The sequence below is a fragment of the Magnolia sinica genome, chromosome 7 (genome assembly GCF_029962835.1).
Source record: "Magnolia sinica isolate HGM2019 chromosome 7, MsV1, whole genome shotgun sequence".
Taxonomy (NCBI): domain Eukaryota; kingdom Viridiplantae; phylum Streptophyta; class Magnoliopsida; order Magnoliales; family Magnoliaceae; genus Magnolia; species Magnolia sinica.
Genome location: NC_080579.1, coordinates 45,308,088 through 45,452,266, shown reverse-complemented (window position 1 = coordinate 45,452,266; position 144,179 = coordinate 45,308,088).

Here is a 144,179-nt window from a genome sequence, read left to right as displayed (position 1 = left end):
GCCTCCAACAAGGAGGGATGTCAGTAGTCGAATTTGAGAACCGTTTCACTGAATTGTCACATTTCGCACCCTGAATTATTACAGATGAGGAGATTTGGATGCAGCATTTCACCAAGGCCTAAGGGCTGGCATTCGCACGAAGATGTATTGTGCGAGCATACGCTCATATGCCGATCTAGTGGAGATGTCCCTATGATCTGAGCAGGATGGAGAGCGGGTCTCTCAAGCCCGCCTACAGCTGGGCCTGTGAGGCAGGACAAAGGGACAGTCCTCATTGTTCACAGTGAAGAGGCCATGCCCAAACTCACCTCCCAGACTCACGGCTCCACCATTCACTTATGCGTGACCTGATCGCATTTGCTAATATTCCAGGAAGGTGGGCTATTCAGAGGTCTTCTGTTTCTCTAGGAAATGGATCACGGCTACACACTCCCTCAGCGCATCAACCGACCACCTCAACAAGCCATACAGGCTCCCCCTCAGTGAGCCCTGGGTCCTGCCCAATAGTTCTGTCGCCCACCTATGCCTCAGAATAGGCCACCAAAACATCCTATGCATCAGCCCAACCTACCACAACAAGCCCAGGTCCATGCAATGGCGACAGAGGGCTTAAATGTGGCCACGCCCACGCCCATGGCATTCAAAGTGATGGCTCATATCCGAGGTACCCCCATATTCCTTTTGATGGACACTGGGTCCACTACGTCACTGATATCATGCACAACTATCAAGCATCTAGAACTACCCACCACCCCAATGTCGAGAGTGAGAATCATTGCGGCGGCCGAGACTTTCTCAGAATCTACAAGAATGTGTTGAGGATGCCCCCATCGACTTGGGGGTAAGAGAACACACGTGGACCTAATCGTCACAAAGGTCTTCCATTACAACGTCATCTTAGGAATGAATTGGCTCATCGCAATGAGAGCCGAGATAGATTGCGAAACTCAGACAGTGATAATCCACGAAGACAATGGTGCATCCTTTACGTTTCAAGTCTAAGTCAGCTACCCCCATCGAATTCTATGTTATGCTTCCTTAGAGGAAGGCTACGACAAATCTTCACTAATGCCCACACCTGTTGTCTGGGACTATATTGACGTATTCAAACACATACCGAGACTCCCTCCCCAAAGGGAGATTGATTTCACCATCGATTTGCAATCTGAGTATCACCAAGTACAAGTCAGGAAAGAGGATGTACAAAACACAGCCTTCAGGACCAATTTCAGACATTATGAGTTCTTAGTCATGCCTTTCAGACTCACGAATACACCGGCTATGTTCATGGATCTTATGAATAGAGTCTTCAGACCCTTCTTGTATAGGTTCGTTATCGTGTTCATTGACGACATATTGGTGTACTCGCAGAGTTGAAGGGACCATGAAGAACCCCTACAAGTAGTCCTCTAGGTGCTTAATTAGAACTAATTGTTTGCCCAATTCTGAAAAATGCAACTTTTAGAAAGAAGAAATTAAATTCCTAGGACATGTGGTGTTTAAGGAGGGCATTTCTGTGGATCTAGCCAAGGTGGCGGCTGTCCAAGATTGGAAGTAACCGAGCTCAGTTACTGAAGTGAGGAGCTTTCTTGGGCTGGCAGGATACTACCGTTGATTCATTAAAGATTTCTCAAAAATAGCTCGACCATTGTCCCAACTCACCCGGAAGGACATTAAGTTCTCCTGGAACGAAAGGGCGGAGGCGAGCTTCTAAGAATTGAAGGATAAGTTGATGTAGGCACCAGTACTTGTTTTACCTGAGCAAGGAGTCAAATATACCATTTACACAGATGCCTCTCGAGTAATCTTGGGCTACGTACTATGTAAAAGGACAGAGCCATCACCTACACCTCCCAACAACTAAGAAAACATGAGGAGAATTATCCCACTCACAACCTCAAGTTAGCGGCAGTCATTTTCGCTCCGAAGCTATGGAGACACTATCTCTATGGGGAAGAATTTGAACTCTTTTACAATCATAAAAGCCTCAAATATATGTTCATCCAAAGAGATTTGAACATGGAACAACGTCGTTGGATGTAGACGTTGAAGGATTTCAAGTTTGAAGTTTCCTACCACCCATGCAAGCCAACTTGATGGCGGATGCCTTGAGTCGTATAAGGGCGCTGGAATTTGTGGCCCATTAGTGGTGGAAGAATGGAGCATGGTGGAGTTCGCATGAGACTTCAACATGAAGTTAACAATGGAAGAACCATACAAGGTCATCACCCATGTCCACATTCAATTGTTCATTGATGGTCAGATCGTCGAGGCCTAAGGGAGTGACGAATTGCTAAAAAGAATAATGGGAATAGCAGGAGCTAGTGATGATTCACTAATTTTATCCATGTATTTGATAAAATGCATAACTTATTGTTAATGGTATCCAATGAGTTGATTAATCAGTCCCACTCTGGGATAGTGTTTTAAAACACCAACTAGAACTTGTCTTAGATGTAGGATCACAGAGATCGACGCGCTTAATAGAGCGAGCATGGATGATGAGGAGGATCTATCATATTTCCAGATCTTCAACGGACCCTTGTAGTTCGCTATAGGATTGGCCGCGGGGCTCAGGGCAGGGGTCCATCTATTTTGGGATGATACATTTACGGGGCATAGCCCCTCATGCTTATTTACATTATCTTTATGTTTGAATATGGTCTGTTAGTTGCACATGAGTTCATCATATTGGTCTTAATTTATGTTGCAGGGCCTACTATACTCCCCCATTGCTTATGAAATGAACAAATTATACCAATTCTGAAACTCAGTAGGGCATAAGTGGCACCCGGGAATTCGGGAGCCGAGTACCTACTCAGCCTCCGAAATTCAAGGCATTACACCTACTAAATTAGGTCTTCATATTTCACACTTGACCCATATGATGGCCAATCCAAGTCATTCATATGAAGGAAAATATCCTACTACGACTACCCACGAGGTTTTTCCACTTGATAGACACTAAAATCAACGGTTACAGACTGATTTGCAATCGGGCCACTTTTACAATGATTGAAGAGTTGAAATTTGACATGTATAGTTAATTTATGATAAATAGGCATGATGTAAAATTTCACATGAAACGGATCATGGGAACTATGTGTTCTGGAATTCAAGGTCCTAGGTTAATTACATTTTCGTAACTTTTGATAATATAAGAGTTTTGGGAAATATAATGGTTCTATATAGTTATAGGCATGTTTCTAAGAAATTCTTATAAAATAATGTATATCTAAATCATTATGAATAAGGAGTTATTCACCAAATTAATCAAGGGAATGTACATGTATCAAACCGCATGATGGATGGTTAAATGACATGTTCAAAATAGGAAAGCTTGATGGTTAGTAATCTAATCATTTATATAGGTAGGTGTAAGGTCAATTTTGTAAGCAGATGATCATAAGTGAGTTTATTTGGACATATGATTATCTTTTCCTAAAACCAACGGTCATATGGCTTGATTTATAGATGAAGATTATTATCAATAGTAAGATTCATATTGAAGAATATATGTAAGGTCAAGATAGATAGATTGGTATTGTACACATCTACATATTAATTGAAACTTCATGGTAACACTTGAGAACTTTCAATACTCTGGTATTGAAAAGTTCAGGGTGTTATAGCCCATTTGGGTCCTAACTTGCCCACTTCTCTAATCTCAGTTCGCGGTTGTAGGAGGTTGAGTGCATGCTCCTACAAGTTCTTTCCATTTAGGTTCCCTGGTATGAACCCGCAGCGGTGACCCTGGTGGTAGGATAGGTCAGTGTGTCGGGATGCTCAAGTTGCGCTTCCGCTTAGGTAGCCAAATTGATTATATCATTCATCGTCCACATAGGTTACATCTGGACTTGATCCTGAATCACCACACACAATCCACCATTAAATTGGATGACTTTTTGCGATTTAGTTTTGACCAAATCATTACACGCTGCCAAGTGGTAGAATTCTTCTGTGTAATCTCTTACCGACCGACTACCTTACTGACAATTTTGATATTGTTACAATAATATCTGATCATAGTCGCTAAGGAGGAATCATGCGCATAATAGCTACTTCATTTGTCACCATGTGCAGATAAGTGTTTTCATCTACCTCGTACATGCAAGTTTCAGTTGCTCCCACCAAGCAGAAGCTTCGCCCTTCAACATGTGGGCCACAATCTTAACTTTCTTCATTTTAGGGATTTTCATATAGTCGAAGAATTGCTCAACTTCAGAAAGGCAGTCGAAGATATCCTCAATGTGAAGTTAGCCATTGAAGCTAGGGAGATCGATCCTCATCCTCTATTCTCGATCTGTATGATCTGCTCGATTGCCACTTTGTTCAAAATATTGGAGGATCATGTCATCGACCTCCTCATCACCGGATCCCACCTCCTCAGGGATGATCTTATGGCTCATTGTCGGCACCGTCCTACAATCAATGTGATTACTAGTTCTAGCACCTACTAGGGGCGCCTCACCGCCATGAACATGGAGTTGCCCTAGGGCCTCCGTCATGTGATCAATGAAAGCCTGTAGCCCCTGCACGACTCGTCGATTCTCTCGCTGTGCTACTTCAAAAGTTGTTGTGATTAAAGAAGGAGCACCATCCATGGGATTATTACCCAACCTGTCATTAGAAGCCATAGATCCGAGGAGAAAGCCTCACTCTAATACCAAACTGACGCAGGGAAGGACATGATGAGCTTGAGCATATCTTCCTCAGGGAGATAATTACTCTGAATCCATGGAGCTTCTCTGGACTCCTCGTAGAGATTCCTTGAATCCACAAGGATAGATAGCAAATAGAAATAAATTCTAATAAAAGTTGAAATTAATTTGATTGATGATAAAAATAAATTTACGATCCTTTAAATAATGATACCAAACCTAGGAAGAAGTTTCATAATCGAACTCCAACTCAAACTCCCTAAAATCATGACTTACTATAAATAGTAATCTTACTATTTATAGATAATCATGATTTCCACTAGACTTCATGATTTTATTTTATTTTTAAAAAAAATAAATAGTAAGTGTCCAATTTGGCTTAAACATGTTATTCCTCTAAATTTTCTCAGCCCTTTTCATGTTGGGCACGACTCTTAAAATCTCAATGGATCAAAAGTTATGATCGAATTGAAACTTACTATAAATAGTAAAAATGGAAATAAAATGTATTTCATTTCATCAATCTCATCAAATCTCACAAGTTCGGCTTGGGTAACCCAACGTAGCAAGGTTGGTTGGCTAAAGTAACTTCTCCTACCCAAAATCATGTAGGGTACGTCGAATAACTCATTTCGGTTTGCGAGATATGATCTTTTTAATGTTTTAACAGTCCAAATCACTTCCGCGTCTGATCAAGCCTCCTTTAGTCCATCTTGGCCATAAAATTGTTTGCGATCCGCTCTACATCGATACATTTGAAAGAGGGAAGTACCTTTTGGGAATGTAACCACGGGTGGTACATAGCTATCATCAGCTCACGTCGTAAGGTATTGAGTTAAGTCCCATAAGGAGCACAATGCTCATGTTTAGTTGCCACCATTGAGTTTGGAACCATGAATAGATTGCCAATGATAAGCCAAAAGAAGGTGGCCAACTTAATCCTCTTTCCTAAGGATCCCAGATGAGGAAACCCTAAGAAAGCCACAATTGATGTATGGCCCATACTAGATCTGATCAACTTTCCATCCAATCTACAAAAACTTTAACGGTGAATTCTTTGATTGTCTTTCTCTTAAAAGGAAGTAAAACATAATCAACTTGAATTCCAAACAACAAATCAAAATCTTAATGAAACACATCTTTCTCCCAAAAGGATGCAAAACATATAGTTGCGCGGTCTAGCACAATAGATAAAAATCTACTTCTTCTTCTTCTTCTTCTCTGAGTACCTTCAGAGTCTTCACCTTCTTCTTCTTCTTTGGAGCACTGATCTTCTTCGTCGTCGCTATTGGTGTGTGCAAATGAGAGAGGGAGTAAGGTATTTATAGGTCTTCACATGTGCAAATCCTCGATCTTCATGCCATGGGACCCACTTTGCACAGCATCTTAGCCATCTAGACGTTTATAATCTAGCTGGTGTTGCGCGGGTGTGCCCAACCAACATCCTTTGCGCGGTTCTGCGCAACACAACTGTTATAACATTTTTCTTTCAACTTGCTTTTCTTCATAGTATCTTGATCATCATCACCTTTATTGTTATTTTTATATCTCAACAAATGCCCCCTTGATCCTTTTGTTTGTTCTTCTCTTTTAGAATAAAGAAATATGATCAACTTACTATTTTTCTGTGCTCATATGTTATTACGCAGACCCGCGCAACACTCAATCGGGTCTCGCTCAATCACTGTCGGGTCCATTCTCTTTATAAATACTGGACTTAACCCATTCTTTTCCATTCTCACTCTCCTGTCCAAATTCTTGCAAAATAGACTTTCTCCGTGCAACGATTGTCTTTGGGTGCATACTTCGTACAACGAATATCCTCCATTCAACAAAATTCCTTCTGCGTGCCTCTGTGCAACATCATTTGTTGTGCCCTCCCACGCAATCATTTTTCCTTCTACGCAAAGAACTTTAGAAGTTTCAAAATCTTATAAGTCTTGAATTCTTCCTTTACCTTTCAAGACTTTATATTTGGCTTGATAACTCTCGATCTATAAATATGCAGCACTCAAAAGACTTCGTCTTCAAGAAGAAAGAATCATCCATCTTCTTAAGGATTTAAACAAACTTTCTAGAACACTTGGGACTATATAGAGATTAATGAAGAAATCTTGGAGTTTCATAACCCTTCAGAGAATGAAACAACTATCATCCTTATCAATTTTCGACGTCATTGGTCGATTTTGTGTAGCGAACCATTTAATCAAATGACTCGAAATAGTTTAGTTTCTATGGATAACTGGATCATGACAGAATCAAGGATTTTAGAAGGACATCTGAAAGAGAATGGATCCCATCAAAGAGTCGGTATAATTCATAAAATGTAATTCTTACACCCATGTTATGACCCTCACCAATCCTTTGTTACTCATTACTTTGAAACTGCTCAACAATACTTTTTCAATAAAAGATCATCTTGGAATACAGAAAGATTCTTGGCAATGGGTCTCTTGTCTCCTCGCGATTTCTATAATGCTTGGAAACATACTATCGATCTAGAGCAGATTGGCCTTTTTGACGCGATTATAACTATGTTAGAACATTTTTACGGAGATGCAACTATCTTTAGTGGCTTTCTCAACCATTGGTCCCAGATTACCAATTCATTTCACCTTCATTTAGGTGAAATCAGTATCACTTTATTGGATCTTCTTTGCATAGCAGGTCTACCCATCATGGGTAATATCTTTGATGCATATGTTCCTTCAAACAAAGAGTTTTCTCTCACTCCTGCCGGAGATAATAAATCTGAGATTTCAAAGACTGCTCTCGAACTCTTCAGAGAAATGGCTAATTTCTCACAACCCAACAAAATTAATTCCCTTGAATGGATAGTTCATTTCTCCTGAAAACTAAGGTAATTTCTTTCTTTCTTCTTTCTTTTTTAGAGTCTTTATCTTTATTTTAATAATTATAGTTTTATCTTGGTAGCTTTGCAGACCATAATCATCAAGACCTCAAGATTATTCACGAGAATATTAAGAACACCATTGAATATAGTTCTTCTTGCGAATTAGCTGCTTTTCTAGCTTATTAGCTAAGCTTGGTGATATTTCCCGACTCAAAACAAATAAACATCATTAGAACATCCCTCTTCGTAGTCGTGGGTGCAATGGCGGAGGGTCAAAAGTACTCGTTAGCTCCTCCAGTTCTTTGCTCATTATATCATGCTTTTAGAGGTGTCATTTCTGGCCTTAAAGACTCAACTGTTGAATCTTTTCCAGTTTGTACTCCTTGGCATTTCTTCATAGATTGGCTAGGAGTGTATTTCTCTTGGACCCTTACTAAGTCTTAAAAAGCCTATTTAAATCCTCATCGGCTTCCACTTCAGCATTATCAGCTGAGAAAGATGATCGAAAAATAGAATGGTTGGGTCACTAAAGAAATAGAGAACATTGACTGTATTGATTTCATTCAATTTCCATTCACTAGCCGTCTAGAACATATAAAAGTTATTGACGATGATTATATCTCTTTTGGTGAATATTTATTCCTTGTTTCTATAAGATCCAGTACTCTTTCATTGAGGGAAGGTAGCACATTTTGGCGTGAACTATATTATCTAAACAGATTTGCTCATCAATTTGGATTAGATCAGATTGTGCCGAAGACTTATGATATCATTACGAGATCAATGAGAAGTTATGGCATTGGGCCATATAACTGGGCCTTGATATGAAGGCAGCTTTTGAATGTTCATACTGGGTCATGCTTCATAATTCCTGGCTATAATTTCTAGTTCATACTTTTTATTGTTTGGATGCGTTGGTGGGCTTATCAATATTATTTAGTGTACAACTATTATCTAGTAGATCATGCCGTATGGATTCCTCCACCACATGAAGAGATTACTAGAAAGACCAAGGCATAGGTTACTTTGAAGAAATAGATCATGCCCCCTTTCCTGGTCAACTTTGTATAAGAATTTCTTCAGAAGATAATATTTGTGAAGCAAAACCTGCCGATACTCTTGAAGGATGAATAACCTTTGGTGCACCTTTAAAGAATCTAGAGAGCACACCCGAATCTTCAGATCGTCCATAAGAGAATGATAATTCTTTGCAATTCCATCATCATCCACCTTTACGAATTTTATGAGATAACCTTCCTTCATCATTGGAAAAGCAAAATCCAGGAAGACATCGTCGTTCTCTTCAGAAGGATAGGCATATTATAATTGAAGACTCGTAATCGATCTTAAAGAATTTTGACTTTAGAATAGAAAGTAACAAGTATTTTGAACAAACTTGTTATTGTTGTAATTTGGATTTGATTCAAAAGAAATGCATTTTTGTATGTCTGTTTAAGCAGTATTCGAGATTTTCATGGTTTATTTTATCATATCAGGCAATTACATATTTGAGCATTTAAATAAAATAGTCGAACATATGCATTTGCAGTGTTTTGATACTGCACATAGTTTAAGCTCTTGAGTATTAGAGCTAGTATACTTTTAACTTAACACAGTTTGACTAGACATGACTTGACTTGACTGGACAGGACTTAACTTGACTGGACTGTACTCGATTTGACTTGACTTGACTGGACTTAACTTGACTGGACTTTACTCAACTTGACTGGAAATTTTTACACACAGTTTAAGCTCTTAAATAGTGGAGCTGGCACAGTTTTTTAGACTCTTAAGTTGTAATGACCCGGAAAATTTTGTGCTTATCTTTCCTTAGTAGTTGCTTTTGGGGTAATTAGCGCTATACTCGATTGCTTGTGAAATCTACATCAATCACTTTAAATTGTATCTGCATGACTTAAAACTTGTAGATTAGTTAGCGCTATGTTACTTTGAAATTTGGGATCCATTGCTAAATCCAGTTGTTCTTGAGAATTTTTGAAAGTTCTGGATCGGACCTAGACCACGCGTCGAAAGTCCGATAGCGATGATCTTAGGCTGTTGCGGTCACCATGTTGGGCTTGACCATCACCTCAAAAATCAAGTCCATGTGATGTTCTGGGTCGATTTGTTTGAGTCTAGAGTGAAGAGTGTGTGAACGGTTAGAAATTTATTAAGCCTTTATGAAATCTGAGTCGTGTTGCTTACGCGACGATTTTAAGCAATCTGACCGTTGGATTCTGACACAATTTCACCCTCTGATCAGGGAATGTGGCCTATGCATATCCTTGTGCTTGTGGACCTGATCGAGATTCAGTGACCGTTGAATTGAGTGTGGTCCGCCACGGCTGATCTAAAGATCTGGTGGGTAGGAAAACTCAGCTTGACCTAGATCCATGGTTAGTGAGCTTAAGTCCGACCTTTCGTGGTAATAAGCCCACCGGAAGTGCTTCGTTGGATCGTGAGAGGCTGGTTTTGGTTATACCCTCAGTATACCTTGGCCCTGGGGTTATTTTCATCAATATTAGGCCTATTTATAGTCCTTAAACCCTAGCTCTCTTTTCCATACGAATTTCCTAACCCTAGCTTGGAAAGAGAAAGGAAAAGAGAGAAAAAGTGAGAGAGAAGTTGGTGAATCATCTTAGATTCTTTCGTGTTCTTCTTCATCCTTGAACCTTCACTTTGAATCGTTATTCTGACAATTCTGAGTTCATCTTTGGGTAAGTTAACCTAACCCTAATCTATGTTAGAGCTTAGAATAGTCTTGGTGTTGTTGTATCTCATTTCTATTCTTGCTTTAGGGTATTCTCTCGCCGTTGACGAAGACAACTCGTCTGAAATCAGTTCGGTGTTCTTTTCTAGATTAAGGTGTGGACTTTAAGTGTATAGGTTATGGTTTTCAAGGCTTTCAATGCCAGCGAATGGTTTATTCTTGCTATGGATGAGATTTCACATGCCAAATGTTATGTTTGCTTTGCGTTCCTGATATGCATGTGTTATATTGAGATTTGTGTATTCTGTGTATGTATAAAGTACCGTATACGTATAAAATATGCACTTATGTTTGCCATGATTATTTATCATGTATGTATGGTAGATGCATGTGCGACAACTCCTTGGTAAAAGGAATTGTCTAAATGCGTGTATTTCAACATACGTCATGTATGTTGTACTATGTATTCTAAGTGTTTGTAGGAATGCCTGAATGATCTAAAGTGTGATATTTCAACCTAGTATGGGCGTTGAGAAGCGATTCTCAACTCTCCCACTAGTGTGTATGATTTCCTTCATGTAAGTTACATTCCTTGTTGTTTAATTTCAAGTATTACTTATGCTTTCATTCATGTTAAGTTGATATTCTTCAAATGCTTAAGTACTACATGATTTGAGTTATTGTTCCTTTACTGTTCTACATTCAATACGAATATCTGTGGTAGTGTAATATGTGTGCGACTATACATTAGTCCAGGAAATCGGTAATCGGCCTTAAGATCGTGGCTGAAGTTGCTTTCGCCACGTAGGACGCATTAGACGAACCCGAGTCGTATTAGAGTTGTCAGTAGTGGTTTGGCCACGCGGAGTGTTTGCGCACTCTATGTCGTTCAACCCAACGTGCGCTCGTGCTAGTCAAGTTCGTCAAGTAACCCGATTGTCCGATGTATGTTCACCATGTATGGACGCTACTGCTTGAATCTAGGGTACCGAACTTACCAATGAAATCCTATTAACCATGGTACCTTGATCCGCTAAGACTCATGAGCCGGACATGGTGGTATGGGACACCGTGGTCGAGCTGTCGGCCTACGCTGGGGTGACGAGCCTCCCCGTAATGACCAGTGAGCAACTAAACTCGTGAGCCATTTTTGGTAGTATGGGACACTATATTCGTGCTATCGGCCTACATTGATTGGTGACGAGCCCTTTGTAGTGACCTCAAGCATACCCGGATACTGCATTGAGGTGACGAGCCTCAGTGTAGTAACAATGGTATGATAGGCGTGCATTGATTGGTGACGAGCCTTTTGCAACGACCTCAAACCATATGATCGTATGAGATGTCTAGGACTGACGACCCTAGAATGGATCACTGTTTGGATGGTGATATGAGGAAGGTATCTTAGCTTCCCAATCCTGCTGTATGAAAAGGACTAATAACAACTTGATAATCATATTCATGCACCGCATTTGCATGTGCTTTGTAGACGTGGCACACTTTGAGGTGGTGTCATGCGTAACATAAGATGAAGACGCTGAGGGTGTACGCATGAGGGCACGCATCATTCTGCATGCATACTTGCATTAACAAGAGTACTTAGGACTTGTTTAATTGTTCTGCTTTATCATTACTGCTTGATTGAACTGATAACATGTTAACCTGTGCTTTATTGTTCCACTGAGTTGATCACTCACTCCCACATTCTGGTGCGGTGTTAAACACCCACCAGACTCTGTCTTAGGTTCTGATGTTGCAGATGTGGATGCGACTTCTGAGGCAGAGCGGGAGATGGATGATGATGAGGCTGCTTTCTCTTTTATGCAGTTTTCAGACGGGTTCTAGTGAGCCTTGTTCTGATGCGTGGGATGCTGGGATTTCTTTTGGGAAATTAAATGATGAAACCTAATACTTGTAATTTTGATAGCAACACTTACATTACGACCTGGTATGTATATGTACTTCAGGGATTTGCACTTGTACACATATATTTCTATAAGTCTTCCGCTTTCTTTCTTCACTTATCCCTGAATTATATTTGTTATTTGGCTTAATCTATTCCATGTTTTATGCACTAATACAGACAATATACATCTATCATCAAATATGTTGCATAAGTGATGTTTTGGAACTCGGGAGCTGAGTTATGCTCGACTTCCGAATTTCAGGGCGTTACAAGTTGGTATCAGAGCATGATCTGGATTAAACCGGACCTGGGTTATGGTCACACACCGCACGCTGTCGCCACTTTAGTGTATTTGGGTGCGGGTCTATTGTAGATTGTGTGTTTGTTTTTCGTAGCTTCTATTAGCGAAAGTTTCTTGAAAATGTTCGTCGAGATCGAGTCTGTGCTCTCTCCTGATCACACACAGCGACCCGAAACCTTTCCTACACCATCTATTAATGAGTTTAGATGGTTTATCATCCTGTTTCAACCCTTAAATTTTTAAGAAATCTTTATTTGAATCAGATTTTTGCCCGAATGGCCTGATAGGTGTCGAACTAAGCAAAGGGGCAGATCGGGGCATTTCCAGTGGGACCCAAGGGGGGACCCGCATCATTTGGGAGCTAAGGGACCAGGAGGACCTCACCCAAATGGCGAGGCATTGCCGGACAGTCAAGAGACCAGTGATGTCATCGCCGGCTCGGCGAGGCCTCGCCGATCAGCGGGCCAGGCCAGGCGGGCCGGAGCAGGCCAACGCCTATTTGGCCTTGTGTGGCCCACCCCTCCATGGTTCAGTGGTTTAAATTCCTCCTAAGACCTACTTCCTTCATAACTCTCCCTCCCAAGCTCTCTTTTCTTTGAAGTTTCTCTCTAAACTTCTCCAAATCCCTTCCAAATCTTCTTCTTCCTCCATTTTCGTGCAAACCCCATCACCCCATCTCAAAACCCTCACCCTCATTGCTGTTTATCCTTCTTTTCTTTCTCATTTAAGCTCTTACATTCTCTTTTGGGATCTCTAGAGTGTGGAAGCTTCACCATCTTCTTATTTCTCTCTTTCTCTCATCTCTCATGGCCCTCTTTGAGTTTATCACGGCCATCTTTTTTATTTCTTCCCTTCTTTCCTTGATGGGGAAGAAGAGAGTGCCCGTGGATGAAGCCGGGCCTAGCCGCCCAACCTGTGCACGGAGGCCGAGAGGTGCCGCCGCGAGCACGTCCTCTACTCGTGAATTCCAGACCAAGCGGGACCTCGATCCTTGAGCTCCCATTTGTAGAACCCTATTGGCGGAGCTATCACATGGAGTCTATGAAGGCCGTAGAGTCCTTTTTGAGGCTCATGTTGATCTGTGGCTGTATGGTGAGTTTCTGTTGTTGGAGCACCTGGAAGGGGCTGGTCGGTGTCCCTTGTTTGAGGGCGAGTATCGCGCGAATGCAAGTACTGTTCAAGCTTTTTATGCCAATATTCGTGATCCTTCGCTGGAGCCTCTGCAGTTCAAGATTCCTTGTGGTAGTGGTCAGAAAGCTATTGTCAACGTCGCTTTCATATCCCGACTCCTGATTGTGCCACTTGGTAAGGTGCATGCCAGCGAGAAGAATTTAAATAGTATGCGCGAGAGGGATCGTCGCGCCCGATCCTTGTGTGATCGTCTGGTCGAATGGTAGCCTAATAGGAGTCTTTTGGCTATCAACATGACGGACGACTTTCATTTGCTTCACCACATGTGTATGTTCAATGTATACCCAAGGTGGAGCAACCACAGCAAGTGTACGCGCCTGATGGTAGATTTTCTGTATCAGGTGGGGCAAGAAGCGAAGTTATGTGTGCCGATGGACATCCTGCGCCAAATTATTCTCATCGTTCGTTCGACTAGGAGGACCGAATCACTTCTTTTTAGCCGCCTCATTTGTAAGCTTGCACATGAGTTTGGCTATAGGCTTGGGGCAGAGAAGTCGGTTCCTATTTGTCATATTGGCTTGACGACCCTCAAGCTGATGGAGATTGGTTCTGGTCGACATGCCTCAGAGAGTGAGGATGAGTCAGAGAGCGATGATGAAGAGAGTTATGCTGAAGGTGGTGCTGAGATTAAAGAAGAAACAGAGCAGGATGAGGAAGAGGATGAGGCACAGGATACGAACGAGAGCTCTCCTCCTGTGGCACCAGAGCAGAGCGCAGATCAGACTGCCAGAGATACCCATATTGCTCGGCTTGAAGAAGGGCAGGTTGTTCTATGCCAGGATATTATGGATCTTCGAGGCCTTGTGAAGCATAAGTTTAAGAAGGTGACTCGAACTCTGAAGTCTATCCTGTGTTGCTTGCAGGATATGGGTGCCCCGCCTCCATCTCCTGATTTCGACAAGTAGCTGTCGTTGTGGCCGCCCTTTGCTTTGTTTGTTGTTTCTTTTTGTGTGTAGCCATTTTTGGCTTGTGGTTGGAGTTGTTTGTGGTTGTTTGTTGTTGCTTAAAGTGTTACATGTTGTAGTTCACATGCTTTCCTAGTCGTGATTCATGTAATGCTGCACTACTTGTATTGCGACAATTTTGTTTAATGGAATGCATGTTGTTTATCTTTGGAGTTATGCTATGAATGCTGTGTGGATGGATTATGTGGACGTAGAATCTGACAGGTTGCATCCTCTGTTGAATGTAGGGATGCCTCCTAAGGGTTCGAAGACTTTGGCCCGTCTCTCCTTGGTTGAGTCGCTTACTGGGGTTCCTCCCTTGAGCGATAGCCAGACGGATCCACAGGCAGGCCCGTCTCGTGCCGGTGTTGGGCCGACACCTATGGCTCCTCCAGTCACGCCCTCGGTTCCTGAGCCGAGCCGTGCACCTTCGTCTGCTTCGCCTACTGATATGTTTGAGCAGATGATGCTGTTGATGCAGCAGCAGCAGATTCAGCAGCACCAGCAGCAGCAGCAGCAGCAATAGGAGTTCCTCTCTTCCATGGCTGGCATCTTTGCTCAGTCAGTGGGGGTGACTCCACCTGCTTCACCTATGCCTCCATCTGGGAGCGCCAGTGCGAGCGGCACTTTTGAGCGATTTCAGCACTTACGACTTCCTACATTTATGGGTTCTCATAGACCCGAGGAGGCCGAATATTGGATCGACCGCATCTCTAAGATGATGAGACCACTGCATTATTCAGAGGTTGAGCAGGTTAAGCTTGCCTCCTTCATGTTTGAGAAGGAGGCCAGTTTGTGGTGGGACAGTGTTCTTTGCACTGTCGAGGAAGGTTTTATGTGGTCGTGGCAGGCATTTGAGGCATGCTTCCACAAGAAGTATTTCCCAGTTACATACCGACATGAGAAGGAGAGTGAGTTCCTTCGCCTCTGCCAGGGAGGGCTGTCGATGACGGAGTATGAGAACCGGTTAACTGAGCTAGGTCGATATGTGCCTTTGATTCTGGGCGATCAGCCGATGAGGATGCGGTGTTTCTCTGAGGGATTAAGACCTGAGATCCGATCGAAGATTTGTTGTGCCAGCATTTCTTCTTATGCGGAGCTGGTGAGCATGTCCTTGTGAGCAGAGCAGGACGGGGATAGGTCATCCCGCATGCGAGCACCGATGGTTCCTAGGCCGCGACCGGACTTTCAGGGTGCCCCTTTTCTCAGCAAGAGGCCACGAGCAGATTCTCCTCCTAGGCGTTCAGCGCCACCCGCTCAGCAATTGAGAGCTGATCTTCGTTGTTCGTATTGTGGGAAGACGGGACATTTGGACCATTTTTGCTTCTCTCGTATGTGGGCTAGTGGTTTTACTCCACCGCAGAGGATTAGCCGTCCGATGCCTCAGGTGATTTCTCCTCCACCTCTTCATTAAGCGCCAGCTCATCCATCCTTCAGACCTGCAGTTCCTAGCTTCAGGCCACCTCAGTGGCCCATGGTTCCTCCGCCGAATCGTCAGCAGCAGGCTCGAGTTCATGCACTTTCAGCTGAAGTGCCTATGTCTGACTTGGTGCCAAGATCCTTCGAGGTGACAGCACACATTGAAGGTATTCCCGTTTCTATGTTAGTGGATACAGGGTCCACTACTTCTCTTATATCTTATGCGGCAGTTAGGCGTTTGGGTTTGAGATCTGTTCCTATGCAAGGAGTGACGCTTACTACCGCTACGGGGATTTCCTCTACTTTGGGCAAGCGTTGTATGGATTGTTTGGTCGATCTTGGAAGTGGATCGATCCGTGTTGATTTCTTTGTCGCACCCCTTTATCATTACGATGTTATTATGGGTATGGATTGCCTCACGAGGATTCGAGCTGAGATTGATTGTGAAGCGAGATTGGTGACCATCCATGGACCTGAGGGCGAGATAGTTACTTTCCCAGTTCAGGTCAGTTACCCTCTTCGTATTGATTTTTATTCTTCTCTGTTGGAGAGTATGGCTGAATCGCCGTTGGTTAGCACGCCGGTAGTTCGGGAGTTTGAAGATGTGTTTGAGTCGATTCCTGGATTACCTCCTCAGCCTGAGATTGATTTTGCTATCAACCTCATGCCTGGTGCAGCGCCTATTTCATTACCCACCTATCGTATGCCTCCGAGTGAAATGGAGGAGTTGAGGAAGCAGATAGATGGTTTGCTGAATTTGGGTTTTTTTCGGCCTTGTGTGTCTCCTTGGGGAGCACCTGTTTTGTATGTGAAGAAGAAGGATGGTTCCTTGCGATTGTGTATTGATTATCACAGGTTGAATTTGATAACTGTGAATAATAAGTACCCTTTGCCCAGGATTGATGATCTGTTTAATCAATTGAAGGGGGCACGGTACTTTTCGAAGGTTGATCTGCAGTCAGGGTATCATCAGTTGTGCGTCAAGGATGGGGACGTGCAGAAGACCGCTTTCAGGACTAGCTTCGGTCATTATGAGTTCCTTGTGATGTCGTTCGGTCTTACGAACGCACCGGCCGTGTTCATGGATCTGATGAACAGGGTGTTTCGGTCATTCTTGTTCCGATTCGTCATTGTCTTTATCGATGACATCTTGATTTATTCGGTGAGCCGGGAAGAGCACAAGGAGCACTTAAGAGCGGTTTTGGATACTCTCAGGAAGAATCAGCTTTTTGCGCAGTTCAAGAAGTGTGATTTCTGGAAAGAGGAAGTCAAGTTCCTGGGACGTGGTGTCTAAGGGATAGCTATCGATCTTGCCAAGGTAGCTGCAGTGCTAGACTGGAAGCAGCCTGGTTCAATTACTGAGGTAAGGAGTTTTCTAGGTCTTGCAGGCTATTATCGACGCTTCATTCAAGACTTCTCGAAGATTGCCAGACCGTTGTCGCAGTTGATGCGGAAGGATTTGAAGTTTGCTTGGAATGAGAAGGCGGAGTTAGCTTTTCAAGAGCTGAAGGACAAGTTGACGTCCGCCCCTGTGCTAGTATTGCCAGAGCAAGGGGTTAAGTATATTATATATACTGACGCCTCTCGCGTTGGCCTGGGTTGTGTCCTTATGCAGAAGGACAGGGTGATTACTTATGCTTTGCGTCAGTTGAGGAAACACGAAGAGAATTACCCTACGCACGACCTGGAGTTAGCAGCTGTCATTTTCGCATTAAAGCTTTGGAGACATTACCTCTATGGCGAGGAGTTCGAACTCTTTTGCGACCATAAGAGCCTTAAGTATATTTTCACGCAGCGTGATTTGAATATAAGGCAGCGCCGATGGATGGAAACATTGAAGGACTTTAAGTTCGATGTTTCTTACCATCCGGGCAAGGCAAACCTTGTGGCAGATGCGTTGAGTCGCAAGAAGGCTATTGAGTTTGCGGCTCTGCTGATGATAGCAGAGTGGGATATGTTGGAGTTCATCCGAGATTTTGAGCAGAAGCTTACGGTGGTTGAGCCGTATGAGGTTATCGCACACATTCGTGTACAGCTCCTTATCGACGAGAAGATCGTTGCAGCTCAGGTAGATGATGAGCTTTTGGTAAAGATGAGGAAGCGGGTTGGTACAGATGAGAACTCCGACTGGAGTGTTAGTTCTGATGGGGGCCTACGATTCCGTGGCCGGTTATGTGTTCCTGACATCTCAGACTTGAGACGGGAGGTTCTCAAGTTAGCTCATAGTTTTAAACTTGCGATGCATCCAGGTAGCATGAAGATGTATCAGGATATGAGGAGATCTTATTGGTGGGACAATATGAAGGTCCAGATTACTGAGTTTGTTTCTCGTTGTCTCACGTACCAGCAGGTCAAGGCAGAGCATCGCCGACCTCCTGGGTTGCTGCAGCCCATGCCCATAGCTGAATCGAAGTGGGACTTCATCTCTATGGATTTTATTTCTGGGTTGTCGAGAACAAGGAAGGGATATGATTCTATTTGGGTGATCGTCGACCGATTGACGAAGTCGACGCATTTCTTACCGATCAGAGTCACAAACTCTGCAGACGAGTTGGCTAGGTTATATATCAAGGAGATAGTACGTCTGCATGGAGTTCCCCTGGAGATTGTGTCTGATAGAGACACGCATTTCACATCTATCTTCTGGACTCGTATTCAGGAAGCGATGGGTGTGAAACTGAAGTTCAGCACCGCATTTCATCCGCAAACAGATGGGCAGACGGAGCGCGTGAATCAGGTCCTGGAAGATATGTTGCGAGCTTGTGTTTTGGATTTCAAGGACAGTTGGGATGATTGTCTTCAGTATGCAGAGTTCGCGTATAATAACAGTTTCCAGGCGAGTATCGGCATGGCTCCCTATGAGGCGTTGTATGGCCGCCCGTGCAGAGCACCACATTGCTGGGCAGAAGTTGGCGAGCGTAGTTTGCTTGGCCCGGAGTTGGTGCAAGTTACTTCAGAGAAAGTTGACATCATTCGACATCGACTTCTGACAGCCCAGAATAGGCAGAAGAGTTATGCTGATATGAGGCGTCGACCGCTTGAGTTTGAGGTTGGAGACCATGTATTTCTGAAGGTCTCTCCTATAAAGGGAGTTCTGTGGTTCGATAAGAAGGGGAAGCTGACGCCGAGATTTATTGGTCCATTTCAAGTTCTGGATCGAGTGGGAGCGGTAGCATACCGCCTTGCTTTGCCCACACCTCTTGCGGGCGTGCATAACGTATTTCATGTTTCTATGCTGAAGAAATACGTTCCTGATCCTTCACATATTATCAGTTGGGAGCAAGTGCAGTTGAGTGAGGATGCCACTTATGTACTGCGACTGACGCGCATTCTTGACAGAAAGGAGCAGGTATTGCGTAGCAAGGTTATCCCTCTTGTGATGGTGCTATGGACGCATCATAGTGAGGAAGAGGCTACTTGGGAATCTGAAACTGAGGTCAGGAAGAGCTACCCTCAGATCCTTGAGGAATATGAGAAGGTATGAATTTCGAGGACGAAATTTTCTTTAAGGGGGGTAGATTGTAATGACCCGAAAAATTTTGTGCTTATCTTTCCTTAGTAGTTGCATTTAAGGTAATTAGCGCTATACTCGATTGCTTGTGAAATCTGCATCAATCACTTTAAATTGTATCTGCATGACTCAAAACTTGTAGATTAGTTAGCGTTATGTTACTCTGAAATCTGAGATCCATCGCGAAATCTAGTTGTTCTTGAGAATTTTTAGAAGTTCTGGATCGGACCTAGACCGCGCGTCGAAAGTCCGATAGCGATGATCTTAGGCTGTTGTAGTCACCATGTTGGGCTTGACCATCACCTCAAAAATCAAGTCCATGTGATGTTCTGGGTCGATTTGTTTGAGTCTGGAGTGAAGAGTGTGTGAATGGTTGGAAATTTATTAAGCCTTTAAGAAATCTGAGTCGTGTTGCTTACGCGACGATTTTAAGCAATCTGACCGTTGGATTCTGACACAATTTCACCCTCTGGTCAGGGAAGGTGGCCCATGCTATCCTTGTGCTTGTGGACCTGATCGAGATTCAGTGACCATTGAATTGAGTGTGGTCCGCCACTGCTGATCTGAAGATCTTGTTGGTACGAAAATTCAGCTTGACCTAGATCCATGGTCAGTGAGCTTAAGTCCAACCTTTCGTGGTAATAGGCCCACCGGAAGTGCTTCGTTGGATCGTGAGAGGCTGGTTTTGGTTATACCCTAAGTATACCTTGGCCCTGGGGTTATTTTTATCAAAATTAGGCCTATTTATAGTCCTTAAACCCTAGCTCTCGTTTCCATATGAATTTCCTAACCCTAGCTTGGAAAGAGAAAGGAAAAGAGAGAGAAAGTGAGAGAGAAGTTGGTGAATCATCTTAGATTCTTTCCTGTTCTTCTTCATCCTTGAACCTTCACTTTGAATCATTATTCTGACGATTCTGAGTTCATCTTTGGGTAAGTTGACCTAACCCTAATCTGTGTTAGAGCTTAGAGTAGTCTTAGTGTTGTTGTATCTCATTTCTATTCTTACTTTAGGGTATTCTATCGCCGTTGACGAAGACAACTCGTCTGAAATCAGTTCGGTGTTCTTTTCTGGCTTAAGGTGCGGACTTTAAGTGTATAGGTTATGGTTTTCAAGGCTTTCAATGCCAGCGAATGGTTTATTCTTGCTATGGATGAGATTTCACATGCCAAATGTTATGTTTGCTTTGCGTTCCTGATATGCATGTGTTATATTGAGATTTGTGTATTCTATGTGTATGTATAAAGTACCGTATACGTATAAAATATGCACTTATGTTTGCCATGATTATTTGTCATGTATGTATGCTAGATGTATGTGCAACAACTCCTTGGTAAAAGGAATTGTCCAAATGCATGTATTTCAACATACGTCATGTATGTTGTACTATGTATTCTAAGTGTTTGTAGGAATGCCTGAATGATCTAAAGTGTGATATTTCAACCTAGTATGGGCGTTGAGAAGCGATTCTCAACTCTCCCACTAGTGTGTATGATTTCCTTCATGTAAGTTACATTCCTTGTTGTTTAATTTCAAGTATTACTTATGCTTTCATTCATGTTAAGTTGATATTCTTCAAATGCCTGAGTACTACATGATTTGAGTTGTTGTTCCTTTACTGTTCTACATTCAATACGAATATCTGTGGTAGTGTAATGTGTGTGGGACTATGCATTAGTCCAGGAAATCGGTAATCGGCCTTAAGATCGTGGCTGAGGTTGCTTTCGCCACGTAGGACGCATTAGATGAACCCGAGTCGTATTAGAGTTGTCAGTAGTGGTTTGGCCACGCGGAGTGTTTGCGCACTCTATGTCGTTCAACCCAACGTGCGCTCGTGCTAGTCAAGTTCGTCAAGTAACCCAATTGTCCGATGTATGTTCACCATGTATGGACGCTACTGCCTGAATCTAGGATACCGAACTTGCTAATGAAATCCTATTAACCATGGTACCTTGATCCGCTAAGACTCATGAGCCGGACATGATGGTATGGGAAACCGTGGTCGAACTGTCAGCCTACGCTGGGGTGACGAGCCTCCCCGTAGTGACCAATAAGCAACTAAACTCGTGAGCCGATTATGGTGGTTTGGGACACTATATTCGTGCTGTCGGCCTACATTGATTGGTGACGAGCCCTTTGTAGTGACCTCGAGCATACTCGGATACTGCATTGAGGTGACGAGCCTTAGTGTAGTAACAATGGTATGATAGGCGTGCATTGATTGGTGACGAGCCCTTTGCAACGACCTCAAACCATATGATCGTATGAGATGTCTAGGACTGACGACCCTAGAATGGATCACTGTTTGGATGGTGATATGAGGAAGGTATCTTAGCTTCCCAATCCTGCTGTATGAAAAGGACTAATAACAACTTGGTAATCATATTCATGCACCGCATTTGCATGTGCTTTGTAGACGTGACGCACTTTGAGGTGGTGTCATGCGTAACGTAAGATGAAGACGCTGAGGGTGTACGCGTGAGGGCACGCATCATTCTGCATGCATCCTTGCGTTAACAAGAGTACTTAGGACTTGTTTAATTGTTCTGCTTTATCATTATTGCTTGATTGAATTGATAACATATTAACCTGTGCTTTATTGTTCCACTGAGTTGATCACTAACTCCCACGTTCTGGGGTGGTGTTAAACACCCACCAGACTCTGTCTTAGGTTCTGATGTTGCAGATGTGGATGCGACTTCTGAGGCAGAGCGGGAGATGGATGATGATGAGGCTGCTTTCTCTTTTATGTAGTTTTCAGACGGGTTCTAGTGAGCCTTGTTCTGATGCGTGGGATGCCGGGATTTCTTTTGGGAAATTAAACGATGTAACTAATACTTGTAATTTTGATAGCAACACTTACATTACGACCTGGTATGTATATGTACTTCAGGGATTTGCACTTGTACACATATATTTCTATAAGTCTTCCGCTTGCTTTCTTCACTTATCCCTGAATTATATTTGCTATTTGGCTTAATCTATTCCATATTTTATGCACTAATACAGACAACATACATCCATCATCAAATATGTTGCATAAGTGATGTTTTGGAACTCGGGAGCTGAGTTATGCTCGACTCCCGAATTTCAGGGCGTTATATAAGTACTTAGAGTCGGGTCTTACGCGAATGGTCTCTGTAACTCTTATGAGTTCGTTGGACTTATTGTGGCCGAGGAGTTACAAACCGCAATCCATCAGAGGGGGCTAGTGAAGCTACTAGGGCAGTGAACTTTATAGGTTTTATACACAGGGTTAGCCACGGTAACTCTCTAGAGTTCATGACGCTCGCAAGACTACCTTAAGAGTACCAAATCCAAGGTTTCCAGTCCATCGATGAGAGGGTAATTTATTTTTAAAGACCCGTCCTCATGAGTTTCTACTGGAATCAAACCAGGAATATGGGGGGTCTTATGCATGGTTAACCTATCTATGAATGAGCCAAAGAGAGCACACTGCAGCCCACTTTTTTTTTCATCTACCAGGTCGGTCTCATTCATGGGAGGGCATTTTCTCTCACCTTCCTCTATGACACTGTCGGAAGCTATACAGACGGCATTGGTCCCATGCATGATTGGTCGTTATGGACTTTTGGCAACTTGGGGATTTTAGTCGTTGGCTCTCTCCACTGCCCGCATGGGTTTAAGCATGTGATGCCTTTCACGGGCTTTTTAGGGCCACTGGCTTCTCACTGCTGCCCGCATGATATTTGATATATTGCCAATTATGGTAGGTCTTATGTGTAGCATTTCACTGTCGTGGATGATAAATCGATAAATGATATATTGTCATTGTTGATAATAGTATTATTGATAATATTTATGTTTAAAATAGTCCATTAGCTTGGCAATAATATCAATTTGACGATAATGGTTTTTATAATAGTGGTCAATAGCGATTAGTGATGGCAATAATATCAATTTGACGATAATCATTGACGCTTGATGATAATCGGCGATGATATTAATTTTGGCGATAATCATTGGTGCTTGGCAATAATTGGCGACAGATTTGATATGCTTGAGCTTGATATGTTTGAGAATTTTCTTTTTATTTGTTCATATATTTTTGAAGATTACATGGCATTGCCTTTTGAGGCTTTTTCATCATTTTGCTTGTCTTGTCCCCTTTTGATCGGAAAGTATTACTTTGATAATCTTCATAATCAAAATTACAGTGATCTTCATTGATGATATATCTTGACAAAGCAAGCATTGACATGCATACCCGAAACCCCATATTCTAATCACAAAGATATGAAGAGTCGCGTCCATATTAGAATATGGCTTTTCTTTAAAATAATCATGACTGGCTTCAAGCGGGGTTGCGGGCCATTACTTTTTCTCTTACATCATACATTTTTTTTATGACAATTTCACCGTTGTCCATCATTTCTTGTAAAATTTTCTTCAAGACGAAGCAATTCTCAGTTCGATGTTCAAGAAAAAGATGATAATAGCAATAATATTTTTCTCTTATTTTCTTCATTTCCTTTGGATGCTTTGGCCATGGCAATTTGATCCTTTTTGCGGCCATCAATTGGTTCATCATAAGAAGTATATCGTCTTCTTCAAATGTATACTCTTTTAAGACTGAAACATCCGGCTCATAAGAAAATTGGGTATCTTTGTATTGTTCTTTTCTACATTGCAAGCTTTCTCAATCAAATCTTGAAAAGTTCATATATTCGAACCAATAAGACTCAATGTAATAGCTGGTCTTATACATTCTATACATAGCTTGATTGTTTCTTCTTCTTTTGCAAGTTGTAGACATGATGCCCCCAGTATTCTCCATCGATTAATAAATTCTTTGACCGCTTCGTCTTCTCACTGTCAAATGGAAACTAGGTCATTTAAATTAATTTCTTCAGAGGATGACCTAAGAAGTTGTGAATTGTGACGAAACTTTTTGATGAAATTTGCTATAGGAGGTATCGCAAATGGAAATTCTCTGGTTATAACAAATTTCCCTTTATCTTTCCAGCTCTTTGACGGATCTTTTGGAGACATTGCATTTACAGTCACTTTCTTGTCTCGTTTCTCATCCTTTTTCATTACTATCTCGCCTTGTTTTATCATTCTTTATAACATATCCTTTAGTGTAAAGAAATTTTCTATGGGATGTCCCAAATAATGATGATAATGACAATATTTCATTTCTTTTGTCATCTCAACTTCTTCTGGGTGTCAGGGCTGAGGTAGTTGGATAGTTTCGGCAGCTAATAATTGTTCCATCATTGGCAAAAACATCTTCTTTTTCGAAATTATATTCTTTGTGATAGTCATATGATCGAGGTTGTTTATCATTGACACGGGCTTTGTAACAGTCTGAATCTTCACTTTTCTTATTGTAAAAGGTACCTCTTTTCTTTTCGCAATCAACAACGTTTACCATTAATCTATTTGATCCTCTTCTTTCTGTTCTATTTTGAAATGTTGGCATTTTCTTAGCCATAAACTCTTTTGCATGTGCCTTTGTTGCAAGATCTCGGAAGGTTCTTATATTAGCACTTGTGAGACCAAAATCAATTCTTGGTTCCATGGAGTTTAAGCACATATTTACTTGTTCCTTTTCTTCAGGTAATTGTCTGCACGAAGCCCCCAAAGTTTTCCATCTATCAATAAAATTTTCTGCAGGTTCATTTTCTCTATATCTCACAGAAGCCAATTCCGCAATACTGGCATATTAGTCTGAAAAAAAAAGATATTGGATATAAACATGTCTTGCATTTTCTCCTAAGTTCGTATCAATCCTGGAGCCAGATTATAGTACCGCTGAAATGCTTTACCTGTCAAGGAAGAGCCGAACATTCACAAACAGTATTGTGAAATAGTGGAGAAGTTACCTATTGTCATGATGAAGTGCACAAGATGTTCTTCTGGAGATCCATCTCTATTAAACTTTTAGAAATCTAGATATTTGAAGTTGGTTGGGAATGGCACATCCTCCACTTCCTTTGGATACAACATTCTGTAATGGAATCTTCTAGTATGTTCACGTTCTCCGACGACTTCTGCGACCATTTGTCGCATTTCTTCTTGTGTCATTATTCTGGTAGCCGGAGCAAACCCATGTTATCTTGATCTAGGCAGCTGCAAGCTTTCAGGTCGCTGTTCATGTTCATTCATAGTGGTCATCTGTAATGCCCCGAACTTTTCAATACTCGAGCATCGAAAGTTCTTGAGCGTTACCATAAGATTCAACATAACACATACATGTGTACGATATTAATCCATCTATTCTAACATTACATCCTTACCCTGACACTAACCTAACCATTGGGAATGATCTCCATTCATAGATCAAGCCATCTGACCATTGAATTTCAAGAAAAGGCCATCCATCATGTGATTTGACGTAAGTACCTTCCCTTGAATGAATTGACAAATAACTCCCTATCCATAATGATCTAGATGAAAGTCCATTTCTAAGAATCATTTAGAAAGGTGCATACAATCACGTAGAACCATTAGATTTTTCGTAACTCGTAGATCAACAATAATTACGAAAATGCCATTCACGTAAAACCTTGAATTCTAGATCATGTAGTTCCCACTATCCGTTTAACGTGAAATTTTATACCATGCCTAGGGATCCTAAATTAACCATATATGTCAAATTTTAGCCCTTGGATCATCATAATAGTGACCCATTGGACAGATCAACCATTAATAGTTAACTTTGGGGCCACCTGATCTTTGGATATGCTTCAATTTTGGACTTAACCCCTTAAATTAGATGGAGAAATGAATGAAAGGTTTGGATTTGATCACACACCACTATGGACCCCACATACAAGGCATGTGTGCATAGAACATACGCACCAGCAGTACACTGCATCCGTAAACAAGGTCAAACTAGGTTTAACACGTGTTTTCCATTAAAAGAGAATCCTCTCTCTAATAAGCATTCGCACCACAGTGAGAATTCAAATGGATACTGCTAGCATTGTTCATGGGCCACCAAAATCGACTCTTATAATAGATCTGAACCATCCATCAGACTCAGATCACCATCCGATCAAGTTTTAGAAGGAAACATACCAGAAGGGGAGTAGAAACAGACCTCCATCCATTCAGACGTTAAGGAGATCACATCAGGGTTAAATCAATAGGCCACCAAGAACCAATCCAAACCTTACCCTCCTAGATCGAAATCTCCAGATAAAGCTAATGGACGGATGGGATTTCCCAGATGCCCGAGTTCGTGGGCCCCACCAAACAGTTTGGACATGTCTAATCTGCGACAGATGCATGCGCAGAGGAATTTCAATAGAGCAATAGCAGGGAGAAAAGAACCTATTTTTCCAGGCCTACAGACATCTAGCCAGGAGAGAAGAGGAAGAAAAGAAAAGGGAAGAAAAGAAGGAAAGAAAGAGGAATCGGGTGTTGTGCATGAGACGGTGACTCACCGAGTCATTAACTCGAGTCCAGGATTAAGTCCAAATTCAAGACATGGAAGCAACAGAAGGGTAAGTTTGCTCACAAAGGACTATGCAAGCGTTAATCTTAACCTATAATTGTAAGATAATAAACTGAGTCAAAATGAGTTGACTAAGCAAGATGACTCACTTAGACCAAAGCTTTATTAAACTAAGGGTAATTATGGACCAAAAGGTATCTACACCTAATTTGATTAAATTAGGAAGATCAATTCATTACTAGTCCTAAAATCTTAGCCAAGATTGATCCTAATCATTTAACTCGTTAGCCTAACTTAAAGAGTCATGTTAATAATGCTAGGATTGGAGCACGACAACATAGATTTGGCAACATTAAGAAGAAATCGAGTTTCAAAGGTGAGGGTTTTATCCGTTAAGCTTACTTTGATTTAATTGATGATTATTATCCTGCCTTTTCATGTTCACATATTACTGAGAGTTATCCTTTTAATTGATTTATTATCATCATTATTTACCCTCTTGAGAATCACGATTCAGTTTACATTCCCTATCACTGCAAGTGATGTGTTAAAGGTATCACAACTAGTGAATCAATTATTTATCATGGACGTAATGCGTTACGAGTTGCGACTCTCTTGTTTGACACATAAATCCATGGGTTGGTTGGTGTGGTACACAATCGATGTATGCAAATCGCAAATGTAGTGTTATATCACTTTTCGGGATTGGATGTCGCAAATAGTCACTCCATGAACACATCATGTTATATAAATCCCCCAATCATGTTGTTGTGTCGCCTTGACATGTTCGCATAAAGCCACGTTAACGTGGGACACGCCGTTGAATATCCATATAGTGAGAGTACGGGTTGAGCCGGATATTATAAACTATTTCCCACATTGTGACCATGATCACTACGTATGATGAGCTGCACACACGTTGCTAGGCATGAATTCATGTAAATTGTTTGCGCATACTGATATCTCTCGTAGTGGTGGAGTACGTGACATATCAGAACCCTTACATTTGCTTTTATGAATCTCTTGAATAATTGTTAATCTTAAAGGGTGACCATCAATATGAGTAGGGCATTGACCCTCTCCTAATCGTGCAGATTATGTAGGTGACGTATAGATTAAAGACTTAGAGAACAATCTCCTTATAGAAGATTATACTGAAAGAATAAGAAGATAACTTTATGGATTAGTTTTTTGTTTTGCCGCGAACTCTGATATAATTAAGCTCCCAGTGAGAGGGCATTTGATTATTCTTTTTTACTCTGATGAAATATAATTAATATAGTTAATTTTATTCTTGTGAATGTTACCTTCATGAATGTATTTGGATGTGATGCAAATGGAAAAAAATAAGGTGTGATTTTCAAAAGCATCTGGTTTATATAGTATAAACTCTGGCTGTGAAATTTTGGGATGTTACACCATCACAGGAAGAGCCGCCACTTGGGCTATGTTGTGAGCAAGAGTAGCCAAAGCTTCTCTGAGACTTCGACACTCTTCCATTAAAGTTCTTTGAGCTTGTGCCATCTCGGCCATACGCTTATCAACACTTGGCGGTGGACCCTAACTGGCTCCTGCCATGTGCACAGTGGCTTCTCTACTCCTTGACGAAGTTGTTGTCTAGGTGAAGTATAAATGTATTGGAGTGGTAGGGCTCAATAAGAGAGAAGTTTTGTCAAATTCTACTGTGTTTCCTTAGGATTTGACTAATTGCGATGTAACTTATAGAGGCGTTGCTTGCAAAGATACAGAGGATGGTAACTCTTTCACAAGCGATTTTCCCTTTTCGTTCCTTGTCCATCGGACATTTGTGATGACAATGTTGGAAAATCATACGACGTTAGGGAGTAGGCAGATTTCCCTGGGTAAAGTGTTGGAGGTGCAAGTGCATGATTCTTCCTGGCTACATTTCTTGTTACCGAACCTCTAATCCTTTGTGCAGGAGTTACTTTGATGGCTGCATGAGATTGAGCCTTTGACTTCCTTCTGGAAACGATGATCCATTCGTCTTTTCTATTTTGTGTAAGTGGTGATGCAAATATCACTCCAGCGACAGCTCGTGGAGCATCGTTCTTAACGAGAATCATCTCCTTTTTTATCAGTTGGTTCTTCAGGTTCTAGGATTGATCACAGGCATATTCTACTACAAATCCATTTAGAGTGAAATAGAAAATCGTTCTACTTTTAATGGTCGTCATTGATTGTAGTTGTAGTACGTGTGTTGTATTGTAGTTCTTCGGAGGTCACAAAATGATATCGATTAGTATTTAATAAAAATGTACTTTATCTTGGAGATGAAAGGGAGGATGTTCTCGTTGAGAGTCGCCATTTTGGCGTCAGATATGACGCCAAACAAGGATTAAGTTCTCTAAATAGTTTCTAAGTTAATATTAAGATAAAGAAATCCCTAATAGAGTCGCCATTTTGTTTCGACAAGAAATGAAAGGTATTTCATGTGGGGAATTATCTTACTGAATAATAACAAAGAAAGAATGAAAAGAACAATCATCATATTTTATTCATTTTAAATTCATTTACATCCTTTTATCCTTTGATTCCAAGATAAAATACTTATGACAAAAGAATACAAGCATTGAATGAGTTTAATAATGATTTCAACTACATTTTGAGTTGTGATTTGATCATCTCAGTAAGAGGAATATTGCACAGATATAAACATCTTTCATCTTCTTCTTCAATTTATCTAGAATATGATCCAGAATCATAGAAAATGCTTGTATGCTTGAAGAAAAACTTGTATATTTGAAGGAATTTAAGGATTTCGACAGCATTTATGCTCCTTTGTATCAATCCCCATGATTGTTGCGCATGTTGTTGTGCAACAACATATTGTTGCACAGTCTGGAGCAATAGATAAAAATCCACTTCCTCTTCTTCTTCTTCTTCTTCTTCTCTGTAGTACCTTTAGAGTCTTCACCTTCTTCTTCTTCTCTGGAGCTCTGATCTTCTTCATCGTCGTTGTTGTTGTGTGCAAATGAAAGAGGGAGTAGGGTATTTATAGGCCTCCACACATGTGAATCCTCAATCTCTGTGCCAAGGGACCCACTTCTCACAACATCTTAGTCATCTAGACTTTTATAGTCTAACTGGTGTCGCGTGGGTGAGCGCAACCAACATCCTTTGCGCGGTTCCGCGAAGCACAACTATTTTAACATTTTTCTTTTAACTTACTTTTCTTTATAGTATCTTGATCATCATCACATTTATTGTTATTTTTATGTCTCAACACTCACCTTACTTAGTTAAGGAACTGATCATCTTGATCTTCCATAACTCAAAGTTATTTTTCCCTGAGTACTTCTCAATATCATACCTAGTGCTTCCCATTGATACCAATCCTGCAGATTCAAATCTATGTCCCAACAATTACTTTAATACCACTTGTTGGGGATTTGACAACGGAATCACACAGAGATGAATCTAGGATTGCAATCCAAGAGCACTAAGAAAACACAAGAGAACACAAAGATTTAACGTGGAAAACTCTTTCGGAAAAAAATCATGGCACAAAGCAACAGATCTTCACTATGAAAGCAAAAATTACAAAGAGAAGGGACTTACTAGCCTTGAGGAATCTTCAAATCTCACCTTGGTCCACCCTTTTGAAACCTGTAGAACCCTTTTAGAAACCCTAAGAATAGTTTCTAAAGCCTTAGAATCCCTTAAAATACTTCCTAGTCATGTATACATCCCTTTATATAGGTTTAGATAGAAACCTAATCAAAATCGGAAGGAAAAATAGCAGAATCCGCGTTTCCGCTAAAAAATCTACTTAAACCTTCAATGACATCGAGCAACCTTCGATGTCATCAAAGAATGACAAAAACTGTCTAGCAACCAGAGCAAAAAATCTTGAAAATACTTAATGGCATCGAGTGGCTTTGATTTCATCGAACTAGCTTCGATGACATCAAAGCCTGCTCGATGTCATCGAGCCTAGTCTGTTAAATTAAAGACATCTGTCAGCAACAAAGGAACGAATTCAAAACAACAAAACTATAAGATATTTTCATTTTTCCCATTTTCCTTGCGTCATATGCAGCAACGAAGGAAACTTCTCCTCTTACGAATCCCATTGGAAAAAGAGATCCAGACCTTCTATTTTGGGCCCATAAGCTCCTTGGTATTGATCAGAGCCATCCACAAAATTTAGTTGAAGAATTATGTAGCAGGTCAAGATTTGCCATTGAAGCTCAATCTATCTTCTCGGTTTAAGCGATTGTCATATGATCTTGTTATGGGTAGGTCTAACGCCCTAAAAGCTAGTTCCCAATTACGAAGGCTCAGTTGCATAATTCTAGGGTGTAACATTAAAACAATCGAGTGCATTGACACTGACATTGAAAATTCCCCGGTTTCATCGCTCGAGAACGGTGTTTTAGTTGTGTAAACCCGAGAGTTGTCTAGGAATGCCGCACATGGGTAAACTACTAACATATGTACTTGGTCAAATTAACATTCATTACATATACAAAATAAATTAGAGCAACATGTAGTTTTTAGCAAAATCAAAGATGAGCAAAGATAATTGAAACCAAAACAATTAAGCCATATCCAAGGAAATACAAAATATATCATCCAAAATGGCTCCAACAACTTAAGGACCAAAACATCCACAATAACCAATTATACAAATGCATAAACCACAAAAGGATAAGAAAAATAAGATAAATCTACTGGCAGGCATGAAGCTCAGATTCTATAGCGAAGCTCTAAGATAACAAACTCCCTAAAACTCCTATCAGGACATCCTTGGCTAAACCTTTCCATGATCACCCTCTGATACTTTTACGCTAGGGAGCAAACACACATAAACGATGATGAGTGGCCAACACAATGAAAAGTCCCATTAAGATTATACAGTTAACATATTAGTCAAGTATAGTTTGGAAGAAGACATACAAAATGGTCATAATTTACAATGCATCTTATTTAATTGCATGGATGCATGCACATGTTCTTCACTTTAGGGGATGCACATCTAGTCAGATCAATGAATGGACATTTCAAATAGTCATTCCATTCAAATGCAAGAGAATGGGTCCTTCAAATAGTCGACTCATTCTCTAAATGTAAGAGACTAGACCTTTCAAACAGTTGACCCATCTCACAAAGGGTTGTTCGAATACTACATTGGTGCTTCAAATGTTAACTAGACACCTAATAACAGTCGCGTGCCATGAATGCATGATTAATCCAACCTTTATTAGTTTGATTCATAAACAACCATTTAAACACCTTGAGAACTGGTGGCCAACCTGGATTCAACACGTAGACCTTAATCCAATCTTTATTTATTTGATTCATACACACACACACACACACACACATAAGAAAAATTGTTTTTCCCAACAAAGAAAGCAAGGCAAAATAATGCATAACGATGGTAAGTATACAACTAATTACATTTAATCCAACATAAGGCAATCAATAGCTCAAGGTGCAATGTCATATATGTGTTCAGATATATGAATCACAAAGGGGGCAGTCTAGGACATGAGGGTTAATCCACAATCGCCCAAAATCCCTATGGACTTCACTAGTGAATTTTGGTTGCTAGCTTCATAAATCCAAACATTTTAAAATACAACCTATATAAATGACCGAACATGGTATGTGTCTATATGCATATTTCTAAATTTAAGGATTCTACTAATTAAGGCTAAAATTAACTCATGTAACCTAGGTTATATAAACTATCATATGATTTATACCCAACAATCCTAAGTTTAACACATGTAGCATAAATGACAATGGTTATCACATGATTCATGGGTTAATAAACATGATTATATGAATATTGAGACTATCGCAAGATTAAAAAATATCGAAGGAAAGCTTGAAAGATGCTTCATCACCTTGGAGTCAGGATTCCTTGCCTTGAGTGCGGCCCTAGCATAAAAAATTTGGAAAAAATGGTTCAAAGCTAAATTAAAGTACAAGTCTATGGTTAATGACTTGAACCTGACCCTAACTAAGCATAAATCAATGTATTAGGGCTTACCTACCTTGATTTGGATAATGCCTAACTTGATTCCATGAGTCAAGGCTCGAAGTCAACACACAACTAACACCCAAACGAAGTTGTGCACAAATATAACTCCCTCAAGATAAGGGACAACCTAATTGACTAGAGAAAGTGAAAGCCTTAAGATGCACAAACCCTAATGTTAGGGTTTTGAGAAACATAGGAATACAAAGGGTTTTCTAACGTTATTAGCTACAAAAGGGTAGGAATTAGTGAAAGGACACATACGAATAGTTAGAAAGCCACTTACCTATCAAATGGAGGTGAATCCGTCCTAGGGATGACGGGTTTCAGTCGGAGAAGACACCGAGAAGCTCGCACGATCCTAATCATTGTGAGGAATGGCCTGAACCAACGAATCTTCTTCCCCCGCACTCATTGTAACGCCCTGAAATTTGGGGGTCGAGCATAACTCAGCTCCCGAGTTCCAAAACATCACTTATGCAACATATTTAATGATGGATGTATGTTGACTGTATTAGCCCATAAAACATGGAATAGATTAAGCCAAAACACAGATATAATTCAGGGATAAGTGAAGAAAGCAAGCGGAAGACTTATAGAAATATATGTGTACAAGTGTAAGTCCCTGAAGTACATATACAAACCAGGTCATATTGAAAGTGTTACTTAACAAAATTATAAGTATCAAGTTACATCATTTAAATCCCAAAATAATCCCAGCATCCCGCGCATCAGAACAAGGCTCGATAGAACCCGTCTGAAAACTGGATATAAGAGAAAGCAACCTCATCATCATCCATCTCCCGCTCTGCCTCAGAAGTCGCATCCACATCTGCAACATCAGAACCTAAGATAGAGTCTGGTGGGTGTTTAACACCGCCCCAGAACGTGGGAGTGAGTGATCAACTCAGTGGAATAATAAGGCACTGGTTAACATGTTATCAGTTCAATCAAGCAGTAATGATAAAGCAGAATAAGTAAACAAGTCCTAATACTCTTGTTAATGCAAGGATGTATGCGAAATGATGTGTGCCCTCACGCGTACACCCTCAGCGTCTTCATCTTATGTTACGCATGACATCGCCTCAAAGTGCGCCACATCTACAAAGCACATGCAAATGTGGTGCATGAATATGATTACCAAGTTGTTATTAGTCCTTTTCATACAGCAGGATTGGGAAGCTAAGATACCTTCCTCATATCACCATCCAAACAGTGATCCATTCTAGGGTCGTCAGTCCTAGACATCTCATACGATCATATGGTTTTAGGTCGTAGCAAAAGGCTCGTCACCAATCAATGCACGCCTTTCATACCTTTATTACCGCAGTTCAGCTCGTCACCTCATTGCGGTATCCAAGTATGCTCGAGGTCACTATAAAGGGCTCGTCACCAATCAATGTAGGCCGACAGCACGAATATAGTGTCCCATACCACCATAATCGGCTCACGAGTTTGCTTGCTCACTGGTCACTACGGGGAGGCTCATCACCCCAGCGTAGGCCAACAGCTTGACTACGGTGTCCCATACCACCATGTCCGGCTCATGAGTCTTAGCAGATCAAGGTACCATGGTTAATAGGATTTTACTGGTAAGCTCGGTACCCTAGATTCAAGCAGTAGCGTCCATACATGGTGAACATACATCAGACAATCGGGTTACTTGACAAACTTGACTAGCACGAGCGCACATTGGGTTGAACGATATAGAGTGCGCAAACACTCCGCGTGGCCAAACCACTGCCGCCAACTCTAATACGGTTCGGGTTTGTCTAATTACATCCGTTGTGGCGAAAGCAATCTCAGCCACAACCTTAAGGTAGATTACCGATTTCCTGGACTATTCATAGTCCCAAACACAGTACATTACAACAGATAATCATATTAAATGTAGAACAGTAATGGAGCAACAACTCAAATCATGTGGTACTCAAGCATTTGAAGAATATCAACTTAACATAAATGTAAGCATAAGTAATGCTTGAAATTAAATAACAAGGAATGTAACTAGCAAGAAGGAAATCAGACACACTAGTGGGAGAGTTGGGAATCGCTTCTCAATGCCCATACTAGGTTGAAACATCACACTTTAGATCATTCAGACATTTCTACAAACACTTAGAATACACAATACAACATATATGACATATGTTGAAAAACACACATTTGGACAATTCCTTTTACCAAGGAGTTGTCATACACACATCTAGCATACATACATGACAAATAATCATGGCAAATACAAGTGCATATTTTATACGTATACAGTACTTTATACATACACATAGAATACATAAATCTTAATATAATACATGCATATCAGGAACGCAACATAAACACAACATTTGGCATGTGAAATCTCATCTATAACAAGAATAAATCATTAACTGGCATTGAAAGCCTTGAAAACCATAACCTATACACTTAAAGTCCGCACCTTAAGCCAGAAAAGAAACACCGAACTGATTTAGACGAGTTGTCTTCGTCAACGGCGATAGATTACCCTAAAACAAGGATAGAAATGAGATACAACAACACCAAGACTAATCTAAGCTCTAACACAGATTAGGGTTAGGTTAACTTACCCCAAGATGAACTCAGAATCGTCAGAATAACGATTCAAAGTGAAGGTTCAAAGATGAAGAAGAACAGGAAAGAATCCAAGATGATTCACTAACTTCTCTCTCACTTTCTCTCTCTTTTCCACTCTCTTTCTAAGCTAGGGTTAGAGAAAATTCGTATGGAAAAGAGAGCTAGGGTTTAAGGACTATAAATAGGCCTCACTTTGATAAAAATAACCCCAGGGCCAAGGTATACTTAGGGTATAACCAAAACCAGCCTCTCACGATCCAACGAAGCACTTCTGGTGGGCCAAATACCACGAAAGGTCGGACTTAAGCTCACTGACCATGGATCTAGGTCAGGCTGAGTTTTCGTACCGACCAGCTCTTCAGATCAGCCGTGGCGGACCACACACACTTCAACGGTCACGAAATCTCGATCAGGTCCACAAGCACAAGGATATGCCTGGGCCACCTTCCCTAATCAAAGGGTGAAATTGGGTCAGAATCCAATGGTCAGATTGCTTAAAATCGTCGCGCAAGCGACACGACTCAGATTTCATAAAAGCTTAATAATTTTCCAACCGTTCTCACACTCTTCACTCCAGACTCATTCAAATCGACCCAGAACATCACATGGACTTGATTTTCGAGGTGATGGTCAAGTCCAACATGGTAACCGCAACAGCCTAAGATCATCGCTATCGGACTTCCGACGCGCGGTCCAGGTCCGATCCAGAACTTTCAAAAATTCCTCAGAACAACTGGATTTAGCGATGGATCCTAGATTTTAGAGTAACATAGCGATAACTAATCTATAGGTTTTGAGTCATGCAGATCAAATTTAAAGTGATTGATGCGAATTTCACAAGCAATCAAGTATAGCGTTAATTACCCCAAAAACAACTACTTAAGGAAAGATAAGCACAAAATTTCCAAGGTCGTTACACTCATTCTCTCTTGATTTTCTGCTCTTTCTCTCCTTTCCTGATTCCTCAAACCCTAAAATTTTGGTGGGTTGCTCAAATGAGAGAAATGGGGAAAAGAATGAGCATTTATAGCCTCAGAAATTTTCTCCTAAATTGGTCACTTATGTGGCCTATCTGTCGGACCAACAATCAACTGTCGGTCGAATCAAAAGCAATTGATAAGAAAATGAAGTGTTGGTCAGACCAATAGTGTGGATGCTTATTTTTCTTGTTTCCTGAGCTCCTCCCGTCAGTCGAATCGAAAGGGACCGACGGGGCATTGGTTTCTACCTATTTTATGGTTACTCAAAGTGTAAACCATAAATCGGCTATAGCTTTTGATCTGTGATGAGTTACGGGACATTGGTTTCTTCACCTTCAGAACTACAGTTTTATGACAAAGTTACTATTTTTAGTAAGTTTCGGGTTGGACATATCTCTTTCATCTTAGAGTTTTATTACATGATGTCTTTTTAGGATTTATTTATCATCATGTCAGGAATCATCGGACAAAGTTAGAATAAGACCTACTATTTTTAGTAATTTTACTATTTTGGGTGTGTTTTGGTTTATTCGAGCTACAACTCTTAATTAAGGTTTCACTTATAGTCTCTAGGCTCCTTGAGCTTAAATGTGTGTGTGCACATGTAGTTTCAGGATCATTCGAGATAATTTTCTAGGTAACACTTGAGGACATCTAATACCTAAGTATTAAAGGGTAGGGGTGTTATAGTACAATTCCAAGATCCAAAGCAATCATAAGATGGGCCATCTGATTTACCTTAACCCCAAATTCTTTCACCAATATCAAATAACACATGTTAAGATGCTTTTCACCAAGGGATCCTTATCTTAATATGTATTGTTGATACAGAAATTTGGTTAGCCATCCCTGGATTGGCGAACCTGCACAAAGAACAAACAAGGAAGAACCTGGCTCGTGCCACGGACCCTCCAATGCCTAAGTCAGGAATATGGGTTTGGTAATATTGAGGGACTCTGGGTGAGATTCTGCGTACCTTTCATAATTAAAAGTACCTCTATTTATGGTTTAGGAGAAGCGATCTATCTATTTAGTAGGTGCGTATTGTAAAGAGATTCAGACCCTGAATTAGTAGGAGGATGTTCCGAGATCCTAGGTGAGGATCTCGTGATTCGAGCATGTCGCAAATATCCCCCAAGATCTTTGGGGAAGACCTCAGGTGGATCTCTCTTAGATGAGGCTTGACTCCCCGGAACCATTGAACCATCAGAGACATGCAGTGGGAGGCTGAGGTGGTCTTAGCCGACCTGGGCATGCCGACTTGGGCATGTCAACCTAGATAATGCCCACCTAGGTCGTGCTAACCTGGATCATACCGACCCGCCTTCCTAGTTAAGTAGGAAGACAAGGGGCCCTGACAAACTCTAAAGATCATGGAGTCGACGAAGATGGTGCTCTTGTGGGCATGTCGCTTTGTCATGGTCTAGGAATAGAGAGTGGGTCCTCGTAGGAACTAAGCTTCATATTGGTCTTTTGCGAGGCCGAGCTCACAAGGTTTTGACCTGACCTTTCATTATAGGTTGGTCCATTTTTCCCCATAACAGTAAGCCCCCTACTTCCAAGTCTGTAGAATAGGATTGAGAAGTAGGACGGATCCAGTCAGGTTGGATTGTTTTTGCTCAGGATGTCAGGTCGTCCCATCATTAATGCTGAATAAGGTGGCAAGTGCGAGTATCAAGGCATTTCAGTAATCATAATACGGCTCGTTCAAGGTAGCATGCCACGGCTCGAGGTCACGTGGGCTGTCAGGGCATCTTTTCAGTGCCAAGCGAATGAGGTAGTGACACGTGGCCTAACCTCGGTCATGGAGTCATGTAGCGAGTGGGAGCGCGCCATGTGTCAAAACGGGAGAGCCGAGGAGCCGCTTTTTGGTTATGCATTGATTAGGAGCAATAAATGCTCGTACACATGGCTCCCCTATAAAAGGGGAGACCCTAATCGTCAGGTGAGGTCATTTGCCTTTCCCTACTATCAGGCTCTTCCTTCTTCCTTAATGTGAGACGATTTCCGACAACTCCATTTTTTACAGCTGTCTCAGGTAGTGCTGCCCTTCGGTGAGCACCATACCTCCCTTCCCCTCCCTTCGTCTTTATTTTCTTTTTTCTTTCTCCCTATTTTCGGCATTCTTGAACCCACGACCATGCTAAAAACCTCGGGCTGATGGGAGGGGACCCAGGTAGTGATGGTGGTGTAGAGAATCTACCCCTCATCTCAAACTTACCACACCCTTGATGATGATGAGCGATGTCAATTTTCAGAAATCGCAGGCTTCACGGTGCTCGAATGGTCCTCAGCAGAGCTGCCTGCTGAGGCGGAAGAGGACTTCCCAGCGGCGGAGGAGGATTCGGAATCCCCATCGGAGTTTGAGAAGAAGCAGCTTATAGAGTCTATCCTGAGGGAAGCCGACCTGGTGAGGATCGGGTCAGGGTTGTTAGTGCACTCATTTTTATACCCTGGTTTGTTAATCACGTGAGTCGTGTCATAAAGTCAGTTGAGCCCTTGGAATATGAAGACCGAAGACACAGCGAAGCAAAAGCATCAAGGCAGCAAGAATAGGTAAACAGGTGGCCTTGGTGATCCTAACCCTTGTCCCAAAACAACTTCTTAACCTCTAGATGATTTGGACCCAAATAGGAAAACCTACTTAGATCATCTATTCAAGCCATTCTAAGTTCATATTTTGCATCATTCTAGAGTTGGCTTAAGGAAGAATGAAGTGCAGAAGATTTAAAGGACAAAGAACTTAAACAGGAAAATTTGTCCAATTTAGGTAGCAAAAGGTGCCACCAAAGTTGCCACTGAAGCTATTTAGGTAGCAGAAGGTGCCACCGAAAGTGACTGTTTTTGTCCAGCAACTTTAGGATATAATTCGGTACCATCGAAGGAAGTTCAGTGATACCAAAGGTACTTAGTACTGTAAACTAGTCATTTTCTATCCATTAAACTTTTTCTTTATAAAAGCGCCTTGTAGAAACTTACAGAATGGATGGATTAAGGCATTTTAGAGACTTTAGTGCATCCCAAGCCTAATCTATAGCCTAGAACTCTTTTCCATTGAGATTCATGTCCTCTTCCTTGTGATTCATCACTCAACAAGCATTTCATGCTTTTATTAAGGAAGAACATGATCTCATGCCTTCTCTAGAATATTGAGACCAACCTTTTAGGTATATCTATAGTCTCTATGATACTCTAGAGTGTTTATCGGTTAAATTTCCTAAGATAAATAACTTCCCATTAGTTGTAGGAGATTCAACCCACTCCCATCACCTTGGTCATCTTGAAGAAGAATCAAATGAAAGGAGATTGATCGTGGAGCTGAAGCCTTGGTAAAGTAGCGGCAATATGATCGGGGGAGCACTGGGGAGCTGATTAAAGCACAAGAGAGCAAAGATCAAGCAACCTAGGAGGAGCTATAAAAAGGGACTCAATCCGACAAGTAAATGTCATTTTTAAGAGTCCAAAGGTTAGCATCCTTCCTTGTGAAGGATTGAGGCTAGGAGTTTGCTATCCATGAATTCGATTAGGTACCTTGTGTGGGACCTTGGCTAGTGGGTCTAAATGTAGGTGCCTTGGCCAGTGGGACTAAACGAAGGTTCGGGATTAGGACCTTGGCCGGTGGGCCTAAACGAAGGTTCGGGATTCGGACCTTGGCCAGTGGGCCTAAACGAAGTTTGGGATTAGGACCTTGGCCTATGTGTCCTAAATTGTCGAGTTCGAGAGTAGGACCTTTGCTCTTATGTAGGGCATAAATTGTAGAGTCCTTGTGTAGGGCTGTAAAGGTTTGAGGTGAACCTGATTTAAAACCTTAGATAGTAAAATCTGGGGCACTCTGGGATTGAGTGTGGATGCCGGGAGTGGAGTAGGCACATAGCCGAACCACTACATATGATTGTGTTTAAGATTGTTTTTTACACATTTATTTAATTATGCGTATATGTCTTGAATATTTAATTGTGATGCATGATTAGATAAATGTTTAGGATTAATAGGAATCACATCCCACACACTCATATACACTATCTTATATAGGCTAGTTTCTTATCTTGCATATCTAGTATAGCCTATGTGATTGGACGTTCTATTGGTTTGAAAGCTTTTAGAGTTACATTGCCTTGCTTAGTTTTATTGCAAATCATTTAAAGTTAGGCAATTGGGATTTTAAATTGGCATAATTTTAAATTGGTCCTAATCACCACCCCACCCAATTCCAGACACTATAGCTTTACCATATTCCGCACTTAGATGCATTGCGGCTCATAACTGCAATTTCAATTGGCATCAAAGAGGGTTCCTCTTGAAAGGCTTAACTGCCTGAAGTTGATCCTTGGAGCTTAAGAATGATGACTAGTCAAGAGGGTAATGCCGTCTCACGACCATCGTACTTTGACGAGTCTAACTACGCTTATTGGAAGGCTAGGATGAGGATATTTCTAATGTCCTTAGACTGTTCAATTTGGGATATTGTGGAAGAATGATGGATAATTCACATGAAACAAGTCGTGGTTGATGATAGCACCGTGAGCGCTCCCAAAGCAAAATCCAAAGGGAGTGCCTTTGAAAGAGCTGGGTATACCTATAATGTCAAAGCTCTTAATGTTATTTACTACGCGGTTTCCCCAAATGAATTTAAACACATATGTACTTGTACAAATGGGAAGGATGAGTGGGATATCTTGGAAATCACCCACGAAGGAACTAGCACAGTTTAAAGATCGAAGCTTCAGTTCTTATCCACCCAAATTGAAAACATTAAGATGGAAGAATCTGAAACTTTCATGGAAGTCTATTCTAAACTAAATGATACTTGCAATTTCATGTGAGGTTTAGGAGAGAGAATTCCAGAAGATCGTATTTGTAGAAAAATTCTTAGATCCTTACCAAATAGGTTCACTCCCATGATAACCTCAATAGAAGAGTGTAGGAACATAGATGAGATGAAAGTAGAAGAACTTATAGTTTTCCTGCAAACATTTGAACTACACCTTAAGACCCCCTCTAAAGGTAAAAAATTGGCCATCCTCAAATTATCATATAAGCATTTGCATAAGCATAAAGAAATCAAATCAGAAAGTGATAGTGATTATGTGGACGAAGAGGAATTAGCTCACTTAAGAAATTCCTTAAATTTACGAGAGGGAATAGTTGTGACAAGAAGAATAAGAAGGTGGATAAGCATAAAGGAAAACCCACTAACCCACCTAAAAATGTTCAATGCTACAACTGTGGAGAGTTAGGATAAAGGAAAACCCACTAACAAGAAGGTGGACATTTTGCTCCTAATTGCCCTTGCAAAACAAAATCCAAAGGCAAGTCAATGGTGGTAACATGGGATGATACAGAGGAGTCCAAATCGACTTCAGATGACTCCTCTAGTGTAAAAGATATGAGCCAAATGTGCATCCTATCGGCTCACGTCACACCATCCCTCCCAAGGAATTTGGGAGACCATAACTCCACAAGGAGGTGACCTTAGAGGTCCATTTGAGCTAAATTGGTAAATTAAAGGACCATGCCTTCTATATGAACTTTATTATTGAATTTGAGGATTTCAGCCTCAAACTTGAAAATATATGTATATCCAAGTACTTTAGCTTTATTTTGTGCTTTTATTGTAAATCTGAGGATTAAGCCTCATTTAAACTTAGGGTTATCTAAGTTTTAAAATTTACTAAACATTACATCACATCTTTTTAGCTTAGATTGTCCTTGGTCATTTCTATTTTCATTAATATATCCCTTTGAATGACCTAAATTTACATGCTCCTTATTTTTAGTGTTTATATGCACCCGAACCCTTGTAAGTATAAGCCTTATTTAATACATTCTTGACTTATAGAGTTGGTTCACATGTAATTTTTCTTGATATATCTTGTTTGGACTAACCCTTTGCCAACTACTGACAAAAAGGGAGAGAAAGATCAATCCCACCAAAACATCCATTTTCTTGTTGGGTTTGTTTGTTGTGTTATAGGTTGATCGGGGAAGCAATTATGGGGGATCATTGCTACATTACATGTCTTAATGTATCGAGTTATAAATCATTTATATTTGACATATAATTTTGTTTAATTGTTTAGGTATGTCATTGGTATGGACCATGTGTAAGTGTTGTGTTGTATAAAGCACCCTTATTTGTCAAATTTTGATGGGACAAAATAGCTTATAGTGTGACTCATTCATATGATGAAATGTTCACCTTCAAGTGAATCGAGATGGAAAGTTCACCTTCAAGATGAACACATGAAGTTGGAAAATGTAAGACATGAAGATGGTTACTTTACGTTTGAGTTCTACATCAAGTTCAAGATCAAGCTACAACTTCGAGTTTACTTCAAGTAGAAGATCCACTGAACGCTACTAAAGATTTAAGTAGAAACTTCAAGGTATATACTTCTAAGGTATAATCGACCTTAGAAAGACACTTGATTTAGGTCCTTTCATATGCCAAACATACATGGGTTTTTATACTTTGGATAGGCTTTGGTTCGACTAGTCCAAGCCTAAGTTTGACTAGTCCAAGCTCTGATTCGACCAATCTAAGAATTACTTTGACCAGTCCAAGATTCAAACTTATATAACGGACTTTTCTGGTAGTTCTTTGACCAGTCGAGCAGGGTGCTCGCCAGTCGTGAGCACACCCTCGACCAGTCGAAGGGAGCTCAACTCGAACTCCAGCAACTAATTTTGGACTCCCCCGACCAGTTGAAGGAAACGCTCGACCAGTCGAGCAGGCCCTTCAACCAATAGAAGAACGGTTCTATCCGACCGTGCCGAAAAATTAAAATTTTGTTGGGTCGTAGACGAGTTGAAGGAGACCTTAGACCAGTCAAAGCAATCGATTTTCAGCTTATAAATAGAGGTATTTTCTCACTCCGAATTCATTCAGAAAAGCCACAAAAAACCTTCACTTTGAGAGAGAAAAGTCTCCACCATCTTCAAGATATAGCATGGTAATTTTAAATCCTTTAATAGCTTTTTGTTTATGTAATTCCTTGATCTCTTTTATAAATTTTATGTTCCTCCTTGTTAGATCTAAGGAATTGAAACAAGTAGCCCGAGGTTTGAATTAATTTAAAATTAATTTAAAACCTAGAACCCTTAATTGTGTTGTTGGACATTAAACATATCTACGTTAAGCAAAGTGGTTCTAAGGGCTACATCAAAAAGCATCTTCAGAAGAAGATAAGTATTCTTTATTCATTTTTTGTTTCTTGAGATATCCAGAAAATCTCTATATTGGTTTTAATTGAGATAGCTAGAAAATCTCAGCATGGGGTTTTGATTATGATAGCCCATTTGAAAGCACAACTGTATAGGTTTTAAGGTGAACCTAAGAACACCTTGATTATTAGTGAACGCAATATCACGAGTGTTGTGATTATTAGAAGTGGAGTAGGTGTGACTGTTTGAGAACAGTTGGTGTACACACCGAACCACTATAACTCCTAGTATTTTTTGGTGAATAATGTATGTGATGTATATGTGTTAAATGGTTGTAATCTTTTCATGTACATGTGGTGAATTCTTGTAATAGATAGCTTTCTTTCCTTTTTCTTCTTATTTTAGTTTGTGTTCTTGATCCTTACTACGTTCAAGAAATCAAGTTGTCCTACCTAAAACACCTGTTTTTGGTGTAAGGTTGTCCTTTAACCAAGGTTTGAATCAATTTCTCAATACTATTACAGTTGAGATCTCTGATTAGTTTTTATTTATTTAATCTTCCATTTCTTTAATTTTTAAATTGGCATAGTCCTATTCACCCCCCCCCCCCCCCCCCCTCTCTAGGATTGAGAGCTCAACCTTTTTAAGTGGTATCAGAGCTATGTCGCTCATTTACTTAGATTAAGTTCCTTGAATTAAAAGATCTAGAGCTTTCATTATGTCAAATTTTGATAGCTTGTCTATTACTAGGCCATCACCTTTTGATGAGTTAAATTATGATTATTGGAAAGCCAGAATGAGGATTTTCTTAATATCCATAGATGAAAGCATGTGGCAAACCACGGTAACCAAATGGAAACCACCTGTGTTTGAGGTTCTAGGCAGTGATGGAACCAAATCCATTAAAGAAACTCCTTTTTAGTTATGGACTACACCTTAGAAAAATGAAAGCAGTGCAAATGCTAAGGCTTTAAATGCAATTACATGTGATCTATCACCTGATGAATTCAAAAGAATTATTGCATGTGATACAACTAAACAAGCCTGGGATATTCTTGAAATGACACATGAAGGAACTACTATTGTCGAGAAATCTAAAGTTCAAATCCTCATTACAGTGTTTGAGGAAATTTATTTGGAAGAAAATGAAACTTTCATGGACTTCTATATGAAATTAAATTACATAGTTAATTCTATGTGGGGTTTAGGAGATGGAATCCCAGAAAGCAGAGTCTGTGTTAAAATACTGCTATCTCTTCCTAAGGGGTTTAATTCCAAAGTAACTGTCATTCAGGAACTAAGAGACACTGATCAAATGAAGGTTAAGGAGTTAGTTAGTTCTCTTCAAACATATGAGTTAAATTTCAAAGCTCCCAAAGGTAAGTCCATTGCACTTAAGTCATCCAAATCTATTTCAAAAGATAACAATGATAATTCTGATATTGAAAATACGGAGGATGATATGGCTTTACTTGTTAAAAAGTTTTACAGGATTTTTAAAAGTAAGAAAAAAGTTGATTTTCAAAAACTTCTGATAAGAGAAAGGGAAAATATAAAACTTGAAAATCTATGAAAGATAGTCAATGTTTCAACTTCCACGAATATGGGCATTTAGTAAATAAATATCTCAAAAAGGATAAGTCAAAGAGAAAGGGTATGATAGCTACTTGGGATGAATCATCCGGCTTTGAAAGTTCTTCTGAGTTAGATGAATTAGAACATAAAACTTCAAATGAAGTAAAGGCCCTAATGACTATAGCCAGAGTCACGTCCTCAAATAATTGTAACTTATCCGATTATGAGAATCTTAGGAGTGACCCTAAAAATGAAAATAAAGATGATCTTCAGGATGCCTATAATGCCCTATACAGGGAAAGTTGCAAAATAGCTGTCAAGTTAAAGATTCAAAAAGAAAAATTTCACAAATTAAAAGAAGAACTTGGAAATATTGTTTTGGAAAAATCTCATCTTTCTGATTGTTATGAAAAAGAAAAACATGATTTAAGTTTCAAAACTTCTGAATTTGAAAAACTCAAAATAGAAAATGAGAATTTAAAACTTGAAGTTTCTTCTCTATTGAGTTCTAAGGATACATGGAGATACGCCCATGGAGACCCTAAGCTGGAAAAATTATTAACCGCATCCAGAAAATGTGGTGATAAATCAGGTTTGAGCTATATAAAAAATATTCCCCTCGAAAATAAGAATGCATCTCCTATATTTGTAAAAGGATAATCCTCAAACTCAAAAGGTAAGAATTTCAGAAATAATAACCAAAATAATTTTAAAAATTCAAAACCTTTTCAAACTTCTAAAGTTAATCCCAATAAAATCAACTTTAGAAATCAAAGACATAACCCCTTAGCTGAAAAAATAATGGACTTACTCAAAGAGCTTCTTAAATCTAACTCTAATGTTATCAGAGTTGATAGATAGAGAAATTTCAACTCTCACTAGCCAAGAAAAACCGATGGTACTCTTAAACCCAGAACTACAATGAAATGGGTTCCAAAAGTTACTTGTCTTGTTGCCTACACTGCCTTCAAGGCTTCTAGCCATTCTAAATGGTACCTAGACAATGGATGTTCATGACATATGACAGGTGACAAGGATATATTCACCAACTACAAAGAAATAAATGATGGTTCAGATACTTTTGGTGATGGAAGCAACTTCAAGATTATCGGCCAAGGTACTGTTCAACTTTCTAACCTTCCTCCTTTGAAAACGTCTTATATGTTGAAGGTCTTAAACACAATCTTCTTAGTATATCTCAAATCTGTGATAACAAACATAGTGTAAAATTTACTAATCAAGGATGCAAGATTTCAAATGAGAAAGGTTGAATGGTCGTAGGACTTTTGAAAATTACTATGTTATCAATGAGGCTTGCTCCTCTAAATTTTCTTGTTACATGTTTTAAACAGACGAAACGGAATTATAGCATAAACGTCTTGGACATGTTAACTACTGAAACCTCTATATATTGAGCAAAATTGATCTTATTCGAGGTCTACCCAAACTAAAAAGGGTTGATAAAATATGTGACGCATGCCAAATTGGCAAACAAACTAGGAGTAGTCATAAACCAAACCTCTTGAACTCCTTCATATGGATTGAGTTGGACTAACCAGAATAGAGAGTAGAGGCGAAAAGAAGTACTTTTTGGTTATTGTTGATGACTTTACTAGATTTAATTGGGTAGCTTTCATGAGAGAAAAATCTGACTCTCAATGAAGACAAAAGAATATTAAAACGAATTCAGACTAAAAAAGAAATGAATGTTATCAAGATTAGAAGCGATCATGGTACCAAATTTGAAAATAACAATTTTGAGAAATACTATACTGATCATGGCATACTGCATGAGTTTTCTGCTCCTAAAACACCTCAACAAAATGGGGTTGTTGAGAGAAAGAATAGAGTGATATAAGAGATGACCAATGTTATGCTAAATTGCATGAATTTACCTAAAAACTTGTGGGCTGAAGCCATAAATACTGCATTCTATATTATAAACCATGTGTATTTAAAAAAATCAAAAGATAAAACAACCTATGAGTTATAGTTCAATAAGAAACCAACTGTTATGTACTTTTAAATTTTTGGAAATAAGTGCTCCATATTACGAGACCGTGAAAACTTAGGGAAGTTTAAAACTAAGAGTGATGATATTCTTGGGTAATGCTATGAATAATCGAGCATATTGTGTTCTTAATAAAAGAATAGGAGTGATCCAGGAATCCATTAACATTGTAATTGATGATCACCTGATCACACCCACACCTAGTATAGAAGATGATGAAGTCAATTTAATTGAGAAACCTGACTCTTCATCTAGTCCAATTAATACTGAACTAAGATTAGTCAAAGACCATTCTACTGATCTAATATTAAGTAATCCTCTCACTGGTGTGCGAATAAGAAAACAATTAGAGAATATTTGCAATTATGTTTGCTTTACTTCTCAAATTGAACCAGCCAATGTAAAAGAAGCACTTACTGATGAAAATTGGATTGAAGCGATGCAAGAAGAGCTAAATCCGTTTATTAGGAATGATGTCTGGTATTTGGTTTCAAGACCATGTGATAAACATATAATTGGAACCAAATGTATTTTCAAAAACAAATATGATGAAATGGAAAATATAATTAAAAACAAGGCTAGATTGGTTGTACAAGGATACACTCAAATAGAAGGATTCGATTATGAAGAAACTTTTGCACCAATAGCTTGCCTTGAATCCATTAGATTGTTTATATCCATTGTTTGCTTCAAAAAATTCAAGATATATCAAATGAATGTTAAAAGTGCATTCTTAAACAGTGATCTACACGAAGAGGTCTATGTTGAACAACCTAAGGGTTTTGAGGACCCTTAACACTCAAATCATGTATATCGACTTAAAAAGGCACTTTACAGTCTAAAACAAGCTCCTTGGGCATGGTAAGAGAAGCTGACTAAGTTTTTACTTAGTCACAATTTTATTATGGGAAGTGTTGATAAAACTTTATTGGTTAAAAAGTACAATGAACACATATTAATTGTACAGATATATGTTGATGATATTATCTATGGTTCTACAAGCACTAACCTATCCATTGAGTTTGCAGAGCTTATAAAATCCAAGTTCGAGATGAGTATGGTTGGAGAATTGAATTACTTTATAGGCTTACAAGTTAAATAGCAAGAAGACGGTATCTTCATTTCTCAAACCAAATATGCCTTAAATTTGGTTAAGAAGTTTGTATTTGAAAATGGTAAAAAATTCGATACTCTTATGAGTACAACCCTCAAACTTTCAAAGGATGAAACAGGTAAAAGTATAGACTGTCACTTATATCGTAGCATGATTGGTAGTCTCTTATACTTAACTGCTAGTAGACCAGATATTACCTTCAGTGTAGGTATCTGTGCTAGATATCAATCTAATCCAAAAAAATCACATCTTATTGCTGTCAAGCGCATAATTAGATATGTTGCAAGTACTTCTAATTTAGGCCCCTAGCATTCGCATGATATAAATGTTCAACTAGCTAGATATATAGATGCTGACTGGGCAGAGAACATTGATGATAGAAGGTCTACAAGTGGTGGATATTTTTATGTTAGAAATTGTTTAGTTTCGTGGCACAATAAGAAACAGAGTTCGGTATCTTTATCTACAGCTGAGGCTGAATACATTACAGCTGGTAATGCATGTACTTAGCTAGTTTGGATGAAAAGAATGCTAAACGATTACGAAATTGTACAAGATAGATGATCTTGTATTGCGATAACCCTAGCATAATTAATATTTCAAAAAATCCCATCCAACATTCTCGCACGAAGCATATAGACATTCGTTATCACTATATTCGAGAATTGGTTAAAGATAAAAGCATTTCTTTAGAATATATCCAGACCAAAAATTAGCATGCGGACATGATGACTAAACCACTTGACATGAATAGATTTTCCAATTTAAAACATGATATTGGTTTATATATTTCAAATTAATTAAATCATGTTATTTTTTCATTTTTTTAATAGTTTTTATGCAAAAATTTTGGAAAAATTTTAAATAAAATTTGAAATTTCAAAGTGGCACAACCGGTCGAGCATGTACTCGACCAGTCGAGCCTCGACGGGTCGAGCACGTACTCGACTGATCAAGAAGCGCGGGTGGCCTTCTCAAAAATGGCAAAAAGTCACTTTTTTCTCATTTTTCTTCATCTTCCTCAACAAGTTATCTCTTGACTCGTCAAACCCATCTTTATAGAGTAATTGTAAGTGCCTCATTTTCAATTTCCTTTTAGATTTGGGTTCTTGTATGCATTTTAAGATTCATGTTATTGTCGATTTGAGATTTCTATCTTTTCTTAGAGGGTTTTTGATAAAAAAATCATATTCATGTCAAACCCATCTTCTATTTTTGATTTTCTCTATTGCAATCACTAAATGGAACATTGAACTAGGAAGAAATTCACTCGTGGCTCATCCTCTAGGTCGACTCCACTTAGGGTTAGAACCCTACGGGCCCCCAAGGAAGACCCTGAGTATGTGCGGGATCTTCGCAATAAAGAAGTCATTATAGAAAGGACGGTTAATGTCAATCATTTAGCTCCATTTCAGCTTCTTTCTATCCTTACCTCCGTTGGTTGGGAAAACATTTTAAATTGGGCAGACAGGCATATTGTTCGATTGCACAAGCAATCTGTGTCTATAGGTGAAGCGTCCCTAGATGATCTGACATTCTCTATCATTTTTAGAGAAGGGACATTCCCTGTAGATAAACACCTTATCTCAGGTCTATTGGACATAAATGTCAATGATGAAGGTATTCTAATACCCACATTAGCTGAGAAAATGATTAAATCTGAATGGTGAGCAATTACTCACAAATTGTGTCGGTTTAATACCGAATGGAGTTCTGGTAATGCCCTCTGTGCCAATCAAATGTTCCCACTTACAAAGTTTTTCACTGCATTTTTATCTCTAAGGTCTATCCTAGATTTGGGAATAAGGCTAAACTTACTCCCTTTATGTGTCGTGTTCTTCATTCTATTGTGTCTGTCATTCCTATATGTCTTCCTTTTCTGATTTTTTATAGTATAATACAATTTCATCTCCATCCTGGCCATGACTCTATCCCTTTTACCTATCTTATGATTATTCTTGCACTTTATTGCAACGTGGTTATTCCTCCTGCTGAGGCACCGATAGCAGTCCTTCCATTTAATAACTCCAACATCAACAAGATGAACTTGGAGTATCTGCCAAGTCAGCGAGATGAGGAAGATGTTGAAGAAGAACAAGGCACCTTGCATGCAGACACTACTATGGATGACATCTTTGATGAACTAGAAACTAATGATGAGGCAAATCTTGATTTTCAACCGTCTCAATTTGATGATCGCCTTCTTTCTTTAGAGGAGAAAGTGGTTGAGTTAAAAGTTTCATTAGACAATTTGACGGAAAGTCACAAGTCGTCAATGAAATATATGCAAAAATATTTTCATCGCATTACTAAAGGACTTCATCAGATTGACCCGTCTATCCTACCTCCTTCTTCCTCTAGTTTTGACTAGATTGACTTTGATTTTATTTGTTTTGGATTGTGTAACTTTAACTTATGCTTGGTTTATATGACTTAATTCATACTCTTGGATGTTATTTCTTTATGCTTTCTAAATCTTATTACTACTCTCCTGATTTACTCTTAATCATATTTCTATTATTGTCTTTCGTTTATCTATTTATAATTGTCATTCTGTCTTCCTTTGTCAAGTTGTGACAAAAAGTGGGAGAGATTTGGTATGAGAGATTTATGGTTATGATTATGATTAAATCAATCAAATACTGTTATGATTATCAAATGCTATTGGAATGTGTGGATTGTATAACTTTGGAAATATATATATATATATATATATATATATATATATATATATATATATATTTGTTCATATAGGTATTCTACACAAATCCAATCTCAGATTGAGGGGGAGTAGATGTTGTGCTCATATTGAGAGAAAGTGTGAAGTCTCTTATGTCTTGTATTTGTATTCTGTTCTAAGTATGTTTTGTCACGAATTTGACAAAGGGGGAGATTGTAAGTGCCGTGTTGTATAAAGCACTCTAATTTGTCAAATTTTGATGGCACAAAATAGCTTATAGTGCGACTCATTCATGTGATGAAATGTTCACCTTCAATTGAATCGAGATGGCAAGTTCACCTTCAAGATGAACACATGAAGTTGGAAAGTACAAGACATGAAGATGGTTACTTCAAGTTTGAGTTCTACTTTAAGTTTACTTCAAGTAGAAGATCCACTGAACGCTACTGAAGATTTAAGTAGAAACTTCAAGGTATATACTTTAATGTCCAATAATTTCAGGTATAATTGACCATAGAAAGATCCTATACTTGGGTCCTTTCATATGCTAAACATACACTGGTTTTATACTTTGGATAGGCTTTGGTTCGACTAGTCTAAGCTCTAGTTTGACTAGTCCAAGAATTACTTCGACCAGTCCAAGATTTAAACTCATATACCACACTTTTTTGGTAGTTCCTCGACCAGTCAAAGGGAGCTCGACTCGAACTCCAACAATTGATTTTGCACTCCCTTAACCAGTCGAAGAAAATGTTCGACCAGTCAAGCAGGCCAGTCGAGCAGGCCCTTTGACCAGTCGAAGACCGATTTTATCTAATCACACCGAAAATTTGAAATTTTGTTGGGTCTTAGATGAGTCGAAGGAGATATTAGACCAGTTGAAGAAACCAATTTTCAACCTATAAATAAAGGTCTTTTCTTACTCTGAATTCATTTAGAAAAGCCACAAAAAAAGCCTTCACTTTGAGACAGAAAAGTCCCCATCATCTTCAAGCTATAACACGATAATTGTAAATCCTTTAATAACTTTTTATTTTTGTAATTCCTTGATCTCTTTTATGAATTTTATGTTTTAAAGGGAGTTCATGCTCTTCCTTGTGAGATCTCAGGAATTCAAACAGGTAGCCTAAGGTTTGAATTAATTTAAAATCAATTTAGAACTTAGAACCCTTGATTGTGTTATTGGACATTAAACATTTCTATATCAAGTGAAGCAGTTTTATGTGCTACATCAAAGAGCGTCTTTAGAAGAAGATAAGTATTCTTTATTCATTTTTGGTTTCTTGAGATATCCAAAAAACTCTATATTGGTTTTGACTGAGATAGCATGAAAATCTCAGTGTGGGGTTTTGATTGTGATAGCCCATTTGAAAACACTACTGTATAGGTTTTAAGGTGAACCTGAGAAAACCTTGATTATTAGTGAACACCAATATCATGTGGGTTGTGATTATTGGGAGTGGAGTAGGTGTGGCTGTTTGAGAACAGTTGGTGTACACACCGAACCACTATAACTTCTAATGTTTTGTGGTGAATGATGTATGTGATGTATATGTGTTGAATGGTTGTAATCTTTTCATGTACATGTGATGGATGCTTGTAATAGATATCTTTCTTTCTGAAAAAGGCCAAGCTATATGTCCTAGAGGGGGGGGGGGGGGGTGAATAGGACAATGCCAAATAAAACTAATAACAGTGGAAATAAAAAGAAAATGATAGCCAAAGTAAATCACAATGCAGTAAATTAAAATAACCTCAAAATTCAGATCTTGAGAGTTTGATACAAACGTTGTTCTAAGAACAACCTTACACCAAAAACAGAGTTTATGGTAGGACAACCTTATTTCTAGAAAGGTCTTTGTATCAAGTCTCAAATCGAAGAGGAATACAAATATAAATATAAACTGAATTGAAATAACTTGTAATTAAAAATGTATTGTTCTAGGGACAGCCATACACCATAAAAATGGCAGGGCAACCTTGCTGGAACAACTTTCAAATGAAATTGAAAATCAAGCGATAAAGGAATAGCAGAAAATAAATTCTAAGCTATTACAACATTCTCACAAAGCTTGAAAATAATCACAACATTCACCACCATACATACATCCCACAAAAAGAATAAAAAATTAGAAGAATAAAACAATCAACGACAACACAAGGGTTTATAGTGGTTCGCCTGTGTGTTCACCAACTGTTAAACAATAGCCACACAAAAAGCTACTCCACTCCTAATATCCTCACACAGGGGATATTAGCGTTCACGAAAAATAGGTTTTCCCAGGTTCACCCAAAACCCTTACAATTGTGTCTTTGTATGTGGGCTTACACAATTAAAAAAACCCCACTTCTGAGTTTTCCTGGCTTTCCTCAGATAACCAATATAACAAGATTTTTCTGGCAAATCTTGAAAGAAACCAAAATAATAGAAAGGAATTTACAATATGTAAAATACCTGAATATCTCCTTCGTTGTAGCAACCCGGTAGAACCAAATCAAAGTAGATGATTGAATGTCCAAGTTCAATGTCCAGTACTCGATTACAATGGTTCTAATTCTAATAGATTTTAAATTAAACCAAATAGGGCTTGCCTTAATTGATTTTGATTCCAAAGAAAGGGAATAACAATTCCTCTTATCAAATCAGATTGGAATAGCAGAAACAAAATCAATTAAATAAAGCTAAGGAAAGAGAATATTAAATAAGCACACTTAGCTTAGATGGAGCACAGAATTATCTCTCAGAAGTTCGACGAAGATTGGCTTGAATACTTTAATTAATTTGATGATTTCTACTGAGATTCGTGCACTATTTATAAGTGAGAAGATCGGGTCTTCGACTGGTCTAGAGTGCTCTTCGACTAGTCGAAGCACTAACAGATATTTGAAAAATCCGGCGGGATATGCTCTGACCGTTCTACGACTGGTCGAAGCTCTCCTACGACTGGTCGTAGGTCACCTATGACTGGTCGTAGGTTTCCTTCGACTGGTCGTAGGTCCTGCAAATCTTCGCTGGACTTTAAGTCGAAAATTGTACGACTGGCCGAAGAGCAGTCGACACTGTTCCTATGACTGGTCGAACAGATTCCTGGACTAGTCGAAGGCTAACAGATTTTATCCAGAATTTGTAACAAACTCACGACTGGTCGAGGAATTTCTTAGACTGGTCGAAGCAAGTTTAGGACTAGTCGAAGAAGGCCTAGGACTAGTCGAAGAACAGACCAATCATATGTAAAATAAACATTCGGTTTATGTATCCGAAATGACCTACTTCTAAGGTCAACCTATGGTCAATCAAACCTCAACCATGAAGTATGGACATTGAAACATTCGGAACTTGAGACCTTGATGTATGAGCCTTGAAGTCTTAATGTAGATCAAACCTTAATGTAGCTCAATCTTGAAAGTGTACAAACTGCCTTGAACTCTTCTTGAAGTTTTGCAGCTTGAGTCTTGTCTTGTGAGCAGTTCTTTCATTCAAGATTGATCCTTGTACTTGTGAGCTTTGCTTGTTGTGAGCTTAGCTTGTTCATGAATGTTGATCCTTGAAAGAGCTTCACTTAAGCAAGTTATATATAACATAACAGTGATTTTGTCATTACAAATTTGACAACAGACAGGGATATAAACTATAGCACTTACAATCTCCCCCTTTGTCAAATTAGTGACAAAACACATAATCAAGATAAACAAGAGTAAAACAACTGGTTAATATCAGCAAATCAATATTCAATATTCAACATTCAACCAGTTTCATTCAACAAGATCAAACATATACTCCCCTTGACTCCCCACTCCCCCTGAGTAACATAACCAATGCTACTCCTCTCACAATCACATTAAGAACAAACCATTCTCCCCCTTTTGTCACAATATGACAAAGGAGAACTAAATAAAGGAATTCATGAGAGTAAACATGAGGAAGTAAGAGAGTATAGCAAAAGAGTCATAGAGATACTCAAGATAGCATCACATATATCCAGCATAAATATTACATCAAGAACAAATATCCAGCATAAAAACCAACTCAAACTCAAGCAAACAAATGCTAAGTAATAAAGATATTACATACCAAAAGTCTCATAAAAACTAGTCAGAACTAGAACTTGATGAAGGAGTAGGAATAGAAGGGTCAAGTTGGTGCATGCCTTTGTTCAAGCACCTAAGATATTTGCACATGTACTTGAATTACAAATCATGAGCAACAGACATGTTTTCCAACTTAACATTAATATCCTCAACTTTACCCTCTAATGCACTCAGACATGCATCAACATCAGATGGTACAAATCTGGATCATTTGCTGAGTCAGAATCCAGTTCCTCAAAAACGTCATCCATATTAATGTCAACACCAGCTTCTTCAGGACCACCACCACCACCACCACCTTGTTCAGGAAGCAGATCCAACTTCATCTTATTGATATTTGTATTGTTGAAGATCAGATGATGGATAGGTGCCTCATCAACTGGCATATCGACTAACATATGGGTAGACAATACAGTCATAAAATAGGCAAAAGGAATGTCACTATGACCAGGATGGAGTCGAAACTGAATAATGAAATGATAGATTAAGGATGGCAAATAAATCTGAGTACCATTTGAGATAGCATGGATAACACGAACCATAAACGAAGTCAAGTCAGATTTATTACCCGAACGAGGATACAGATTAGACACAAAGATTCTGTGAAGAATTCTGTATTTGGGTAACAAATACCTTGTGGGGAGCGCATTCCCTTTTTGAGTCCATTGAACATCCATGTTGCACAAATCTCTAGTTAGCATGCGTTTTTCAGCCATTGAGGGTTTATCAGTTAAGTTATGAATTGGAATACCCTCATCATTCACAGGAATTTCCATAAGGGCTGAAATTAAGTGACGATCAACGTCAAAAGGCCCTTCTCTAGTAGAAATTTGAAAAGTTAAATTATCCTGTGAAAATGCACTAATACATGTAAACATGGATTGGGCAATGGACCGGCATGCAGGCCCACCCCAATGCAATAAGTTAACCCAACCTACAGCTTCAAGCATAGGAAGGATGTCAAAAGGTGCAATATGATTGATATCAACAGGATGTTCAACGATAACATTACGTGATATAATGTCCCTAACATATGATGGATCATCATTAGGAACAAGAAGATGATGCTTAGAGATAGCGGTCGATCTGGAGGAAGAAAAAGGACCACGTGAAGTAGTTTTTCTACCTCTAGAAGCCATTTGCAACAAGGATTTAAAGGAATAAAGAAGTTGCAAAGGATTGAGAAGTGGGTTTGCTCAAAACAGATTTTTCAAAATCTAAACCCCAAATCTCAAAGATTTTCAAAATAGAAAGCTTCAAGAGAGAAAAGGAAGCAATCTAGACACTAATATGCAAGAAAAACGGGATATGGAACACTAACCTTGAAGGACTTGAAGGATGGGTTCGACGAGTCGAAGTTCAGCTCCAAGGAGAAGAAAGAAGAAATGAGGAAGAAAGAGAAAAATCCCCAATTTGAAGTGAAACCCGTGTTCCACGACTGGTCGTGTATACTCACGACTGGTCGAATAAACCCCAAAAAATTCAATTTTCTTGCAATTTAAACAAAAATTGGAATTCAATCTAGCAAATATATACAATATTATACAAGAAGGCATAAATTATCAATTTAAAATGCACATGCCAAGATCAAATTTCATCTTTTTGAACCTGCTTTTATCAAGAGGTTTTGTGAAAATATCAGCACGTTGATCTTCAGTAGGAATATATTCTAGAGATATAACTTTTTCTTCTACTAATTCCCTTATATAATGAAATCTAATGTCAATATGCTTAGTACGAGAATGCTGAATAGGATTTTTTGAAATATTTATCGCACTGGAATTATCACAATGTAATAACATAGAATCCTGTTTAATTCCATAATCACTTAGCATTCGTTGCATCCAAATAAGCTGTGTACATGCATATACTCAGCTTCGGCTGTTGAAAGTGATATAGAAATTTGTTTCTTACTAAACCAAGAAACTAGACAATTTCCAATGTAAAAACAACCACCACTGGTTGATTTTCTATCATCTAGATTACCAGCCCAGTCAGCATCCGAGTACCCAGCTAATTGGACATTAGTTTCATGAGGATACCAGAGACCGAGATTTACAGTACTTGCGACATATCTAATAATTAACTTGACTGCAATTAAGTGAGATTCTTTTGGATCAGATTGATATCTTGTGCAAATACCAACACTTAGTGAAATTTCAGGTCTACTAGCGGTTAAATATAACAAACTACCAATCATACTCCGATAAAGTTTTGAGTCAACATTTTTACCATTAGAGTCTTTTGATAGTTTCAGGGTAGTACTCATAGGAGTATCGAAATTCTTGCCATTCTCAAATCCAAATCTCTTGATTAGATTCAAGGCATACTTAGATTAAGAAATGAATATTCCTTCAGGTTGTTGCTTTACTTGCAATCCAAGGAAATAAGTCAATTCTCCAACCATGCTCATTTCGAACTGTGATTTCATCAAATCTGCAAACTCAGTAGTCAAGTCAGTACAAGTTGATCCATAAATGATATCATCAACATAAATCTGTACCATTAAGATATGATCATTATGTTTTTTAACAAACAGAGTTTTATCAACAGATCCCATTTGAAAATTATGAGTTAAAAGAAATTTCGTTAGTTTCTCATACCATGCCCTAGGTGCTTGTTTTAATCCATAAAGTGCCTTTTTAAGCCGATATACATGATCAGTATTTTTGGAATCTTCAAATCCCATCGGCTGTTCAACATAGACTTCTTCATGTAAATCGCCATTTAGAAAAGTACTTTTTACATCCATCTGATAGATCTTTATTTTTCTAAAACATGCAATGGATATAAATAGTCTGATAGATTCAAGACATGCTACTGGTGCAAAGGTTTCATCGAAATCAATCCCTTCAATTTGAGTATAACCTTGTACCACCAGTCTAGCCTTGTTTCTAATTATATTTCCACATTCATCAGACTTATTTTTGAAAATCCATTTTGCTCCAATGATGTGTTTATCTTTAGGTCTTGGTACGAGATACCAAACATCATTTCTTACAAATTGGTTGAGTTCATCTTGCATCGCAACAATCCAGTTCTCATCAGCAAGAGCTTCTTTTACGTTAGATGGTTCAATTTGGGATGTAAAACATACATAATTACATATATCCTCAAGTTGTCTACGGGTGCGAACACCGGTGAGAGGGTTTCCAAGAATTTGTGTGGTTAGATGATCTTTAATAGTCCTCAACTCAGAATCAATCTGATTCAATGAAGTATCGGGTTTATCAATGATTAGTACTTCATCATTATCTGAATTAGAAATTGGTGTATTTAGGTGATCATCAATGACAACATTAATGGATTCTTGAATCACACCAGTCCTTTTGTTCAGGACCCTATAAGCTCGACTGTTTAAAGAATATCCTAGAAAAATACCTTCATCACTCTTCGTATCGAACTTTCCCAAATTTTCACGATCACGTAAAATATAGCACTTGCTGCCAAAAACTCGAAAGTATTTAATAGTAGGCTTTTTATTGAACCACAATTCGTAAGCCATTTTATTATTATCTTTTCTAGTGTAGACTCTCTTAATAATATAGCAAGCTATGTTAACTGCTTCAGCTCAAAGATTTTTAGAGAGCTTCATGCTATTCAACATGACATTAGCCATTTCTTGAAGCACCCTATTCTTTTTTTCAACAATTCCATTTTGTTGTGGAGTTTCGGGAGCAGAGAATTCATGTAAAATTCCTTGGTCGGTACAGAACTTCTCAAAATTGCTATTCTCAAATTCAGATCCATGATCACTACGAATTTTACTGATTTGAGAAGATTTTTCAGTTTGAATCCTTTGAGAACTTTTCTTACTTCTTCAAGGGTTTCAGATTTGTCCTTTAAGAAGACTACCCAAGTGAATCTGGTAAAGTCATCAACTATTACCAGGATACACTTTTTACCACCACGACTTTCCATTCTGGTAGGTCCTATCAGATCCATGTGGAGAAGTTCGAGTGGTCTTGATGTGGTATTTGAATTCACCTTTTTGTGTGAGTTCTTTGTTTGTTTGCCTATCTGGCACTCACCACATATTTTATCTAATTTCTGAAGTTTGGGTAAACCTCTTACAAGTTCTCGTTTGCTCAATCGATATAAATTTCGATAATGTACATGTCCAAGACGTTTGTGCCATAAATCAGTCTCGTCTGTATGGACCATGTAACATGTTTGATTAGATGAGCTGGATTCACTAATAATATAGCAATTTTCAGACGTTCTACGTCCAGTTAATATTACAGAACCCTTATTGTTTATTATCTCACAGCTTTGATTAGAAAACCGAACATTATGGTTATTATCACATATTTGTGATATACTAAGCAAGTTATGTTTTAAGCCTTTAACGTATAAAACATTTTTAAACACCGGAAGATTAAAAAGTTGAACCGTACCTTGGCCTATAATCTTGCAGTTGCTACCATCACCAAATGTGACTGAACCATCAGTCATATCTTTCAGATCGGTGAATAAAGCTTTGTCACCTGTCATATGCCTGGAGCATCCATTGTCTAGGTACCACTTTGAATGACTTGTTACTTTGAAAGCAGTGTGAGCAACCAAGCAGGTGACTTTAGGAACCCATTTCATAACTGTTTTAGGTTTAGGAACATAGTTGGTCTTCTTTTGTGTATATTTGTAGGAATGACCTATAGAGTTAGATTTTAAGAGCTCCTTGAGTAAATCAACTATCTTTTCAGCTAGTGGATTTCGTTTCTGATTAAAGTTGACATGACTGTTTCTAGGTTTTTGAAAAGTTTTTGAATTTTTAGAAAAATCTTGATAAGTACTTTTCCCTTTTGAGTTTGAGGACTCTCCTTTAACAAACATAGGAGGAGTATACTTTTGTTTAGGAGGTAAATTTTTATCATAGCCCAACCCGGATCGATCGCCACATTTTCTAGATCCGGATTACAGTTTTTCTAACTTTGGATCACCTTGGGCATATTTCCATGTGTCCTTTAGACTCAGAAGAGAAGATACTTCAATTTTAAGTTTGTCAATTTCAGATTTTAAATCAACAATTAGTGAGTTTTTGAATTCCAAATCGCATTTTGATTTTTCAAAACAATCTAAAATTTGTGATTTTTCTAAGACAAGTGATTCAAAACAATTTTTGAGTTTAGAAAACTTTTCTTTTTGAAGTTTAAGTTTGACAGCAATTTTACAACTTTCCTTATATAGGGCATTGTAAGCGTCTTGAAGATCATCTTCATTTTCACATTCACTATTCAGATTTTCTTCACTTGTAGAGTCATTATCTGAAAATGTGAATTTGGCTAGAGTCATAAGAGCTTTGACCTCATTGCCCGACTCAGTTTCAGAATCTTCTGATTCAGAAGAACCTTCAGAATCAGATGATTCATCCCATGTAGCCAACATACCCTTCTTCTTGGGTTTGTCCTTTTTAGGACATCTATTTGCTAAGTGCCCATATTCTAGACAGTTGTAACATTGACTATCTTTCAAAGATTTTCGAGATTTGGGTCTAAACTTCTTTTTGTCATTTGATTTTTGAAAATCAACCCTTTTCTTGCTTTTGAAAATTTTATAAAATTTTTTAGTTAAAAGAGCCATATCATCTTCTGAATCAGAATTTTCTTCTGAATTACATTTAGAAGATTTTAGTGCGATAGATTTACCTTTAGGAGTTTTAAAGTTTAACTCGTAGGTTTGTAGTGAACCAACTAGTTCTTCTACCCTCATATTATCCGTATCACGAAGTTCCTTGATCGCGGTTACTTTAGAATTGAACCGTTCAGGAAGTGAGCGTAGTATTTTTGCACACACTTTACTTTCTGGGATTTTATCGCCAAGACCCCATATTGAGTTTACAATGTCATTCAATCTAGTGTAAAAGTCCATAAACATTTCATTTTCCTCCATATGAATTTCTTCAAATCTGGTTGTGAGGAGTTGGACTTTAGATTTTTTGACAATTGTAGTACCCTCGTGTGTCATTTCTAATATATCCCAAGCTTGCTTTGCAGTATCACAGGAAATGATTCTTTTGAACTCATCCGGTGATAGTGCGCAAGTAATTGCATTTAGTGCTTTAGCATTTGCACTACTCTCACTTTTCTGAAGAGTGGTCCATTGGTAATATGGTGTGACTTTCATTGATTTTGAACCGTCAACCCTAGTAACTTCCATGATAGGAGGATTCCATTCAGTCACTGTGGCTTGCCACACATTTTCATCCATTGATTTGAGGAAGATCCTCATTCTGGCTTTCCAATAGGCATAGTTGGAGCCATCAAAGGGTGGAGGCCTAGTGACTGAAAGGCTATCAAAATTTGACATCTTAAATAGCTTAAATCGTTAGCTCAGGAATTAAATCCAATAATAAAAAAGAGCTATTAGGCTCTGATACCACTTGAAAAGGCCAAGCTATATGTCCTAGAGGGGGGGTGAATAGGACAATACCAAATAAAACTAATAACAGCGGAAATAAAAAGAAAATGATAGCCAAAGTAAATCACAATGCAGTAAATTAAAATAACCTCAAAATTCAGATCTTAAGAGGTTGATAAAAACGTTGTTCTAAGGACAACCTTACACCAAAAACAGAGTTTATGGTAGGACAACCTTATTTCTAGAAAGATCTTTGTATTAAGTCTCAAATCGAAGAGGAATACAAATATAAATATAAACTGAATTGAAATAACTTGTAATTAAAAATGTATTGTTCTAGGGACAGCCATACACCATAAAAATGGCAGGGCAACCTTGCTGGAACAACTTTCAAATGAAATTGAAAATCAAGCGATAAAGGAATAGCAGAAAATAAATTCTAAGCTATTACAACATTCTTACAAAGCTTGAAAATAATTACAACATTCACCACCATACATACATCCCATAAAAAGAAGAAAAAATTAGAAGAATAAAACAATCAACCACAACACAAGAGTTTATAGTGGTTCGCATGTGTGTTCACCAACTGTTAAACAACAGCCACACAAAAAGCTACTCCACTCATAATATCCTCACACAGGGGATATTAGCGTTCACTAAAAATAGGTTTTCCCAGGTTCACCCAAAACCCTTACAATTGTGTCTTTGTATGTGGGCTTACACAATTAAAAAAACCCCACTTCTGAGTTTTCCTGGCTTTCCTCAGATAACCAATATAATAATATTTTTCTGGCAAATCTTGAAAGAAACCAAAATAATAGAAAGGAATTTACAATATGTAAAATACTTGAATATCTCCTTTGTTGTAGCAGCCCGGTAGAACCAAATCAAAGTAGATGATTGAATGTCCAAGTTCAATGTCCAGTACTCGATTACAATGGTTCTAATTCTAATAGATTTTAAATTAAACCAAATAGGGCTTGCCTTAATTGATTTTGATTCCAAAGAAAGGGAATAACAATTTCTCTTATCAAATCAGATTGGAATAGCAGAAACAAAATCAATTAAATAAAGCTAAGGAAAGAGAATATTAAATAAGCACACTTAGCTTAGATGGAGCACAGAATCATCTCTCAGAAGTTCGACGAAGATTGGCTTGAATACTTTAATTAATTCGATGATTTCTACTGAGATTTGTGCACTATTTATAAGTGAGAAGATCGGGTCTTCGACTGGTCTAGAGTGCTCTTCGACTAGTCGAAGCACTAACAGATATTTGAAAAATCCGGCGGGATATGCTCTAACCGTTCTACGACTGGTCGAAGCTCTCCTACGACTGGTCGTAGGTCACCTACGACTGGTCGTAGGTTTCCTTCGACTGGTCGTAGGTCCTGCAAATCTTCGATGGACTTCAAGTCGAAGATTGTACGACTGGTCGAAGAGCAGTCGACACTGTTCCTACGACTGGTCGAACAAATTCCTGGACTAGTCGAAGGCTAACAGATTTTATCCGGAATTTGTAACAAACTCACGACTGGTCGAGGAATTTCTTAGACTGGTCGAAGCAAGTCTAGGACTGGTCAAAAAAGGCCTAGGACTAGTTGAAGAACAGACCAATCATATGTAAAATAAACATTCGGTTTATGTATCCGAAATGACCTACTTCTAAGGTCAACCTATGGTCAATTAAACCTCAACCATGAAGTATGGACATTGAAACATTCGGAACTTGAGACCTTGAAGTATGAGCCTTGAAGTCTTGATGTAGATCAAACCTTGATGTAGCTCAATCTTGAAAGTGTACAAACTGCCTTGAACTCTTCTTGAAGTCTTGCAGCTTGAGTCTTGTCTTGTGAGCAGTTCTTTCATTCAAGATCTTGAGTCTTGTCTTGTGAGCAGTTCTTTCATTCAAGATTGATCCTTGTACTTGTGAGCTTTGCTTGTTGTGAGTTTAGCTTGTTCATGAATGTTGATCCTTGAAAGAGCTTCACTTAAGCAAGTTATATATAACATAACAGTGATTTTGTCATCACAAATTTAACAACAAACAGGGATACAAACTATAGCACTTACACTTTCCTTTCTCCTCTTGTTTTAGTTTGCGATCTTGATCCCTACTACGTTCAAGAAATCAGGTTGTCCTACCTAAAACATCTATTTTTGGTATAAGGTTGTCCTTTGAATAAGGTTTGAATTAATTTCTCAATACTTTTACGGTTGAGATCTCTGATTAGTTCTAATTTATTTAATCTTTCAATTGTTTAATTTTAAATTGGCATAGTCTTATTCAACCCCCTCCCCCTCTAGGACTGAGCGCTCAACATTTTCACCATGACATGGTATAAGTTAGTTTTTATCATGTAATTGACAAAGGGAGAGATTGTTAGTGCACTCATTTTTGCACCCTAGTTTGTCAATCACGTGAGTTGTTGTGTCGTAAAGTCGGTTGAGCCCTTGGAATGTGAAGACTGAAGACACAGCGGAGTAGAAGCATCAATGCGACAAGAATAGGTAAACAGGTGGCCTTAGTTATCCTAACCCTTGTCCCAAAACAACTCAACCTGTAAATGATTTGGACCCAAATAGGAAAACCCACTTAGATCATCTATTCAAGCAATTCTAAGTTCATATTTTCTATCTTCTAGAGTTGTCTTAAGGAAGAATGAAGTTGTTCAAGATTTAAAGGACAAAGAACTTAAATAGGAAAATCTGTCCAATATAGGTAGCAGAAGGTGCCACCGAAGCTGCCACCGAAACTGCCACCGAAAGTGATTGTTTTCGTCCAACAACTTTAGGATATAATTTGGCACCATCGAAATATAATTCGGTACCACTAAAGCAAGTTTGATGATACCGAAGGTACCTTCGGTAGCACCGTAAACTACCCATTTTCTATCTGTTGGGACTTTTTCTTTATAAAAGTGTCTTGTAGAAACTTGCAAAATGGATGGATTAAGGAATTTTAGAGACTCTAGTTCATCCCAAGCCTAATCTATAGCCTAGAACTCTTTTCCATTGAGATTCATGTCCTCTTCTTTGTGATTCATTACTCAACAAGGTTTCATGCTCTATTAAGGAAGAACATGATCTCATGCCTTCTTTAGAGTATTGAGACCAATCTTATAGGTATATCTATAGTCTCTATGATACTTTAGAGTGTCCATCGATTGAATTTCTTAGGATAAACAACTTTCCATTAGTTGTAGGAGATTCAACTCACTCCCATCACCTTGGTCATCTTAAAGAAGAATGAAATGCAAGGAGATTAATCGTGGAGCTGAAACCTTGGCAAAGCAATGGCAACATGATTGGGGGAGCATCGGGGAGCTGATTGAAGCACGGGAGAGTGAAGATCAAGAAAGAGGAGCTACAAAAAGGGACTCAATCTGACAAGTAAGTGTCATTGTTAGGAATCCAAAGGTAAGCCTCCTTCCTTGTGAAGGATTGAAGCTAAGAGTTTCCTATCCATAAATTCAATTAGGTGTCTTATGTGGGACCTTGGCAGGTGAGTTTTAAACGTAGGTGCCTTATGTGGGACCTTGGCCAGTAAGCGTAAACGAAGGTTCGGGATTAGGGCCTTACCCAATGGGCTAAACGAAGGTTCGGGATTAGGACATTAGCCAGTGGGCCTAAACGAAGGTTCAGGATTAGGACCTTGGCCGGTGGGCCTAAACGAAGGTTCGGGTTTAGGACCTTGGCTTGTGTGGCCTAAATTATCGGGTTCGGGAGTAGGACCTTTGCTCTTGTGTAGGGCATAAATTGTAGAGTCCTTATGTAGGGCTGCAAAGGTTTGAGGTGAACTTGGTTTAAAACCTCAGATAGTTAAATCCGGTGCACTTTGGGATTGAGTGTGGATGTCAGGAGTGGAGTAGGCACATAACTGAACCACTATATATGATCGTGTTTGGGATTGTTATTTGTACATTTATTTAATTATGCTTATGTGTCTTGAATGTTTAATTGTGATGAATGATTAGATGAATGTTTAGGATTGATAGGAATCACATTCCACACACTCATATACATTGTCTTATATAGGCTAGTTACTTATCTTACATATCTATTATAGCTTATGTGATTAGACCCTCTATTAGCTTGTAAGCTTTTAGAGTTACATTGCCTTGCTTAGTTTTATTGCAAATCATTTTAAGTTAGGCAATCATGATTTTAAATTGGCATAATTTTTAATTGGTCCTAATCACCCCATAGGACTTAGTCTACATTTTATAGCTCTGCCATATTCCGTACTTAGAAGCATTGCGGCTCATAACTGCAATTTCAGGGGTACCATATCCTAGAGTCTGTGGTACTCCAAGCTCCCTCACTAGGTGAACTTCCCAATGAGCCCTCTGAAGAGAGGTGGCCATTTTTCAGGTCACCTCCAATATAGCCTCAGGCTTCCTTTCGAGAGGATAATGAGGTGAGTACTTGCACATCTGGGGTTAGTTCCAGGATAACTAATCCCTAATGCTTGGAGTGCGCTGGTGAGGTCTTTCATCCTCTGGTCTGAGCTCGACCAACCCGAGTTGACCGTGGACGATTTTCTTCACCTATATCAAGTGAAATCCAGCCCTCTGTATGAGGGTTGATATTACTTCTCTTCCTAACGGGGGACTAACAAGGCCTTGATCACGGATATCCCGACCTCCAAAAAGAATTGAAAGAACAAATGGTTCTGGGTGTCGGGAGATTGAGAAGTGCCGGGAATGTCTGGGCTTCGCTCTTGGGTCTCGACTTCCTTCTCTGCGCTAGGTTGGTATTGTTAGGACTTAGCTTCCTTTGTTTCTTTTCACTTGGTCGTTCTCTATATCCTGACTTAGTATATCTTCTCTGCAGTTCTTCCCAAGTACCCTGGCATGTTACTTCTAGAAGCTCTTGCCTAAGTCGCTGAAGCGTGGCTAGTGGAGGCTGACCTGAGATCTTGGAAGGAGCTTCTCATGCCAGAGCTCTTGCTTAAATTAGGTCTTACTTCACCTTAGCAGGTACAACTTTTGCTTGTTTTAGGACTTAGCATATTGCATGAATTTGTTGCTGACCCTTATAGTTGTGTAGATATTTTTAAGATGAGGCCCGCAAAGCATAAGGCACCTGCCCTCGTCGAGCTGGCCCAAAATAAGAACAAGAAGACGACCTTTAAAAGCATGGGGAAGGTCGAACCTTCGTCCCTTGTGATCCAAGAGGTTGCGGTCAACACACCGACCTTGATTCCTTTGACTACTATTCCTGAGGTGGCTGACGAGGTCGTTAGGTGTTGAGGGTCAAATATGGCATATTAGACCCTAGTTATTATTAGTTTTACCTACATGATATTGCTTAGAAGTTCTATTTTAATCATATTTTTGTTGTAAGGTGAATTTAAGAGCTTGGACTGAAAAGGGTGCTAAAGGCATGAGTTTGATACTTAAGAATCACCAAGGTAAGAGAAGGATCTTAGGGGACCGAGATTGAAGAATTCACATGCCAAAGATCCAAGAAAACCCAGTGATTGAAGATAAAGAGGCTTAAAAAATTATCCTGAATGCAAGATCACAGGGTTCCCACCATCCATTTGGCTCAAAAATTTATATCTAGCTTGAGGATCATAAAGTAACCGTACACGTAAAATTTCAGCCATCAGATATTTTTGGAAGTGGGCCAACAGAAAGATCAGCCACAAAAACACTGATTTGGGGCCCACCTGATCTTTAGATATGCTTCAAACTTGGGCTCAACCCCTTAAACTGGATGGAAGGACGGATGAACGGAGTAGATTTCTCAAAACATCACTGTGGACCCCACCTTGAGTGGTGTGCGTGTGCAGAACACACGTGCACTCACCATGCACTGCAAGTCAAGTCGGGTCCAACTGACACCCAACTCCCATCTCCCTTACGCAGACAGCGTCCGCACCACCATCCGTAGTGGAGCATTATGGCCTACCACCATTGTCCGTCCAGACGATCTGAACCTTCCAATGTGTCCAGACGGTGGGGTCGACCACAACCATGGAAACTTTATACCGCCATGCACGCGATCACAAGAGGAGTATGTTCAAACGCAGGATGGACAGTAGAAGCAAAGATTCAATGGGCTGCATCAAATCCGAGTAAAAACGTCCATTCCTGACCAAAATTCCAAGAGGAATTCAATAGACGGAGTGGATTTCACCGTTAACGTCGATCATGGGCCCCACTGACACCATTAACTCTGAATTTGCATGAATTATGCAACGCACGTCCGGAAGTCGCCCGGTTTTTACAGCCAGTTGTGCCACCATGGTGGTGATCGGACCTACGATATGAACCGTCCACAAGCTGTAAATGGTGGGACTGACCCCATCCATGAAGACAAAACCAAGAATAGGATGGTAAACCATCCCAAAATTCATTCCAACATAAGAAGTTGTGTATGTTTCGCTGAGCAAAGGGAGTGCGTAAGTTTACACACGAAACTGACCAGTTTCGATCGACTTCCAGTTCCTATAAAGAGCTAGGGGCGTGACAAGAGAGGGATTATCAGGTGTAGACATGAAGTGGAGAAAAAAAATCATCTGGACGTGGGAAGCAAAGGTGAGAGAGAGAGACGAGGAGACATCCATTGAGTTTGCATTCTCCTTTTCTTCTTTAGTTTTTTTTCTTGTTCTTTTCTTTAATGCTTTTTTGAGTTTTAGATCATCATGTCTATAATGAGCTAAACCTCTTAGCTAGGGCTAAGAGATGAAGTTTGTAGCGTGATGGGATGTTTTCTATGCTTGGTTTAATGTTAAAATGAACTCTCTTTTTATTCTAATTTGATTATAAGGATTACTCTTAGTTTTTAATGATTTTTTGTGACTTGAATTACAATAGATCTGCAATAACTTTGAGTATATTCTATACATGTATCAAGGTTGTGAGTGTAGGAACCCTATTGTTCACCATCGTCTCATGGACATGGTTAGATGATGAAATCCTTCTTAACGTTCATAACTCTCTTAGATTGGTTGTGGATTGGTTAAAAAATTTTGTTTGCTTTGTCACATGGGCATCGTTTTGTGATGGAATCAATTCTAATTCTCATACCTATCATTCATTGAAAACTAGATCAAAGGAAGTTCAGATGTGAATTTTAAAGAATTATCTTCCAACTGGATGAAGATAGGACTCTAAATCCAATTGTGTTCGTGAATCAAGCATAGATTTTCCTGATCTCTACAAGTGGATCCTTGGAAATCCTAGTTTTCCACCTTTGAATTTTACAGGTTTTAGTTAAATAATTCACCATTATTCTCTTGATTTAGATTACATCTTCTTCTACTTCTAGTTCTAGTTACTTTTAGAATACGTACAAGGTTCAGTCCATGTGGATTCGACCTCGGTCTTACCAAGATTATTACTACATCGTGACCCTACACTTGGGGTTGTGAACAAGGTTTTGGCGCCCTTGTCAAGGATTGATGGTTGCGTTTTTCTGAGATTAACTAGTTTTAGAATTAGGTTAAGATTAGGGTTTTTCTGTTTGATTTTTAGAAACTAACCTAACTTTCCTATTTTGTAGGATCCTGATATAAACTTTCTAAATTGGTAATCTCTTTCTAATCTTTCTATTTTTCTAATTTTGGGATTAGGTTTTATTTTTTGTTTTTGGAAACTTTCTAATTATAGGATTTATTTTATTTTTAGAAACTAACTTAGCTTTTTATTTATATGTTTAGAAACTTTCCTTATTTGTTTTTAGAAACTTTCCTTTTTAGAAACTAACTCCTCTTTCTATTTTTGTTTTTAGAAACTTTCTAATTTTAGAATTTTTATTTTTAGAAACTAACATTGTTTTATATTTTGTAGGATCCTAACATAGATCACCTCTAATCTGGTAACTTCCTTCTAACTTTTCCTCTACTTTCCATATTACTATAGGATTTTTCCTTTAGGATTAGATTCAGAGTTAGGGTTTCACCATGCAAGAGTGGGAACGTTAGTATGTTCAGATAGCTAAGAGACATTGGGAAGGGATGTATGATGATTCACTACGCTAAAACTGTAAAAAAAGGACGGTCCAAAACCATCTCAAATGACCAAAAAGGATAGTCATGGACCGTCGCATGGGCCGTCAAATTTTGACGTGTCGTATTACTTAAAGGACGGTCGAAAACTGTCATTCTTATTGACAAAAAAAGGACGGTCATGGACCGTCTCTTATGAGCCAATCGTCCTTTAAAAGGACGGCCATGGATCGTCCTTTAAAAGGACGGTCATGGACCGTCTCTTATGAGCCTTCAAAGGACGGCCATGGACCGTCCTTAAAAAGGACTGTCATAGACCATCTCTGATGAGCCTTCAAAGGACGGCCATGGACCGTCCTTTAAAAGGAAGGTCATGGACCGTCCTTTAAAAGGATTGTCATGGACCGTCTCTTATGGCCCTTCAAAGGACGGCTATGGACCATCCTTGAAAAGGACGGTCCATAAAAGGACTGTCATAGACCGTCTCTTATGAGCCTTCAAAGGACGGCCACAGACCGTCCTTAAAAAGGACTGTCATGGACCATCCCTTGAGAGCTTTCAAAGCACATTTTCAAATTTGAGAGGATCAATATACACCTGTTACAATATATTTCATCGTATTCTTCCTGATATACACCTGTTATATAATATATTTCATCATATTCACATTCATATCCATCTAAACCCAAACTACATAAATCCAACATAAACTACATTCATCCAAACATAAACTACATCCATCCAAACACAAACATTCTTATCCAGATTACATTCATCCACGCATAAATACATATAAGTTTAACATCATAAATAAAAAAAGGAAAAAAAATCAACAACAATTTTCTTTTTGTGTTTTTCATCTGAAAAAAATATTAAACCATCAAAACATTATAATTCAGATTCATGAAGAATTGCATAAACTTTTTCCAAAAAAGTGGACACTTTTTAAAATAAAATTGATCATTAAAATAAAACTAATGCAAGCAAATAATGCAAAAATGTATTTCAATTCAAGTTAATAGAAACAAAAAAAAAAAATTAAAGCTCTGTAAAAAGGGGCATGTGTTAAAAGGGATACATTCTTGTTTGTTGCCATGTGATTGGGCTATAATTCAAGTTAATAGAAACAACAACAAAAATTAAAGCTTTGTAAAAAGGGGCATGTGTTAAAAGGGATACATTCTTGTTTCTTGTCATGTGATTGGACTACATTATTATAGCAATTGGGTTTGGGTTTTCAAGTTTAAGTTTAGGTTTAGGTTAGGGAGTTGAGATTAGGATTAGGTGTAGGTCTAGGTTTAAGGATTTGAGAATACATTTAGGTTTTAGGTTTAGGTTTAGGTTTTAGGTTATAGGTTATAGGTTTAGGTTTAGGTTTAGGATTAGGTTTTAGGTTATAAGTTATAAGTTTAGGTTATAGGTTAAGGTTTATGTTATAGGTTTTGGTTTAGGTTTAGGTTAAGGTTTAGGTTTAGGTTATAGGTTTAGGTTAAGGTTTAGGTTTTTGTTATAGGTTATAGTATATAGGTTATAGCTTTAGGGAATTGAAAATATGTTAAGGTTAAGGTCTAGGTTTAGGAAATCGGCTAAGGGTTCGGGATCGGGTTTAGGTTTGGGTTTTCAAGTTTAGGTTTAAGTTTAGGTTAGGGAGTTGAGATTAGGATTAAGTGTAGGTTTAGGTTTAAGGATTTGAGAATACATTTCGATTTTAGGTTTAGGCTTAGGTTTTAGGCTTAGGTTTAGGTTATAGGTTAAGGTTATAAGTGCAGGTAATAGGTTTAGGTTTAGGTTAGGTTATAGGTTAAGGTTTAGGGAATTGAGAATAGGTTAAGGTTTAGGTTTAGGAAATCGGGTTCGGGTTCGGGATCGGGTTTAGGTTTGGGTTTTCAAGTTTAGGTTTAGGTTTAGGTTAGAGAGTTAAGATTAGGATTAGGTGTAGGTTTAGCTTTAGGGATTTGAGAATACATTAAGGTTATAGGTTTAGGTTTAGGTTATAGGTTTTAGGTTTAGGTTTAGGTTTAGGTTAAGGTTTAGGTTTAGGTTTAGGTTTAGGTTATAAGATATAGGTTTAGTGAATTGAGAATAGGTTAATGTTTAGGTTTAGGAAATCGGGTTCGGGTTTGGGATCGGGTTTAGGTTTGGGTTTTCAAGTTTAGGTTTAGGTTTAGGTAAGGGAGTTGAGAATAGGATTAGGTGTAGGTTTATGTTTAGGGATTCGAGAATACATTTAGGTTTTAGGTTTAGGTTAGTTTTGGTTAAGGTTTAGGTTTAGGTTATAAGCTATAGGTTTTGGGAATTAAGGAAAGGTTAAGGTTTAGGTTTAAGAAATTTGGTTTAGGTTCGGGATCGGGTTTAGGTTTGGGTTTTCAAGTTTAGGTTTAGGTTTAGGTTACGGAGCTGAGATTAGGATTAGGTGTAGGTTTAGGTTTAGGGATTTGAGAATACATTAGGTTTTACGTTTAGGTTTAGGTTATATGTTATATAGGTTTAGTTTTAGGTTATAAGCTACAGGTTTAGGCAATTGAGAATAGGTTAAGGTTTAAGTTTAGGAAATCGGGTTCGGGTTCGAGATCAGGTTTAGGTTTGAGTTTTCAAGTTTAGGTTTAGGTTAGGGAGTTGAGATTAGGATTAGGTGTAGGTTTAAGTTTAGGGATTTGAGAATACATTTAGGTTTTAGGTTTAGCTTTAGGTTATAGGTTATTCGTTTTGGTTTAGGTTTAGGTTAGGTTTAGGTTATAAGCTATACGTTTAAGGAATTGAGAATAGGTTAAAGTTTGGGTTTAAGAAGTCGGGTTCGGGTTCAGGATCGGGTTTAGGTTTGGGTTTTCAAGTTTGGGTTTAGGTTTGGGTTTTCAAGTTTAGGTTTAGGTTTGGGAGTTAAGATTAGGATTAGGTGTAGGTTTAGGTTTAGGGATTTGAGAATACATTTAGGTTTTAGTTTTAGGTTTAGGTTATAGGTTATTGGTTTAGGTTAAGGTTTAGGTTTAGGTTTAGGTTTAGGTTATAAGCTATAGGTTTTAGGAATCGAGAATAGGTTAAGGTTTAGGTTTAGGAAATCGGGTTCGGGATCGGGTTTAGGCTTGAGTTTTCAAGTTTAGGTTTAGGTTTAGTTTAGGGAGTTGAGATTAGGATTAGGTGTGGTTTTAGGTTTAGGGAATTGAGAATACATTAAGGTTTAGGTTTAGGAAATCGGATTCGGTTTCGGGATCGGGCTTAGCTTTGAGTTTTCAAGTTTAGGTTTAAGTTTAGGTTAGGGAGTTGAGATTAGGATTAGGTGAAGGTTTAGGTTTAGGGATTTGAGAATACATTTCGATTTTAGGTTTATGTTTAGGTTATAAGTTATAGGTTTAGGTTTAGGTTTAGGTTAAGGTTTAGGTTTAGGTTTAGGTTTAGGTTATAAGCTATAGGTTTAGGGAATAGAGAATAGGTTAATGTTTAGGTTTAGGAAACGGGTTCGTGTTCGGGATCGGGTTTATGTTTGGGTTTTCAAGCTTAGGTTTAGGTTTAGGTTAGGGAGTTGAGATTAGGATTAGGTGTAGGTTTAGGTTTAGGGATTTGAGAATACATTTAGGTTTTAGGTTTAGGTTTAGGTTTAGGTTTAGGTTATAGGCTATAGGTTTAGGTTTAGGTTTAGGTTAAGGTTTAGGTTTAGGTTTAGGTTATAAGCTATAGGTTTAGGGAATTGAGAACAGGTTAAGGTTTATGTTTAAGAAATCAGGTTTGGGTTTAGGATCTGGTTTAGGTTTGTGTTTTCAAGTTTATGTTTATGTTTAGGTTAGGGAGTTGAGATTAGGATTAGGTGTAGGTTTAGGTTTAGGGATTTGAGAATACATTAGGGTTTAGGTTTAGGAAATCGGGTTCGGGTTCGGGATCAGGTTTAGGTTTGGGTTTTCAAGTTTAAGTTTAGGTTTAGGTTAGGGAGTTGAGATTAGGATTAGGTGTAGGTTTAGGTTTAAGGATTTGAGAATATCTTTAGGTTTTTGGTTTAGGTTTAGGTTATAGGTTACAGGTTTTGGTTTATGTTAGGTTAAGGTTATAGGTTATAGGTTATAGGTTTAGGTTTAGGTTTAGGTTAAGGGTAGGGTTTAGGTATAGGTTTAGGTTATAAGATATAGGTTTAGGAAATTGAGAATAGGTTAATGTTTCGGTTTTGGAAATCGGGTTCATGTTCGGGATCGGGTTTAAGTTTGGTTTTCAAGTTTAAGTTTAGGTTTAGGTTATGGGGTTGAGATTAGGATTAGGTGTAGGTTTAGGTTTAAGGATTTGAGAATACATTTAGGTTTTAGGTTTAGGTTTAGGTTATAGGTTACAGGTTTAGGTTTAGGTTATGGTTGTAGGTTATTGGTTTAGGTTTAAGTTTCGGTTAAGGTTTAGGTTTAGGTTTAGGTTTAGGTTATAAGATATAGGTTTAGGGAATTGAGAATAGGTTAATGTTTAGGTTTAGGAAATCGGGTTCGGGTTCGGGAACAGGTTTAGGTTTGGGATTTCAAGTTTAAGTTTAAGTTTAGGTTTGGGAGTTTTGTATAGGATTAGGTGTAGGTTTAGGTTTAAGGATTTGAGAATACATTTAGGTTTTAGGTTTTGGTTTAGGTTATAGGTTACAGGTTTCGGTTTAGGTTTAGGTTAAGGTTATTGGTTGTAGGTATAGGTTAAGGTTTAGGTTTAAGTTAAAAGATATAGGTTTAGGGAATTGAGAATAGGTTAATGTTTTGGTTTAGGAAATTGGGTTCGGGTTCGGGATCGAATTTAGGTTTGGGTTTTCAAGTTTAGGTTTAGGTTTAAGTTAGGGAGTTGAGATTAGGATTAGGTGTAGGTTTAGGTTAAGAGATTCGAGAATACATTTATGTTTTAGGTTTAGTTTTAGGTTATAGGTTATTGGTTTAGGATAAGGTTCAGGTTTAAGTTTAGGTTATAAGCTTTTGGTTGAGGGAATTGAGAATAGGATAAGGTTTAGGTTTAGGAAATCCGGTTCGAGTTCACGATCGCGTTTAGGTTTGGGTTTTCAAGTTTAGGTTTAGGTTTAGGTTAGGGAGTTGACATTCGGATTAGGTGTAGGTTTAGGTTTAGGGATCTGAGAATACATTAAGGTTTAGGTTTAGGAAATCGGGATTGGGTTCGGGATCGGGTTTAGGTTTGAGTTTTCAAGTTTAGGTTTAAGTCTTGGTTAAGGAGTTGAGATTAGGATTAGGTGTAGGTTTAGGTTTAGGGATTGGAGAATACATTTAGGTTTTAGGTTTAGGTTTAGGTTAAAAGTTATAGGTTTAGGTTTATGTTTAGGTTATGGTTTAGGTTTAGGTTTAGGTTTAGGTTATAAGCTATAGGTTTAGGGAATTGAGAATAGGTTAAGGTTTAGGTTTAGGAAATCGGGTTCGGGTTCGGGATCGGGTTTAGGTTTGGGTTTTCAAGTTTAGGTTTATGTTTAGGTTTAGGTTATAGAGATTAGGATTAGGTGTAGGTTTATGTTTAGAGATTTGAGAATGCATTAAGGTTTAGGTTTCGGAAATCGGGTTCGGGTTTGGGATCGGGTTTTGGTTTGGGTTTTCAAGTTTAAGTTTAGGTTTAGGTTAAGGAGTTGAGATTAGGATTAGGCGTAGGTTTAGGTTTAAGGATTTGAGAATACCTTTAGGTTTTAGGTTTTGGTTTAGGTTATAGGTTACAGGTTTAGGTTTATGTTAGGTTAAGGTTATAGGTTATAGGTTTAGGTTTAGGTTTAGGTTAAGGTTAGGGTTTAAGTATAGGTTTAGGTTATCAGATATATGTTTAGGAAATTGAGAATAGGTTAATGTTTCGGTTTAGGAAATCGGGTTTAGGTTCGGGATCGGGTTTAAGTTTGGGTTTTCAAGTTTAAGTTTAGGTTTAGGTTAGGGAGTTGAGATTAGGATTAGGTATAGGTTTAGGTTTACGGATTTGAGAATACATTTAGGTTTTAGGTTTATGTTTAGGTTATAGGTTGTAGGTTTATGTTTAGGTTTAGGTTAAGGTTATATGTTATAGGTTTAGGTTTAGGTTTAGGTTAAGGTTTAGGTTTAGGTTTTTGTTTAAGTTAAAACATACAGGTTTAGGGAATTGAGAATAGGTTAATGTTTAGGTTTAGGAAATCGGGTTTTGGTTCGGGATCGGGTTTAGGTTTGGGTTTTCAAGTTTAAGTTTAGGTTTAGGTTAGGGAGTTGTGATTAGGATTAGGTGTAGGTTTAGGTTTAAGGATTTGAGAATACATTTAGGTTTTAGGTTTTGCTTTAGGTTATAGGTTAAAGGTTTCGGTTTAGGTTTAGGTTAAGGTTATAGGTTATAGGTTTAGGTTAAGGTTTAGGTTTAGGTTTAGGGTTAGGTTATAAGATATAGCTTTAGGTAATTGAGAATAGGTTAATGTTTAGGTTTAGGAAATCGGGTTCGGGTTCGGTATCGAGTTTAGATTTGGGTTTTCAAGTTTAGGTTTAGGTTTAGGTTAGGGAGTAGAGATTAGGATTAGGTGTAGGTTTAGGTTTAAGGATTCAAGAATACATTTAGGTTTTAGGTTTAGTTTTAGGTTATAGGTTATTGGTTTAGGATAAGGTTTAGGTTTAGGTTTAGGTTTAGTTTATAAGCTATAGGTTGAGGGAATTGAGAATAGGATAAGGTTTAGGTTTAGGAAATCGGGTTTGGGTTCGGGATCGGGTTCAGGTTTGAGTTTTCAAGTTTAGGTTTAGGTCTAGGTTAGGGAGTTGAGATTTGGATTAGGTGTAGGTTTAGGTTTAAGGATTTGAGAATACATTTATGTTTTAGGTTTAGGTTTAGGTTATAGGTTATAGGTTTGGGTTTAGGTTTAGGTTAAGGTTTAGGTTTAGGTTTAGGTTTAGGTTATACGGTATAGGTTTAGGGAATTGAGATTAGGTCAAGGTTTAGGTTTAGGAAATTGGGTTCGGGTTTGGGATTGGGTTTAGGTTTGGGTTTTCAATTTTAGGTTTAGGTTTAGGTTAGGGAGTTGAGATTAGGATTAGGTGTAGGTTTAGGTTTTGGGATTTGAGAATACATTGAGGTTTATGTTTAGGAAATCGGGTTCGGGTTCGGGATCGGGTTTAGGTTTGGGTTTTCAAGTTTAAGTTTAGGTTTAGGTTAGGGAGTTGAGATTAGGATTAGGTGTAGGTTTAGGTTTAGGTTTAGGGATTTGAGAATACCTTTAGGTTTTAGGTTTAGGTTTAGGTTATAGGTTACAGGTTTAGGTTTATGTTAGGTTAAGGTTATAGGTTATAGGTTTAGGTATAGGTTTAGGTTAAGGTTAGGGTTTAGGTATAGGTTTAGGTTATAAGATATAGGTTTAGGGAATTGAGAATATGTTAATGTTTAGGTTTAGGAAATCGGGTTCAGGCTCGGGATCGGGTTTAAGTTTGGGTTTTCAACTTTAAGTTTAGTTTTAGGTTAGGGAGTTGAGATTAGGATTAGGTGTAGGTTTAGGTTTAAGGATTTGAGAATACATTTAGGTTTTAGGTTTAGGTTAAGGTTATAGGTTTAGGTTAAGGTTTTGGTTTAGGTTTAGGTTTAGGTTATATGATACTGGTTTAGGGAATTGAGAATAGGTTAATGTTTAGGTTTAGGAAATCGGGTTCAGGTTCAAGATCGGGTTTAGGTTGTTTTCAAGTTTAGGTTTAGGTTTAAGTTAGGGAGTTGAGATTAGGATTAGGTGTAGGTTTAGGTTTAGGGATTTGAGAATACATTAAGGTTTAGGATTAGGAAATCGGGTTTGGGTTCGGGATCGGTTTTAGGTTTGGGTTTTCAAGTTTAAGTTTAGGTTTAGGTTAGGGAGTTGAGATTAGGATTAGGTGTAGGTTTAGGTTTAAGTATTTGAGAATACCTTTAGGTTTTAGGTTGAGGTTTAGGTTATAGGTTACAGGTTTAGGTTTATGTTACGCTAAGGATATAGGTTATAGGTTTAGGTTAAGGTTAGGGTTTAGGTATAGGTTTAGGTTATAAGATATAGGTTTAGGGAATTGAGAATAGGTTAATGTTTCGGTTTAGGAAATTGAGTTCAGGTTTGGGATCGGGTTTAGGTTTGGGTTTTCAAGTTTAAGTTTAGGTTTGGGTTAGGGAGTTAAGATTAGGATTAGGTGTAGGTTTAGGTTTAAGGATTTGAGAATACATTCAGGTTCTAGGTTTTGGTTTAGGTTATAGGTTACAGGTTTAGGTTTAGGTTAAGGTTATAAGTTATAGGTTTAAGTTTTGAAAAGGCCAAGCTATATGTCCTAGAGGGGGGGGGGGGGGGGAATAGGACAATGCCAAATAAAAACTTATAACAGCGGAATAATAAAGAAAATGATAGCCAAATTAAATAATAATGCAGGAAAGAAAAACAACCTCAAAATTCAGATCTTGAGAGGTTGATACAAACGTTATTCTAAGGACAACCTTACACCAAAAACAGAGTTTATGGTAGGACAACCTTATTTCTAGAAAGGTCTTTGTATCAAGTCTCAAATCGAAGAGGAATACAAAAACAAATATGAACTGAATTGAAATAACTTGTAATTAAAGATGTATTGTTCTAGGGACAGCCATACACCATAAAAATGGCAGGGCAACCTTGCTGGAACAACTTTCAAAATGAAATTGAAAAACAAGCTTATAAAGGAATAGCAGAAAATAAATTCTAAGCTATTACAACATTCTCACAAAGCTTGAAATAATTACAACATTCACCACCATACATACATCCCACAAAAAGAATAAAAACAATTAAAAGAATAAATCAATCAACCACAACTCAAAGGATTTATAGTGGTTAGCCTGTGTGTTCACAACTGTTATCCAATAACCACACAAAAAGCTACTCCACTCCTAATATCCTCACACAGGGATATTAGCGTTCACTAAAGATAGGTTTTCCCAGGTTCACCCAAAACCCTTACAATTGTGTCTTTGTATGTGGGCTTACACAATTAAAAACCCCCACTCCGAGTTTTCCTGGCTCTCCTCGGATAACCAAAAAATTTGATTTTTTCGCAAATCTTGAAAGAAACCAAAATAATAGAAAGGAATTTACAATATGTAAAATACGAATATCTTCTTCGTTGTAGCCAGGTAGAACCAAATCAAAGTAGATGATTGAATGTCCAAGTTCAATGTCCGGCTTGATTACAATGGTTCTAGATCTAATTGATTTTAAATTAAACCAAACAGGGCTTGCCTTAATTGATTTTGATTCCAAAGAAAGGGAATAACAATTCCTCTTTATCAAATCGATTGGAATATAAGAAACAAAATCAATTAAAATAAAGCTAAGGAATGAAGATATTAAATAAGCACACTTGGCTTAGATGGAGCACATAATTATCTCTCAGAAGTTCGACGAAGATTGGCTTGAAAACTATAATTAAATCGATGAGTTCTTTTGAGATTCGTGCTCTATTTCTGGGTGAGAAGATCAGGTCTTCGAAGAGTGCTCTACGACTAGTCGAAGCTCTAGATATTTGAAAAATCCGGCGGGATTTGCTCTGACCCTACGACGGGTCGTAGCTCTCCTACGTCGTAAGAGTCGTAGATTCTACGAGTCGAAGATGCGAAACACTGCTCTTGTTCCTACGAACTAGTCGAAGGCTATTTTATCCGGAATTTGTAACAAACTTACGAGTGATCGAGTCTTAGACTGGTCGAAGCAAGTCTAGGACTAGTCGAAGCAGACCTAAGACTGGTCGAAGAACAGACCAATCACATGTAAAATAACATTCGACTTATGTATCCGAAATGACCTACTTCTAAGGTCATCCTATGGTCAAATAAACCTCAATCATGAAGTATGGACATTGAAACAAGAGACCATGAAGAATGAGCCTTGAAGTCTTGATGTAGACTAAACTTTGAAGTAGCTCAATCATGAAAGTGGCTTGAGTTTCAGCTTGAGTCTTGAGTTCAGCTTGACTTTCAACTTGAGTCTTGAGTTCAGCTTGAGTCTTGTGAGCAGTTCTTGCATTCAAGAGTCTTGTCTTGTGATCAGTTCTTTCATTCAAGATCCTGAGTCTTGTACTTGAGAGCTTTGCTTGATGTGAGCTTAGCTTGTTCATGTATGTTGATCCTTGAGAGAGCTTCACTTATGCAAGTTATGTATAACAGAGATTTTGGCACCACAAATTTGACAACAATCAGGGATATAAACTATAGCACTTACAAGTTTAGGTTTAGGTTAAGGCTTAGGTTTATGTTTAGGTTTAGGTTATAAGATATAGGTTTAGTGAATTGAGAATAGGTTAATGTTTAGGTTTAAGAATTCGGGTTCGGGTTCGGGATCGTGTTTAGGTTTGTGTTTTCAAGTTTAAGTTTAGGTTTAGGTTAGGGAGTTGTGATTAGGATTAGGTGTAGGTTTAGGTTTAAGGATTTGAGAATACATTTAGGTTTTAGGTTTTGGTTTAGGTTATAGGTTATAGGTTTCGGTTTAGGTTTAGGTTAAGGTTATAAGTTATAGGTTTAAGTTTAGGTTATAAGATATAGGTTTAGGGAATTGAGAATAGGTTAATGTTTAGGTTTAGGAAATCGGGTTCGGGTTCAGGATCGGGTTTAGGTTTGGGTTTGCAAGTTTAGGTTTAGGTTTAGGTTAGGGAGTTGAGATTAGGATTAGGTATAGGATTAGGTTTAGGGTTTTGAGAATACATTTAGGTTTTAGGTTTAGGTTTAGGTTTAGGTTATAGGTTATTGGTTTAGGTTTCGGTTTAGGTTAAGTTTTTGGTTTAGGTTATAAGCTATATGTTTAGGGAATTGAGAATAGGTTAAGGTTTATGTTTAGGGAATCGGGTTCGGTTTGGGATCGTGTTTAGGTTTTAGTTTTCCCGTTGAGGTTTAGGTTTAGGTTTGGGAGTTGAGATTTGGATTAGGTGTAGGTTTAGGCTTAGGGATTTGAGAATAGATTTAGGTTTTAGGTTTAGGTTTAGGTTATAGGTTACAGGTTTAGGTTTAGGTTTAGGTTTAGGTTAAGGTTTAGGTTTAGGCTTAGGTTTCGGTTATAAGCTATATGTTTAGGGAATTGAGAATAGGTTAAGGTTTTGGTTTAGGAAATCGGGTTCGGGTTTGGGATCGGGTTTAGGTTTTGGTTTTCAAGTTTAAGTTTAGGTTTAGGTTAGGGAGTTGAGGTTAGGATTAGGTGTAGGTTTAGGTTTGAGGATTTGAGAATACATTTAGGTTTTAGGTTTAGGTTTAGGTTATAGGTTACGAGTTTAGGTTTAGGTTAGGTTAAGGTTATAGGTTATAGGTTTAGGTTTAGGTTTAGGTTTAGGTTTAGGTTATAAGATATAGGTTTAGGGAATTGAGAATAGGTTAATGTTTAGGTTTAGGAAATCGGGTTCTGGTTCGGGATCGGGTTTAGGTTCGGGTTTTCAAGTTTAAGTTTAGGTTTAGGTTAGGGAGTTGAGATTAGGATTAGGTGTCGGTTTAGGTTTAAGGATTTGAGAATACATTTGGGTTTTAGGTTTAGGATTAGGTTATCAGTTACAGGTTTAGGTTTAGGTTAAGGTTGTAGGTTATAGATTTAGGTTTAGGTTTAGGTTAAGGTTTGGGTTATAAGATATAGGTTTAGGGAATTGAGAATAGGTTAATGTTTAGGTTTAGGAAATCGGGTTCGGTTTCGGGATCGGGTTTAGGTTTGGATTTTCAAATTTAAGTTCAGGTTTAGGTTAGGGAGTTGTGATTTGGATTAGGTGTAGGTTTAGGTTTAGGGATTTGAGATTACATTTAGGTTTTAGGTTTCGGTTTAGGTTATAGGTTACAGAAGTTTAGGTTTAGGTTTAGGTTTAGGTTAAGGTTATAGGTTATAGGTTTAGGTTAAGGTTTAGGTTTAGGTTTAGGTTTAGGTTATAAGTATAGGTTTAGGGATTTGAGAATAGGTTAATGTTTAGGTTTAGAAATCGGGTTCGGGTTCGGGATAGGGTTTAGGTTTGGGTTTTCAAGTTTAGGTTTTGGTTTAGGTTAGGGAGTTGAGATTAGGATTAGGTATAGGTTTAGGTTTAGGGATTTGAGAATACATTTAGGTTTTTGGTTTAGGGATTTGAGAATACATTTAGGTTTTAGGTTTAGGTTTAGGTTTCGGTTTAGGTTATGGTTTAGGTTTAGGTTTCGGTTTAGGTTATAATCTATTGGTTTAGGGAATTGAGAATAGGTAAGGTTTAAGTTTAGGAAATCGGGTTCGGGTTCGGGATCGGGTTTAGGTTTAGGTTTTCAAGTTTAGGTTTAGGTTTAGGTTAGGGAGTTGAGATTAGGATTATGTGTAAGTTTAGGTTTAGGGATTTGAGAATACATTAAGGTTTAGGTTTAGGTTTAGGGATTTGAGAATAGGTTTAGGTTATATGTTTAGGTTTACGTTTAGGGATTTGAGAATTGGTTTAGGTTATAGGTTTTGGTTTAGGTTTACGTTTAGGTTAAGGTTATATGTTAAGGTTAAGGTTATATGTTTAGGTTTAGGTTAAGGTTATAGGTTGTAACGCCCTGAAATTCGGGGGTCGAGCATAACTCAGCTCCCGAGTTCCAAACTCACTTATGCAACATATTTAATGATGGATGTATGTTGACTGTATTAGTGAATAAAACATGGAATAGAGTAAGCCAAAACACAGGTGTAATTCAGGGATAAGTGAAGAAAGCAAGCGGAAGACTTATAGAAATATATGTGTACAAGTGTAAATCCCTAAAGTACATTCACCAACCAGGTCGTATTAAAAGTATTACGTAACAAAATTACAAGTATCAGGTTACATCGTTTAAATCCCAAAAATAATCCCAGAAGCCCACGCATTAGAACAAGGCTCGCTAGAACCCGTCTGAAAACTGCATATAAGATAAAGCAGCCTCATCATCCATCTCCCACTCTACCTCAGAAGTCGCATCCACATCTGCAACATCAGAACCTAAGACAGAGTCTGGTGGGTGTTTAACACCGCCCTAGAACGTGGGAGTGAGTGATCAACTCAGTGGAACAATAAGGCACTGGTTAACATGTTATTAGTTCAATCAAGCAGTAATGATAAAGCAGAACAATTAAACAAGTCCTAAGTACTCTTGTTAATGCAGGGATGTATACAAAATGATGCGTGCCCTCACACGTACACCCTCAGCGTCTTCATCTTACGTTACGCATGACATCGCCTCAAAGTGCGCCACATCTACAAAGCACATGCAAATGCGGTGCATGAATATGATTACCAAGTTGTTATTAGTCCTTTTCATACAGCAGGATTGGGAAGCTAAGATACCTTCCTCATATCACCATCCAAACAGTGATCCATTCTAGGGTCGTCAGTCCTAGGCATCTCATACGATCATATGTTTTCAGGTTGTTGCAAAGGGCTCGTCACCAATCAATGCACGCCTATCACACCTTTATTACCACAGTTTGGCTCGTCACCTCAATGCGGTATCCAGGTATGCTCGAGGTCACTACAAAGGGCTCGTCACCAATCAATGTAGGCCGACAACACGAATATAGTGTCCCATACCACCATAATCGGCTCACGAGTTTGGTTGCTCACTGGTCACTACGGGGAGGCTCGTCACCCCAGCATAGGCCTACATCTCGACTACGGTGTCCCATACCACCATGTCCGGCTCATGAGTCTTAGCGGATCAAGGTACCATGGTTAATAGGATTTCACTGGTAAGTTCGGTACCCTAGATTCAAGCAGTAGCGTCCATACATGGTGAACATACATCGGACAATCGGGTTACTTGACAGACTCGACTAGCACGAGCGCACGTTGGGTTGAACGACATAGAGTGCGCAAACACTCCTCGTGGCCAAACCACTGCCGACAACTCTAATACGAATCGGGTTCGTCTAATATATCTTACATGGCGAAAGCAACCTCAGCCACGATCTTAAGGCCGATTACCGATTTCCTGGACTAATGCATAGTCCCACACACATTACACTACAATAGATATTCATATTGAATGTAAAACAGTAATGGAACAACAACTTAAATCAAGTGGTACTCAAGTATTTGAAGAATATCAACTTAACATAAATGAAAGCATAAGTAATGCTTGAAATTAAATAACAAGGAATGTAACTAGCAAGAAGGAAATCATACACACTAGTGGGAGAGTTGAGAATCGCTTCTCAACGCCCATACTAGGTTGAAATATCACACTTTAGATCATTCAGACATTTCTACAAACACTTAGAATACATGATACAACATACATGACGTATATTGAAATACACACAGTTGGACAATTCCTTTTACCAAGGAGTTGTCACACATACATCTAGCATACATACATGACAAATAATCATGGCAAACATAAGTGCATATTTTATACATATACGGTACTTTATACATACACATAGAATACACAAATCTCAATATAACACATGCGTATCAGGAACGCAACATAAACATAACATTTGGCATGTGAAATCTTATCCATAACAAGAATAAATCATTAACTGGCATTGAAAGCCTTGAAAACTATAACCTATACACTTAAAGTCCGCACCTTAAGCTAGAAAAGAACACCGAATTAATTTCAGACGAGTTGTCTTCGTCAACGGCGATAGAATACCCTAAAGTAAGAATAGAAATGAGATACAACAACACCAAGACTAATCTAAGCTCTAACACAGATTAGGGTTAGGTTAACTTACCCCAAGATGAACTCAGAATTGTCAGAATAACGATTCAAAGTGAAGGTTCAAGGATGAAGAAGAACAGGAAAGAATCTAAGATGATTCACCAACTTCTCTCTCACTTTCTCTCTCTTTTCCACTCTCTTTCTAAGCTAGGGTTAGAGAAAATTCGTATGGAAAAGAGAGCTAGGGTTTAAGGACTATAAATAGGCATAACTTTGATGAAAATAACCCCAGGGTCAAGGTATACTTAGGGTATAACCAAAACTTGACTCTCGCGATCCAACGAAGCACTTCTGGTGGGCCAAATACCACGAAAGGTCGGACTTAAGCTCACTGACCATGGATCTAGGTCAGGCTGAGTTTTTGTACCGACCGGCTCTTCAGATCAGCCGTGGCGGACCACACTCAATTCAACGGTCACGGAATCTCGATCAGGTCCACAAGCACAAGGATATGCCTGGGCCACCTTCCCTGATCAGAGGGTGAAATTGGGTCAAAATCCAACGGTCAGATAGCTTAAAATCATCGCGCAAGTGACACGACTCGGATTTCATAAAAGCTTAATAAATATCCAACTGTTCTCATACTCTTCACTCCAGACTCAATCAAATCGACCCAGAACATCACATGGACTAGATTTTTGAGGTGATGGTCAAGCCCAACATAGTGACTGCAATAGCCTAAGATCATCGCTATCGGACTTTCGACGCGGGGTCCAGGTCCGATCCAGAACTTCCAAAAATTCCCCAGAACAACTGGATTTAGTGATGGATCCCAGATTTCAGAGTAACATAGCACTAACTAATCTACAGGTTTTGAGTCATGTAGATCGAATTTAAAGTGATTGATGCGAATTTCACAAGCAATCGAGTATAGCGCTAATTACCCCAAAAACAACTACTTAGGGAAAGATTAACACAAAAATTTCTAGGGTCATTACATAGGTTCAGGTTTAAGTTAGGTTATAGGTTTTTGGTTAAGGTTTAGGTTATAGTTATAGGTTTTGGGTTTTGAGAATAGGTTTAGGTTATAAGTATAGGTTTAGGTTAGGTTATAAGTTAAGGTTTAGGGAATTGAGTTTAGGTTATAGGTTCAGGTTATATGTTATAGGGTATAGGTTTAGGTTATAGGTTTTGGGATTTGTGAATAGGTTTAGGTTGTTAGTATAGGTTTAAGTTAGGTTATAGGTTAAGGTTTATGGAATTGAGTTGAGGTTATAGGTTATAGGTTTAGTGTATGGTTTAGGTTATAGGTTTTGGGATTTGAGAATAGGTTTAGGGAATAAGTATAGGCTTAGGTTAGGTTGTAGGTTAAAGTTTAGGGAATTGAGCTTAGGTTATAAGTTTAGGTTATAGTTTATAGGTTTAGTTTATTGGTTTAAGTTGTAGTTATAGGTTTTGGGATTTGAGAATAAGTTTAGGTTATAGGTTAAGGGTGTGGTCCCTACAAATACAGATATAAACACGGCCTGCTCCAATTGGCCAGGCCCTTCCAAGGCTATCCATAGGAAATGAACAGCTTCATCATAGCCATAACAGTGGTTCCCATCTTCCAGGGACCCCCGCTCAACATCTGGATAGCTCCGACACACATCTGGGTCTGCTCCATCAATTTTGAGTAAATACATAAACATGGCCTGTCCAAATGGCCAAGCCACTCCAATGCTGTCCATAGGAAATGAACAACTTCATCATGGTCATAACAGCAGTTCCCACCTTTTAGGGACCCCCGCTCAACATCTGGATAGCTCCGACATACATCCGGGTCTGCTCTATCAATTTCAAGTAAATATATAAACATGGCCTGTCCAAATGGCCAGGCCACTCCAATGTTGTCCATAGAAAATGGAGACAGCTTCATCATGGTCATAACAACAGTTCCCACCTTCCAGGGACCCCCTTAGCAATGTTTCAAATGCATACCTCCCTTAGAAAGTCCTTCAACTGATCTTCATGAAAATCCTGATCTGTAAGAACCTTAACGGCAACATCCTTCATTCCATGATTGAATAAATAAGAAGATACATCACCTTTACTTTCAAGTCAAACCAAAAAGATCTGTAAGAAAAGAAGGCAAGCGGTGGAGAGAGCTACACATGGGGCTGTCAAACTTCTAGATGACTGATTACATTCATCACATAATCCCACCTATCAGATAGGTGTGCTTTCGGGTACATGTGGAATGTTGGCTATAGTTTATTTTTTAATCATCCATCTGTAGGCTAACAATCGGATGGATGGGATTGCAGGACATGATATATTTTTGTAGCATTGGTGAGATCCTCTGTACATAACGTTGTTGAGAAGCAAAAGCTACGAACGTGGACCAATTGTATGCTAAAGCCTAGAATTTTGTATTAAAATGATGTAGAGAAGACAAAAAAAATTTGCAACTATGTCATATATGTTGGCATCCCACATTTAATGTAAGAGTTGATCGATGGAGATGAGGCTAGATGCATGCAAGAGATGTATGTGTCAAACAGCTCGAACCTGGAGAAGCAAGTCAAGAGAACTAGTATGGGGCATTGGCATAAATGTGTCATGAACTAGAGAAACACGGGGAAAAATGCAATGAATTCAAGGTGAATGGACAAATTCGGTCCATGATTGAACAATTGTTAGTTGCACAGATCATGAAATGAAGTGGCAATAGACTCGGTCCATTTTCGCTATATAGTGGCAGTGCTAGTTATTTATTGTCCTGCTTAAATTGCATTCTTTATGCATGTATTGTTTTATTATTGGTATGTGTGTGCACATGGTTGTTCTATTTGAGAACTCGTCACTTGTTTGTTGAAAAAGGAAAGGGTTGCAACACGCCAGTAAAGGTCTTCCTTAAGTGCTGATTTCATGCTAGATTGTAAGATATCAACAAACTATAGAAGGCCTACAACAGCCATTGCTTCAACTTCATCCACTGGAAGGCCTCTTGAAGCAAGTTCAGTAGCAGACTTTACCTTCAAGTATGACCAAATGTATAATTATCAACAACCTCATACATGGATAGGCAACAGTGAAGCATCAGTACAGAAAAAAGGACATTAATCTCTTCAGCAGTTTTGTAGATGACCTTATAAAAGAGGAAAAGTGCAGGAACTTATAAGCTTGATGTTGATATATAAATATTATAGTCATAATTTTGCTCTCCATGCATTTCTACAGTCTACATTCAGTCAATTCAGTTCGATACTCTGGTAGGGTGTGATAGATGGTATACAACATTGAGAAATGAAAAATATCTTACAGTTTGTCCACAAATCAGAGGTTCAAAACTAGAGATTGACTAGTATATCCAAAATGAGTTCATCTAGATCTTTAAAAAAAAAAAAAAACAAAACAAAACAAACAAATAAACAAGAAAGTAAAGGAAAAAATAATAAGAATTTATACATCAATATGTTTCTTTAGTAAACTTCATTGGTGGAATTTATACATTCACTACCAAAAAAATGATTTTACTATTGCTTGTATCCGTAGAGACCTTTGAAGTCATTGCTATAACAAGGTTATCTAAGTTCCAATCATTAGCACATTTACTGATGAACGGCCAAAGAAAACCCCATGATATAATTGCCCCAAGAAGAATAGTAGTTGACAATGTGTGGGCAAATAAGAATAGACCAGTTTCCTCAACTGTACCCCTTCACTCTTTATGTGGGTTGGTCCCAAAGACTATGCATGAGCCTGAAATTAGACTTGATTATTAAGTATGCCGGGCGTCCATATATGTTGGCAATTCTTTGGTTCAAAAGTTAAGGAGGTTGTCCATGTCCAAACTCCAAAGGAAAGGAGTCAAATAACCAAATGGTTAGAAAATTCCCATCTGAGAAATTTTATGTTATGGCTGTCATCCATCTAAGGTCAGGGTTCATATCATCCATATGGTGGGGCCTACCTGATGCATGGATTGGAAATCCTTGGCAAATGCAGCCACAAGCTAAGGTACAAAGCCATCATTCCATAACTACCAAAGAATATGCACAAGTGAATAAGTACTTTTTTTTCTTTTTTTTTCTTCTTTTTTTTTGGAAAATAAAAAGACTGCACCAACAACTGGCTGTAGGTTAGCTTAAAATCCATTCCTATAAACATTTTCTCTTGAAAATATAAAAGATTTTCAAGGGAAAAAAGTAGAAATAAAAAACTTAGAATACGAAAGAATCGTCATACCATACTTCCAATTGTAGGTGATCAGTTTCTATTATGGTGTATAAAAGAATACTACAAGAATCAAGAGTTCAATGGCCAAGCATCCATAAACAAGTGCCAAAGCTTTTGGATAATCTTAACTGTACCTGGACTTTTAAAAATCCCAGCAGTCCTCTTCCCAACTCCCATTCTTTCTCAATCATTCAGCATTCCGCCACATATCAAATAAGAAACTATCTTCACAAATTGACCAATTTGCATTAGTACAACAAATTTATTCAAGTTTTGCTTACTCGGATGGAAATGAGAATATTTGAAAGTGATTGCCCATATGTGTCATGGAAATGTACAGCATGCTCCCATATGTGACAAGATACCCAACATCAATTTTCAGACTCATATCCAACATCTTGGGATCTTGGTGCATGCAATGGTCCCATTTGGGATTGTCCTGGATTATTCTGAATTCTGTATCTCTATATCTGTATGGACCAAATGCAAAAAGGACATTGCATTTGGATGCACAAGTGAGTCTTTTAATCGATTGGAAATGAAAAATAAAAAAAGGTAATGTTGTTGTAAATAAAATGAGGAAGTAATCCTCAAATTGCAGTTGGGTTCCTTTGGAGTCCAAAAGTTAAATAGTAGCTTAAACTGAAATTAAGAAAAGGTAATGTTGTTGTAGCTTAATCGATTGGAAGTAATCCTCTTTCTTGAACATCATTTGAACTTGAAGCATCTTGTCATTCAACTCCTATTCAAAAATCCATTTGGTTGCCATCACTTTCCATAAAGAACAGAAATGCATGACCTGTCAAAATGGGGCGAAATAGCTTAAGTCATTGGAGGTTGAAGGGAAGTCGGGGAAATGACATTCATAGAACATAAATTCCTTTTTCTTGCGACAACATTCAAAAGCTTTTTCTAGCCACACGATAAAACAAATATATAGAGAATTTCTTTGGGTCTGAACAAGTTATTTTGTAAAGATGTTAGCTTAAACATTTTCATTAAAGGATTAAACAAATGTTTTCTCATACCATCTTTCACTTGAAGGCATTAGGCCAAGAAGCCATACGAAAAATAATATCAACGGTGAGGGAGAAAATAGAACTTAATTCTCAATCAATGGATAGTTCAGATTTTAAAATCATGGGTCCCAATCTAGATACACATGGCATGCAGGTTAAACCATCTAAATCATGGGTCCCAATCTAGATGGCATGTGCAAGAAAATCACACTAATTTGATTTCCTGATTTGCTGATTGGTAGACATTTTAATGGGCGGTCAAAATAAAAAATAGTCAATGGTATGCATTCAACAAAAAACAAATGCACAGTAATCAGAGTTTCGGATCGCTCCATGGGCTCAGAGAACTATCAATTCATGAACTCAATCTCGACCTTTTGATGATAACAGATCTACAGGAGGACCCACAATTCGGATGGTTGAATTTGAGTTTATGTATGCCACATGTAAGCTCCTGCATATGAACCATCACTCACAAGAGTATCGAATAACTTTCCCAGCAAGAATTCCATGCCTGTAAATAGCTCCAGGAAGAAAACAATGCCCCATTGTCATAACTCATAAACAAAAAGAACTCTTGAACTAACTTTACTTCTATTTCATCAGTAAGCATGATGAACAAATGAAAGTGAAACATCTAGAAAAAGACCTTGCTGCCAAAATTAGGTAAATTGAAGAGACAGGAACAAGAAGTTAATGTCAAGATTATGTAATCAAAAATTGGTATGAATGGATTTATAAAGGAAAGGCCTATCTGGAAAGAGCCTGGGTATGTAGCGGGTAGATTGTTATGGACAAACGATAACAAAGATTCGAGAATCAGAGGAAAACAGAATAAACTTCTTGATATTTGAGTGAATAAAATTCTTGAACCCCAGATCACATTAGCAGAGACATTTCATCAAACACATGTTGTGCGCACCTTAAACATTCACATTCACAACAAATGATGAATGGTAAGACTATTCTATCTCTACATCCATTGTATACATGGTATACATCCATTGTATGCCAATTTACATGTCTAAAAATTAAAAATGTAAATAGAGAAATGAGTACCTGGCCGAGGAAGAGATGAAGGGCAGGGGCTGCTGGCCGTACCAACCAGGAAGAGAGAGAGAGAGAGAGAGAGAGAGAGAGAGAGAGAGTCGGGGGTAGGAAGAAGCTCAGAGTCGCGTGGGTGTCTGGGACCGGGACGGCGAGAGAGAGAGAGAGAGAGAGAGAGAGAGAGAGAGAGAGAGAGAGAGGGCAGAGGGATGGCGGCGAGGGCAGAGGGAGAGATAGAGAGAGGGTAAAGGGAGGGTGCGCGGCGAGGGAAGAGGGAGAGATAGAGAGAGGGCAGAGGGAGGGAAGATTTTGGGAGAGGGAGATTGGGCGTGGCTTCTTTTGAGCGCGTGCCCAATTTTGGGATACATTTAGGTCGGTGCACTGTGGGCCCCACCATGATGTACATGTTTCATCCATTTCATTCATACATTTTTAAAGATCATTTTAGTGCTTGATACAAAAATGGATAGTGATATAAATCCTAGGTGGGCCACACCACAGGACAAAAATAATGAATGGATATTCACAATTAAAATCCTCTTAAGGCCCACTGTATTATTTATTTGACATCAAATCTATTAATCTGGTCATAAAGACCCAGATGAAGGGAAAAAATAAATATCAGCTTGATCCAAAACTTTTATGGCCCCCAAAATGTTTTTAATGGTCAAAATTCATTCAACACTATTTCCTATAATGTGGTCCACTTGAGATTGAGATATAATCATTTTTTTGTCATATAATAAAATGATATATAAAAATAGATGGACGGCATGGATGATACACATACATCATGGTGGGCCCCACAGAGCACCAACCACCAGCCAATGGCTGGTGTCAAGGGGAGTAGTCAATCCGTTCTCATGATTTATTCATGCCATCCATATATTTTTATATATCCTGTGGGGCTAACCATGATTTATTCATTTTATCCACTCCATCCATCCATTTTAACATATAATTTTGGAGAAAAGAGACCCAATGGTCTATACTCAACACATACATAAGGATATTCAAGGATGGCACATGTGAGTTCTGGGCCACTCATGTAGATCACCATGTAATGTCTATCATACCCCAAAATCAGTCTGATACATTCATCGGGTGGGCCACACATTCACGCTGAATATGGAACATCCATCATCTTTTCTCTAACCATCTAGAAACCACTGCTAGCATTCAGTTAGTGAAAATTCTCCAACACTCAGTAATTGTAAACAACAACAATAACATGCAAAGCAAGCCCAAATGTAACAACAAATACACAAAAAAAATGCTAATGTATATAGATAATCTAAACAAATTCACAAAATACCCCAACAAATTTCAACAATCTAATAAATAAAATACATCAGATGCAAATAATGCATGTTGAAATGAAATAGAAATAATCAGTTTGATCTAAGTGGGACACACATAATGGATGGGCTGGATTTGTGAACCACATAAAAATCCTCCTAAGACCCACTGTACTGTTTATTTGACATCCAATATGCTGATTAGGTCATACAAGGCCAGATGAAGGGGAAAAACAAAAATCAGTTTGATCCAAAACTTTTATGGCCCCAAAATGTTTTTTAATGGTTGACGCTCATTCAACACTGTTTCCTAGAATGTGGTTTACTTAAGATTTGGATATATCTCATTTTTGGTTTCAAACCGTAAGATGATCTTTAAAAATAGATAGACGACATGGATTAAACAATCATAGTAGGGCTCACAAAAGTTTTGGATCAAGTTGATATATATTTTTTCACTTCATCCAATTTTTTACACCTAATATATCAATATGTTAGCTGTCAAATAACCATTACAGTGGGCCCTAGGAGGTTTTTAACAGTGGACATTCAATCAAAAAAAATTCCATGGTGTGGTCCACCTGAGATTTATATCTATCTCATTTTCGGGATTAAGTCATAAATTTATCTTTTAAAATGGATGGACAGCGTGAATAAAACACATACATCGTGGTGGGGTCCACATTGCATAGACTACTAGCAACCTGACTAGTGGCAGCGTAACTAGCCAAACCACGTACGTTTCTGGATGGAAGCGGATTGCGTATAGAGTAACTTGGTACCCTAAGCATACTGAGTAAATCCTGTGGGGCCCACCATGATTTATTCATTTATTCACTATCCCACTCTTTTCTATGGTGGGTCCACTTGAACTTTGGATCTACCCCGTCAGTCAGATGCACCATTCCATGGTGGGCCACGAGCTTAAAAATAAAGTCAATCCATGACTTGGGTGGGCCACACCACATACTATAGTTGAGAGGGTTACCCTCCCATTAAAACATTCATAATCATTTATTGGGCCCACCTAGATGTGGTTCATAGATCCAGCCCATTCATTATGTGTGTCCCACTTGGATGAGGAGTTAGACCAAGTTTCATACACATCTAAAACTCATGTGGGCCCCACCAAATGCTTTTATATATTTTAGGGATGTCTTTGCATAGTTTTAGATGCTATGGCCCACCTGAGTTTCGTATATGATTGATTTTTGGACTTAAAGGGGACACATCAAATGCATGGTGTTGATGTGCTACACACATCATGGTGGGGCGCATGCAGATTAACCTCATGGGAAGTTCCTATGAGGTGACTTTATAGTACCATTTCACTATTTAGGTAACTCCTTCATGGGTGTTACTCTAACCGTGTAGGGCCCACCTTGATATATTTTATATATATCGACACCGTCCATTCACACTATTTTACTGATCATTACCCTCATTTTGATTAGTTACTCGCCTCGATCATGCTACATATGAGAAAGATATTGGGCAAATAAGATTGATCAACAACTTAAGTGAATTTTGATTTAAACATCTGAAGTTATTTACTCTTCATGTCCGGACTGATCAGATTGTCCAAAAACAATTAAAGGTTATTCATAATATCAAAAATATATAAATTAATAGAAAACACAAACATCAGCTTGATCTAAAACTTCTATGGCCTCTAAGAAATTTTAAATGGTAGAGGTTCAATCACACTATTTCCTGTGGTGTGGTCCACTTGAGCTTTGGATATGCTTCCTTTTTATTTTTTAGACCTCAAATTATCTGTTAACATGGATGAATGGAGTGGATAAAATAAATAAATAATGGTGAACCCCACAAAGTTTACTCTGGTAAAGGTAACGAGTAACTCACTTAAATGTAGTGGAGAAAGGTTTCCTTAAAACATTCATAATCATATATTGGGCCTACCTAAATGTGATTCACATATCCAACCCACTCATTATGTGTGTCCCACTTGGATGAGGGGTCAGACCAAGTTTCAACCGCATCCAAAACTCATGTGGGCCCCACTAAGTGCTTTTATATTTTTTTGGATGTCTTCACATAGTTTTAAATGGTATGGCCCACTTGAGTTTCGTTTACCGATGATTTTTGAGATATCACATAACCTAAAGGGGACACATCAAATCCACGGTGTTAATGTTCGAAAAACATCATGATGGGGCCCACAAAACTTACTAACATCAATTCTTAGTTCCTCACAAGGTCAGTAAGTTGGGTCACAATTTTAACCAGAATATTTAGCCCATTTTACATGTCTAGTCCATTCTCTCTATTTTACTATCAATACTCTCAATTTGACTAGTTACTCGCCTCAATTTTAACCAGAATATTTGGCCCATTTTACATGTCTACATATGAGAAAGATATTGGGCATACAATATTGATCAACAATTTCATGAAATTTGATTTAAACATCTGAAGTTATTTACTATTCAATTTGAACTGATTAGATTGTCCAGTAACAATTAAAGGTTCAATTAGTGGATGTGCCTAATAATTTAGTAATTTTATATTTCACAAATAAATTTAACAATTTTTTTTCAAAATGTATATTTTTTTTTACTCTTTTAACTAAATATCATTTTTATTATAAATAAATTTAACATTTTTTTTTTTACAAAATTTAGTTTTCTTCTTTAAAATATATATATTTTTTACAATTTGTCAATTTTTTTCACAATTTTGTTTAATTTTTTAAATTTTCTTTTTCAAAATATCACTGTTGTTATATAACTTTTTAATATTTTTTTTCAAAATATAAAATCTAGTTTTCTTTTTTAAAATATATATTTTTTTACAATTTGTCAATTTTTTCACAATTTTGTTTAATTTTTTAAATTTTCTTTTTCAAAATATCATTTTTTAAATATCACTTTTGTTATATAAATTTTTAATTTTTCTTTTCAAAATACAAAATCTAGTTTTCTTTTTTAAAAAATATATTTTTTCTACAATTTGTCAATTTTTCCACAATTTTATTTAATTTTTTAAATTTTCTTTTTCAAAATATCATTTTTTAAATATCACTTTTCTTATACAACTTTTTAATTTTTCTTTTCAAAATACAAAATCTAGTTTTCGTTTCTTAAAAATATATTTTTTTTTACAATTTGTTAATTTTTTTTCACAATTTTGTTTAATTTTTTAAATTAATTTTTATTTTTTTTTCAAAATATCATTTTCTTATCGAATTTTTTTTTTTCAAAATTATCAATATTATTCAAAGTTCTTAATTTTTATTTCAAAATCTAGATTTTTATAAAATTACATTTTTTTTTCAAAATCTAAAATTTTTTCTTAAACATTGTTAGTTATTTTTCTAACCTTTTTAACTTTTTTTTTTTTCGAAATTCATAATTTTTTTTTGTTCATAATTTTTGACTTGAGCATTAGAGACGATTTAGGACCGTCTCTAATGCAGACGGTCTTTGATAGTCTCAAATGACCACTATAAGACGGCTAAGGACCGTCTCTAATAGAGACGGTCTTTGAAAGTCTCAAATGGAGACTGCTAAGGACCGTCCCTAATACCGACTATTTTTTACTGTCTCATTAAACCAGTAAAAGACGGCCGATGACCATTTATAATTGAGACGGTCTTTGACAGTCTCAGATTACCAATAAAAGACGGCCAATGACCGTTCTAATACGGACGGTCTTTGACCATCTCAAATGACCGCATATGAGACGGTCAAAGACTGTCTCTAATAGAGACGGTCCTTGCTAGTCTCAAATGGAGATAGTTAAGAACCATCCCTAATATAGACTTTTTTTTACGGTCTCAAATTACAGGAAAAGACGGTCAATGACCGTCTTTAATTGAGACGGTCCTTGATAGTCTCAAATTACCAGTAAGAGACGGCCAATGACCGTCTCTCATACGGACAGTCTTTGACCGTCTCAAATGGCTGCATATAAGATGGTTAGAGACCGTCTCTTATTCTAGACGGTCAATGGTCGTCTTTTATCCGCAGTAAATGACGGTTTTTGACCGTCTTAAATGATTTGTGGACGTTCAAATTTTTAAGACAATATTAAGGACGGTCAAGGGCCGTCTAAAAGTTTAGAGACGGTTTACGGCCGTCTCTAAAGCGTTTTTAAACCAAGCAATTTTAGAGACGGTCTAGAACCGTCTTTAAATCCGTCATTTTTTTTCCCATTTTTCACATTGTGATTATGATAGAAATCAACCTATGTCTCAAAAATTTTCTGAAACCATCATCGATAACTGACCAGAATATAATGTTCCACTGGTTAAGAATTCCTTACGCGATCATATGCAAGAGAGTAATTACACCCCATGGATTAAGAAGACTGTACCGGAGTGTTGGGGTTATCAAAACTATGGGAGTGAGAATTCTTATCATCCATCATACAAGAAGAAAACAATGAGAGATTATATTATAGGTGATAATATGTATCAACAACCATCAGATTCTCCTACCTATGATTCGTATGACTATGATCAGTGGAAACATCAAAATTGAAAAGATGAACCAACATGTTATAGTGATTTTTCTCTTGGATCCCCTATGTAAGACCTATATCCTAGTCTGTACTGTTCCGTTGACTCTCGTGATCCTTCCCATCGAAGTCCGGCAATCTGCGACGTATAATCAACATTTGTGTGACTCTAAGTCGTATTTGGTAGAATTGAGTCAGCTTAATCCGAGACTTGTACCATTGCGACCGCATCGTCACCGCGGTTCTAACGCCGCGTCTTACATACCGATCTGATACCCAGGCAGGGAGATGTGGGCCGACGTTTATTTCGAAGAAAACGCCACGTGTTCGCAATCCCAAGAAAATCTCTACAACATGTCCCATCAATCAATCAATCCATCAATTAATCACCTCATGTCAAGTATAAAGCACCCATGCTTTCTTTCTCCACAAGTCAAGCAACCACCAAGTCAACTCTTTCTCACCCTCTCTCTTACACACCCATATATGTCAAGTACCACCTCACATCCATCACCTCTCTTACAGCCACCTCTCTCTCCCTTTCTCTTCACATTTTCCAAGCCATTCCAAGCAACCAAAAACCACACGTCCAAGCATTTCATGTGAGAGAGAAAAATGACTTTGTGTGGCCCACCTTTCCCATCCCAAAAACCTTCATCCTACCCATTCAACTCTCATCACCCTCCACCAAAGTGAAGCACAAGGAGACCGGCTTTCCAACAGACCAAGAAGATTGAACGGTGGGTGCTTATTAGGCTAGATTTTTTCATGTTTTGATGATGGGCCAAGCGAGGCATACCGATTGATGGTATGGATCTCACTTGGGACCCTAGATGTGGCCGATGGCCCATCTTGATTTTTATTGTCATTCCATGATGGGGCCATTCTCCATGGACCCCATCATGATGTTTACTTTCTAGTTTAAAAATGGGTCATCCAGACCTATTTCGGTCGAGAAAGGATCTCCACCGTTAATTTTGATCGGTGGGCCCATATGAAATGGGACCCACTTGATGTATGTTATAGATCATGCAAGGGAGGGCCCATAGTGCCGATGTCCCTCCATCATCACGTGTCTCTCTCTCTCTCTCCCTCTCCCATTCATATTTTTGGTATGATGATGTGGTCGTGTGGCCTGCCCGGATGGACCCCACCATAAGGCATGTATTTTTTATCCAAGTCATCTATTGGTGGGGCCCACTTTATAAGCATTGTATCCACACCACCTATCATTTGGTGGCCCACGTGTGCAGCCCACTTGAAATGCACAACCGTCCAGCGTCCCTGGACGCTGGATGATTGAATGGAAAACACAAATATTAGCTTGGTGTAATGCATTTGGGGTGGGCCACTTGTGTAGACCCCACCTTGATGCATGTTGTTAATCCATGCCGTCCATTCCATTCTCCAAATCATTTTACCCGTTGAGCCAAAAAATGAAGCTGATCCAAATATCTGGTGGGCCATAGCATAGAAAACAGTGATTTTCACCATTTAAATTCACCTTAACTTTTCTACATGCCGAAAGATTCCCAATATTGGGCTTGTTGGATTGGTTATGGACTATCAAATCCATTGGGTGAGATGGATTCTTTCGATGTGGGCCCCACGCACGAAAAACCGTGAGATTTTGTGATTTAAAAAAAAATAAATATGCAGCAGAGGGTGCTGCTGCCAGAGGCGCAGGCAGAGCCTGTGGCATGTAGCGGGTGGACGACAGCAGACCCACAGTCCCAGCTGTGGGCCCCACCCTGATGTGTGTTTTGTATATCCACACCGTCCATTTTGTCGGCCCTTAGGGCAGTAGGTTGCCCTCCAAAAAATCAGTCACATCCAAAGCACAGGTGGCCTACATCATAGGAAATAGTGGGGTTGAACCGTGTGCCATTGAAACCTATTTTTGGGTTCACAAAAGTTTTAAATCAATATGAAATTTATTATTACTCTTCATTTAGGTCTGCCTGACCTTATGAATGGATTGGATGGCTTATAAACATTATGGTCAGCCCCACGTGGGACCCACAATGATATATGTGTTTTATTCCCACCGTCCAGTGGACAGTGGAGCCCACAGTGATGTATGTGTTCTATTCACACCGTCCACTGCTGTGGACGGTGGAACCCACCTAAATGTATGTGTCTTATCAATGCCGTCTAGCTGTTGGACGGTTAGTGGACCCCACCAAAATGTATGTGTTTTATATATGTCGTCCAACCATTTTAGCTAGCTGCCAGATGGCAGGGGGACCCCATCATGTGGTATATGTTTCATCCATGCCGTCCATCTATATGGGACCCACCCCACGTGTGGGGGCTGCACCTCGTGTGTGTGCATGTATATATATATATATATATATATGGGCCTTTATGGGACCTACCATGATGCGTGTGTTGCATCCTAACTGTCCAACCATTTTGAAGGCTCATTTTGTGGCATGAGCTAAAGAATGAGTCAGATCCATAATTCAGTGGACTCCACCCTTGATGCATGTGTTGCATCCAAACCGTCTAACCACTGGGCGAGCTTATCTTAACGACTTGAGACTAAAAATAAGACAGATCTATAGTTAAAGTGGACCCCACCTAGGTATATATATAAGGCCCAAGTGATTAGGCCCATCTTGTCATAATTATGGCCCATTGTTGAGGCTCACCTTGATGTGTATGAGGCCGTTGTTGAGGCCCACCTTGATGTGAATGTAAGGCCCATGTTATGAGGCTCATTGTGGCGTATTCAAGGCCCATAGGTTATAGCCCATTGCAATGTACATAAGGCCCATTGGTGCGGCCCATTGATGCGGCCCACTTGATGAATATAAGGCTCATGTGATGTGGCCCATTTGATGTATCTAAGGCCTATGGGTCGAGGCCCAATGGGATGTACTTAAGGTCCATTGTAATGTGTGATTCCTCTATGGTTTGTGTAATGATATTCATGGTGGGCCATGCCTTGGGAGCAATGTTGGTTTGGCGTCCACATTGTAAGTATAATGTTAGTTAAATGTCCGCATTACGACTCTCCTTAAGGCTCATTGATAGGCCCATACTTGTTGATAATTCATCACTTTATAACATGCTTAGTATAGCTCCATGATGCATGCCATACGCATCATATGTATGCTTGATGTGAGGAATGTTTGATCATATCATAAGCCATTGGGCTAAGACATTTACGGGACTCATGAGACGGAGTGCCCCACATGATTGCGCGGTACGCGCTGGATTGCTGCATGATTTGACGGTGTGATTCATGCATCTCACATTTGTGTGTCATGGTCATTGTACGCTGTAGCGACAGCAGGGCCGTGACTCCACAGGCACATCGTGGGTGGCCGTATCGGATACCGAAAATACTTGGTTCTAACACTATGGGTACTTAAGATGTCCTTGGGCGAAAGTCCCAGAACCTTTTTGATACCAGGAGTTGCTCCAACGTCTAGATCGAGTGGATACACGAGCGCCCGAGTGCCGAATAGCAGTAGGCCGCATCTCCCACTATATCGTGGTCAGTTGGAAGAGGGTGTGGCCTTATCTGCCCGAGTGAGGGGGCTATAAGCTAGGCTGAGTTTGACCAGCTCGCAAATGAGTCCGCTATCGATGAGCCATGTAGGTATTGGCAGACTACTGGTCAGGCGGATAGTGTGGTCTATTCCACTTGCTTGGCTGTGCAGCGAGGGAGGAGGTAGTCAGTGTGAAGTGTATTAGACCCCGATGATATCTAGAGAAGAACTGTACTGTTATATGTACTTGATGAGGACTGGCATGCTTGCTTTGCATCTCGCATATGACATTTGGCTATATAGGCCTCGCATCGCATGGTCTTGGTATGACCAATAGCATTCATGCCTTGCATCATATAGCTTTGCTACAACTAATAGCATTCATGGACTTACTGTATATTTTCACATTATTCTGATATCGTACACTTGGCACTTGCCTTGCGCACACACTTACACCACCCTCTAGGCTTTTGTAAGCTTATGCACGACCGTTGCATGTAGGTGGCATTGGATCATAGCAGCGCTGAGACAAGAGCGCACATCAGATCATTTTGGAGTTTTTGATCACCCTGTATTTCCCTTTTCGCATTGTACTTAAAGTTTTAATATAGTGGATATGTGGTGATGTTGTTTTTGTGACTTGGTTATGCTTGTGGTTATACTCCATTAAAAAAATCATACTGAAAATCCTCCTTGTAAGATCCCAGGATCGGAATCTAGCATATGAGTGTCGGGATCTTTGAATGGGGCACTACGGAGGCTGTTGGTGCCAAATTCGGTGATCAGGAATTTTGTGAGCCCGATTTTCGAGTTTGGGTCATGACAGAAGTTGGTATCAGAGCATAACTTGGGAATACCTGAGATCACATCACATTTCTGCTATGAACTTAAAGTGAATAGGTTTCGCGTCCGAATAACTTATCAATTTTTTGACATAGACCCTTAACGTTTATGCCTTCGAGAATTCTTAAGGCTGATAGGCACTTATTCCTTCCTGTAGGACATTATGCCTAGAAGAGCGACCCGAGCGAATCCCGCTCCACCACCTGTGACTCCCGCTCCACCACCCGTGACTCCTGTTCTACCACCTGCTACTCCTGTTCCACCACCGGATATTCCTGCTTTCCAGCTTGAGGATGTTACTCCTTTATCTGAGACCGGTGCAGATCTGACCATACCCGTGAGTGCCACCCAGCTTTAACAGATACTGCAGGCGATGACCACTATTCTTCTGGGGCAGAGTAGGCATCCCACTGTTACACCAGCCGAGGATGAGCAAGAGCATGCGAGTATCCTTCTCAAGGACTTCCATCAGTATGATCCTCCACGTTTTCGGGGCGAGCTTGACCCTATTGCAACGGAGATATGGTGCTCCGAGGTGGCGAAGATATTTGACACTATGAGATGTACGACCCAGCAGCGAGTTCCATTAGTTATATTCCTTCTCTAGGGTGAGGCTCAACATTGGTGGGCATCTATCGCCCGATCGGTAGCGGCTGATTTTATATGGACTTAGGAGGACTTTGTAGACTGGTTTGACCAGAAGTTCTTTCTCGGGCATGTGTGATAGCAGCGCACACTAGAGTTTGAGACTCTGGTCCAGGGAGACATGACGGTGTCCCAGTATGAGGCACGTTTCATCGCGCTGTTGAGATTCACCACATACCTTGTTGATGATGAGGGTTGGAAGGCCCACCGTTTTGAGATCAGTTTGTGACCTGCCCTCAGGAGCTGTGTGATCGAACACATGCTTCTGACTTTTGAGCAGATTGTGGAGAGGGCCCAAATATACGAGTCAGATTGGGCCAGTTTGCAGAGAGCCCGTGACCAGAGGGAAGATCAGAAGAGGAAGGCACCCTCTGATAGTTCCCAGTAGCAGCAGCATCGTTCACAGCAGCGACGCACGACCCGTCCAACATTCCAAGCACCGGAAGTACCCCCACCACCACCTCTGGGACCGTTTACAGGTACTTGCTTTGGGTGCGGTAGGACAGGACATCGTGTACACAATTGTCCCCATTCATGGCAGCAGCCGAGTACACCACAACAGCAGTAGTGACCACAACACCAGCCTCCAGGGCCTCCTCCACAGTAGCAGAGGCAGCAGATCAGGTCGCCACAGCGGCATCAGCTTCAGCAAAGACCTCAGAGGGGACCTGCACCTCCCTAGCAGGCCCAGGGCAAATTTTATGCCTCACAGCAGGACCCTCAGTCATTAGGAGGGGTCGTCGAGGGTACACTCCCTATTTCTGCATGCATTGCACGTGTATTGTTTGACTCTGGTGCATCGCATTCCTTTGTGTCCGCTGATTTTTATCGATCGGCCGGTTTACCAATAGAGTCTACTCGTGAGGGTTTGTCAGTATCGACGCCCTTAGGGAAGACTGCAATATTATATCGATTTTGCTCGTCTTGCCTCGTTCTGATTGGGGATATCTTTTTCCCTGCGAACCTATTCGTATTGCCAATGTTCGAGTTTGATGTCATCCTGGGCATGGATTGGCTCACCAAGTACCATGCCATATTTGGGCTGCTTCGTGAGGACAGTCACGTTTTATATACCCGGCGTGCCAGAGTTCCAGTTTGTTGCCGAGTGCAGAGGAGAGAAGCTTTCCTTCTTGTTGTCGTGTGCCGTTGAGGAGTCAGTTGCTTTGAGTATCGACCAGCTACCGGTCATTTGTGGTTTTCCCGATGTGTTCCAGGAGATTTTGGGGTTACCACCTCGTCAGCACACTGAGTTCTAGATTGATCTCGTGCCTGGTACTGCGCCTATTTCGAATGCCCCGTATCATATGTCACCGTTGGAGTTATGGGAATTGTAGAAGCAGTTGGACGAGTTGCGCGAGTTAGGCTTTATTCATCCGAGCAATTTACCATAGGGAGTGCCAGTACTCTTCATGAAGAAGAAGGATGGCTCGTTGAGGCTTTACGTAGATTACCGCGAGCTCAACAAGGTCACGATTAAGAACAAGTACCTGCTCCCGAGGATCGATGATTTATTTGATTAGCTACAGGAGGTGCAGTTCTTTTTGAAGATAGACTTGCAATCCGGTTATCATCAGGTTCGGGTTCGAGATGAGGATATCCCGAAGACAGCTTTCAGGACGTGCTACGGTCATTTTGAGTTCTAGGTCATGTCCTTCGGACTGACCAATGCACCCGTGGTATTCATGCAGTTGATGAACGAGGTCTTTCGACGAGTTTGTTGTGGTGTTCATCAACAACATTCTGATATATTCGAGGACCCGTGAGGAGCATGAGCTGCATCTAGAGATTACATTATAGACCCTCCGTGCACACCAGCTTTACACGAAGCTGGAGAAGTGCGAGTTCGGGCAGGAGGAGGTGAAGTTCCTCGGTTATGTGGTGACAAGGCAGGGTGTCGCAGTGGACCCCTCGAAGATTGATGCCGTGCATCAGTGGGGCTAGCCCACGAACGCATCCGAGATCCGTAGTTTTCTTAGTTTAGTGGGCTACTACCGACATTTTATTGAGGGATTCTCTCATATTGCAGCCCCGTTGACCAGGTTGACCCGGAAGGGTGTCGAGTTCATGTGGAGTGACGCTTGTGAGTAGGCATTTATGGAGCTGAAGGACCACCTCACATCCACTCCTGTTGGGAGTGATAGATTTGTTGTATTTACTGATGCATCGCGAGTTGGTTTGGGTACTGTCCTGATGCAGCATGGGAAGCCGGTGGCTTATGCATCTCTCCAGCTCAAGGCCCATGAGCTGAACTACCCCACATATGATTTGGAGCTGACAGTAGTTGTCTTCGCACTGAAGGTGTGGAGGCACTATCTTTATGGGGTGAGGTTTGAGCTCTTCTTTGACCACAATAGCTTGAAGTATCTGTTCTCTCAGTCCGAGCTGAATATGAGGCAAGGCGTTGGATGGAGCTCCTGAAGGACTATAATTTTGACCTCTAGTACTACCCAGGTAAGGTGAACGTCGTGGCGGATGCCCTCAGCCGTCAACCACGAGGCCTGGTGGCACACATGATGGTCCAGGAGTGGAGGATGCTTGAGGATATAACAGAGTTTAACTTCGAGTTTGGTCTGCAGTCATCGATCGTTCAGCTATCGAGCCTGTCGATTCAACCCTTTCTTGTCGCAAGGGTGATCGAGGCTCAGCAGACAGATGAGTCATTACAGGATTACTGAGCAGAGGCAACATCTGAGAGTTAGACAGATTAGCAGATTAGTTCTGATGGTGAACTTCACTTCAGAGGCCAATTATGTGTCCTGGATATTCCTAAGTTGCGCCGAGATCTTATGACCGAGGCACATTGATCGCGGTTCTCTACTCTGGCTTGACGAAGATGTATCGCGATATGAGGCGTCAGTATTTTTAGTCGGGGATGAAGCGTCAGATAGCCAATTTTGTGGCCGAGTGTGACATATGCCAGCGTGTTAAGGCCGATCATTAGAGACCCGCTGCTCTATTGCAGCTGTTAATCATCTCGATGTGGAAGTGGGAGCACATATCTACCCATTTTTTCATGGGTTTGCCGAGGAAACAGTGCGGTCATGACGCTATCTGTGTTATCATGGACCGTCTGACGAAGTCGGCACATTTTCTTATGATACATGAGGCTTGACATACGAACCGGCTCACCAAGATGTTGGTCGATGAGATCGTGAGACTGCACGGTATTCCTGTCTCAATCGTTTCAGACTGAGACCCGAGGTTCATGTCTCAGTTTTGGAGGAGCTTCCAGAGAGCGATGGGCACTGATTTGCAGCTCAGCACCGCGTATCATCTACAGACCGATGGGCAGACTGAAAGGGTCAACCAGATCCTTGAGGATATGCTTCGGGCCTGCGTGATTGATTTCTCGGGTAGTTGGGACGAGCACCTGCGATTGGCTGAGTTCGTGTACAATAACAGCTATCAGTCGACCATTAGCATGGATCCTTTTGAGTCATTATATGGCAGACTGTGCAGATCTCCGAGTTGTTGGACCGAGGTTGGAGAGCGGCGTCTCCTAGGTCCCGAGCTTGTGCTGCAGATGTCAGAGGCTATCGATATCATCAGGTAGAGGATACGCTAGCTTAGAGCCGGCAGAAGAGTTTTACTGATTGTCAGCATTATCCCTTGGAGTTTGCCGTTGGGGACCATATGTATCTCAAGGTCTTACCCCATGAAGGGTGTGGTTCGTTTTGGAGCGAAGGGCAATCTTGCCCTGAGATTTATAGGACCTTTCAAGTTCACCGGGAATGTTGGTGTCGTGGCTTATTGGCTTGCCTTGTCATCTCAGTTGTCTGGCGTCCACAATATTTTCTACATCTCTATGTTGAGGAAGTGTGGGTCAGACATCGTGCCTGTTATTGATTGGCAACCGTTGGAGGTTCGAGAGGACGCTTCTTACATTGAGCAGCCAGTTCGTATCCTCGATCGGAAGGAGCAGGTCCTGCGGACTAAGGCCATTACCTTGGTGAAGGTTCAGTAGGGCCACATAGCGTGGATGAGGCATCTTGGGAGCGCGAGGTGGAGATTCGCTAACGTTATCCCCATCTTTTCGATGTTTGATTGTATGATGTATTATGTTTGATTATATATGATGTTATGTTTGTTATTCCCTTATGAGTTATGGTTAGTTGCGATGGTAGAATAAATTTTGAGGATGAAATTTTTATTAGGTGGGGAGAGCTGTAAGACCTGTATCCTAGTCCGTACTGTTCCGTCGACTCCCACGATCCTTCCCGTCAAAGTTTGGCAATTTTCGACGTATAATCAACATTTGCGCACGACTCTAAGTCGTATTCTATAGAATTGAGTCGGCTTAATCTGAGACTTGTATCATTACGACTGCACCGTCGCCGCGGTTCTAACGTCACGTCTTGCATATCGATCCAATACCCTGGCAGGGAGATATGGGCCGGAGTTTATTTCGAAGAAATCGCCGTGTGTTTGCAATCCCAAGAGAATCTCTACAACATGTCCCATCAATTAATCAATCAATCCATCAATAATCACCTCATATCAAGTATAAAGCACCCATGCTTTCTTTCTCCACAAGTCAAGCAACCACCAAGTTAACTCTTTCTCACCCTCTCTCTTACACACTCATACATGTCAAGTACCACCTCACATCCATCACCTCTCTTACAACCACCTCTCTTTCCCCCTTTCTCTTCACATTTTCCAAGCCATTCCAAGCAACTAAAAACCCAAGCATTTCATGTGAGAGAAAAAAAATGACTTTGTGTGGCCCACCTTTCCCATCCCAAAAACCTTCATCCTACCCATTCAACTCTTATCACCCTCCACCAAAGTGAAGCACAAGGAGACCGGCTTTCCAACGAACTAAGAAGATCGAACGGTGGGTGCTTATTAGGCTAGATCTTTCCATATTTTGATGATGGGCCAAGTGAGGCCTACCGATTGATGGTATGGATCTCACTTGGGACCCTAGATGTGGCCGATGGCCCATCTTGATTTTTATTATCATTCCATGATGGGGCCATTCTCCATGGACCCCATCATGATGTTTACTTTCTAGTTTAAAAATGGGTCATCTAGACCTTCTATTTCGGTGGAGAAAGGATCTTCACCGTTGATTTTGATCGGTGGGCCTATATGAAATGGGACCCACTTGATGTATGTTATAGAATATGTAAGGGAGGGCCCACAGTGTCGGGGTCCCTCCATCATCACGTGTCTCTCTTTCTCTCTCTCCCTCTCTCTTTCATATTTTTGGTATGATGATGTGGCCGTGTGGCCCGCCTGGATGGACCCCACCATAAGGCATGTATTTTTATCCAAGTCATCTATTGGTGGGGCCCACTTTATAAGCGTTGTATCCACACCACCCATCATTTGGTGGCCCACATGTGTAGCCCACTTGAAATGCACAACCGTCCAGTGTCCCTGGACGCTGGACGATTGAATGGAAAACACAAATATTAGCTTGGTGTAATGCATTTGGGGTGGGCCACTTGTGTAAATCCCACCTTAATGCATGTTGTTAATCCACGCCATCCATTCCATTCTCCAGATAAGTTTACCCGTTGAGCCGAAAAATGAAGCTGATCCGAGTATCTGGTGGGCCATAGCATAGAAAACAGTGATTTTCACCGTTTAAATTCACCTTAACTTTTCTGCACGCCGAAAGATGCCCAATATTGGGCTTGTTGGATTGGTTTTGGACTATAGAATCCATTGGGTGAGACGGATTCTTCCTATGCGGGCCCCACACATGAAAAATCGTGAGATTTTACAATTTCAAAAAAAAACAAATATGCAACAGATGTTGCTGCTGCCAAAGGCGTAGGCAGTGCCTTTGGCATGTAGCGGGCAGACAACAGTAGACCCACGGTCCAACTGTGGGCCCCACCATGATGTGTGTTTCGTATATCCACATCGTCCATTTTGTTGGCCCTTAGGGCAGTAGGCTACCCTCCAAAAAATCAACAACATCCAAAGCTCAGGTGGCCCACATCATAGGAAATAGTGGGGTTGAACCGTCTGCCATTGAAACCCATTTTTGGGTTCATAGAAGTTTTAAATCAATATGAAATTTATTTTTTACTCTTCATTCAAGTCTACGTGACCTTATGAATGGATTGGTTGGCTTATAAACATCATGGTGGGCCCCACATGGGACCCACAATGATATATGTGTTTTATTCCCACCGTCCAATGGACGGTGGAGCCCACAGTGATGTATCTATTCTATTCACACCATCCACTGCTGTGGACGGTGGAACCCACCTAAATGTATGTGGTTTATTAATGTCGTTCAGCTATTGGATGGCTAGTGGACCCCAGCAAATTGTATGTGTTTATATATGCCGTCCAGCCATTTTAGCTGGCTGCCGGACGGCAGGAGGGCCCCACCATGTGGTATATGTTTCATCCATGTCGTCCATCTATATGGGACCCACCCTACATGTGGGGGCTACACCTCTTGTGTGTGCATGTGTGTATATATATATATATATTATGATGGTGGGCCTTTATGGGACCTACCATGATGCATGTGTTGCATCGTAACTGTCCAACCATTTTGAAGGCTCATTTTTTGGCATGAGCTAAAGAATGAGTCAGATCCATAGTTCAGTGGACTCCACCCTTGATGCATGTGTTGCATCCAAACCGTCTAACCACTTGGCGAGCTTATCTTAATGGCTTGAGACTAAATTAAGACAGATCTATAGTTTAAGTGGACCCCACATGGGTATATATATAAGGCCCAAGTGATTAGGCCCATCTTGTCATAATTATGGCCCATTGTTAAGGTTCACCTTGATGTGTATGAGTGCGTTGTTGAGGCCCACCTTGATGTGAATGTAAGGCCCATGTTATGAGGCTCATTGTGATGTATTCAAGGCCCATAGGGTATAGCCCATTGCAATGTACATAAGGCCTATTGGTGTGGCCCATTGATGCGGCCCACTTGATGAATATAAGGCCCATGTGATGTAGCCCATTTGATGTATCTAAGGCCCATGGGTCGAGGCCCAATGGGATGTACTTAAGGTCCATTGCAGTGTGTGATTCCTCCATGGTTTGTGTAATGATATTCATGGCAGGCCATGCCTTGAGAGCAATGTTGGTTTGACGTCCACATTGTAAGTATAATGTTGGTTAAATATCCGCATTACGACTCTCCTTAGGGCTCATTAAAAATCCATACTTGTTGATAATTCATCACTTTATAAAATGCTTAGTATAGCTCCATGATGCATGCCCATGCGCATCATATGTATGCTTGATATGAGGAATGTTTGATCATATCATAAGCCGTTGGGCTGAGACATTTACGGGACTCCTTATGAGATGGAGTACCCCACATGATCGCGTGGTACATGCTAGCTTGTTGCATGATTTGATGGTGTGATTCATGTATCTCGCACTTGTGTGTCGTGATCATTGTACGCCCTAGTGATATTAGGTTCGTGGCTCCACAGGCACATCGTGGATGGGCATATCGGATACTGAAAATAATTGGTTCTAGCACTGTGGGCACTTAGGATGTCCTTGGGTGAAAGTCCCAGAACTTTTTTAGTACCAGGAGTTGCTTCAACGTCTAAATCGAGTGGATACACGAGCGCCCGAGTGCCAAATACGAGTAGGCCGTGTCTCCCACTTGTCATGGTCGGTTGGAAGGGGGTGTGGCCTTATCCGCCCGAGTGAGGGGGCTATAAGCTAGGCTGAGTTTTACCAGCTCGCAAATGAGTCCGCTATCGATGAGCCGGGTAGGTATTGGCAGGCTACTGGTTAGGCGGATAGTGTGGTCTATTCCACTTGCTTGGTTGTGCAGCTAGGGAGGAGGCAGTCAGTGTGAAGTGTATTAGACCCCGGTGATATCCAAAGAGGAACTGTACTGATATGTGTACTTGATGAGGACTGGCATGCTTGCTTTGCATCTCGCATATGACATTTGGCTATATAGGCCTCGCATTGCATGGTCTTAGTATGACCAATAGCATTCATGCCTTGCATCATATAGCTTTGGTACAGCTGATAGCATTCATGGACTTACCGCATATTTCCACATTACTCTGATATCATACACTTGGCACTTGCCTTGCGCACACTCTTACACCACCCTCTAAGCTTTTATAAGCTTATGCACGACAGTTGCGTGCAGGTGGTATTGAATCGCAGTAGCACTGAGGCAGGAACGCACATTAGATCATTTTAAAGTTTTTGATCACCCTGTATTTTCCTTTTCTCATTGTACTTAAAGTTTTAATATAGTGGATATGTGGTGATGTTGTTTTTGTGACTTGGTTATGCTCCATTAAAAAAAATTCATACTGAAAATACTCCTTGTAAGATCCTAGGATTGGAATCTAGCACATGAGTGTCGGGATCCGAGAATGGGGCATTATGGAGGCTGTCAGCGCCGGATTCAGCGATCGAGAATTTTGTGAGCCCGGTTTCCGAGTTTGGGGCGTGACACCCTACCTTTGAAATTCAACTAAAAACAATCCAAGAGGATTCCCTTCAGAAAGTCATGAAGGCACAAGAGCAATTCAATCAATATGTCATACAATCATGTGAATTGCTCAAATCCTCAATTCAAAGAATTCAGTCGCACCTTCTGGAGGAGAAAGAAGCTAGGTTATCCTAGCCTCAACCGAATCTAGAAGCACAATGCGAAGAAAGTGATCTTAACTTACTTGTGGAAGATACTAAAATTGAGAATGAGGAGTTGGATTCTATTAATGAGCATATGGTTCAATTTCCTGAAGAGTCAATCTCGATAACGGTTCGAAGGAATGATCAAGAGACGTGGGTGTCTTTTAAATATAATGATAATGACACACTTCACTCACATGACCCACTTGGTTTCAATGATGAGGGAGAGGTTAGTTTATTCGAACCTCAACACAATCTAGGAATAGAAATGGACCAATAAATCTTGGCGTAGTACATATGTGCCATCCTCGCTCAACTGCACCTGCTCCCAACTGATAATATGCGAAGGATCAGGAACGTTCTTCTTCAGCATAGAAATATGAAATACGTTATGCACGCCCGTAAGTGGTGTGGGCAAAGCAAGGCGGTATGCTACCACTCCCACTCGATCCAGAATTTGAAATGGACCAATAAATCTTGGCGTGAGCTTTCCCTTCTTACCGAACCGCAGAACTCCCTTCATAGGAGAGACCTTAAGAAATACATGGTCTCCAACCTCAAACTCAAGCGGTCGTCGCCTTGTATCAGCGTAACTCTTCTGCCTACTCTGGGCTGTCAAAAGTCGACGTCGAATAATATTAACTTTTTCTGAAGTCACTTGCACCAACTCCGGGCCAATCAAACTACGTTCGCCAACTTCTGCCCAGCAATGCGGTGCTCTGCACGGGCAACCATACAATGCCACGTAGGGAGCCATGCCAATACTCACCTGGAAACTATTATTATATGCGAACTCTGCATAAGAGAGACAATCATCCCAACTGTCCTTGAAATCCAAAACACAAGCACGCAACATGTCTTCCAGAATCTGATTCACACGTTTCGTCTGCCCATCTGTTTGCGGATGAAACGTGGTGCTAAACTTCAATTTCATACCCATCACTTCCTAGATACGAGTCCATAAGATAGATGTGAAACGTGTGTCTCTGTCAGACACAATCTCCAAGGAAACTCCATGCAGACGTACAATCTCCTTGATATACAACCTAGCCAACTCGTCTACAGAGTCTGTGACTCTGATCGGTAAGAAGTGAGCCGACTTTGTCAATCGGTCGACGATCACCCAAATAGAGTCATGTCCCTTCCTCATTCTCGGCAACCCTGAAATAAAATCCATAGAGATGAAGTCCCACTTCCATTCTGCTATGGGCATGGGCTGAAGCAGCCCAGGAGGTCGACGATGCTCTGCCTTGACCTGCTGGTACGTGAGATAACGAGATACAAACTTAGCAATGTGGACCTTCATGTTATCCCACCAATAAGATCTTCTCATATCTTGATACATCTTTGTGCTACTTGGACGCATCGCAAGCTTAGAACTATGGGCTAACTCGAGAACCTCCCGTCTCAAGTCAGGAATGTCTGGGACACATAACCGGCCACGAAATCGTAGGCCCCCATCAGAACCAACACTCCACTTGGAGTTCTCATTTGTACCAACCCTCTTTCTCATCTTCGTCAAAAGCGCATCATCTGCCTGAGCTGCAATGATCCTCTCATCTATGAGGGGCTGTACACGAATGTGTGCAATAACCTCATACGGCTCTTCCACCGTAAGTTTCTGCTCAAAGTCCTGCACAAACTCCAACATGTCCCATTCTACTATCATTAGCAGAGTCACAAACTCTATAGCCTTCTTACGACTCAACGCGTCTGCCACAAGGTTCACCTTGCCCGGATGGTAAGAAACATCGAACTTAAAGTCTTTCAATGTTTCCATCCATCGGTGTTGCCTCATATTCAAGTCACGCTGCGTGAAGATATACTTAAGGCTCTTGTGGTCGCAAAAGAGCTCGAACTCTTCTCCATAGAGGTAATGTCTCTAGAGCTTTAATGCGAAAATGACAGCTGCCAACTCCAGGTTGTGTGTAGGGTAATTTTCTTCGTGTTTCCTCAACTGTCTCGAAGCATAAGCAATCACCCTGTCCTTTTGCATAAGGACACAACCCAGGCCAACGCGAAAGGCGTCAGTATATATCGTATACTTAACCCCTTGCTCTGGTAATACTAGCATAGGGGCGGATGTCAACTTGTCCTTCAGCTCATGAAAAGCTATCTCCGCCCTCTCATTCCAAGCAAACTTCAAATCTTTCCGTGTCAACTGAGACAACGGTCTGGCTATCTTCGAGAAGTCTCGTATGAAGCGTCGATAATAGCCTGCTAGACCCAGAAAGCTTCTTACCTCAGTAACTGAACCAAGCTGCTTCCAATCCTGAACTGCAGCTACCTTAGCAAGATCAACAGCTATCCCTTCCTTGGACACCACATATCCCAGGAACTTGACTTCCTCTTTCCAGAAATCGCATTTCTTGAACTGCGCAAAAAGCTGATTCTTCCTAAGAGTATCCAAGACCGCTCTTAAGTGCTCCTCGTGCTCTTCCCGACTCGCAGAATATATCAAGATGTCATCGATAAAGACAATGACGAATCGGAACAAGAATGGCCGAAACACTTTGTTCATCAGATCCAGGAATACAGCCGGTGTGTTAGTAAGACCGAACGACATCACAAGGAACTCATAGTGGCCAAAGCTAGTCCTAAAAGCGGTCTTCTGCACATCCTCATTCTTGATGCGCAACTGGTGATACCCTGACTGCAGATCAACCTTCGAGAAGTACCGTGCCCCCTTCAACTGATCAAATAAATCATCGATCCTAGGCAGAGGGTACTTATTCTTCACAGTTCCCAGATTCAACCTGCGATAATCAATACATAATCGCAAGGAACCATCTTTCTTCTTCACAAACAGGACAGGTGCTCCCCAAGGAGACACACTAGGCCGAATAAAGCTCAAATTCAAGAAACCATCTATCTGCTTCCTCAATTCCTCCATTTCACTCGGAGGCATACGATAGATGGGCAAAGAAATGGGCGCCACACCAAGCATGAGATCGATAGTAAAGTCAATCTCACGCTGAGGGGGTAATCCAGGAATCGACTCAAACACATCTTCAAACTCTCGAACTACAGGCGTGCTTTCAAACGCCGATCCAGCCATACTCTCCAACAGAGAAGTATAATAATCAAGGCAAAAAGGGTAACTGACCTGAGCTGGGAAAGTAACTATCTCGCCCTCAGGTCCATGGATTGTTACCGACCTTGCTTCATAATCAATCTCTGCTCGCATCCTCGTGAGCCAATCCATACCCATAATAACATCGTAATGGAAAAGAGGTGCGACAAAAAGATCAACAAGAATCGATCTACTCCCAAGATCAATCAAACAATCCAAACAACGCTTATTCATAGCAGAGGAGATCCCAGTAGCAGTAGTGAGCGTCACTCCTTTTATAGAAATAGTGCTCAAACTCAGACCCCTAACTGTCGCATATGATATCAGAGAGGTAGTGGACCCTGTATCCACCAACATAAAAATGGGAATACCTTCAATGTGAGCTGTAACCTCGAAGGATCTCGGCACCAAGTCAGACACAGGCGCTTCAGCTGAGAGCGCATGAACTCGAGCCTGCTGCTGGCGATTCGGCAGAGGAACCATGAGCCGTTGAGGTGGCCTGAAGCTAGGTATAGAAGGTCTGAAAGATGGATGAGCTGGCGCTGAATGAAGAGGTGGAGGTGATATAAACTGAAGCATCGGACGGCTGATCCTCTGTGGTGGAGTAAAACCACTGTCCCGCATATGTGAAAAGCAAGAACGATCCAAATGCCCCATCTTCCCACAGTACGAACAGTGAAGATCAGCTCGCACCTGCTGAGAGGGTGGCACTGAACGCCTCGGAGGAGAATCTACCCGCTGCCTCTTGTCGAGAAAAGGTACACTCTGAAAGTCAGGTCGCAGCCTAGGAACCATAGGTGCTCGCATACGGGATGACCTGTCCCCATCCTGCTCAGCTCACAAGGACATGCTCACCAACTCCGCATAGGTAGATATGCTAGCACAGCACATCTTCGATCGGATCTCAGGCCTCAATCCCTCAGAAAAATGCCGCATCCTCATCGGCTGATCGCTCAGAATCAAGGGAGCATAGCGACCTAGCTCAGTGAACCGGTTCTCATATTCCGTCACCGACATCCCTCCCTGACGGAGGTGAAGGAACTCACTCTCCCTCTCGTGTCGGTACGTAACCAGAAAATACTTCTCGTGGAAGCGTGCCTCAAACGCCTACCATGACCACTCATATCCTTCCTCAATAGTGCGAAGAACACTGTCCCACCATAAACTGGCCTCCTTCTTAAACATGAAGGAGGCAAGCTCGACCTGTTCAACCTCTGAATAGTGCAGCGGTCTCAGCATCTTAGAGATGCGATCAATCCAGTACTCGGCCTCCTCGGGTCTATGAGAACCCGCAAATGTGGGAGGTCATAAGCGCTGGAATTGCTTAAATGTGCCGCTCACACTAGCGCTCCCGGCTGGGTGCATAGGTGAAGCAGGTGGAGTCACCCCCACTGACTGAGCAAAGATGCCAGCCATGAAAGACAGAAACTGCTGCTGCTGCTGCTGCTACTGCTGAATCTGCTGTTGCTGCATCAACAGCATCATCTGCTCAAACCTATTAGAAGGTGGAGCAGACGAAGATGCACAGTTTGGCTCAAGAACCGAAGGCGTGACTGGAGGAGTCATAGGTGGAATCACAGGTGTCGGCCCAACACCAAAATGAGACGGGCCCGACTGTGGAACTATCTAGTTATCGCTCAGGGGAGGAACCCCGACAAGCGACTCAATCAAGGAGAGACGGGCCGAAGTCTTTGAAACCTTAGGAGGCATACCCTACATTCAACAGAGGATGCAACCTGTAAGATTCTACGTTCACATAATCCACTCACACAGCATTCATAGCACAACTTCAACGATAAACAACATGCATTCCATTTAACAAAATTTGTCACAATACAAGTACTGCAGCATTACATGAATCACGACAGGAAAAACATGTGAACTAAACATCTAAAACTGCAAACAACAACAAACAACTTCCAACTACAAAGCTAACAATGGCTACACATAGAAAGAAACAACAAAATAAAACAAAGGACGAATACAACTACAGCTACTCATCGGAATCAGGAGATGGAGGCGGGGCACCCTTATCCTGCAAGCAACATAGGATAGACTTCAGAGTTCGAGTCACCTTCTTGAACTTATGCTTCACAAGGCCTCGAAGATCCATGATATCCTGTCGTAGAACAGCCTGATCTGCGCTCTGCTCTGGTGCCACAGGAGGAGAACTCTCACTCGTATCCTGTGCCTCTACCTCTTTCTCGTCCTGCTCTGTTTTTTCTTCAATCTCAGCACCACCCTCGGCATAACTCTCTTCCTCATCGCTATCTGTCTCATCCTCACTTCCTGAGGCTTGTCGACGAGGACCAATTTCCATCTGCTTAAGGGTGTCAGATTAATGTGAAGAACAGGTACCGGCTTTTCTGCCCCAAGTCTATAGCCAAAATCATGTGCAAGCTTACAAATGAGTCGGCCAAATGGGAGCGATTCGGTCCTCCTAGTCGAACGAGCGATAAGGATAATCTGACGTAAGATGTACGTCAGCATACATAACTTTGCTCCTTGCCCCACCTGATATAGAAAATCTACTATCAGGCGCATACACTCGCTGCGGTTACTCCACCTTGGATATACATTGAATGTACACATGTGGTGAAGCAAGCGGAAGTCGTCCGTCATGTTGGTAGCTAGAAGGCTTCTATTAGGCTGCCATTTGACCAGACGACCACACAAGAGCTGGGTGCAACGATCCCTCTCACGCATACTGTTCAAATTCTTCTCACTGGCATGCACCTCACCAAGTGGCACATTCAGGAGTCAGGATATCAAAGCGTCGTTGACCGTGGCCTCCTGACCACTACCATAAGGAATCTTGAACTGCAGAGGCTCCAGTGAAGGATCACGAATGTTGGCATAAAAAGCTCGAACAGTGCTTACATTGGCGCGATATTCGCCCTCAAACAAGGGACACCAACCGGCCTCTTCCAGGCGCTCCAACAACAGAAACTCGCCAAACAGCCGCGGATCTATATGAGCCTCAAAAAGGACCCTACGGCTTTCGTAGACTCCATAAGATAGCTCCACCAATAAGGTTCTTCCAATGGGAGCTTAAGGATCAAGGTCCCGCTTGGTTTGAAACTCACGGGCGGCGGTCGTGCTCGCGGCGGCACCTCTCGGCCTCCGTGCATGAGTTTGGCAGCTAGGCCCGGCTTCATTCACGGGCGCTCTCTTCTTCCCCATCAAAGAAATAAGGGTAGAGATGGAAAAGATGACCGTGATAAACTCAAAGAGGGCCATGAGAAATGAGAGAAAGGGAGAAATAGGAAGAATGGTGAAGCTTTCACACACTTGAGATCCCAAAGGAGGATTTGGGAGCTTAATGAGAAGAAAAAAGAGTGAAATCAGCAATGGGGATGAGGGTTTGAGATGGGTTGGTTGGGTGTGCATGAAAAATGGAAGAAGAAGGAGATTGGGGAGAGATTTGGTGGAGTTTTGAGAGAAACTTGAAGAAAAGGAGAGCTTGGGAGGGTATTTTGTGAAGGAAGTAGGGTTTAGGAAGTGTTTTAACCGAGCAACCATGGAGGGGTGGGCCACACTAGGCCCCAAAGTCGCCGGCCCGCTGGGCGGTGAGGGCTCGCCGAACCGGCGAGGTCATCGCCGGTCTCTAAACCATCCGGTGATGACTCACCATTTTGACGAGGTCCTCCTGGCCCCCTAAGTGGAAAATGATGTGGGTCCTCCCATGGGCCCCCCTGGAAATGCCTCGATCGGCCCCTTTGTCCGATTCGACGCCTATCGGGCCATTCGAGTTAAAATCTGATATAAATAAAGGTTTACTGACAATTGAAGGGTTGAGATGGGAAGATAAACCATCTAAACTCATTAATAGATGGTCTAGAAGAGATTTGGGGTCGCTGCGTGTGATCAGGAGTGCGGACAGACTCGATCTCGGTGATTATTTTCAGTAAACTTTCGCCGATAGAAGCAACGGGACACAAACACAAATTTTACGATAAACTCGCTCCCAAATACACTAAGGTGGCGACAGCATGCGGTGTGTGACCATAACCGAGGTCCAGTTTAATCCAATTCATGCTCTGATACCAACTTGTAATGCCCTGAAATTCGTGGGTCAAGCATAACTCATCTCCCGAGTTTCAAAACATCACTTATGCAACATATTTAATGATGGACATATGTTGTCTATATGAGTACATAAACCATGGAATAAATTAAGCCAAACTGCAAACATAATTCAGGGATAAGTGAAAGACGCAAGCAGAAGACTTAAAGAAACATAAGTGTACATGTGTAAGTCCCTGAAATACGTATACATACCAGGTCATATTACAAGTGTTTCTATAAAAAAAAATAGACATTACATAACATTATCTATTCTAAAAGAAAATCCAGAATTTCCCACACATCAGGACATGGCTCACAAGAACCCGCCTAAAAACTGCATGAAAGAAAATGCAGCCTCATCATCCTCGAACTCTTGCTCTGCCTCAGGGGTCGCATCAAGATCTGCATCTAAGACAGAGTCTGGTGGGTGTTTAAACACCGTTCTAGAACGTGGGAGTGAGTGATCAACTCAGTGGAACAATAAAGCAAAGGTTATCATGTTATCAATTCAATCAAGCAGTAATGATAAAGCAGAACAATCAAACATGTCCTAAGTACTCTTGTTAGTGCAAGGATGCATGTAGAATGATGCGTGCCCTCGCCGGTACACCCTCAGCGTCTTCATCTTACGTTACGCATGAAATCACCTCAAGTGCTCCACCTCTTCCAGGCACATGCAATGCGGTGCATGAACATGATTACCAAGTTGTTATTAGTCCTTTTCATACAGCAGGATTGGGAAGTTAAGGTACCTTCCTCATATCAATTTCCAAACAGTGATCCATTCTAGGGTCGTCAGTCCTAGACTATCTCATACGATCATATGGTTTTAGGTCGCTGCAAAGGGCTCGTCACCAATCAATGCACGCCTATCATACCTTCATTACTACAATAAGGCTCGTCACCTCAATGCGGTATCCAGGTATGCTGGAGGTCACTACAAAGGGCTCGTCACCAATCAATGTAGGCCAACAGCATGAATATAGTGTCTCATACCACCATAATCGGCTGACGAGTTTGGTTGCTCACTGGTCACTCTGGGGAGGCTCGACACCCCAGCTTAGGCCGACAGCTCGACCACGGTGTCTCATACCACCATGTCCGGCTCATGAGTCTTAGCAGATCAAGGTACCATGGTTAACAGAATTTCATTTGTAAGTTTGGTACCCTAGATTCATACAATAGCGTTCATACATGGTGAACATACATCGGACAATCGGGTTTCTTGACGAACTCGACTAGCACGAGCGCACGTTGGGTTGAACGACATAGAGTGCGCAAACACTCCGTGTGGCCAAACCACTGCCGACAACTCTAATATGTCTCGGGTTCGTCAAATCACGTCATTCGTGGTGAAAGCAACCTCAGCCATGAACTCAAAGCCGATTACCGATTTCCTGGACTAATTCATAGTCCCAAACATATTCCATTATAACAGATATTCATATCGACAATTTAAAATAGTAATGGAACAACAACTCAAATCATGTGGTATGTGAGCATTTGAAGAGTATCAACTTAACATGGATTTTCACATAAGTAATACTTGAAATTAGACAACAAGGAATATGACTTGCATGTGGTAATTCATACGCATCAATAGGAGTGTTGAGAATCGCTTCTCAACGCCCGTAATTAGGATAATATATTATGATTTAGACCATTCAGACATTTCTACAAACACTTAGAATACATAGGTTAACATACATGACGTATGTTGGAATACACACATCTGGACAATTCCTTTTGCCAAGGAGTTGTCACACATACAATTAGCACAAGTACACGACAGATAATCATGGCAAACACATGCTCATATTTTATACGTATACGGTACTTCCTACATATACATAGAATACATAAATCTCAATATAACACATGCATATCAGAAACGCAAAATAAACATAGCATTTGGCATGTGAAATTTTATCCATAACAAGAATAAACCATTAACTGACATTGAAAGCCTTGAAAACCATAACCTATATGATTAAAGTCTACACCTTAAACCAGAAATAGAACACCGAACTAATTTAGACGATATGTCTTTGTCAACGGTGATAAGATAACCTAAGGCAAGAATAGAAATGAACTACAACACACATAAACCTAAGGGCCAAGGTATGCTTAGGTTATAACCAAAACAGGCCTCTCTCGATCCAACGAAACACTTTCGGTGGGCCTTTTTCCACGTGCGGTCGGACTTAAGCTCATTGACCATTGATCTAGGTCAGATTGAGTTTTCGTACCGATCGGATCTACAGATCAGCCGTGGCGGACCACACTCAATTCAACGGTCACCAAAACTCGATCAGGTCCACAAGTACTATGACCTGCCTGGGCCATCTTCCCTGATCAGAGGGTGAAATTGGGTCAGAATCCAATGGTCAGATTGCTTAAAATCGTCGCGCAAGCGACACGACTCAGATTTCATAAAATCATATTTAATTTCTCATCATTCTCATACTCTTCACTCTGGACTCAATCAAATCGACCCAGAACATCATTTGGACTTGATTTTTAAGGTGATGGTCAAGTCCAACATGGTGACCATAACTGTCTAAGATCATCGCTATCGGACTTTCGACGCGCGGTCCAGGTCTGATCCAGAACTTTAAAAAATTCTCAAGAGCAACTGGATTTAGCATTAAATCCCAGATTTCAGAGTAATATAGCGCTAACTATTCTACAGGTTTTGAGCCATGCAGATCAAATTTAAAGTGATTAATGCCAATTTCACAAGCAATCGAGTTTAGCGCTAAGTAACCCACAAATAACTTCTAAGGAAAATAGAGGTAGTACTCGGGTCTTGGCACAAAATTTTTTGGGTCATTACAAATCGAGAGAACCCATATTCTGAAATCCCTCCTTTCCCTGATCATGAATGTCCACCATTAAAGGAGGAGCTAGAAATTGAACCAAAGTCCGAAACTTCGGAATGTTTTGAGACTACATCATCTGCTGAGAATTTTTCTGAATTTTATCTACTTCTAGTCTCTGATTCACCATGGAGTACTAACATTAAAACTTTTTCTGTCATAGGTGAATCATATATACTTTGGACACCTCAGGAAGTTAAAAGGAAACCTTATGCTGAGGTCCATAAATTTTTCTAAAAATTCATGCTCTTGGGTATCCAAGCCTATTACAAAAAGGGCTTTTGAATGATCTTGTTGAGAAACCTACTGAGAAATTAATTAAGATATTAGCCGGAGGAGGAACGCTTTGACATGACTGAGTAGCTTTTCCCTTGCTTTCCTAGTTTAAGATTAGTTTATTACTTTTGTGTTATGTTTAAGATAGTCAACTTTATGCTATTAGGATATTTTTCTTTCTGTTTATTTTATAATAAGTTGCTTTTGTTGGTTTAACTCTTGTGTTGAGCCATCTTCACGCTGAGATCCTTTTGGAAAAGTCTCTTGATTCCTTCCTCAGGGACTACCTTTCCATCACTTCTCCTTTACTTTCGTTGTCTCATGTGCATTGCATGCTTATATCTTTTACATTGAGGACAATGTGGATTTTAGGTTGGGGATGGGAGATTAGGTTACTTAATCAGTGTTTTCTTAGTCTTGAGCAAAATTTGTGAAAATTTTTTAATTTTTTCTGAATTCGAGTGATTTTGAAGGATATTCTTGATATAAAAGTATAAGATACTTAATGTTGGTGATTTATGACTCTTGGATTTAGTTACCTATTAGATTTCACAGTTAAGTTTGAATTATTAATCCATGATTAGAAGTTTTAAACATTGATTGAGTCATGATTATCACATGTCACATCTAGCTTACACATTAAGGTTTCAGTTCGATATTGAATTGTTAACCTGGTAATCATTAAGCATGGAAGGAACCAACCTGGGGAATTTTTCCATCATATTCAATGAGTATATAAATAAAATAAAAATAAAAATAAAAAAAAGAGAGAATACCCAGAAAAAAAAAACAATTGTCGTCGAAAATGGCTACTTGTTAAAAGGTTGAACTGTAAGGCAACTTTCATTTTGGGTTTGGTTATCCGAAATACTCCTTTTTATCAATGTTATCATGAAAATTGAGAATTGGACCTTTAATTGTGATAAGTCGAGGTTACTCTATACACCTATGGAACTCAATGTTTAGAATTTTTCTGATTGATAGACTACTACTTTGAACTTGGCCACGAAGTTTATCATGCGCTTGAGTTTAGGAGAAGGAAATGCCCAACATTGATGTATCTTGGAATTCTATTATCTAGATTGGTTTTCCAAAAACCACTCGAGTTTATAAGAATTGTCATGTAATTCTCAAATTATTTTTCACATACTTTGCTCGGGACTAGGAAAATGCTGGTTGGGGATTGTGTTGAGGGTCAAATATTGCATATTAGACCCTAGTTATTACTTAGTTTTACATACATGATAATGCTTAAATGTTCTATTTTCATCATGCTTTTGTTGCAAGGTGAATATAAGAGCTTGGACTGAAAACGGTGCTAAAGGCATGAATTTGATGCTCAAGAATCACCAAGGTAGGGGACGGATCTTAGGGGACCGAGATTGAAGAATTCACATGCCAAAGATCTGATAAAACCCAATGATTGGAGATAAAGATGCCTGAAAATCATCTTAAATGCAAGATCACAGTGTTCCCACCATCCTTTTGGCTCGAAACTTTATATCTGTCCTAACGATCATAAAGTAACCGTAGATGTAAAATTTCAACCATTGGATCTTCGTGGAAGTGTCCCAATGTTGAGGGTCGAATATTTCATATTAGACCCTAGTTATTACCTGATTTTACGAACATGATACTTTTTAACATCCTATTTTAATTGTGTTTGTGTTACAAGGTGAATTTAAGAGCTTGGACTGAAAAGGGTACTAAAAGCATGGATTTGATGCTCAAGAATCACCAAGGCAAGGGACGGATCTTAGGGGACTAAGATTGAAGAATTCACACGACAAAGATCCGAGAAAATTGAGTGATTCACACTGAAAAGGCCTAAAAATCATCCTGAATGCAAGATCACAGGGTTCTCACCATCCGTTTAGCTCGAAACTTTATATCTGCCTTGAGGACCCTAAATTAACCGTACATGTTGAAATTTATCCCTTGGATCCTTGCAAAAGTGGCCCAACAGTTAGATCAGCCCATAAATCACTGATCTAGGGCCCACCTGATCTCTAGATATGCTTCAATTTTGGTCTTAATCCCTTAAATCAGATGACAAACAAATGAATGGAGTGGATTTCTTGAAACATCAAGGTGGAACCCACTTTACAGGTTGTGCATATGCATAACACACGTGCATTGGAGGTGCACAGGATGAGCCAGCCCGTTAATGAACGCTGACTCGATCAGAGAGGGACTCTCTCTCTCTCTCTGTCCTTTCGCACGTAGCAGTGGACGAGCGTGCGCTGTGATAATAGGTGGCCGACCACGATCCTCCAAATGATGATCTAAACTGTCTATTCATTTTAGGGGGAGTGCCGACCAAAACCTTGGTGATCTTGTACATTCATGTACGTGTACACATGGAAATCTCATCCAAAATGCAAGATGGACAGCGAGAACAAAGATACAGCAGGCCGCACCAAAACTTAACCAAAACTACCCCTTTCTGATCGAAATCTTGCTAAGAATCTAATGGATGGGGTGGATTTCTTCGAAAACATCACTATGGGGCCCACCGAGCTTTGCAGTGCAGGAACGTCCGTAAGGGACGTGTGTCCGGACGCTCGACTGCTGTGGGCCATTCTATGATGCAAGATCCAGACCATCTAAAATCTCGAGAAGGGGGCCACGACCCCATCCACGAAGGCTAAACAAAATCTTGGGACGATCTACTACCCCAAAGCCACTTTAAACACAGGTCTACCTTTGCATTTTCACTACGCATGCAGCTAGCTGCGAAAGCTCCCACCATCCTACTTTTTTACTATAAAAGGAGAGAGAGAACATGGAGGAAAGTCAATCTAGGCAGCCGTGGAGGCAAGGGCGTGAAGTGAAGAAGAGAGCAAAAGAGAAGGGAGAAAGTAACGTGTGGAGCGTGGCATTCAATAAGAGTTTCGTTCCTTTTCTTATTTTCTATTTAATTTATGTTTTTCTAAGAGCTTTTTGTTGATCATGTCTATGATTGGCTGAACCTCTTACCTAGGGCTAAGAGGTGAAGCTTGTAGCGTGATGGGATACTTTTTATGCTTTTGATTCATGTTACGTTGAACTGACTTTGATTTTGGTTTGATTATAAGGAATATTCATTGTTCTTAATGGTTTGTTGTGACTTAAATTACAATAGATCTGTAATAGCTTTGAGTATGTTCTTTTCATTATAAGGATTGTGAACTTGGGAACCTTGTTGTTCACCACCGTCCCCTGGGCATAGTTAGATGATGGAATCCTCCCTAACTTTCATAATTCTCTCAGATTGGGTGTGGATTGGTTAAATTTTATTGTTTGCTTTGTCTCACAGGCATGGTTTTGTGATGGAATCAATTCTAATTCTCATACCTATCATCTCTTCAAAACTAGATCAAAGGAAGTCCAGAATTGGTTTTTAATGGAATATCTTCCAACCGGATGAAGATGGGACTCTAAATCCAGTTGTGTTCTTGAATTAAGCATAGATCTTCCTAAACTCTACAAGTGGATCCTTGGCACCCTAGTTTCCCACCTTTGAATTTTACAAGTTTTAGTTAAAGTTATTCACCATTATTCTCTTAAATTTTCCTGGTTTAGATAACATCTTATTATTGTTCTAGTCTTGGTTACTTTTAGAATACGTGCAAGGTTCAGTCCCTGTGGATTCGACCTCGGTCTTACTGATATTATTAATAGATTGTAACCCTATACTTGGGGTGGTGAACAAGTTTTTGGCACCGTTGCCCAGGAATGACAGTTATATTTTTCTAAGATCAACTAGTTTTAGAATTAGGTTAAGATTAGGGTTTTTTTAGTTTTTAATTTTAGGTTTAGGTTAAACTAACGTAACTTTCCTGTTTTGTAGGACCTTGATATAGGCTTTCTAAATTGGTAATCTCTTTCTAATCTTTCTGTTTTTCTATTTTAGGATTAGGGTTTTATTTTCTATTTTGGAAACTTTCTATTTTTAGGATCTCTTTTATTTTTAGAAACTAAGTTACTTTCTAATTAAGGTTTAGAACTTTCTTAATTTGTTTTTAGAAACTTTCTATTTTCCTTTTTTTAGGAATTTTCCCTTTTTTAAAAACTAGTTTACTTTCTATTTTAGGAACGTTTTATATTTAGAAACTGACTTGTTTTGTTTTGTTTTGCAGGTTTTTAATGTAGGAACTTTTAATTTATAACTTCTAACTTTTTACTTTCCATATTTGCTGTAGGATTTTTTAGGATTAGGGTTTCACCCTGTATATGCACGAGTGAGAACGTCAATATGCTAAGATAGCTTTTGAGAATGCGAAAAAGTGTGAAGGGATGTATGATGATTATGATAGAAATCAACTTATGTCTCAGAATTTTTTCGAAACCATCATCGAGAACTGACTGGAATATAACCCTCCACCGGTTAAGAAGTCTTTACGAGATTATATACGGGAGAACAATTACATCCCACAGACAATATGTGAGTGTTGGGGTTATCATAACTATGGGAGTGAGAATTATTATCACCCATCAAACAAGAAGAAAACAATGAAAGATTATATTATGGGTGATAATATGTATCAACAACCATCATACTCTCCCACCTATGATCCGTATGACTATAGCTAGTGGAAACATCAAAATTGGGAAGATGAACCAACAATATGTTATAATGATTATTCTCTTGTATCCCCTACCTTCGAGATTCAACAAGAAACGATCCAAGAGGATTCATTTTAGCATAATATGGACTGTCTTGCCGAAATTAGAAAAATATTAGAAGCGCTTAATTTGCGCATTGATAAGATAGTGGAGGCTCGTTTATCCCAACCACAACCCAATCCAGAAACACAATGCGAGGAAAGTGATCTAAACCCGCTTGTGGGAAATTCTGAAATTTGGAATGAAGAGTTGGATTCCATTAATGAGCATATGGTTCAATTCCTCAAAGAGTTGATCTCAATGACAGTTCAAAAGAATGATCATGAGACGTGGGTGTCTTTTAAATAGAATGATGATGACACACTTCACTTACATGAGACACTTGGATTCAATGATGAGGGTGAGGTTAGTTTATTTGAACCTCAACCCAATTTAGGAGTAGAATGTTAGGGAAGCAATCCCATCCCAAGTGTTTACTGCACGGAATTAGAAGATGATGAGTATTAGGACGACGATCATGAATGTTTAGCCCAAATTCCAGTAGAATCGATCTCAAGTTTGGCCCAAGTCAAGGATCAAGAGGTTCAGGAGGTTGTCGACCAAAGTGATCTACTCCACCTATCTGATATGGCCAATTTAAATGTGGAGGATGAGCCCCTTACGACCGACCCTTCTAACTCTTGTGAGACATGTTTGGACCACTCCCCTGAATTGAATGATGATATGATTCGGGAGAGGGACAAGTTGCTCGATATGACTTTGGAAGTTAAAACCACATAGTTGAGGCTACCATCTGAGTTGTACACTACGATGCCTTTACTAAGTAGTACCAATGAATAGAGTCTTCACATCAATTCTTCGCCTGATGATTTTCAATTTGTTTGTGCAGGGCAAGAGCAAGAAAGCATGCATCCATCCACTTCTAGAGACGATAGAATCCTTGGGCAGATTATCCCAAGCTTCAATGTGAAAAATGAGCCACTCTCAACTGAAATTTCTAATTCTTTGGATGATTGCTTGGCATACTTTACAGATTCAGACGATCCTATGATAAAAGAAATAGTGGATGCCTTGCAAATCAATACCTTGGTAGTTATTACTGACCGAGAGAACGCTTATTCTGAAGCCTCTCCTTCCTCAGATCCTAAGTGTCTATCGTTAAAGGAGGAGGAGCTGAAAATCGAACCGGATTTTGAAACTTCGAAATGTATCGAGACTACATCATCTTTTGAGAATTTTTCTGAATTTTATTTACTTGTAGTCTCTGATTCACCATGGAATATTAACTTTGAAACTTTCTCTGTCACAGGTGAATCATATATACTTTGGATACCTCAAATGATTGAACGATAATTTTTTGCTGAGGTTCATAAATTTATCAAGAAATTCATGCTCCAGGGCATTTAAGCTTATTGCAAAAAGGGCTTTTGGATGATCTTGTTGAGAAACCTATTGAGAAATCATCAAGATATTGGCTGGAGGAGGAACCTTGCGACATGACTGAGTAGCTTTTCCCTTGCTTTCCTAGTTTAAGATTAGTTTATTACTTTTATATTATGTATATGATAGTTGGCTTTATGCCATTAGGATAGTTTGCTTTTGTTAGATTAACTCGTGCCGAGCCACCATCAAGCTGAGATCTTTTTGGAAAAAGTCGTACAACTTCTTCCTTAGGTACTACATTTCCATTACTTCTCCTTTATTTTCATTGTCTCATGTATATTACTTGCTTACATCTTTTACAATGAGGACAATGTAGATTTTAGGTTAGGGATCGGAGATTAGGTTACCTAATCAGTGTTTTCTTAGTCTTGAGCAAAAATTGTGAAAATTTTTAAAATTTTTTCTAGAACTTCTTGTGAATTCGAGTGATTTTGAAGGATAGTCTTGATTTAAGAAGTATAAGATATGTAATGTTGGTGATTTATGACTCTTGGATTCAGTTACTCATAGATTTCACGTTAAGTTATAATTATTAATCCATGACTAGAAGTTTTAAACATTGATTGAGTCATTATTTCACATGTCACATCTAGCTTATACATTAAGGTGTCAGTTTGATATTGAATTATTAACTTGGTGATTATTAAGCATGGAAGGAACCAACCTGAGAAATTTATCCATCATGTTTATTGAAAAAAAAAGAATACCGAGCTAAAAAATAGTTGTATTCGAAAACAACTACTTGTTAAAGATCTTTAAAATAGTTGACACAGCGTGAAGCCATCGATGGAAAAAATCAAAAGCTGATAGAATAAAAAGGTTGAACTGTAAGGCAAGTTTTGGTTTAGGTTGGGTTATCCAGGAATGTTCAGTTTGATTATCAATGTTATCATGAAAACTGCCAATTAGACTCTTAATGATGATAAGCTGGGGTTACAATATACACCTATGGAACTCAATGTTTAGAATTGTTCTAATCGATGGATTAATACTTTGAACTTGACCATGAAGTTTACCATGCGCTTAAGCTTAGGAGAAAGAAATGCCCAACATTGATGTATCTTAAAATTCTAGTATCTGGATTGTTTTTCGAAAATCACTTGAGTTTATAGAAATTGTCCCATAATTCTTAAAATATTTTTCGCATACTTTGCTCGGGACTAGCAAAATGCTGGTTGGGGATTGTGTTGAGGGTCAAATATTGCATATTTGACATGGGTTGATTTCTATCATAATCATCATATATCCTTTCACACTTTTTCGCATTCTCAAAAGCTATATCAGCATATTGACGTTCCCACTCATATATATACATGGTGAAACCCTAATCCTAAACCTAATCCTAAAAAATCTTATAGCAAATATGGAAAGTAAAAAGTTAGAAGGAAGTTACCAAATTAGAAGTTCCTATGTTAAAAACCTACAAAACAAACAAAACAAGTCAGTTTCTAAAAATAGAAAGTTCCTAAAAAAAAAGTAAACTAGTTTTTAAGAAGGAAAATTTCTAAAAAAAAGGAAAATAGAAAGTTTCTAAAAACAAATCAAGAAAGTTCTAAACCTTAATTAGAAAGTAAGTTAGTTTCTAAAAATAAAAGAGATCTTACAAATAGAAAGTTTCTAAAAATAAGAAATAAAACCCTAATCCTAAAATAGAAAAATAGAAAGATTAGAAAGGGATTACCAATTTAGAAAGCCTATATCAGGGTCTTACGAAACAGGAAAGTTAAGTTACTTTCTAGAAATCAAATAGAAAAACCTAAACCTAGAATTAAAAACTATAAAAATCCTAATCTTAACCTAATTCTAAAACTAGTTAATCTCAGAAAAACATAACCGTCAATCCCCGGCAACGGTGCCAAAAACTTGTTCACTACCCCAGGTATAGGGTTGCGATGTAGTAATAATCTCGATAAAATCGAGGTCGAATCCATAGGGATTGAACCTTGTACATATTTTGAAAGTAACCAGAACTAGAACTAGAAGAAGATGTAATCTAAACTAGGAAAATTTAAGAAAATAATGGTGAATAACTTTAACTAAAACTTGTAAAATTCAAAGGTGGGAAATTAGACCCCAGTTATTACCTGATTTTATGAACATGATATTGTTTAACATCCGATTTTAATCGTGTTTGTATAGCAAGGTGAATTTAAGAGCTTGGACTAAAAAGGGTGCTAAAAGTATAGATTTGATACTCAAGAATCACCAAGACAAGGGATGGATCTTAGGGGATCGAGATCGAAGAATTCACACGCCAAAGAACTGAGAAAATCGAGTGATTCATGCTAAAGAGGCCTGAAAATTGTCATGAATGCCATATTACAGGGTTCCCATCATCTGTTTTGCTCGAAACTTTATATCTGGCCCGAGGACCCTAAATTAACTGTACACGTCGAAATTCAGCCCTTGGATCCTTGTAGAAGTGGCCCAACGGACAGATTAGCCCATAAATCATTGATCTGGGGCCCACCTGATCTCTGGATATGCTTCAATTTTGGTCTCAATCCCTTAAATCAGATTACAAAATGGATGAACAGAGAGGATTTTTCGAAACATCAAGTGGGACCCACTTTACATGGTGTGCATGTGCACTGGAGGTGCACTGGACTAGCCAGCCCGGTCAATGACCGCTGACCCGATCAGAGAGGAACTCTCTCTCTCTCTCTCTCATTTTGCACATAGCAGCAGACGAGCGTAACTGTGATAATAATGGCCCACCACAATCCTCCAAATGATGATCTGAACCATCCATTCGTTTAGGGGGGGGGGGGGGGGGGGCAACAAAAACATTGGGGATCTTGTGCATTCATGCACGTGTACACATGGAAATCTCATCCAAAGCGCAAGATGGATGGTGAGAACAAAGATACAGTAGACCACATCAAAACTCGACCAAAATCACCCCTTTCCGATCGAAATCCCGCCAGGAATCCAATGGACAAGGTGGAATTCTCTGAAAACATCACTATGGGGCCCACCAAGCTTTACAGTCTAGGAACATCCGCAAGGGACGTGCGTCTGGATGCCTGGCCACTGTGGGCCATTATGTGATTCCGATCAGGGTCGGATGCAAGATCCAGACCGTCCAAAATCTTGAGATGGGGGCCATGACCCCATCCATGCATGAAGGCCAAATAAAATCTTGGGACGATCTACTGCCCCAAAGCCACTTCAAACGCAGGTTTGCCTTTGCGTTTTCACTACGCATGCAGCTGGCTGCAAAAGCTCCCACCGACCTACGTGTTTGCTATAAAAGGAGAGAGAGAAAGTGGAGGAAAATCAATCCAGGCAGCCATGGAAGTAATGACATGAAGTGAAGAAGAGAGCAAAAGAGAAGGGAGAAAGCAATGTGTGGAGCATGACATTTAAAAAGAGTTTTCTTCCTTTTCTTATTTTCTATTTAATTTATGTTTTTCTAAGAGTTTTTAGTTGATCATGTCTTTGATTGGCTGAACCTCTTACCTAGGGCTAAGAGGTGAAGCTTGTAGCGTGACGGGATATTTTCTATGCTTTTGATTCATGTTACGTTGAACTGACTTTGTTTTTGGTTTGATTATAAGGAATATTCATAGTTCTTAATGGTTTATTGTGACTTAAATTACAATAGATCTGTAATAGCTTTGAGTATGTTCTTTTCATTATAAGGATTGTGAACTTGGGAACCTTGTTGTTCACCACCGTCCCCTGGGCATAGTTAGATGATGGAATCCTCCCTAACTTTCATAATTCTCTCAGATTGGATGTGGATTGGTTAAATTTTGTTGTTTGCTTTGTCTCACAAGCATGGTTTTGTGATGGAATCAATTCTAATTCTCATACCTATCATCTCTTCAAAACTAGATCAAAGGAAGTCCAGAATTGGTTTTTAATGGAATATCTTCCAACTGGATGAAGATGGGACTCTAAATCCAGTTGTGTTCTTGAATTAAGCATTGATCTCCCTAATCTCTACAAGTGGATCCTTGGCACCCTAGTTTCCCACCTTTGAATTTTACAAGTTTTAGTTAAAGTTATTTACAATTATTCTCTTAAATTTTTCTTGTTAAGATTACATCTTATTCTAGTTCTAGTCCTAGTTACTTTCAGAATACGTACAAGGTTTAGTCCCTGTGGAATCGACCTCAGTCTTACTGAGATTATTACTACATCGCAACCCTATATGTGGGGTGGTGAATGCCTAACGGAAAGATCGGCCACAAAACCAACGATTTGAGGCCCACCTGATCTCTGGATATGCTTCAAACTTGGGCTCAACCCCTTAAATTGGATGGAAGGATGGATGAATAGAGCCGATTTCTCAAAACATCACTGTGGACCCCACCTTGAGTGGTGTCCGTGTGCAGAACACACGTGCACTCGCCGTGCACTGGAAGTCAAGTTAAGTCAAATCGACTTTGACCTGATTCCCATCTCCCATACGCAGACAGCGTACGCACCACCGTCCGCTGTGGAGCGTCGTGACCCACCACATCGTCCGTTCGGATAATCTGAACCGTCCAATGTGTCCAGACGGTGGAGTCGACAACAACCATGGAGACTTTATACTGCCATGCACGTGATCACAAGAGGAGTATGCTCAAATGCAGGATGGACGGTAGCAGCAAAGATTTAATGGGCCGCATTAAATTCGAGCAAAAAGTCTATTCCTTACCAAAATTTCGAGAGCAATTCAATGGACAGAGTGGATTTCTCCATTAACGTCGATCATGGGCCCCACCGACACCACCGATTCTGAATTCGCATGAATTATGCAACGTATATCCGGAAGTCACCCAGTTTTTATGGCCAGTTGTGCGACCATGGTGGTGATCGGACCTACGATCTGAACCGTCCACAAGCTGCAAACGGTGGGACCGACCCCATCCATGAAGACAAAACCAAGAATAGGATGGTCAACCATCCCAAAATTCATTCCAACACAAGAAGTTGTGTATGTTTCGTTAAGCAAAGGGAGTGCATAAGTTTACGCACCAAACCAACAAGTTTCGACCGACTTCCAGTGCCTATAAAGTGACAGGGCCATGACAAGAGAGGGATTATCAGGCATAGACATGGAGTGGAGGAAAAAACATTGTCTAGATGTGGGAAGCAAAGGCGAGACAGAGAGAGAGAGAGAGACGTGGAGACGGCCATTGAGTTTTCCTTCTCCTTTTCTTCTTTAGTTTTTGTTTCTTTTGTTCTTTCCTTTGATATTTTTCTAAGTTTTAGATCATCATGTCTATGATGAGTTAAACCTCTTAGCTAGGGATAAGAGGTAAAGCTTGTAGCGTGATGGGGTGTTTTTTATGCTTGGGTTGATGTTAAAATGAACTCTCTTTTAATTCTAGTTTGATAATAAGGAATACTCTTAGTTTTTAATGATTTATTGTGACTTGAATTACAATAGATCAAGTCACAATAGATCTGTGATAACTTTGAGTATATTCTATACATGTATTGAGGTTGTGAGCATAGGAACCCTGTTGTTCACCATCGTCTCATGGACATGGTTGGATGATTAAATTCTTCCTAACATTCATAGCTCTCTTAGATTGTGGATTAGTTAAATTTTGTTGTTTGCTTTGTCTCATGGGCATCGTTTTGTGATGGAATCAATTCTAATTCTCGTACCTATCATTCATTGAAAACTAGATCAAAGGAAGTTCGGATGTGAATTTTAATGAATTATCTTCCAAATGGATAAAGATATGACTCTAAATCTAGTTGTGTTCATGAATCAAGCATAGATCTCCCTGATCTCTATAAGTGGACCCTTGGAAACCCTAGTTTTCCACCTTTGAATTTTAAAAGTTTTAGTTAAATAATTCATCATTATTCTCCTACATTCTCCTGATTTAGATTACATCTTCTTCTAGTTCTAGTTCTAGTTACTTTCAGAATACGTACAAGGTTCACTCCTTGTGGATTCGACCTCGGTCTTATCGAGATTATTACTACATCGTGACCCTACACTTGGGGTTATGAACATTAGGATGGCTTTGATTGCTGAACCCCGTTCTTCTAGGGCCCCGACTGCTATGAGGACGTCTGTTGAGCTTCTTGTGCCCCAAGCGGGGGGCATGTCTGGTGAAGGGGGACATAGGTCTCCCAAGTCAGCTCGAGCCTTGCTAGAGAGTCTCTTACCCTGGGTAAATCAACATATCCCTAATGCTGAATTCGCCTGTATAATGGATATGCAACTGGATAGAATCATTGGGCAAATGGCGAAATTTTTCTTTAAGGTAGGTTTTCCTTCCTTAGGATGACTCGTCATTTTTGTCTTATTTTAGTTCTGACATTGCTTCTCATACTTTGCAGTACACACCTTCCTTGCTTCATGTGCATCATGAGCTGATGTGCCTTCAGAAGGAAGTTAAGGAGGCGTAAGCGGTGTTGTTGAGGAAGCACGTTGAAGTTGAGCAACTTTTTGTCGCGGCCAGTTAGTCCAGCGCCAAAGCCGAGCAGCTTTGGTCTGCCTTGAAGGCTCAATCGGAGAATTTAGTGGCCGAGCTGGGGGCCTCTAAGAAGCTGCTCAACAAGGCCTTGGAAAGGGGGGCCTAGCGGAAGTCCGACCTGACTGCCTTAGCACATTCTTTCGATGTCAGGATAAAGGAAGCCCAGGTGGTTGTTGCTTTAGCTCGAGTAGCCACAGTGGAGGAGTTCAAGTCTTCTAAGGAGTACATAGAGCACAGGGACATTTTGTATAGTGCTAGGTATGAGAAGTGCCTAAAAGAGATAAAGAAGGCCCATCCTTAGGTCAACCTTTCGGCTTACGAGGAGGCCGACTCAAATCTTGAGGTGCCTCCAAAGGATTCACCCCCTGACCCACCACATGCGGGCTTAATAGCTTTTGCTTTCCCTCTTACCGTTGTAATTTTTTCCTTTTTTGTTGTTGATGTAATGTGCTCCTCAAAGCTTTATTAACACAATGAATTTTTGTCATATTGTTTGTTTATGCGAATTTTCTAAGTAAGAAGGTCGACTTAACCTTTTTAGGTCGTGATGTCCAAGTAGTTTTCCATAGCTCAGATATGTGAATTGCATAGCTTAAGTAGCGATGATAATATATAGTCTGACCTCTTCTTGAAGGGTCGGTCCATCACTGAGGGCTATTCTTCCCATGTATCATGGGAAGCCCTTAGTAGACTTGTCACACCACAAACTCGAAAACCGGGCTCACAGAATTTCCGATCGCTGAATCTGGTGCCGACAACCTTTTTAGTACCCCATTCTCGGCTCTCAGCGCCCATATGCTAGATTCCAATCCTGGGATCCTACAAAGAGGATTTCCCAACGTACATTTATCTCGTAAGAAGCATAACTACAAGTTTATCCAAATCACAAATGCAACATAATCACCACATATCCACTAATATAAATAGTTGAATACGGTGCCGAAAGAGAAATACTTATATCAAAAATCAAAGCTCCAGAAGACAGTTGCATGCTCTAAGCTCAACGCTATTGTGACTTAATGCCACCTGCACGCATCTATCATGCATAAGCTTATAGAAAGCTTAGAGGGTGGTGAACGTGTGTGTGCAAGATAAGTGCCAAGTATACAATATCAGAGCAATGCGGAAACATATTGGTAAGTTCATAAATATCATCAGCCTTATCTAGACTATGCGATGCAAAAAATAATAAGCCAACATCATATACTGAGGAAGCAATGTAGATTAGCTATGTAATGCAGAAATATAGTAAGCCAAATGTTATATATTGAGGAAGTAATGTAGATAAGATACGCAATGCGGAGACATAGTAAGTCAAATATCATATACTGAGGATACAATGTAATATATAAATCCTTACTAGTCTACGAATATCATCAACCTCATCTAGGCCATATAAATGCGGAAACATGTCAACCCAAAATGCCATATGCCGTGAATGTAATACAATATGCGGTGCGAATGAAATGACCAAGCTGAAGCTTGAAGTCAGGATGATAGTATATAATATCTAGGCTATGGGGTCCATCATAAGGGACTTCTATCCAAACCAGTCCTGTACCTAAATTTTGATAGTCAGACTTAATGTGGTAAACTCCTGATCTCAGGTTGGTCATGCACCCTAACTGAAATCCTGGCCATTACAAAGGTACACATAATAATTAGTTGCACACCACTAATCCGAGTGGATAGTGAATGAATAAATGAATGAGTATAATTATGAGTATGCAACTCTTGCTTAATAAGTCCACATATCAGTACCGTACATCTCTGGGATCATCACCGGGGTCTAGTACACTCAACGACACCTGCCGCTCCATTAAGCGCACAACTAGGTAAGTGAAAGAGACCTCACTATCCGCTTGGCTAGTAGTCAGCCAATATCTACCCGACACGTCGATAGCAGACCCATTTATGAGTTAGTTAAACTTAGCCTAGCTATGCCTACTCCCTCAGGCGGGTAAGGCCACACCCGCTTCCAACCGACCACAACATAGTGGGAGATGCGACCTACTAGTATTTGGTACTCTAGCACTCATGTATCCACTCGGTCTAGATGTTGGAGCATCTCCTGGCCACGAAGGTTTAGGGACTTTTACCCAGTCATACATCAAACCCGCACGTACTGCACACTCATGTAGGGCAACTCCGACTCTCAGGGAGTCCCATAATAATCTGCCCAATGGCATGTGCTATGATCAATCACTCCTCATATCAAGCATACATATGATGCACATGGACATGGATCGTGGAGCTATACTAAGCATGTTATATGATGATAATGTGCTCTCCTTATATCAAGGATGGGCCTAGACGGCCTACTTATATAAAGAATGGGCCTAACGAGGCCTAAGGGAAGGTCACAATGTGGACATTTAACCATCATTGCCCATCAATGTGGACATTCAACCAACATTGCTCCCAAGGAGTAGCCCTCATAGGGCCAAACATATAGTGGGGCCCATGGCCTCACATAAGGGCCTCATATACAACATAATGGGCCTCATATACATCAAGTGGGCCGCATCACATGGGCCACATATACATCACATTGGGCCTCATCAAATGGGCCTCATACACCACATCGGGTTGGGCCTCACATATGGGCCTCATACACAACAGATTGGGCCTCACATATGGGCCTCATACACACCAGATTGGGCCTCACATTTGGGCATCATACATGTCAGATTATGCCTCTCACATGGGCCTCATAGACATCAAGTTGGGCCTCACATATGGGCAATTTGGATCAAACATGAACATTACGGTTGGCCCCACAGAAAATAGATGGACTGCGGGGTTGAAACGCATACATCATGCGGTGGGACCCACGAACGCAACATTGGACGGTGTGGATATAGGATTCATACATCAAGGTGGGCCGCATAAGTGGATGGCATGGATGAAATACTTACAACATGGTGGGCCCTATGATTACACAGCAGGTGGGCCTTGCTCGTGGCAGATGGGGCCCATCGAGTGGACCGCGTGGATATGAACCACATACATCATGTGAATCCCACCAGGGGTATGGATTTATAACACATTCATCACGTTGGGACCCCACCATCAGTACTAGATGGTGGGAAACAAATACATATATCACGGTGGGTCACCACAGATGGTTGTCATGGGTGCATCATGCATCAAGGTAGGGTCCACATCATCGTGGCCCACCTGCTTTAGATCAAGGCGATATTTGTGTTCCATTTCCATCCAATAGGTTAGCGGATGAACGGTGTGGAGGATACAATACATATATCACGGTGGGTCCCACACACATGGCTCACCAGAGGTTTGAATCTGCCTCACATCCAGATGGACAGTGAGGATATAACAATTACATTAGGTTGGGTTTCCACTATCCAACGAACTGGACGGTGCAGATGAATCACATGTATTATGGTGGTCCCACATGGTGGGACACACATGTTATCAAGGTGGACCCCAAGCCAGGGATGGACGGCTGGAAGAACATTGTAACACCCTGAAATTTGGGGGTCGAGCAAAACTCAGCTCCCAAGTTTCAAAACATCACTTATGCAACATATGCAATGATGGATGTATGTTGTCTATATGAGTGCATAAAACATGGAGTAGATTAAGCCAAACTACAAACACAATCCAGGGATAGGTGAAATCTGCAAGCGGAAGACTGAAGAAACACATATGTAGCTATATAAGTCCCTGAGATATGTATGCTTTACCAGGTCATAATTACAAGTGTTTGTTTCAAAATATAAGTATCAAAATGAGATCACCCATTACAAAATAAACCCAGAATCCCCGTAGCTCAGGACACGACTCACATGAACCCGCCTGAGAACTGCATAAAGGAAAACGTGTCCTCATCATCCTCATACTCCTGCTCTGCCTCGAGGGTCGCATCATCATCTGCATCTAAGACAGAGTCTGGTTGGTGTTAAAACACCGTCCCAGAATGTGGGAGTGAGTGATCAACTCAGTGGAACTATACAGTAAAAGTCAACATATTATCAATTCAATCAAGCAGTAATGATAAGGCAATACAATCAAATATGTCCTAGTTACTCTTGTTAATGCAAGGATGTATGTAGAAATGATGCATGCTCTCGCCTGCACTCCCTCAGCGTCTTCATCTTACGGTACACATGACAACCTCCCGCAGTGCTCCACGATGCCAAAGCACATGTAATAAGGTGCATGAACATGATTACCAAGTTGTTATTAGTCCTTTTCATATAACAGGATTGGGAAGCTAACATACCGTCCTCATATCAATTCCCAAACGATGATCCATTCTAGGGTCGTCAGTCCTAGACAATCTCATACGATATTGTGGTTCTAGGTCACTGCAAAGGTCTCGTCACCAATCAATGCATGCCTATCATACCTTAGTTACTACCCCAAGGCTCGTCGCCTCAATGCAGTATTAAGGTATGCTCGAGGTCACTACAAAGGGCTCGTCACTAATCAATGTAGGCCGACAGCACGAATATAGTGTCCCATACCACCATAATTGGCTCACAAGTCTGAATTGCTCACTGGTCACTATGGGGAGCCTCGTCACCCCAGCATAGGCCGACAACTCGATCACAGTGTCCCATACCACCATGCCCGGCTCATGAGTCTTAGCAGATAAAGGTACCATAGTTAACGGGATTGCATTGGTAAGTTTGGTACCCTAGATTCAAACAATAACGTCCATACAAGGTGCACATCCACCGGGACAATCTGGTTACTTGACGAGCTCGACTAGCACAAGCACACGTTGAGTTGAACGACATGAAGTGTGCAAACACTCACTCCGTGTGGTCAAACCACTGCCAACAACCCTAATACGACTCGGGTTCGTCAAACACGTCCTACATGGTGAAAACAACCCCGGCCATGAATTCAAGGTTTGTTACCGATTCCCTGGACTATTTCATAGTCCCAAATACATTCAAGTATAACAGATATTCATACCAGCAATTCAGAACAGTAATGGATCAACAATTCTAATCATACAGCATGTGAGCATTTGATGGATTTCAACTTAACATGAATTTACACATAAGTAGCGTCTAAGTTAAGCAGACAAAGAATGGAAATTGCATGGAGGAAATCATACACATCATTAAGATAGTTGAGGATCCCTTCTAAACGCCCATAAAAAGTACAATATATGACACACTTAATCATTCAGACATTTCTACAAACACTTAGGCTACATACTCCAACATACATGACGTATGTCGGTGATAGCTCACATTAGGATAATTCCTCTTGCCAAGGAGTTGCTACACATACAACTAGAATAAACATGCGACAATTAATCATGGCAAACACATGCTCATATTTCATACATATATGATACTTTCTACATATACAATGAATACACAAATCTCCATATAGTTCATATATATCAGAAAAGCAATACAAACATTGCATTTGGCATGTGAAATTATACCCACAACAATAATAAACCATTAACCGACATTGAAAGCCTTGAAAACCATAACCTATATGAATATAGTTCGCACCTTAAACCAGAAAGTGCGCAACAGATCTGATTCAGACGATAAGTCTTCATCAACGGCGACTAGATAACCTAAGGCATGATTTAAATTAGCTACATCAACACTTAGACTATTCTAAGCTCCAAAATAGGTTAGGGTTTGATTGACTTACCCAAGAATGAACTTAGAATCGTCGGAATAACGATTGAGATGCAATGGTTTAGGTACGCAGAGTAACATGGAAGAATCTCAAGATGATTCACCAACTTCTCTCTCACTTTCTCTCTCTTTTCCTCGTTCTCTTAGCTAGGGTTTGGAAAATTCGTATGGAATTTGAGAGTGAGAGTTTAAGGTCTTTATAAAGGCCTAATATTGATGAAAATAGTCCTAGGGCCAAGGTATACTTAGGTTATAACCAAATCGGGTCCATTTCGGTCCAACGTTGCATTTCTAGTGGTCCCTTTTCCACGTGCGGTCGGACTTAAGCTCACTAATATTGGATCTTAAGCAAGTTAAGTTTTCAGTCCAATCGGGTCTCCAGATCGCTCATGGCGGACCAATATCAATTCAACGGTCACCGAAACTCGATCAGGTCCATCGACACTTTGACATGTATGGGCCATCTTCCCTGATCCGATGGTAAATTTGGGTCAGATTCTGACGGTCAGAATGCTTAAAATCGGCATGCAAGCGACATGACTCAGATTTCTTAAATTCATATTTAATTTCTAAATCATTTCACCTTTCTCACACTCTTTATTCCGGACTCAAGCAAATCATCTCAGGACATCATCTGGACTTGATTTTTGAGGTGACTGTCAAGCCCAACAAGGTGATCATAATTGTCTAAGATCATCGCTTTGGACTTTTGACGCGCGGTCCAGGTCCGATACAAAGTTTCCAAGTACTCCCGATAGCAACTGGATTTAACGTTGAATCCTAGATTTCAGGGTAACATAGCGCTAACGATTCTACAGGTTTTGGGTCTTGCAGATCAAATTTAAAGTGATTGGTGCTAATTTCACATTTAACTTCTAAAGGATTGAGTCCTAAGAGAATCCTGATTGAGGTGGTGCTCGGGTCTTTGCATAAAATTTTCCAGGATGTTACAAACATATACATCATGGGGTCCACGGAGCTTGCTGACGTCAATGGGTAGCAGCTATATTGGTGGTGTGGGATCCACATATGGGACAATGTAGATACAACACCTCCATCAAGGTGCATCCCACGTGTGTGGATGACACGTACAACATAACAATCTGCACCATCCCAAGCATCTAGACGGTGGAGGATATACAACGCATACAACATGGTGCATCCCACCGTCTAGTGTTCTAGACGGTGCAGATGCCATAGATACATCAGGATTGGGACCCACTGATGTATCTGTTTCATGCAGGCCGCCCATCCATTGGACCCACCATGCATGTGGTGTCCACATCTGTGTACCCCACCCTGATGTATCTATGGCATCTGCATCGTCCAGAACATTGGATGGTGGGATGCACCATGTTGTATGCATTGTATATCCTCCACCGTCCAGATGCTTGGGACGGTGGGGATCCTGTGTTGTACGTGCCACTACACACGTGGGACACCTTGATGAAGGTGTTATATCTACACCATCCCACGTGTGGACCCCACACTAGCAATATAGCTACTACCCATTAACGTCAGCAAGCTCTGTGGACCCCATGATGTATATGTTCTTCTAGCCGTCCATCCCTGGCTTAGGGTCCACCTTAATGACACGTGTGTCCCACCGCATGGGACCACCGTAATGCATGTGATTCATCTGCACCGTCCAATTCTCTAGACGGTCGAAACCTAATCGTGATGTAATTTTTATATCCTCACTGTCCATCTGGACATGAGGCAAATTCAAACCTCTGGTGGGCCACGTGTGTGGGACCCACCATGATATATGTATTGTATCCTCCATGTCGTCCATCTGCTGACTTGTTGGATGGAAATGAAACACAAATATGCCTTAATCTAAAGCAGGTGGTCCATGCTGACATGGACCCCACCTTGATGCATGATGCACCCACGCCGACCATCTTTGGTGACCCATCGTGATATATGTATTTTATTCCCACTGTCCAGTACTGATGGTGGGGTCCCAACGTGATGAATGTGTTATAAATCTGCACCGATGGTGGGACTCACATGATGTATGTGTTACATATCCATGCGGTCCACTTGATAGGGCCCACCTGCTGTATAATCGCAGGGCCCACCATGTTCTAAGTATTTCATCTATGCTGTCCACTTATGTAGCTCACCTTGATGTATGAATCCTATATCCACACCGTCCAATGTTGGGACGAGGGTCCCACCGCATGATGTATGCATTTCAACCTCATCGTCCATCTGTTTGCTGTGAGGCCAACTGTAATGTTCATGTTTGATCCAAATCACCCATTTGTGAGGCCCAACTTGATGTATATAAGGCCCATATGAGAGGCCCAATCTAACATGTATGAGGATCATATGTGAGGCCCAATTTGGTGTGCATGAGGCCCATATGTGAGGCCCAATCTGGTGTGCATGAGGCCTACATGTGAGGCCCAACCCGATGTGGTGTATGAGGCCCATTTGATGAGGCTCAATGTGATGTATATGTGGCCCATGCGATGCGGCCCACTTGATGTATATGAGGCCCATGTGATGCACCCCATTGTGATATGTGAGGCCCATATGATGCAGTCCAGAGTGATGTATGGGAGGCATATGTGATGAGGCCTGATGTGATGTATATGTGGCCCATGTGATACGGTCCACTTGATGTATATGAGGCCCAAGTGATGCGGCCCATTGTGATATGTGAGGCCCATTATGTTATATGTTAGGTCCTTATGTGAGGCCATGGGCCCCACTTTATGTTTGGCCCCATGAGGGCCACTCCTTGGGAGCAATGTTGGTTGAATGTCCACATTAATGGGTAATGATGGTTAAATGTCCACATTGTGACCTTCCCTTAGGCCTCATTTGAAAAGACCGAGCTAAATGTCCTAGAGGAGGGGGGGGGGGGTGGATAAGAGAATATTAAATTTAAAAATAAAGCGCGGAAATAAAGACTTAATACGAAGTTGATAGCACAATAGAAAGCAACTTCTAAAATCAAGACGTTGCTACAAACTTAGTTCTAAGGACAACCTGACGCCAAAAACCTATAGTTTATGGCAGGACAAACTTACTAGAATGTGGGTGAGTATCAAAAACTCAAACTCAAATGGAGGTGAAAGAAATAAGAACTAATCTATTACAATATTCACCACAGAATGCTTGAAAATAAAGCTTACAATATTCACATCAACAAATACATCCCACGATCTTAAACCATAAAATGATAAAGAAATAAATCAAACATCCACCAAATATTTGAGAGTTATAGTGGTTCGTGTGTACACCAACTATGTGACGCCCCGTCACTATTGCACATGTCGACAGGGCCTAAGGGCCAGGGTGAGCTAGTAGGCTACTGTGTACGTAGTGGGATTTAACTTGTCTCACATCGGAAGCACTATCTGAAGTTGTGTTGGTTATATGTGGAGATTCACCTTATAATGTATGAGGCCTTTTGAGAGAGTCCACCAAGAACAAAACCGTGCGAGCTGTGCCCAGAGCGGACAATATCATACAATGTGGGCATGGACTGTTATAAATGGTATTAGAGTTGAGGACAGCTTTGCCCTCGGTGGGGCATATTTTGATGCCCCGCACTGTTCCACATGTGGGTGGGCACACGTGGGCGGACTCTGATGTGGGCAGGCCCTAAGGGCCTGGGCGAGCTACCAGTGGTTAGCAGGCTACTATGTACGCAGTGGGAGGTTGAACTTGTCCCACATCGAAAGTGCTGTCCAAAGTTGTGGTGGTTATATGTGGAGATTCACCCTATAATGTATGAGGCCTTTTAGGGGAGTCCCACAAGAACAAAACCATGCGGGCTGTGCCCAGAGCGGACAATATCATAGAATGTGGGCGTGGGTTGTTACAAACTATCTAAAAATAGCCACACAACTACTGCACTCCTGATATCCACTCCCTCGGGATATTAGCGTTCATTAATCAAATTGGTTTATCAAGGTTCACTTAAAACGATCACAATTGTATTTTAAGTGGACTCACACAATCACAACCCCACACTTCAAGATTTTCTGGCTGATCTCAGAAAAAACCAAATGATATTTTCTGGCTAATCTCATAAACCAAACAAAATGGAATTACAGAACAGGAAACACTTATTTGTATGAAGATTCTGAAGTAGCCCAGTAGAACCAACTTGATGACGGCGTAGATGTTCAACGTTCAGTCCCACAAGTGTCTAGGGTTCTAGGTCTAGATGATTTTTAATTTAAATCAACCTGGGCTAGCTTGATTTGATTTCAATCTCAAGAAAGGGTTAATCAAATGTCCCTTTTCAAAATCAGATTGGAATAGAGATCTAAAATCAAATAACAAGAGCTACTAATAAAGAATTTAAAATATGCACAAAATAGCTTAGAATGAATATAAAATTATCTCAGAGTGATTGCTTAAAAATAATTAGAATTGAATAAAAAACTCTGAAATTCGAGTGCTATTTACATGTGAAAAATCTGTTCACTCAACTGGCCTTAGGTTCACTTCGACTGGCCTTAGGTCCAATAGATTTTCAAAAATTCTAGCGCAATAAGATTTGACAAGTGGTCGACTAGCCTTTTAGGTCCCACGACTAGTCGAGTGGCCTACTCGATTGGTCATGGACTACACACGACTAGTCGAGTGGGGCCAGAATGCTTGCTGTAATTTGAATCGAGCCCTGCACAATCGGTCGAGCACTGTTCACTCGACTGGTCGAGGATCAACAGAAAAATTTTGAAAAATTATAACAAATCCTGGACTGGTCGAGAAAATACTAAGACTGGTCAAGCCAGTGCTAGGGCTAGTCGAAAAAATAACCTATTAACCTATAAAATGACTGATACCAAGTATAAAATGAATGTAACATGTCCTAAGGTCAATCTAGGTCATTTATACCTTACTTGTGGGATAGAATGTGTGAACCATCAAACTATCGATCACATTGACAACTTTAATTCTTACAATATTCAAAGCTTGAACTCAACGTATCAAACTTAGTCTTCAAATAGGAATTGAATTCTTGGATGTTTTTGGTTACAGAACTTGAACTGCAATAATGCGATTGGGTTCTTGAAAGTTGAGTCTTCAACCAACACTTGAAACTCATATGCTTTCTTCAGCTTGAAGATCTTGACAAGTTCGTCGTAGATATCGGCAAGATTGATTCAGCACGATAGTTGAAGATTTAAAGAAAATCAAAGCACAAGCTTAATACATAAAACACATAAGCATGACAAAAACTTGAGTTGGTTCGGTACACCAAAATTTGACTAAACTTAGGGTTTCAAACATAGCAATTTTAATCTCCCCATTTGTCAAATTTGTGACAAAAATAAAAATATGAGTCATTTAATAGATATTCAATAAGAACACGTGCTCAATAAAGAATCATGCACCATTTAGTCAATAATTGATCAATAACAATTGATCAATAAAGAATCATGCACCATATGTGCATACCATGTAACTCTTCCACTTAATCCATTACTCCCTTTAAACCAGGAGAAGCAAATTGTAAAAAAATTTATAATTAAACTCCTTAAAAAATTTTGCAATTAAATTCCTCAGCCACTTCATCATATCAAATCAAGCTTATTCCCCATAATATGTTTCCCCCCTTTTGTCACAACATGACAAAGGAAAGAAATAGATGATAAATGATAAATGAAGATAATAAGAGAGTAAATAAGAAAGAAAAGAACATGATAAAAAAAAATTAATATCAAATAACCATCAAGTATCATGTCACAAGAGGTAAGTAGTTTAAGTAGTTATCATCCAAACTCACAGATGGTAAAGAGAGTTAAAAGAAATTAATACAGAACCAAAGCAAATAGAACAACTAGTTAGATCTTAATGAAGGAGCAAGAATAGATGGATCATTCTTATATAAACCCCAATTGATGTGCCTTATATATTTGCGCATATATTTGAAGTGCGATTGTTAGGTTACATGAATCTGAGCCACCTGTTCCTCAAGACAATGCAGTCTCTCATTAAAATCAAAAGGCTGCTAATCAGAATCAGCCTCAAAATCTGAATCTAGCTCATTAAACAAGTCATCCATGTTGACATCACCTTCTTCAACTTCTTCACCTGCTCTAGCATCCCCAACAACTTGACTGGGTTCTAGATCCAGGATCATCTC